Raw genomic sequence first — 144,179 nt, 5'->3', positions numbered from 1 at the left:
AGAGGACGCCCGTTAAACCAACCAAAGGTGGGCAGTCTTTGTTCAGGCCCTTGGGACCCACCGCTGATGCTCTGTCCTGAGGGAGAGCCAAGGTCACTTTTAAGGGTGCGGTGTGTGGGGGGCAGTGTCTTTGTGAGAGAAAGTCAAGCGCAGGAACATGGGCCTATGGCTGTTACCCTGAGGATGTGGGACAGCTGTTGGGAAGGGTCCCAGCTGGGAGAATGGTAGGCCTGGCCTTGTCTCAGTTGTGCCCACTGTGCTCTTGGTGAACTTGGAGAAGACCGTGCTGTCAGATGAGAATCACAGTGACCTGTGGTTTGGTGGCCTGTGGCATTGTCCTGGAAGCTCAAGGCATTTGATCTGTAGTAAAAAAATCTGTTCTCAGGACACCAAGGGAAATGTTCCACACACCCAGAAGAGATGTAACACAGGGGTGTACTGGCTGGTTTTGTGTGACAACTTGACACGAGCTGGAGTTATTACAGAGAAGGTGCCTCAGTTGTGGAAATGCCTCCATGAGACCCAGCTGTAAGGCATTTTCTCAACTAGTGATCAAGGAGGGAGGGCCCAGCCCATTGTGGGTGGTGCCATCCCTGGGCTGGTGGTCCTGGGTTCTATAAGAGAGCAAGCTGAGCAAGCCAGGGGAAGCAAGCCAGTAAGTAACATCCCTCCATGGCCTCTGCATCAGCTCCTGCTTCCTGACCTGCTTGAGTTCCAGTCCTGACTTCCTTTGGTGATGAACAGCAATGTGGAAGTGTAAGCTGAATCAATCCTTTCCTCCCCAACTTGCTTCTTGGTCGTGATGTTTGTGCAGGAATAGAAACCCTGACTAAGACAAGGGGTATTGGATGTTTCCAAACTGCGGGAGAGCTGGAGGGCACGGCTTCTCGGTTTGATGGAATAGAAACTTTGGGAATTGTGGTGCTGGTAGCACCAGCCTGGAGCGCTGAGGCAGAGGGCCCATGCTGGAGTCAACAGCTCTGTTGCCTAGGGCCAGGGGAGGCAATGCCATTGGCCTTCCTAGATCGGCATGAAGGACTCTCTTGATGGAGTCTAATCTAGAATGCTCCAGACGGCAGAGGATTCTGGGAAATGTTCCCCACCTTCCAGCTACCATCATGATAGGATGGGTGCCGAGTCTCCTTCAACTCTGACCCTGAGCATGTGCTCCTAAAGGTCACAGGGTGTCACCTTACCTAAATCACAGCAGTGTGAGAACATAGGTCGTCCTCCTGAAGACCCAAGTCATCTGGCATGCATATGACTGTCCCTTTCCTCCTTGTAGTAACTGAATTCTGAGTCTCACCTCCATCATGCTGTCCAAGCATGGTAAGCTGTTGGTGGCTACTTCATGGCCTCTACACACACACACACTCACACACACACTCACACACACTCCCACATACATGCATGCATGCATATACACACAAACACATGCATGCATACACACGCACATGCACCTACATTCACACACACACACTTACATATACACTCACACACACTCACACATACATGCATGCATGTATATACACACAAACACGCACATGCACCTACATTCACACACACATACACACTCACATGCACACATACACACATACTACTCATACACACTCACATATACATACTAACACACATTCACATACACACACTCACATACACACATATTCACACACACATACATATACATACATACAAACATAAATGCACATACACACATACACACACTTACATACACACATACACACACATACACACACATACACATATACATATACACATATACACACTCACACATACATACATATACACACACTCACACACATAAACACATAAACACATACACACGTGCATACACACACATACATGCATGCATGCATATACACACAAACACGCGCATGCACCTACATTCACACACACATATACACACTCACATATACACATACACACATACTACTCATACACTCTCACATATACACACTCACACACATTCACATACACACACTCACATACACACATATACATACATACAAACATATATACACATACACACATACACATATACACACACATACACACATACATATACACATATACATACTCACACATACATATACACACACTTACACGCATAAACACATAAACACATACACATGTGCATACACACACACACACACACACACACACACACACACAAACACAGAGCTCTTCCCGTGCCCCTGCCTGCTCTTCTGCCTCCTTTCTTCCTTCCAGTTAGTCTCCCTTTAAAGAAACTTTTCCCTAAATAGATTTTCTTTTTATTTTTTTGCAGACTTTGAGCTTCAACATCCAGAAAGCGGCATTCTTTAAAAAGATCATAAAAATACATGCCCACCAGGAAAAAAAAGCCTGGGAAACAGACTCTGGAAGAAGACAGAAGCCTGGCCTGACCCCACGCAGTGCGACAGCAGTGGCTACAGCATAGAAATGCAGGATCATGTTGATGCGTCAACAGAAGCCACTGGGCACCTCAAGCCTGCTGGGGGTGGCGCCTCTCTTTGTCACAAACAGTTGGGTTGGCTTGCATTCCCTGGGAAACCTGTCTTATCCTGGCCCCAAGTCCCTGCAAGTCTTGAGTTGAGCAGCAGCAGCCTCTGTCCTGCCATAGAGAACAGTGTTTGGAAGCCATGCTGGCCGGAGTGTAACCAGAGCCCTCAAAGGGCTCCATCTCCTAAGCCCAGCTTCACGCTGACCACCGCATTGCCTGGGGTGGACGGGAGCATGGTTGTCTAGGGGCTGAGGACTCCTTGCTGATCCCATGCCCAAGCGCCTGATTGGTCTTAATGACACAAGGTTAGTAAGACTATGGGCTGTGACCGTCCTTTTCCTGCAGGAATAAAACAAACAAACAAACAAACAAACACAACAATAAAAACCTAAGGTGCAGAGGTCAGTCACACACTTAGGAAACGGCAACTCTGTGTTCTCTGCCTCTCTCTCTCTCTCTCTCTCTCTCTCTCTCTCTCTCTCTCTCTCTCTCTCTCTCACTGTGTCATTTTATATGTATAGATGTCTTGCCTGCATGAATGTCCATGTATCTTGTGCGTGCCTGGTGCCCAGAAAGGCCAGAAGAGGGAGTGGGATTCCCTAGAACTGGAGTTACAGCCGGTTGTGAGCTGCCATGCAGGTGCTGGGGATCGAATCCAGGCCCTCTAGAAGAGCAGCCAGGGCTCCTAACTGCTGAACCATTGTTTCAGCAACTTGCTTATTTTTTCTGAAAAAAAAAAGTGATATAAACATACATATACCTCATATACATCATACTCATATACATATAAATTATACATATGCATCATCACATACACATATACATACATATACATCATATACATCTACATAACATATATTACATATACATTACATATACATACACATTATACATATGCATCATCACATACACATATACATACATATACATCATATACATCTACATAACATATATTACATATACATTACATATACATACACATTATACATATGCATCATCACATACACATATACATACATATACATCATATACATCTACATAACATATATTACATATACATTACATATACATACACATTATACATATGCATCATCACATACACATACATATACATATATACATGTATACATGTATACATATATTACACATATATTACATATACATTACATATACATTGCATATACATACACACACATTATACATATGCATCATCACATACACATACATACATACATATACACACATATACATACACAATATTACATGTATATTACATATACATTACATATACATATACACACATTATACATATGCATCATCACACACACTTACATATACATCATACATTATACATATGCATCATCACATACACTTACATATACATCATATATATTACATATACATTACATATACATTACATACACATTGTACATATGCATCATCACATACACATACACACATACATATACATCATATATATTCACATACACATACACATACACATACACATACACATACACATACACATACACATACATATACATTCACATACTGTGGCAGTCTCTTGCTTGACATGTGGGATTCTGGGTTCTCTGTACTCAAAATTGTGAAGCCTTCACAGCCCTAGAGTGTTTCTGGAAAACTTGAACTAAAGAGTTCTCATCCATCTCTCCTAGGCAAATGTGATGTCCAAGACTCCATGGGTTTGCCAGTCCTGGACACTTCTCAGAAAGGGAATAACATGTGTGGCTTTTGTGCCTGGTCAGGTACCAAGGGCCGTGTTGGAGGCTTCTTCCGTAGCAGTGCCTGGCAGGACACCCTTCCTCTTCACAGGTGGCGAACATCGCAGAGCATCATGGACCTGCCTCTGGCCAGTTGCTGGGAACAGCACCTTCGTGAAGGTAAAGAAACTCTTTCTCAAAACGCTTCCATGAGTGGGATAGAATCTTCTAGAAATAGTTGCCTGGTTGCCCCTGCTGTTGAACACACATCGCAAGATCCAGCAACGTGGGACCACCAAGACGACACAGATCATTAATTCCAGCTTACCACAGGCTTCTGGAACAAAATTTTGGGTGGAGCCCAAAGCTACCCAGGGGACATTGGTGGCTAACTTCTAGGAACCTCAGTTCCCAAGGGATGTGGCGAAGCAGTTTGGACCTTTTGCTCCAGGCTGAGCTGCCCACAGGCACAAAGGCTATGTGGGCATTGTCCCCTTAGTCTGCTCCATCCAGCTTCCGTGGGGCCTTCCACGGCAGAGCTCAGAAGCTGAACTCCTACCTCCAGTCCTGTCACAGAGGCCTGGTGCCTCAGTTTTCCCCAAAGAGCTACAGAGACTTAATGCTGCCTGGAGATTTCCAAGCAGAAGAGCTCTCACAGTGACATGTTGGCTTCCTGTCCTCTCATTACTGAGGCTGCCCTGGACTGTGGCCCTCAGTCGGAGCCACCCTCGTCTCTGGTCTGAGCCTAAATTGCAGGTTGGGCCAGTGGCCGTCACTGGGGTCTGTCCCCAAGACAGTGTGTCTGAGAAGGCTGAGCCTGCGGCTCTCTCCAAAAAGGCCCATCCTCCACTGGAGGACCTTTGGGAAGTCTTTCAGGGGTCAGACCGGTTTGCTTCCAGCTGTCTCTCCTCCCTCCCCACCAGGGGTGAGGGGCATGTGGTCCTCCCAGCTTCTTTAGCAAAATGGAGTTCGGAGAGCAGCCGGCCAGCTTCAGGGATGAGGGCAGCCGCTCGAGAGCAGGGGCAGTAAGCTTCTGGAAGGTGTTATTTAGAACAAAGAGAAGCCCTCTTACATGTGCGGTGGTATTTGGAGTGTTACATTACGGTAGACCCAGAAGTCATCCCCCAGCCTCATGCCACTCTGGTGACTGCTGACTTGGCTGTGGTCATTCCTAACAGCACCTTATTTCTGGGGATCAGTGTACACTGGGGGGAGCAGAACTGAGTGCCCAGCACCCCTGTTCCTTCCATGCTGACGGAGAGACCCAGGCGTAGGAATGGAGGCAGTCTTAACTGCCACACGGCAATGGCTCTGCCGACTGGTTGGGAACAGGGCTGCAAAACAGTGCATGGTTTAATCTCCATTCTACACAGGATGGTCTGCACCATGCCTGGTCACCTGCCAGTGACCACCCTGGAGCATTTGTCCTTTCTGGCTTGCACCAGGGTTCATGACTATGCAGTTTTCCAGGTCACACCCTGAGAACTGTTGGCAGAATGAGCACGTACTGGTAGGGGGCAGGGTAAGGCCCAAAGGCTGTGGGGAACATCCAGGGGCCAGCCAGAGGGAGCTGCTTCTCATGTGCACATGCGCGCGCGTGCGCGCGCGCGCGCGCGCGCACACACACACACACACACACACACACACACACACGCCCTGACCTGGCCTATGGGGCTCCTGTGCACACCCTGGGCCCAGCCCTTGGCAAGCTGAGGGGAACATATGCGTGGAGACTCAGCCCAACCTTCACGCTGGGCCACAGCAGGCATGGAAAGGCCTTGTTTTTGGAAGCTGTAGACTCTGGCCTCCCTGGGGTATGGTGGAGCCTGCGTGATGGACAGTGGACTGTGGGCTCAGGCTCTTCCTTAGGGCCCAAGTAAACACTTCCTCTGTCATGGAGTGTACTAAAAATGTGTGTGCGTGTGTGTGTGTGTGTGTGTGTGCGCTGTGTATGTATGTGTGTGTATATGTGTGAGTGTGCATGTATATGTATGTGCATGTATGTGCATGTATGTGTGAGTGTGTGTGCTGTATATGTATGTGTATGGTATGTGTCTGTGTGTATGTGCATGTATGTGTGTATGTGTAAGTATGTGTGCTGTGTATGTATGTGTATGGTATGTGTCTGTGTGTATGTGCATGTATGTGTGTGTATGTGTGTATGCCTCTGTGTCTGTGTGTATGTGCATGTATGTGTGTATGTGTATATGTCTGTGTGTCTGTGTGTATGTGCATGTATGTGTGTGTATGTGTGAGTGTGTGTGTATGTATGTGTATTGTATGTGTCTGTGTGTATGTGCATGTATGTGTGTGTATGTGTGAGTATGTGTGCTATGTATGTGTATTGTATGTGTCTGTGTGTATGTGCATGTATGTGTGCGTATGTCTCTGTGTCTGTGTGTATGTGCATGTATGTGTGTGTATGTCTCTGTGTCTGTGTGTATGTGCATATATGTGTGTGTATGTGTGAGTGTGAGAGTTGTTTATGTATGTGTATGCTGTGTGTGTATGTGTGTATGCATACTCTTGCACTTACATGTGCATGTCATGGGAGGACATCAGTCACTCTACTCTCTCACTCTCCACCTTGTTCTTTTAAGACAGGGTCTCTCACTGAGCCCCGAGCTCAGCTGGAGGCCAACCATCTCCAAGATCCTCCTGTCTGTCTCCTAGGTCACATGGTTAAGGCACACACACACACACACACACACACACACACACACACACACACACACACACAGTAGGTGCAGGTGCACTCTCCCCAGCCCTGAAACAAGCATTTAGTATTCTTTACTTTGTGCACTGCCCTGAAAGGACCGAGGGCACGATGTGCAGACCTCCGATGAGGTCTGAAGAGGGGATTGGGGTCCTAGGACTGACCCTGGTGGCCGTGACGTCAGTATCTGTGGGTGGAACTCAGGAGTCAGTGACGCCAGATGGGAACTCCACTTCTCTGCTCTTCCTCAGCTCAAACTGGAGCCTAGCCTTCCCCCCCCATTACAGACATAGGCCGAGAGCCAGCGCTGTCAACAAAGTCTGTCACTTTGTCACCAGCTGGTTGTAGCTGTTTTCTCCTCCCAGCACAGAAGTGTCAGCCTTTTGAGACTATGTCTGAGATCTGGGTGTCCGAGGTCAGGAAGCTGTCAGATCCTGTTCCCAACAGTGTGTCTGTTGTCCCACTTCAGGTCATTTTGATGGCTCTTCCGGGCCATCTCTCCTACACCCCACGAGTTTTATGCATGTCAAGACATTCGAGGGAGGATCCTTGGGCTTCCCACAGCTTCCAAAGGAGCCGAGGTCCCAGAGAGAGTTAAACACACACACACACACACACACACACACACACACACACACACACACACACACACACAGAGAGAGAGAGAGAGAGAGAGAGAGAGAGAGAGAGAGAGAGAGAGAGAGAGATCTTTTGTTCCCCAGTCACCGATGACTTGTCTTTTGTTTTGAGAACTCCTGAGTCCTCAGCAGAGCCCACTTACCACCTTCTTCCCAAAGCTCTTTCTGGTTCCCAGTGCCAGGGTCCCGGGGTGCAAGGATGTGGGTGGAGGACCCTGAGCTGTCCGGATTCATGGGGGAGCCGGGTGGGGTTGTTTTCCATGGCTATCTGCCTCTTGTTAGCCGACTCCACAGCTGGGTTTCATGGCCCTGTGCCTGCCCTCCTGGGGTGACTGGGTCAGGAGATCCACATGCTGCTCTGCCCTTGAGTGTGGAGACAGGGAAGGGAATGAGGAGAGATGGCTGGCTCTTTGTAGCCACTAGGGGGATGGTAGGAGAGTCCCCAGGCTAAGCTGAGCAGGAGTGTTCTTGATGGTGCCTTTGGTGGGCTGAGAAGGGAGGCTGTGTCTTCCCAGGAGGGCCTCATGATGTTCAGGCCATGGTTTGGTGTGAAATGGGAGATTCTAACCAGGGCTTCTGCGACTATGACTTTTCTGTATCAACTTGACTATCCACGCACGGCAAAACCAGTCAGTCCTCTCAACCTGCCCATGGATACCCAGCCCAGGGTCAAGCACCAGGATGGGTCCGTTCCAGAAGAGGGAAACAGCTGGTCTCTAGGCAGGATCAAACCATCCTTGGCTTCTATACCTTGAGCTGAGCATGCCCACCTGTCGCCTCAGCTGATGCCTGTAGCTACTCTGGGGGCATCAGCTTGGTCTCCCGATTCTTGCTCCATCACTCACTAGCTGTGGAACCTGGGCATCCGTGTCACCTGCCTGTGACTTAGTTTTCCCATCTGTAAAGTGGGGACAATACAGTATTACTCGGGGCCATAATGAGAAGCAGATGAGTTGTCTAGGTCATGCTCACAGGAAACACTTGTGGTTTGTTTATTATGGTTGTCACAGCATGTTTGACATTAGCTTAGTGCTGGAAAACAACACAAGGTTCGAAAATATCATTAATAGCAGGTTTTTCTGTGATCGATTAGTAATGCCTGAGGGGAGCAAAGAAAAGGAAGGGTGAAAGGCAAGGACTCAAATTCCTGAGAGGAGGTTCTACCCTAGGACTAGTGGATCTCCTGGAGTAGCAGTTGGAGTCAGCTCACCAGCACTTTGGATGCTGGGAATGGGAGAAAAGAGTAATTTTATATCTTGCTTTGGTGTTTTAAACTAGTAGGCTTTCTGTGATCGATTAGTAATTCTGACGGGAGCAAATTTCAGATCTTTTCTCTCCCCTCAATCCTGCCCTGACCCCAGCTCTCCTGGGGATGGCTCCTCACTCTGCCCTGAGCCTTGGGCACTGTGTTTCAGATCAGGTCCAGACTCAGCCCCGTGTGAGCTCCACAGCAGCCCCTTATTGGTTCCTGGTGGCCGCACGCATCATAGAATGTTCTAGAAGAGCCCAAGAGTGACCCAACTATGGTCCTGCCCTTTTCATTCTGAACTGGGTGTCTTCTTCCAGACAGCGTCAGAGGCTCCGGGAGGAAGCAATCTGCAGGGCGGGTAAGGTTTCCTTCAGGAGGTTTTTAAGATCAGCGCCTTCTTCTGTCCTGCGGTATTGGAGTGAATTTGACAAGAGCACTAAGTAGGGCAACATTAGGACCTGTGGTCTGTGAGGGTGTGGATCCCTAAACGTGGTGGAATGTTCTAGATGTAGACTCTGTGCCTCCAGGGGTAAAGGAATTGACAGCTAATTTTCCTCTATCACGGTGGTCGGCAGACATGGGGAAGGTGCACGTGCGAAATGATGACTCTGAGCCCTGCTTCTGAAGCCCGCCCCTGTACTTTACCCACAAGGCTGTGCGACCATGGATCAGTAGTTTGATGTCTCTGTTATTGTTTGTCTTTGCCTACAAGCTGTACAAGCCTTCTTATGGACGACTGTGAGCATAGTAGGTGCTCATGTAAAGATCTCAAAGTAGACACTCAATTAATTGCTTCAAAAGGTACTAAGTATCAAGTACCCCACTCCGAGGACAGCAGGTCCGGCAAGAACTGGCGTTTTTGCTTCTGGGCGGTGTCTTCTTCCCTGTGCCTCAAATTACTCTCCCCACAGTTCATGGAGGTTTCTCTCCCCACCCCCACATCCCTCAAAACCAAGTCCCTCTTCAGTTCTAGAAAAACCAGGGATGTTGTTTGCATAGAGGCCTTGTTTGCCAGAATCTTCCTCCCCCTCTCCGAGTGTTCTGGTTCGCTTCAGTGGCCGGGGAGTTCACAGTTGGTGGCTCTGAGGACAGCAGGCTGGCAGAACTGAGGTGTCAAGGGTTTTGCTGTTGTTTTGTTCTGTTTTTTCCTCATCATGGGAAACCAAATGACTGACGGACATCAAGGTCTGGGACAGCATGGTAGGGGTCAGTAAGCTCTCCCTTGTTTGTAGTGTGTGGATGGGACCAGTATGGACTGGGGCTGGTAGCTTAAAGCCAGTGAGTGACTTGGGGGCACACACAGCCCTCGTCAAGGGTCCTTCACTCTAGACCTGGATGGAAGGATTCCTCATGATCCACAGACAAGTGCAATGTGCTCGGTCATTGAGGACGGGCCCAGGTCACCTTCAGCCAAGGTCACTCCTCTGACTGAGGACTTTCTCTTCTCTTTCCAGACAGGGTCTTGCTACCACCCAGGTTGGCCTGTTACAAGAATCATCAACTACAACTGATCCCAAGAACGGTCTCATCTTGGAATCCAGGCTGGCCTCAAACTCATGGCGATCCTCTTGCCTCAGCCTCTTGAGTACTGGGATCAAAGGCATGGCCTACACTCTCAGGTTAGGAGGCAGATCTTTTAACACCGTCAGTTGCAGCTCTGACTCAAAGCTGACAGAGCCCTCGGGCTGCCCCGACTTGAGGTGACCCCCCTGCCTTTCTCGTTAACACGCCCTTTCTCTAGGCTGTTTGGGGGGTCACTGTCACAAGCAGCTGCCTACCTCTGACTGTCTCGACACAGGGGACACTTTTTTCCCTTTGGACTTTAGCCACCCTTTGCACCTTACGGTGGCCTGATATCCAGAGAGGCCCTGCACCATGAGCCACAGGGATGGCTGCTTAGGTGGAGCAGGGATGGGGTATGGGGGGGGGTTGATGGGGGGGGCGGATGTGTGCTGCTATGAACAGAGTCCCCCTTCAAACCTGAGAATATGGCCTTTATTTGGAAACACAGTCATTGCAGATGTGACAAGGTGAACTCATGCCGGCCGTGGCAGGTCTAAACCGGTAGGTTCCTCACGGGCCCTGAGCAGAGATGAGATGGGACAAAAAGCTACAGCCCAGGGCCTGATTGATGTGGAGCTGGGAGAAACAGGAAGGAGTCTCTGGATCTCTGGGCTTCTGAGTTTTGGGCCCTTTAACCCTGGCTTCAAGAGAATAACGTTTGGCACCCTGATCCCAGCTTACAGTAGCCCCACCAGGGGATCTTGGTGCCAACGTCACTAAGTGATACCACTTCCTCTCAGCCGGGACCAAATTCCTCCTTTCCCTGACTGAGTAAGTTTGCTTCGCCTCCCTTTGGTGGCTTCATTTCCTGTCAGCTTCGTTCTGAAAAGCGGGCAGAGGCAGTGGGACTGCACGGGCTTCTGGGTTGGAGAATGGGCCAGCTTTTATTTTCTCAGAGGCTCTGAGTGTAGCTGAACGCTCGGGAGCTCGGGTTCGACGGACCCGGATTCAAACTCTTGGCTCTGGGCTCCCAGTCTCAGGCTTCCCTTCTGTAAAATGGGACCAGAAGTCCCGTGGTTAGGGTCTGTGGCGGGAAGAAGGCATGTGGTGGGTACATCTTATATCGTGATCTCCTTCGTCGAGGTAGTCACATGAGTATTTAGGACAATGCACTACATATCACCACACACCCTTATAGTATTTATTAATAAGTGGTGCTCTCAGTGAGTTCTATCTTTGATGTCTGGTTGAGCTCACCCCACATTCGAGGCTGATTTTCTTGGGAACAGAGACTCAGGAGGGCGAAGGACATTTTGTTCGGTAAGAGAAGAGCTGCTAGCCACAGGCACATGGAGCCTGAAGGGTGGGTGTGGTGGGCAGGTCCACGGGAGATCTGGCTGGGACTGTTTTCCTTCCATCCATCTCTCTGAGACATTCTCTTGCCAGCCGGGGCGTTGGGAAGGCGGAACAATAGAACTCGTTGTCCTTGCTCTCTGCTGGGTGGACAGAACTCGCTCAGCGCTCAGCTCAGCGTGTAATCTTCGAGGCATGCGGAGCCTGCGGGCGGCCAGGGAGGTGGGTTAGTCGCTCCCCGGGTCAGGGAATTAGAAACAGATTGCTAAATGGGACAGAATATCCAGGGTGGGCCCTCTCTGGCCTGTACCATATACGAGTCAGTCCTTCACCAGGGGTGACTCAGAAGGTACCTGGTGGCCCCAGCTGTATGAACAGAGGGGAGAGGCTCAAACATAGGATGATTTGTTAAGCTAGATTCACAAAGGTGGGCCGTGGAGCTCACGAACATGACAACTCCTTTCTAGAAGCTGCTACCCACCAGGGCAGGGGTGTGGTCTCCCAGTAATCAGACCCCAGTGAAGCCAGTGAAGAGAAGGCAAGGGCTGTGTCAGGATCCCACCAAGGGACAGTGACTGTGACACCCGTTGGTCTCAGCTTCACGTGCTTGGGAGGCAAACATCAGGTGTGTCTTGAGATGGAAGGGTCAGAGTGCTGGCACTGGGATGTTTAGAGGTCTTTTAATTGTGTGGGAGCACATATAAGAGTGTGCATATGTGGGGTTGGGGATTTGGCTCAGTGGTAGAGTGCTTGCCTAGGAAGCGCAAGGCCCTGGGTTCGGTCCCCAGCTCCGAAAAAAAGAATTAAAAAAAAAAAAGAGTGTGCATATGTGAGTGTGTGTTATGACTGTGAATGAGTGTGTGAGAATGTGTATGTTTGTGTGTATACATGCATTAGAGTGTGTGTGTGTGTGTGTGTGACTTTGTGGTATGTCTATGTATGTCTGTGTGTGTGAGTATGTAATTATGTGTGAATATATGCATGTGTGAGTGTGTTTGAGTGTACGTATGTGTGCGAGCGTATCTGAGTGTATGTATGTTTATGTGTGTGTGTGTGAATGTTTGAGTCACTGCATGACTGAGTGTGTGTTTGAGTGTATATGTGTGTGTGTGTGAGTGTTTCAGGGAATGTATGTGTGTGTGAGTTTATGTATATGTTGAGTGTGTGTGTGAATGTATGCATGCATGCATGCTTGAGTGACTGTGTGTGTTTGAGTGTATGTATGTGTGTGAGCGTGTGAGTGTGAATCTGTGCATGTGAGAGTATGTAAGTCAGTGTATGTACGTGTGTGAGTGTGTGTGTGTTTGAGTATATGGATGTGTGTATGGATGTGAGTGTGTGAGTGTATGTATGTATGTATGTGTGTGAGTGTGTGTTTGAGTGTATATATGTGTGGTGTGTGTGTGTGTGTGTGTGTGTATGTGTGGGTGTGTGGTGTGTGTGTGTGTGTGTGTGTGTGTGTGTGTGTATGTGTGTGTGAGTATGTGTGTGTGTGAGTGTGTGAGTATGTGTGTGTGAGTGAGTGTGAGTGTGTGAGTATGTGTGTGTGAGTGTGTGTGTGTGTCTGTGTGTTTTCATATATGTAGAGGCCTGGGCATCATGATGTTAGTCGTCTTCCTCCATTATGCTCCACTTGTTTGAGGCAGGTTCTCTTGTTGAACCTGGAGCTTGGTGGTTTGGCTGGTGTAGTGTGACTGCCTCTGAGTATGGGGAGCTGTGGTGCCCGCCCGGCCTATCTGTGGGTCTGAGGAGCCAAAATCCTGAGCTCACATGTGTGTGAAGACTGATGGATCCTTTGAGTCAGCTTCCCTGTTCCTATATTTTATTTATTTATTTATTTATTTATTTATTTATTTATTTATTTATTTATTTGTCTATTTATTTAGACAAGTCTAGCTATGCAGTTTTGGCTGGCCTGAAACTCACTGTGTAGGCCATATTAAACTTGTGGTAGTCCTCCTGTCTCAGCCTCCGGAGCGTCGCCAATGCAGGTGGTTATACCCATGCCCACTCTTTTGGTTTGTTTTAAGATCTTGCTACATCGTAGCCCAGGATGGCCTTGAACTTGGGATCCTCTTGTCTGTATTACAGGGGTGGATCACTCTTGCCCAGCTAGAGGACTTTTCATGACGAAGTTCCCAGTCCTGACTGCTCACCAGATCACATGGGAGGCAAAGACTAGATTCCCAGGCTCCCTCAGCCTGGGCTGGCTGGATCTTCTATTGTCCATGTACCATGTGCAGGCACCTGCTACCTAGTCCCCCGGGCTATTCAGTTGCAGAGGGAGTTGGAGGTGTGGGGTCTTTCTTCCAGAGTCAGTCAACGGACACTGTGCTGCCTGAATCGTCATCCAGCTTCCTTCTCTGGAAGCTTTGTGTGGTTCCGGTGAGCACAGCCTCCTACAGAGCCTGTACCTTGCTACATCGTACTGGTCCTTACTGGACTTCGTTTTTTCATCTGTGAACTGGGCTCTCTGTTCCTAAACTGCAGGGTCTGTGTGCGGAGTCCCTGGTGCCCAGATCCTCACACCTTAGGCCAGCAGGTGGAGCAAGTCCTGAGGAGGGCAGGGCCTCTGTGTGGTGGATATTGGTAGGGCACAGATGGCCAGGGCAAGGCTGGTGTGGATTGAGGACTCTGATGACCTCAACTAACTGAGCTGGCCCAGGCTCCTGCTACCGTGACTCCTCACCATGAATGACTTGAGTGGAAAAAAAAAAAAGCACCCTCTTCTCTTTCAGTCACTTTGATTAGAGCATTTTAATCACAATAACAGAAAAGAAACTAAGTCACTATCTTGGACTTGGAATCTGGCACTGGGGCTGAAGGCAGCTACCAGGATCTAGTTCCTTCCACCCACACCCAACACTGGCTTCCTGGCTGGGTTCAGGCTGTGACAATGAGGAACCCTGCACTTTTCTGGGTAGATATTATCCTTCAGTAAATCCTGTGCACACTCTGTGCGCACACACACCTTGGAGCATGCGTGTACAAAACAGCACGAAGAACCCCTTCCGAATCTAAAGACTCTGGGGCCAGTCAGAAGCCACTTACAACTGGGAATCCATGAATTCCTGAATCCCTGAAAGGAAGGGCCTTGCATGGTCTAGAAAAAGCCACACACAGGACACAGAGGCGGGATGCGATGAGAGAGAGAGAGAGCCTGCCTTAGGCTCTTGATGGAAGACTGACTGGCTCAGGTGGTCAGTCCAGAGCGCTGGGCTCCGGCCTCTTCTTTGGGGTTGGGGAGACGTGGATTTACTGAATCCATGGCCCCAGCACAGCCACAGCCCGGGTTCTTAGACAAACACAGAAGTGTTTGGAGTATGGCAGGGAGGTGTTCTGGCTGGGAGGGAGGGATGTTCCACAGCTCTCGGGCCCCTAGCCTCATCCCTGCCTCTCACCGGGACCTAACCTTGACCATGAGCTGCACTCTAGTGGAGGCGGCCTGGTCCCCTGCAGGAATGTGGGGCTTGGTGGAGAAGCTGAGGCCCTGGGCACGCAGAGGGAATTCCAGTGCGCTCTCCTGTCAGCCTGGTTTTGGAAGGCAGCTGGTTACTTTGGCCCGCGCCCAGTTCTGACTCTCCCCATTGCCCTCTACCCCCAACTTTCCTCTCTCTTTTGGAAGAAAAAAAAATCCCTAATCAGAGAGAGGCCTAAGTCATGGCTGATTGAGGCTGAGGACGTGGCTCTGTTTGCCGGTTCTAACAGGCTCCGTCCGAGCCTAGGGTCCCTGCCTCCGGTGTCTTGAGTACACAGCTGGTACCAGCATCATCTTCCTTTTCCCTTACAGGTTAATTGGAGGTGAAGCTGACCGATTTTTTTTACATATGGTTCCTTGTGTGGTGACCCAGGTCAAGGTGGAGATCTCTGCCTCCCAGGGACTTCCGTTCACTCTCTCTTGTTCAGTGACCTTTCCCACAGTAGGCAGCTGTGCCTCGGGTCACCGTGTGGTCCTCTCTTGTTGTCCTAGTTAGGGTGACTATTGTTGTGACAAAACACCATGACCAAAAAGCAAGTTGGGGAGAAAGGGGTTTGTTTGACTTATGCTTCCAACATTGCTGTTTATCATCAAAGGAAGCCAGGATTGGAACTCACACAGGGCTGGAACCTGGAGGCAGGAGCTGATGCAGAGGCCATGGAGGGGTGCTGCTCACTGGCTTGCTCCCCATGGCTTGCTCAGCCTGCTTTCTTATAGAACTCCAGCCCAGGGACGGCTCCACCCACAGTGGGCGGGGCCTTCTCCCATCCATCACTAATTAGGAAAATGCCCTACAGGCTTGTGCACAGCCGGATGTTATGGGGGCATTTTCCCAATTGAGGCTCCCTTCTCTCCGATGACTCTAGCTTATGTCAAGTCGACGGAATTAGCCAGCACCCCTGTCGTCTGTCTCTCTGAGTCATCTTTTCTCGTTTAATTTTAAAGCGCAACATTATTTAGCCTTTCAGAACTTTCTGTCTATAAAAGGTACTTGGATGACCTCATCCCATGATCTGCTTATCCCCTCCTCTTGGGAGGGTCTCCCCCACTTTCATGTCTCTTTTTCTCTTTCATAGCCATCCTATTTAATTCGAGGGGGTTTGTGTGTGTGTGTGGGGGGGGGCTGCATGAATGGGTGGAGCTTACTTGAGCAAGAGAAACTTATCAGTGGCCACACCCCCCTCCTTCAGCAGCCACTGACTGCCTAGAGATTCCCAGGAAGGGGCGGGGCCTCACAAGTTCTTCCTTCATTCGTGATGGAACGTTGATTGGCAGGTCCAGTCTTATGCAGGTATGCAGGTTGATGTCATTATGCAGATGAAGGCAGACAAGATAAAACGAGGCCTGTCGTTGGACGAGAAGGAAGGGAGGCAGGAACGGAGGTTTTAGTAGGGAGGGAGAAACAGGAGAGAGGGAGTCAGAGCGAGGAGAGGAGCTAGAACATGGCAGCAGATGTTAAGATTCTTCTCTGCACATAGGTACAGGTTGTTAAGAGTATTTTTAAGGGATGGGTGTGTACAGGATTTTGTGCTGTCTAGATGGGCAAATTATATCTTATCAGTTAGATCAGAGGTTATTGTGCGGTGTGTTCTCATGTGGCGACTTAACTGAGTCCACAGTAAGAGAGCAAGGTAGGCGGTCTCTGTAGAAACTGGCGTGGCAGCGACCCGCCTTGGGAACTAGATGGGTAGAGAGATTGCTGCTGGGCTCAGAGAGTAGCCATCGGCAGTGTGAGATGGGACGGAGCTTAGCAGGTGAGACGCTTTGCTGACTGAGATGAAAATGTCTCACAGATGCCGTGTGGCCCTGTGGTGCTGGCACTAGCGCAGGCTAACAGGTCTTTCTATTTTTACCACAACACAGGTTGAGCCCAACTCCTGAGCGTGTGAGGATCAAGGCCATGTCACATTCGGAAGACAGCATTCATGTCCCTCCCTACGTTTCTTACATTCTTTCTGCATCCTCTCCAGTGACGTCCCTAAGTCTTGGAGGGCTCAACAGAGAGTCCCATTGGGGGCCAAGCACTGAATAGCCAATTTCTCACCAGTTCTGTGGACAGGTTTGTCTACTCTGGACAGACAGAAGTCCCCGTGGCCAAGACTGAGAGCAGCATTGACCTCTGGGTAGAAATGTAAGTGTTTGCAGGCGGTTTGATGATGGATCCATTTACCATAACAACACTGCTAAGAAAGATCTCAGCTCTGGCCCACTGACTGTCCCAGCCTAGGGCTTCTGACCGACTACTTGTATCCTCCTGTAGAGTGACCTCAAGTCCAAGTAGAGGACCTGAAAGGTCCAGGTGGGAGTGGGGAAAGGGTTCACCGAAGGTAAAGAGGTATGAAAAGGCTCTATGGAAACTTACCATTTTGTAAGCTAATTAAGAAAATATGATTTAAGAGTTTGAAAGGAGGCATTCCACACAGGTAGATAGTGTTGCTCCTAGAAGCCATAGCTCATGCTGATTAGAGAGCCCCAAACAACGTGTGTCGTCTCTGACCTTGGTTGTCTACCAGAACGGGGCATTAAGATCTGACTGCTAGGAATGCCATAGACTTTGATGGACATAGAGAAATCAAGCTAGAACTGATCTGGAAACTTCTTTCCTATGGCTGGTTTTCACAGTGCCAGAAGATGCAGGTCACTAGCGGATAAAACCGGTTTCATCCAGCTGTGAACCCTACAAGCTACCATTATTGATGGATGTGCTACCGGCAAGATGTGCCCATTGATCCTCCAGTGACGTGGCTGCTGTGGGGGCAAGCGATCGTTTTCTGATTGGGCCTTCTGCTTGTCACAGTGTCTGCGAACTTACAGATTGGATTCTGTTCTTTCTTGTCGCTGTGCGAGCTCCCTTCTGGGTACACAGCTCAGCCATCATGCATTGCCCCCTTGTTGAGGCATGTCTGGATTGTTTTATGACTTGAATTTGGCGTGAAGCGTCTGCAGCTTGCTTAGATCACGGCGTGCAGCCGCCTTGCTCTTTGCACAGTATGCGAATGGGCCCCCCAAGGTGGCCATAGCTGTAACATTCCCACTTCGTGAGGAATTAGAGGCCCGCAAACTGTTCTGCTAAGAGACCTCATCTTAAGTCCCAGAGCTAGGAGTAGGGTTGGGGCTCAAACCAAAGCTACTGACTCAGACCCAAGAGCTTGGTGCCTAACAGGAAGTGGCCCATCCTGGCAGGAGCTGCAGATGTAGAAGCCCCTGGGTAGTAAGACATGAGAGGTTTGTCTGCAAAAGGGTCTCTCTTCTTCTCTTTCTTGCATCCATCTTGTTTGCAAAGGGTTTCCTGCTCTGTCTCCTGCTCCAGTTGTGCACTCGTGGCCACTGGGAGCTCCGACAGCCGTGCCAGTGCTCCATGGATACGCAGGGTGTCTCTGGGGGTTGTCAAGAAATCTTCTGTAAACCTATGAGAGACAGCTCTAAGTGTTTAACACGGTGCTCACTGCTGCCGTGAGTGGGCTGTGCAAACATCAGGAACCCCACTATGCCAAGCCAGGAGGTACACGGGGCTGTGGGGCAGCCAGCCTGCTGACCAGAGCCAACTGACAGTCGAGCACAGGCCAGGGCAAGACAGCGTCTCCACCCACCCAGAGGTCTGAGGGCCCTCAAGCTCCCAGGAGGACGGAGATGACTAGGCTGAACCCTAGCCGAGTCCCAGGGGGTATCAGTTAGCTTTGGTGTTTCCTGGTGTCCAACTGAGGTCCCTTATCTGAGGCCCTGGGGCTGGATCTGTTTCACAATTTGGAACCTGTCAGACGTGAGAGCAGTAAATTTGGGTAGAAACAGCTTACGCTGTGTACTGTTAACAGTGCCCCGGGGCTGAGCCACTTCCGCCAGACTGCAGAGGATGTGCAACAATATGTAATTAGAAAGTTACTCCGAACAACTTCACCCTCCATTCAGAGCAAATCTCCTTATCAATAATATCTTCGCCCGTTTATTGTATTTGTACAAAACATGCATTTTGTTACCACTAGACACTTTGACGTATTCTATGTGACAATTCACTTAATGTAACCATTACATTTATCATAGCATGATGTGTTGCTTGGGCACGGTGTCTGACACCTGTCATCTCAGCACCCAGGAAGCTGAGGCAGGGGGATCACTGTGAGTTTGAGGCCAGTTTAGGCCTTGGAGACAGTTAAGATTCTGTCTCAAAAACTAATTTATATTTAAAAGAAAGGGGGAGGGAGAGGCTGGTAAGATGGCTGGGGGTTTAAGGGCATATACTGCTTTTGCACACACATACACACAAACACACACACACACACACACACACACACACCACACTAACATAAATATAAATAAAACAAACATTTACAATGTCTTTTTAAATAACATTTTTTAATCGTGTGCTGTATATGGAAATGTGCGTGCATGTGTGTGTGTGTGTGTATGTGTGCACCCGTGCCTGTGTACAGGCCAGAGGAAGACACCACTGCCCCACTCTGTCACTTTCTACATTATTCCCTTGAGACAGGCGATCTCATTGAACCAGGGGTTAGGGTGGCTGTCAGCAGGCCCCAGGAATTCCCACCCCTCCCCTAATATGTGGGTACAGGATTTGAACTCAGGTCCTCATGCTTGGCAGCAAACACTTTTGGTCATCTTTCCAGTCCCGTGTGTTCGTTTCTATATAGAACATCCAATACTAATCACAAAACTAACGTTTCAGTGGGCGTTAGCTTACCTCTTCTAAAGAAGTTTGGAAGCACAACAGTGGCGAAGGCCTCCGTCTCGGAACTGGTTTCAGCAAGAACAGCCCTCAGGCGATGACCCGGAATCCACACTTTTAAGCAGAAACATTGATGAATTAGAGAAGAAAATTAAGGACCAAACCTATAAGACAGTATAGGCAGTCAGATCAGACTCATCTGCCTGATAGTGAACTGAACCCCCGTGTTGGAAGGGATGGCATATGTTAGGGAGATTTTTCTGGGGCATCTGAATCTACTCACCTCAGTGTCTGAGGACCTCCCCAACACCCATCTAGGAGGGAGTTATCATGCCCAGTGTTCTGAGAGGGGGTCTCCTGTGGGTGTCCACAGCCACTGTGGTTTCCTGGCATCAATGACCACAATAGACCTAGAGGACGGAACACTAGTGAGTGCCTCTTGAGCACAGAATGCCCTGGATGGTGCCCTGTGGCTCACGCTGTAACATTTCAGTCTGTGCGTCCCTGTTGCAAAGTCTATCCTGTACGCAGTGGGTTTTTAAGGGTCCTATGGGGTAGCTGCCGAGCCAAGGGCATGGATACAGGATGTCGTCTTCAGGGCCATCAGAGAAAGTCAAGAAGGAGCAGGAAAGGAGATGGAGGAAGGAACCAGGACCTCATGGAGTATGGGTAAGCAGGCGGTCCATGAGTGGCAGCCCACTGTGTAGCACAATTGTGTACTATCTCAGGCTTTGGATGCTCCTGTGGTCCTCCGCCCCACCCTGCTCTTCACTGGGGACTGACTATATAGTCATGTCTCTCGTTGCTGTGACAGAGTACCGAAAAGGGCAGCTTAGGAAGGACGGCTTTGTTTTGGCTCACAATTGGAGGGTGAAGTCCACCATGGTGGCGGGAGCTTGAGGCAAGCTGGCCCCACTGCACCCCAGCTAGGAAGGAGAGAGAAAGACGAGAGCTGGTGTTTAGCTTGCACTCTTACGAGTCCTGAACCCCAGCCTCTGACATGGTGTCATTCACATTCAAGGTGGGAGAGTGTCGTGGTGGACTGGGAAGTGCTGAAGGTGGGTTCTTCAGGGGAAGTTGGTTGGGTTTGAGGGAGGCACCGGAAATGGTCACTGAATGTTAGGGGTTAACTTGCTGTAGAGGACAAGGTGGTATAGCTCAGAACTCACGGACCGTCTTCACTTTGACTCCTAGGCAAGGAGGTGTGGGGTGTGCCCGTGATGCAGGCTGTGTAACCCTAGCTCTCCCAGCCCTAGCGCATGCCTTCCAATGCTGTGTGCGACCCTGTGATCTTCAGTGTCTCGGAAGTGGGAAGGCTGTTTATCTCAGTGGACTCTGGGTAACTGTTGGAGCCTCTGTCTTTGGCCAGCAAAGATGTTTCTTTTGTCTTGTAACATGCCTGTGGTGAGTTCTCTGGGTTGGACCCATCCGTCACTGTACCAAGTCGGAGCAGTGAGCTCCAGATACCCCTCTTGTCTTTACTCCCCAGTGCAGGGACCAGACCATGTGTCGCCATGCCCAGCAGTTTTTGGGGGGATCGAGGCCAGGCTCTCACGCACACATGAACTTGAGGTACTGGTATGAATATTTTCATGTCTTGTGGAGGGGCGCTCCATTGCACATAGGAGGAGTAAAATAGCTGAAATATGTCACTGAGTCGCGGGTCCTCAGTACTGTGACTTCCGTAAAGGATAACCTGCGTTGTGGGGGTCTTTTGAAGAGGCCTGGGTTTATGGGCCTCCGATGGCTGGGTGAGGTTTCCACCTCCCCCCTCCACCCCCCGTCCCTGCTCCTGCCCCCACCCCGCCCCCTGGAAAATGGGACCTTTTTGGGTGGAAATACCTTTTGAAAGCTTTGCTTCGTTTTTTAGATATAGAAGTGGAAAGTGGTTAGATTTCATCGGAGAAGCGTGGCTTTGAGCTACTGGACTCTCAGACACAGTGTCTCTGTTTATAAAATAAACAGTACCAAGATGAAGGGGAGAATGAATTTTAATAGATCGCTGGCTGGACGGGCAAGCAGCGCCCTTTGGGTCTCATTACTATGTAGAAAGAGGAAACTTAAAGCCGCTATCTTGGGAAAACAGGGGCGGTTCCTAGGTGGCCGCCCTCCCAAGATGATCCCGCAGCAGCTTTGAAAAACATTCATTTCTTCCTTCGGAGACAGGGTCTTGTCTGTAGCCCAAGCTGGCCTCAGACTGATGATCCTCTTGCCTCGGCCTCCTGAGTGCTGGGGTGGTGGCCGGTGTGCCCAGCTTCATGGCCACTGCTTTTTTAGGTTGTAGCAGGAGGATCTGCTTTCTGTAATACAGAGGAAGGCAGCTCAGAGGGGCAACTCGGTCCTTTCGGACTACAGACTTGCTCTTCAGTGACCTTGTCCTCATCTTGAAAGAGAAAAAAGGAAAAGAATAAAAAAAAAAAAAGGCACATCCGGATCAAACCCTAGAGGGAAGCTCCACTCTCTCCTCCTCCCTCTCTCCTCGTCTCTCTTGCTGTCCTTTTGTTCTTGTCCTGTCCCGTTTTCGGGTACCTTCTTGGGACCCTGAGCCTCAGTTTCCTCTTCTTGAAAATCTGTTTCCTTCTCTATGACTCAAACCCTTGGTGGATACTCCAAGGAAGGAAGTACCCGCTATAGCTCACAGTTTTAAGAGGACCAGTTGGTCCTGGGGTGTCAGTGGGTGGCTGAGACCCCTCCCACCTTCAAAGACCCCCCCAAGCGAGAATAGGACAGGAAGTGGGCGTGGCTACGCCTCAAGGCCTGCCCCCAGCAACCCAGTTCCTCTAGCTCTAGCAATGCTCTGCCTCTTAAAGGTTCCGCACCTCCAAGATAGTGCCCCCTGCTGGTGACGAAGCATTTCTTACTATGAGCCCATGAGGACTTTTTGCATCAGGATGGGATGACAATGGCGAACCGCATGTTGAGTGGGAATTAAAACAAACCCTCCTCTCCCAAGTAGCATTTCTTCCAGGGCATTTAATTGCAACAGAGATGAAATTAGGACACTCGCCATTTTAACAAGCAACCTGGTCTGAAAAACAGGCATGACAGTGAATGGCAGAATAGATCTGTTTCTTAGCCTGTCATGCCCACTTCTCCCTCTGGCATGGCTTGCTGCTTTCTTTCTTCATGGAAGAGGATGTTGCTCTGTTGTCCTGTCTGGCCCAGTACTCTATGTAGCTCAGGCTAACCTCAAACTCTTGATCCTCCTGCCTCAGCCGCCTGAGGGCTGGGACCACAGCTCAGTGCTGCGCACAGCTTTTGTTTCCTTTTAGAATGTGCATCGTCTGCTTCTCGATTTTTTTTTTTTAAGTGAAAACACTTTGATTCAGCAGCTTCTGCACTGAAGGCTTGGAGGCACCCAGAGCTGAGCTTCTTGAGGGACAAAAAAAATCACAAGTTGGAGAGAAAAACAAGTCACTGGTGGCTGGGCAGGGTGGGGACAGTTCCTGCTGGCTGGCTACCAAGCATTGAATGCCTGTTGCTCTGTGATTTCCAGGGAGCTGGGGTTGCATTTTAATTAATTTGCCTTGAAATTAGCATGCCCTGTTTTCCCTTGATCCAGGCCCAAGTTTTCAGGCATATCTTGTTGCAAGGAAATACTTCCATAAACCTGGGAAACGGGGCACAGGCAGCAGGAGCAGAGAGAGGGGGAGAGACTCAGGGAGACACTTTACTTTTTATGTCCTTGTGTATCTTCAAAATGCATTTGCAGGTGACATAGTCTTGACGGACAGTCAGCAAAGGTGGGGCACCCTCTGAGTATGAGGGTCTGTTCTGCTACTTTATATAGGCATGCGGGACAAGATGGCTCAGTGGATAAAGTGCTAAGCTTACAAGTGTAAGAACCAGAGATGGGGTGTGGGAGTAGGGGGGCAGGAGGTGGAGGGGTAGGTGGGTGGAAGGGGGATGGAGGGAAATGAGGGACAGACAGGGACACAGGGGACTAGCCAGGCAGCATAACCTAAATGGAGAACTCCAGACCATGGAATCTACACACGCCTTCAACATGTACTGACCCCCTGCCCCATTTCCTAACAGGCCATTGGCTGATGATGACATCACTGCTGGGGAAGAGAGAGGTCCCATGAGTAACTCAGAGGGTGCACTTCCGATAGGACAGTGATGATGAGAAAGTCAGGCAAGACCTAGTGATCATGGAAATGCAGAGGTGGGAGTCCAAGGCGTGATGTGTAAAGGCCTAAGAAGAAAGCCACCAGGAGGACAGAGGAGGGCTTTGGATGGAGGAACCGTGGAGATCGTAAGCTGCCACCAATGCAGGCATGGCAACAGATGTGCTCCAGTTGACTGCCTGTTCACACACGGGTGTGAGAAAGTGGATGATTGGCAGGCATTTCCCAGGTGGCCCAGGAACATGGCCCCCTCCTCCTCATGAGCTCAGATATAATGTTACAGGGTTTGTCTTAGTCCCCCTCCCCCACCTCCCCACCCATTGCCTTGATAAGATATTCAGAAAACAAAGCAACAGTAACAACAACAGCCACTAGCCTAAGGGAGAAAAGAGTTTATTTGGTTTATAGTTCAAGTGTAAGATTTGTGGCCAAGGCAGCAGGGACTTGAGGCAGATGGTCACACGGTGTCCCCAGTCAGCAAGCAGCTGACAATAGTGTTCAGCTACCCTTCCTCTGTTGTATACAGCCCAGGGTGCCAAGCCCACAATCAAAATGGATCTTCCTAGTCAATTAAAGCAATCAGGAGACTCCCTTCCAGGTGTGCTCAGAGGCTTGCCTCCCAGATGAATCTAGAGTTAATTATTTAATGCTACGGGTGCTGTGTCTGCATGTCTGTGTGCTGCGTGCATGCAGTTCCCAGGGAAGTCAGAAGAGGGCGCTGGATCCCCGGAACTGGAGTTATAGTGGTTGTGAGCCACAAGTGGGTGCTGGGAATTGAACCCTGGTCCTCTGGAAGAACAGTGGGTATTCTGAAAAACCACGTCATCTCTCCAGCCTGCCTGTGATCCTAGAGTCTGTTCAGTTGATGACACTAACCACGAGAGACATAAAGAAATAAATCAACTGCAGTTTAATACGCAAAACTAAGAAGGAAATTCCACAATAACACCCCCAAAGTGTAAATCCCTTAGAAGAACAATTAGAGATTCAGGGGCCAGTGTGCCCTTCCCTATCCCCAAGATCCCAGTACTCTGGAGGCTGAGGCAGGAGGGTTGCAGTGAATTCGAGGCAAGTTTGAACTTTATGGTGAGTTCTGTGCCAGCCTGGGTTACAGAGTATGACCCTCTTTTAGGGGGCACAAAGGGGTGTGTTCTGAAAACAAACCTTTCTAAAGGCACCAGAGGACATTCTCCTAGCACCACAAACAAAGGCCCCCTCCAGGCTTCAGGAAGGGGACAAAGATTTGATTTTATCCATTTATGTTTTGTTCAAAGCTAAAAGCAAAGCAGAAGGAAGTAAAAGGCATAATTACCCAATGTGCATGCTTTACTTGAAATGACTTTTTTTTCATTCTGGGTTGGGCCCTGGAGGTGTGCACCACTGGGCCATGTCCCCCGCCCCCCACCTTCCTTGGTTGCAGGAGTCACAAGTTGGCCTGTCACACTCTACTCTGTCAGCAAAGGCTTTGTTTTTAAAGATTTTTTTCCCCCATAATTTTACCTAAATTGTAATTCCTTTTCAAATTAGACCTTATCCCAATTGGAGGGCTTGACATCGACCAGAGTCCCCACACTAACTGATGTCTCCTCTTTGCCCACGCTCACGATGGTTTGTTCTTGAATCCACTTGTCCACGAGGGTGACACAGAACCACAGATTCTCCAGAGGGCATGGCTTCTTTGAAGCAAATTGTTTCTGTCACAGTTTGTTGAATGAATCATTTGAGACCTCAATCCAGGAGATTTTTTTTTTTGCTAGTTCTTTTAGGAGGAATGGAATCGAAACGTTCTGGCCTAAAGGGCCCCAGGGGCACACAGACCAGCCTTGGCAAGGCGGCCAGGGACACTCCACTTCCTCAGCCACGAATTGGGGGTGAGATGCAGTTCTTGGCTGAGGGGAGAGCCTGGAGGCAGCCACAGCTGCGGTGACCCAATGCTCATCTGAACACAGCAAACACTGTGTAAGACTTCGGACATAATTGTGCAATTGTATGTACTGTGTTTATACAGTGCAGAGCTGTTCTTGTACAGCAGAGGCCCCGCCCCCAGTTATGACACTGTTTGTCTTGGTTGTCGCTCCCCGAGGTCTTACTGCGTGTTAGTTATTCTTGAAAGCTCTTTTCTTGTGGTTATCTTTTTTTCCTTCCCAACAGTGTGTGTGTGTAGTGTGTGAATATATGTGTAAGTGTGTGTATGTGTCAATGTGTATGAGTGTGTGAATATGTGTGTTTGTGTGAGTGTGTGTATATATGAATGTGTGAGTGAGTGTGTAAATGTGTGTATGTGTGAGTGTCTATATGAGTGTGTGAATGTGTGCTGAGTATGTGTGGTGTGAATGTGTGTTTGTGTATATATGAAGGTGTGAGTATGTGTGTGTGTATGAGTATGTGTAAGCGTGTATGTGTGTGTAAATGCGTGTATGAGTGTGTTTGTCTGTGAGTGTGAATATGTTGTGTGTGAGAGTGTGTATGTGTGAGTGTGTATATGTGTGAGTGTGTATATATGAATGTAGAGTGTGTGTATATGCGAGTGCGTGTGAGTGTGTAAATGTGTGTGAGTATGTGTAAGTGTGAATGTGTGAGTATGAATGTGTATATATGAATGTATAAGTGAATGTGTGTCTGAGTATGTGTAAGTGTGTATATGTGAGTGTGTGGGCGTGTGTGAGCGTGTGGGTGTGTGTGAGTGTGGGAGTGTGTGTGAATGTGAATATATGAGTGTATATGAGTATGTGTGTGTTCCTATGGGTGCGGTTGTACACCTGTGTGCTATGCTTCTTCCTCCATCACTCTCCAACTTACCCTTTGAGACAGCATCTCTCCCTGAACCTGGAGCTCATAGAGTCTGCTAGATGGACTGATCAGTGAGCTCCAGGCATCCTCCTGCTTCTGCCTCCCCAACCCTGGAATTACAGGTGTACAGATGGGCTTGGCTTTTTATTTAATAAGATGTGATGGTGATGGTGGTTGTGGTGGTGGTGGTGATGATGATGATGGTGATGGTGGTGGTGGTGGTTGTGGGTGGTGGTAGTGATGGTGGTGGTGGTGGTGGTGATGGTGGTGATGGTGGTGGTGGTGGTGATGGTGGTGGTGGTGGTGGTGGTGATAATGGTGGTGGTGGTGGTGGTGGTGGTGGTGGTGGTGGTGGTGGTGGTGATGGTGATGGTGATGGTGGTGGTGGTGGTGATGGTGATGATGATGGTGGAGGTGGTGATGTGGTGGTAATGGTGGTGGTGGTATGTGTGTACTGGGGATGGAATCCGAGTCTCATGTATGTTTGGTAAACATGCTATTATACCTTCTGCTCTTGCTTCCCCGAAGCCTGTAGGGGAGAGACTGATTTCATGTCACCCAGGCATGCAGCTGTTTGGGTGGGTGTGGCCAGGCCAGCAGAGGCTACAAGCAGCTCTGTGAACGGGAGGGGACTTTAGGCTGGACCTAGCAGCCTGGCAGGCTCTGCCCGGGAGGAAGGAAATGTCTAGAGCCACTGTCCAGGCCCTCACTGGTGGGGTAACCCTGCAGCATGGGATGAGGGAGGGACTCACACCATGGCTTTGCACTGGGGTGCTTGCGAGCTGCCAGGCTGCTTCCTTTGGGTGTATTTGGGGCCAAGTCCCCACCAGCATCATCATAATGTTCTCCCCAGACTCTGTGCGGAGGTCAAAAAGAGGGGATGGGTCTCTGGGATTTCTTTCATTTTTAAATGCTGATATTACGTGGGGTGGAGGGGCCTTCCCCAGACTCCTGTAGTCTGAAGTCTGCTTAATGGGTTGGTTTTCTAGCCACATGGCCTTGGATTCCAGCCCCCTAGCATCTGTGTAGTTTCCCTGGTCACTCACAGACCAGAGTACACACTGGGCCATTTCCTCCTGGTCACTGGAAGTGGACTGTAGGAACTGGGGTTAGAACCCAGGCCTCCGACCCTCTGAAATCCAGATACCCTATAGAATCTCATCCCTACCCACAAGCCATGGTCTCTTCTAGCAGGCCCTGATGTGCCTTCTCCCTCTCTCTCCACAGCTCCCAGCCTGCCCTCCTGTCCCTGCTCTGGGATCTCAGGGGCCCTTCCTTAGCTTACCTCTCATCCCCTCCTGGCCACTGGCTGACAGGCTCTTGGTTCTTCCCTCAAACAACCCTCTGATGGTTCTGCTACAAATTACCTCTCCTTATAGGAGCTCAAAGGTCTTCAGTGTGCCGTAGCCTGTGTAGACCCTGACAAATACTTAAGAACAGGGTTACCCACGGGCCTAAGTTGTGATACATTGTAACTGACTCCCCCTGTAGTTTTACTTAGGTGGGGCTGTGCTTGCTTCAGCACCCTAGCAGGGCAGTCTGAGCAATGATCTGTTCATGAGTATGTGGAGATGGGAATTTTGAGATGATGCCTTGGCTGGCTTCTGGTTCTAACAATGCCTGGGGTGTTGGGTGGAGAGACTGGCCAGCTCTCCACTCTTTTCCTTCCCAACCCCAGGAAAGAGGGCCAGGGGAGTCTGTGGATTCAGTGATGGACAGGGGATCCTGTGTCTGGTCTGTGCTGACTTCCTTGTAGCTGAGTTCTGCCAGCCGGTAAGGGTCAGAGCAAGGCCACGCCCAAGGTCAGATGCCTGTAGGGGAAGTGGTCCTTGCACATGTACTCTTACTTCAGAGCCAGGACCTGGCCGCTTCTGGCTGGCTTGGCATAGCCATGGTGGGCCTGTGAGATTGGACATTGATGAACTACCCAGACCTCCGCTACCCCTGAAATGGCCTCGATTCCGTCCTAGATCAGGACTGGCCCTGGGGCAATTGGAACTGATGGTATGGGGCAGCTCTGAAAGTGGGCTCATAATCTTGTTGGCAGGGTCTGGCTGGGCTCTAGGGCTCTGGCAAAGTCGGCTGGTTGGAGTGTGACTTGGGTCTGGAATCCTCTTAGTGTTGTCTCCGGGTCCAGAGAAGGACTGGGTGAGATCTTCAAGTGCCCAGAAGCCAATGTATGGGCCCCAGAAGCAGGAGAGCTTGGACCAAGCCTTGATTTCTTTTGGCTGCAATGGACCCAAGAATTGAGTCAAACAGAGTAAACACTGGGGTGCATTTGACTACAATGAAAAGAACCTGAAATGTCCTTAAGGAGTGTTCCAGCAAGACATGTCAGGCACAGCTCTGGACAAAGTCCCTACCACCTGGATTTCTAGCTGTCACTCCCTCCCGGTGCCGTGGCCAAGTACCTCCCATTGTAACACAGGAAAAAAGCCACCTTTGGTGACTGGCAGGGCATCTGTTGCCAGTGGGTAATTATGAAAACATGATTTCACCCTAGCTGTCTTTCTGAGGCCAGGCAGGGGAGCTAATGGAAATAAACCCAAGGAGAGAGAGAGTGAGACTGCGTGAGGTGCACATAAAGGACAGAGCACACAACTTGCATCCAGGTTGGAGCCAGGAGCCCCATGTCTTCCTGTAGCTCTGGAGGATCCCTCGTGTCTTGGCCCAGCCCTGGGGAATCTGTTTCCACACTCTCTACTCCTAAAGCCTGACTACAGGACTCAGTCAGCAAAGGGCTTGCTGTGAAGCCTTAGGGACCTGAGTTCAATCCCCAGCACCCATGTTAAGAGTTAGGGGTGGTTGTACCAGCCTGTTATGCTGGGGGAAGGGAGTAAGGAGACTTGGTCACCAAGTATAGACAAACAGACGAGTACCAGGTCCCAGTGAGACACTGCACTGGCTTGGTTTGTGGGTCAACCTGACACAAGCTAGGCCATCAGAGAGGAAGGAGCCGCAGATGAGGAAATGCATCCAGCTGTAGGGCAGTTCCTTAATTAGTGGTCGGTGTGGGGGCGCGGTGCCCATGGTGGGCGGTGCCTCCCTAGGCTGGTGGTCCTGGGTTCCATAAGATAGCAGACTAAGCAAGCCAGTAAACAGCGCCCTCCAGGGTCTTACCCTGTCTGAGTTCCTGTCCTGACTTCCTTTAACAATGAATAGCAGTGTGGACAAGTGAGCCAAATAAATCCTGTCCTCCACAGCTTGCTCTTTGGTCATGGTGTTTTCATGGCACACACCCATGTACACACACACACACACACACACACACACACACACGTACACACACACCCATGTACACACCCATGTACACACACACACACACACACCTGACTGCTTCCTCCCCCCCCTTTGAAACAAGAGCTGATTTGATGCCATCAGATTGGATGTTTCTAGCCTGTGCTCCTGAGGTAATGCCATCAGATTGGATGTTTCTAGCCTGTGCTCCTGAGGTAATGCCATCAGATTGGATGTTTCTACCCTGTGCTCCTGAGTTGATACCATTAGATTGGATGTCCCCAGCCTGTGCTCCTGAATTGATACCATCAGATTGGATATCCTCAGCCTGTGTTCCTGATGACATCCTAGCTGGCTGCATCATTGTCCCACATATGCTCATACTCTACCTCCCTGTCCCTCAACTGGCACCTGCATACCATCCACTAACTCTGGTCTCGGTCTCCTGCTCTGCTCTGAATAAAGGACAGAGGCAGAAGGGACAGCAGAGTTTCAGGAAGAGGCTCAGAGTCACTGTGCCTCCCCAACATCCCAACATTGAGAAGAGCTGGCATCCAGGACAACAGGACTAGATTCCAAAACAACCCTGCCGAGCCACGCCACAGACCCTTCACCGAGAAATAAATGTCTGTTGGTGCCACAGGTTTCACCTACAGGGTTTATTATTCTGATCATCCCCTCAAAGGGGCGAATGGAAACAGGGACAGGACCTCCCGGTGGCTGTTGGGAACCGTGGTGTCTCCTGTTTTCCACACCCTCATGACAACAGCTCTCTTGTCCTGTTAGACATGGAACCCCATTGGCTCCACTGAGGACAAGGACAGCAGGAAAGAGTCAATGCATCCAGATGCATCCGGATGCATCCTAATGACAAAAGGTCACATGACCCTCCTGAATCTGAGCAGAGGTCACAGGGCAGACAACCTTTCTCCACTTTACAAAAAGAGAACACCTCCAATGAGGATTGAGGATTCCTTAAAGCCCTGGGTCACCTCTACCACCCGGGGAAGAAGCAAGGTCCTCACGGGTGTGCAGGGCACATTAGCGGACATTCATGGACAGCTGAGTGTGGTGCAGGCATTGCTATGGCAATCAGCTGCCACGAACTCCTTAGAGACTGGGCTCAAGGTTCTCACACTCATGCAAACTCCTTCCTATGTTGGACACTCATGAGTATGGAGCACAGAAGGGGGACCACGGCAGGGTGTCCTGGCGAAGGGAAGTCACTGCCGAGAGAAAGTTCAGGGCACCGCTTGGATGTTCTCTCCTAAGGAGTAAAAGCCCAGGGGAAGGGACACCAGACTTATAAACCCACTGTGGTATGGAGAGGAAAAGAAGCAAAGAACACGCTGCATAGAGTAGAGCATCCCTAACCCAGACATGGTCAGAGGGCCCTACTTTATCTTCTGACCATGGTTGTTCATGGCTTTCAGTCAAAGACATGACAGGTCACTGAGGGTGGGGGTGGAGGACAAGAAAAGTCACAGAGCCAGGCTCTCCAGGTGTTGCTATTACCAGAACGGGAGTTTAAAGGAGTCCGGTGTTAAGGCTCAGTTAGAAATGCTGGGAAGCATCCACCATAGGGCGAATGAAGATGTGAGAGAATGCTCAAGTGTTAGTGGGGATGAGGATTGCCTTCAAGATCCGTGTTGAGAACAGATCCACCCATCCCAATCCCCAGGGAGGGAACAATCAGGGCAACAGCAAATGGATGAGAGAGAGAGAGAGAGAGAGAGAGAGAGAGAGAGAGAGAGAGAGAGCGAGCAAGGGGTGATAGTACAGTCTAACATTGGAGACACTGGGATCCCAGAAGAGAGGGAGGAAGCAGAGAAAGATGGATAGATAGATGACAGATAGACAGACAGACAGATACATGTAAATAAATATATGGATAGATAGATGATAGATAGATGACAGAGAGACAGACAGATACATGTAAATAAATATATGGATAGATAGATGATAGATAGATGACAGAGAGACAGACAGATACATGTAAATAAATATATGGATAGATAGATGATAGATAGATGACAGAGAGACAGACAGATACATGTAAATAAATATATGGATAGATAGATGATAGATAGATGACAGAGAGACAGACAGATACATGTAAATAAATATATGGATAGATAGATGATAGATAGATGACAGAGAGACAGACAGATACATGTAAATAAATATATGGATAGATAGATGATAGATAGATGACAGAGAGACAGACAGATACATGTAAATAAATATATGGATAGGTAGATGATAGATAGATGACAGAGAGACAGACAGATACATGTAAATAAATATATGGATAGATAGATGATAGATGACAGAGAGACAGACAGATACATGTAAATAAATATATGGATAGATAGATGATAGATAGATGACAGAGAGACAGACAGATACATGTAAATAAATATATGGATAGATAGATGATAGATAGATGACAGAGAGACAGACAGATACATGTAAATAAATATATGGATAGATAGATGATAGATAGATGACAGAGAGACAGACAGATACATGTAAATAAATATATGGATAGACAGATGATAGATAGATGACAGAGAGACAGACAGATACATGTAAATAAATATATGGATAGATAGATGATAGATAGATGACAGAGAGACAGACAGATACATGTAAATAAATATATGGATAGATAGATGATAGATAGATGACAGAGAGACAGACAGATACATGTAAATAAATATATGGATAGATAGATGATAGATAGATGACAGAGAGACAGACAGATACATGTAAATAAATATATGGATAGATAGATGATAGATAGATGATAGGTATATATATATGATAGATAAAGAATAGAGGATAGATAGATGATAGATAGATGACAGAGAGACAGACAGATACATGTAAATAAATATATGGATAGATAGATGATAGATAGATGACAGAGAGACAGACAGATACATGTAAATAAATATATGGATAGGTAGATGATAGATAGATGACAGAGAGACAGACAGATACATGTAAATAAATATATGGATAGATAGATGATTGATTGATTGATAGAATGATAGATAGATGATAAATAGACAGACAGACAGATAGATAGATGAGGCAGAAAAATAGTTAATGAGCTAATGACCAAGACATAAAAATATGATGAGAGAGCAGCTGGGAAAACTCCAGCTCATGGCTAAAGTGCATGTGTGTAAATGTGAGGATCACAGCTCAGGAATCCACCAAAGGGTGGAGTGGGCATGGCAGCTCACCTGTAGCCTCAGTGTGGGAGGTAGAGACAGGATTCCCCAGGACAAGCAGAAAAGCCAGACAACTGAAGTTGTCAAATTAGGGGTTCAGGGACAGATCCTGTTTCAAAATATGAAGTGGAGAGTGACTAAAGAAGACATCTACATATGCAGATGCATACAGTGTGAACACACATACATGACCATGCACACAGTGTGAACACACACATGCACATGCACACAGTGTGAAAACACATATGCACATGCACATGCACACAGTGTGAACACACACACATGCACATGCACACAGTGTGAATACACATACATATACAACACACATACATACACACATACACATATACATGCACACACATACACACACATATACACACAAATACATAACACCACATACACATACACACATGCAAATGCACACCACCTATATATATAAATTTACACACATATCTACACACACCACATACAGATACATACACACCTCACATACACGTGCTTACATGCATATACACACCACATACATACACACACACCACATACACACATATGCACATACACACATATACAAATAAGCACACACATATCACATACACATGCATGCACATGCACACACATATATACACACAAACATACAAGCACACACACCACATGTACACATACATGCACATACACATATACATGCACACACATACACATAAGCACACACACCCACATACATATACACACACCACATACACACACACACATATATATATATATACATACACATGCATACACATATATACACACAAACATACAAGCACACACACCACATGTGCACATACACATATACATGCACACACATAAACATAAGCACACACACCCACATACATATACACACACCACACACACACACATATATATACGTACACATGCACACACATATATACACACATACAGACATGCACACACACATATATACACATACACCACACACATAACACACACCACCCTAAGATATTAAATTAAAACTCTAAGAAGTAAAGCCTCTAAGATGAGTTAATCCTAAGGAGAATAAACAGATTGCATACTGCATACAAACTAGTTAATGTGAAAACAGAAAATAAAGTAATAAGATAAAATTCTTCAAGGCTGACAGGTAAGAATTCGGTACCTGAAGGGGCAAGGACAGAAGTGCAGAGGACTTCTCTCCAGGAACTATCTGAGCCCTGACACACCGCAGTGCTCTTTTCATGGTGTTGACAGAGAGAATTAAATCCTTTCAGCCGAGAACTCCATCCCCAATGAAAAACACCTTTCAGAAAAGAAAGACAAATGTACTTCCCCTGGCAAGCGAAACCTCTCAAATTTGCTGCCATCGGGGCTTGCCCTGCTAGACAAATTGTGCTTCTTAAGGGAGAAGGGAACGAGAGGCAGACTCCTGGGCTCACGGAACAGAATGGAAAGGAGTGTTGAACGTGGTAGAAATGGAGATAACCAGGGTTTGTTTTTCTAATGTTTAACTTCTCGAAAAATACGTGACAGCCTAAAGCAAAGCTGTTTACAATGTGCGCGGTGTTTATACCGCGTGTAAGAGTAAAATATACAGCACAACGAGAGCCAGGGTCCCTCCAGGGATGAATCGGGAATGAGTGTGAGATTACAGCCTGCTCTGTAACTCTGTCACGACACTCAAACCCAGACCACGATCAAATCAAGATGTGGACTGCCAACCGCGGCGGAACCACTGGCTTTGTGAAGGACATGTAAACACAACCATTTCTCCCACACTAAGAGGAACCAAACACATGTCCATATGCCCAGGCGTCACCTGACAGCGCCTGCCGCCTATGAAGTGGGATCTCTCAGAGGCGTCGGCATCCACCTTTGCTATCCTTCTCCCCCGGATCCTTTACCCACATCTGTCACTTGGTGACAGTGTTTGTCACCAGAAACTGGGTATCCATATAAATCTGGACACATCTTGGGCTCAACTGTATACTTCCAGGGCCTGTAGCCGTCATTCCAATGCCGGGCTCTCCTAACTGAATCCTCAGCCCCCATGAGCTCAGCTGTAGTGACTTTAGGCATCCTATAGGAGCTGTATCTCTTGTGAGGCACCAGGAGACAGCTGAGAGAAGCCGTACTCCCCAAATCTACCTGGTCACAGGACTTTTACATTTTCTAATTTTATTTTTAAAATGCATCTATGTGTGTCTATGTATGTGAGCGCAGTACCTGGATAGGCCAGCAGGGGACGCTGCGTCTCCTGGCGGTGGAATTACAGGTGGTTATGGACTGAGGTCCTTGGTGAGAGCAGTGGGTATTCTTAACCATTAAGCCATCTCTGGAGCCCCACAGAACTTTTTGTGAAGATCGGGTGAGATGCAATGTTTTCTAGATCGTTTGCCTTGGGGAGAGAAAATTTGGCTTTGGAATTGCTGATTACGTGGCTTATTACTTCTTCCGCAAATGTATACTTGGCTTTCATATCTAGTTCTGTGTGCATGCACATAAGTGTTTGTGTGTATGTGAGTATGTGTGCACACATGCACGTGTCAGCATGTACACATATGCATGTATGTGTATGTATGTGCACTTGCTCGTGCATGTGTGTGTACATTCTTATGTCGCAGCCACATTATGGTGGCTAGGAGGCTGCAGTGCCACTCGGCCAGCCACAGAAGTCTAGGTCTTGTGAGACTGTAGGCTCTGAGCCATGCTGGGTCATGACACCTGAGGTTGGGACCTGATGGGTAAACTTGTCGACTTGTCTGCTTGTGACCCCAAGCCACGGTGGACATCGGTGGCTCAGTGGTCTCATCTGTAAACTGGGACACCATTGACAATACCAGCAGCTGTTCACAGTTACAGCTAAGAGAGAGAGAGAGCGAGAGAGCGAGAGAGCGAGAGAGCGAGAGAGCGAGAGAGAGAGAGAGAGAGAGAGAGAGAGAGAGAGAGAGAGATTTTACAGGTCCCAGAGTAGGCACCCTGAGAGCATTGATGCCAAGACACCATCTGACCCCACTATAGGGTGTCAGTTGCTGTAACTAACACACTTTCCTAACCAATAGGCCCCTTTCCCTCTGTGACCTGTGTCCTGAGGTCCAACTTGGTCCTTCATTTGGCGGCAGATAGAAGGCTCAGGGAAACCTGTGTGGCTGCCTCAGAGACCTGTGGAACAAGATGAAGGGAACACAGACAAACCAGTCTTTGTTGGAGGCCTCATAGGGGAGCCAGGAGCCCAGTGTCAGCCATTAGGATCCTCGGGGTGGTGCTTGGAGAACAGGGCTAAAGCCACTTTAGGATGGGGTCTGATGTTTTCTACTGAAACTGGCAGGAAGTTGGGTGGCTCTGCTGGGTGACACATAAGGCTCACAGCGGCTGGTATGTGTGGATGTTGCTAGTGATAAGCTCCTGGTCCCAATGCCTTGTGACAGGCTCATAGGGGATAGAATCCCCCCCAGTCTTTTTGAAAAAGTGCAAATTTGACTCCAACATCCAACTCAGAGGAAGGTAATGCGAGAACAGCAAGTACTGGCAGAATACAGTCGCAGGAGGTGTTTACTAGGCTCCAGTGACCCAGAAGGACTCTGCTCCCCATCACTGGGGAGCATCGAGTTGGGCACATACATATCACAGGTGGTCACTGCTGTCTGCAAGACACTCTGCCACATCTTGTGCTGGCATAGCTCACGCTGGGGCTTGGCTGAAGCCACAGAGCGGCTTGCTGTTAAATGGCCTTGAAGACCAGGCATTGTCTACAGCTGTGTTGACATGCCCCGGAAGGTGGGAGACGGGGAAGCCAGACCAGCAGAGCTCAGCAAGCAAGAGAATCTGAGGCAGCAACAAATAACCTGACCAGATCCTAGGGAGGGTGGAGGACACGCTCCTATGGGGAGACGGTCCCCGGGCACAGCCTGGAAAGGTCCCTAACTGCCAATCACATTAATCTGAATGGCAGTGTTGGGGAGAAAGGGCTGCTCAGGTAAATGCCACATCGGTGGGCCCTTTGCTCTTCGAACACTGCTGGCCCTGGCATTGTGTTCCTGGCCACTTAGAGCCTTCTGGGGTCATAATGCTTCTCCTGGACCTTTCTTGCACAGGGTGGCAAAAGGGTTGGCAGTTTTTGGCTTAGTCATCTCAGAGGTCAAAGCCACACCTGGGCGGAGTGAGAAGTTTCTAGTTCACAGCAATTAGGATTGGTATCTGCATCGGCGACAGAGTCACTTCCTGAACCAGAGCTTGCATTTGTAAACTTCCTGTGGAATATAGCAGCTCTCTCCTGTGGTACTATCACTCAGGAGGCAGAGACAGGAGGATTTCTGAGAGTACCAGGCCAGGCTGTGCTATCTAGAGAGTGAGACCTCGTCCCAAAACAAAATTACCTTTACGCCATCATTGATTGATTGATGATTCATTTTATGCGTGGGGTTGCTTTTCTTTGTTTGTCGTGGTTAGTTTTGTGCTGTGTCTCTACTAGGGATCCTGACCGAGGACAGAAAGGCTTGACCTGCGTGAGCCCCTCCATCTTGGAGCTGGCTGCTGTCTTTCATTATAGTGCAAGCAACTCGAGGAGAGCGGTAACAAGAACAGTCTTGTGTTTTCCGCCCGGCATCGGCCCCACTCTAGCTTCCGGTGTTCACTAGAACCACATCGTTCTTTAGCGCTGGGGATGATACACAAGGGGCCTGATGCATCCATGGTTCTCTGTGTCAACATGCAACAGCCACACCCCTGTCATGAATGATTGGCTGAGGCTAAACCAATCACAGGCTTTGGGCATCTGGTCTCTGGCGCTATGGAGGACAGAGGAGTGTGGGGCCTTCTGGATGCTGGAGAGCCCTGGAAGTTACGCGTGTCTCCTCCATGGTGGGAAATCAACAACATGGAGAAGCTGAGACGCGGCATCATCTTCTGGTTTATATTTGTCTTCCCTAAATTCCTCTATGGCCAAAGTCATTAAACATAGTGGACTGAAGAAGTCTTAAAGGGACCTCATCAAGCACAGGGCCCTCTTAGGTTCAGGGTGGGCTGGTTGTCTGCCTTTGTCGAAGCTCTGGGTTAGCTCATGGAATTATGCTCAACTCTGTTCCGTCAGCATTGTCCTGCCGGGGTCTGCTACAGTGCACAAGCTGCCTTCATGGGCACAGGCGATCTGCCCTGCTGAAGACAGTCCGTTCTTTACTCAGTCAATCCTGGGGCCCCCTCCCCTCCCACTCCCATCCCCTCTTCCTCCCTCTCCCCGCTCACAGGCTGCTCAGGAACCACCCATTTAGATTCTTACTATAAATAAAGAACAGATATTTCTATGTACTTTGCTTTTTGTCCCGTCGAGATTAAGATTTACGCATAAACACATATGTACTTATAATACAATTAATAAGCTAATTTAATATATTTAAATAAGTATCATCACTTCTAAAAATTAATTTGCAGAAGAATTCCCATTGTGGAATATTTACTAATACAATCGTGGTTAGCATTGAGTAATGTCAGTATTTTCAAATAAATATGGTACAAGTAATGTTAAAATTAATGCTAAAAGTATTGTTAGTTGGAATATTTATAAAGTGCATCTCCAATGCATTTATGACATAATTTAAATACATATTATCGTATTTATAGCAGGCAAAAAATATACTTTTTGTATGTTAATTCTTAAAAGAGCCCCTGTTAGGGAGTGTTTATATGTATAATTTTGGCTAGGATTGGTTAATATTTATCAGTAGTTTTCATACACGCTATTTTTAATACATTTCTGATATAATTCAATACATGTTTATTGTCCTCTATCCTAAGAGAATCTCTGACCCAAGATACCTGTGTATCTCAAAGATAAAATTTACATTATAATATTAGTGCAGTCAGGTAGTGTGGGAAAATGAGAAAGCTTGGAGGATTAGGGGACAGAACTGGACGAGAACAGCACGTCCTGACCCAGTTTTGGTCATGGCTTTTCTGGTCCCTGTTTCTGTGCCCTGAGCACTGTGTAAGGCCAGGGCTTCAGCCTGTGGGCTTTTCTGCATTTTCACCCATCAGCATGAACGCTGGCTGCTTCCCCGTCCTGCTTGGATGTGGACTCCAGGCAGCTGCTTGAATGTGGCCGTGTAGATTTATCGTGGAACCTTCACTTTCCCTCTCCCCGTAAGCTGCTTCTGGGTTTCAATGTTGTAAAAACTGCTCACGGGCGACACTGGTTGGTCGTTCTTTCCACATGGCAGCTGGGAGAGGGAAGCAGAGCGGGCAGACACCTGTGAGACATGCCGGGAGGCAGGCAGACATGTTGTGGAGCCGCTGTGTGAGCGGAAGACGCTGCACGACACGCGGAAGCCAAGTCTGCTCCAGGCTGGAGGGGGAAGCAGCAGGCCCCTGTGGCACCTCGTCCTTCGATTGCCCGGACGGATGTGCTTTGAAAGTTATTCAACTGCTCTCCGCTGCACTTTCTTCAGATCTGAGCACGCTGTCTATGTATTCGGGATGACTGTGTCGTTTGGTGGGTGAGTGGGCTCACTTTCTCCGCTGGTCTTTTGTACTTTTATTTCATTTGTCTGCCTGCTTCTCCTGTTGGCTTTTATTTTTAATGTGTCTTGTTCCTAACCATTGTTCAATTGGTTTATGTTGTTTATTTAGGGTGTGTGTGCGTGTGTGTGTACGTGTGTATGTGTGTGAATGTGTGTGTGTATGCATACATGTATGTGTGTATGCATGTGTGTAAGTGTGTGTATGTATGTGTGTGTATGTGTGTGTATGTATGTTTGTGTGCATGTATGTGTGTGAATGTGTGTGCATGTGTGTATGCGTGTGTGTGTGAGTGCGTGTGTGTGTGTGTGTGTGCGTGTGTGCCACACGCAATTATGAAGTACACTTATGAAGGTCAGAGGGAAGCTTACCAGCATCACTTCTGTCCTTCCCCGTGTAAGTGAGTTCCAGGGATTGAACTCAGGTCCTCAGGCTTGACAGCAAAGGCCTTTAGGCACTGAGCCATTGCTGGCCCCTAGTGGGTTTTGTTCAGTTGTGTGCTTGCATCTCACAGGGTGGGATCTGTCTGTCCTCAGTTGTTCATTCCCCCACTGTGCTTTGAAATTGGCAAGGCCTTTCCTGATGAAAATCCTCCTGGAGTGTGTAGAGCTATGCTGCTGCGGGGACTGGTGAGGGGTGAGAGACAGCCAGCCAGCCAGCCAGCCAGACAGACAGTGCAGCTCTAGGAAGGGCCCAGCTATACCCGGGCACTGTTTGCTGAGGTGCTTCTGCACCCTGACTGCGGATGTGGTTTTCCATCCATTCTGAGTTCCCAGCCACTGGCGGCCCCAGGCCCTCCGATCTCTCCATCTTGGCCTCTCCTCCTCAGAGCTGCCCTGCGCTAGTTTCTATCACCATGTGTAGAAACTTCTCAGCTTCTTTGATCTGTGGAGCCAATGGCTTGTTAACAGGTAAAACAGGACAGTTGGCTTGTGCATCTCGAAGAGCTCCAAGGGCTAGAAACTGCTTGGCAGAAGCCGAGAGGCTGCTTCCCAGGCTGAAGGCTTCTATTTCTGTTCTTCTCTTCCCACCGGCCTTTCCCCTCATCCTCTCGGGCTTTCCAGCCAAGGCTTTTCCTCATTACCACACAAGAACCCCACAAACTAGCTTTTAACACCCTCGTTTTGCAGTCTCTAAAAGCCAACTCTCCCCGACTCAAGAGATTCACCCGAAACCGGGGGCGGGGCTCAGACTGGACGCTCCGGCAGTGGCCTCGAGTTCAGCCCTGTGTTACCACATCTTGTCATGGGAAGCTTCCAGTTTTCCCACAGAGGCATCCAAAGCGAGCATCTGCAACTGGAGCAGCAGGGGGCCCTCAGAGCCTGGAAGCCCGACTCTCCTCAGAAATCTCCTTTGATCCCTGTGCCCCTCCCCCACAGCTCCTTAGACTTTCAGCTGCTTCTTGCTTCCCAAGTCAGTTGTCCTCATTCGCTTACTGAGAGGTGGCCCCTCGTGTTTCCCTGGTGTACACCCTAACAGGCACAGTGCAGGGGCGTGGCTCTGTGTGCAGTCTCAGCTCAGACCCTGATGGTTGACTGCTAGCCTGAGGTGGGGGGCGTCTATGAGACATCACCTGGCCAAGGCAGCATAGGGTTGTGGGGTGTTTCAGAGATTGAGGTCCCCCTGGCCCTGGGACTGCTAGCTGTCCTATGAGTTAATCCAGCTATGCATTCAGGTTACTGTGCCAACAAATAGGGGCAGGACCAGGTCTTCCCTCTTGAGGTCAAGGCTCCTTACCCACAATGCTTTGGAGACAGGGCCTCCATTCAGAAATGAACAGTGAGGAGGGATCATCACAGGAAGGTCGTCTGTGGCAGGACTTCCCTAGTAGCTCTCTCCTCTCCTTTGCGCTTCTTCTCCACGACCTTGGTCTTAGTGAAGATCGCCAGTATTCATTTTTTAGAATTAGGTTGTCTAGCTCTGTGCTAGGCATCCTGCACAGACCCCACTGCACACAGTCTGTCCGGAGCAGGGCTGGAGTGGCCTTGGAAGTGTCTGTGCATCCCTCGTTAGGGACGTCTCTGAGATCACGCTTGAAACCCTAATACAGACCCCCTTGTAGAATCAGAATGTGGGTTTCGGTCATCCCACTGACACTTGGAGTTCCCTTTGCTGCAAAATGGAAACAGCCCTGGACCTGGCCCAGGGCTGGGCTAGGACACAATCATATGACTTGAGACACTTGCAATGTCCAGGCAAAGGGAAGTGTCTGCAGATGTTTACTGACTGGGAGGACACTCGGGTGGAAGGTAGCTGGTAATGGTGACACCCCCCCACCCCACACACACACGGCCTCTGAGTCTGTCCTTCTTCTCTTTCTTTTTCTATTTCTGTCTCTGTCTTTCTCTCTAACCTGGCCTAGGCTCCATCTTCTAGCAAAGTCTGGTAGGGAGGGTTCTGAGGTACGAGGATCCCCAAGTGAGTCACCATCATCTAAGGTGATGTCCAGGAGTCCTAGACTGCCGGGGGATGCTGCTAGCCTCGAAGCTCAGGCAGATCCACCCTTGCAATCCAAGCAGTGAGATCGATTCAAGGTGGCCTCAGTGGGAAGACAGACAGACAGGCAGACAGACAGACAGACACACAGACACACACACAGACACACAGACACACACACACATACACACACACACACACACACACAGAGTAACCCTTCTGCCTCTGCCTCAGTGCAGGACCCATGCACAAGCTTGACCTGTGCACCTAAGCAGCCCTTGGGGCAATGTGCAGCCTCTGTCCTTAGAATCAGAGGCATAGGCTCCTGTGTGACAGCAGCCTTGCGGTGCCTACCTGCTTGGGGTGTGCTTGCTCTGTGAAGGTCTCCTTGCCTTGCTTCCAGGAGACGTGTGCGTGGCATTTTTTCTGTCGGGGAAGGGACAGACTTGCTTCCCTGGGCTCCCTAGTGTGGTACACATAGATCTTCGCTCACCTTGCCTTCCTGGCTCTGGTACTGAGCAGAATGGAACGAGTTGTCCTCGTGCCTGGCTTCCCAGCAGGCTGGGCTCTGACACCGGAATGCACGAATGCTCGCGGGGTGGTTCTGTGAGCGACTCCTGCCCTGCATTCTCCTTATAGCCTCAGAGGCAGCTGCCTCTCTTCACTCCTCAGGATTTATTCTTCCAGCCGAAATGCTCCGGACAGTCCCCTCTCCATTTTATTAGGCTAATAAAACTTGGTTTTCTAGCGCTTGGTGCCCCAGGAGGGTAATCCACCCCTCATCTAATTCATCATGTGCCCAATGAGAAGCTCCAAGGTCCCAGCCTCAGCCTCCAGCTCACCGGGCCTCGTAAAGGTGAGGCTTCCCAGTCGCACCTCGGGTTTTCGCCTGCTGCGTGGCCAGGTCCCCCTCCTGGCCCACTGTCACTCACGATTTATATGAGCCTCCTCTGCTCACTTGTCCTGTACCCACACACGGTGCCACGAAGCCACGTCTGCTGTTAAATGAAAGCGTCGCCGCGGCTGGTGTCGCAGAACATTCCAACAGGAGGTTGGTGGGAAACACTTGTGTTTATATTCACGAGGGGCAGCTCTGTGGGAGTCGGGGTGATAGTTTGAAAGGGCGCGGGGGGGGGAGCGTTTGGCCAGAGGAACCAAGCTGCCGTGTAAAACAAATAAATTTTAAACAAAACAAACGTGTTGGTGTGCACACACCCACAAACATTAGATCTCTGAATTCTTTCGCCCATACTTTGCGACATCTAAGGGTTGTTTTCCGGTCATTCGAAAGAAGACCCGACCGAAGTAGAAGCAGTGTGTGTTCCGTGTGTTCCAGGCGTAGCGAGCGACCGGGCTCTACCCGCTTCCTTTCTCCCCCTTAACGGACACACCATTTTTCCAAACTGCACCTTCATCAGCATGGTTGAAAGCCAGACTGTACCAAGGGGCTAGAGGGACATTTACCGGCTGGATAGCCGTCTGAGCCTCCTCCACACCGCAGTTCAATCTTGTCAGCTCGTAATTACTGCCCTGGTTCAACTCCTCTGGCTCAAATCTCCACAAAATGCCTCTCCATTATTAACTGCCCTCCCTGAGGCCACACCCGGTTGCTAATAACTTACTCCAGCCACTGCCCACTCAGGGTGACATTTTTCTTCCCTCCTTTGCCCAGGGCCTGCCCTGAGCTCTGAGGGTTGCACACAGTCAGGAGAAAGATAGGAAGGTGGCATTGGATAGGACTCCTGTGAGGTTCTTTGCTATTAACCCACCTGGCCATTGCTTTCCTGCCTTGGCTGGGCTGGGTTTCGGGAGAGTTCTTTTGATGGCATCTGATAGGACAACTGTCTTCATCTGCAGGATGTGACAGTTGAGGGAGATTCTAGACCTCAGCAGTCAAGGAAGATTGTCGTGACCTGGACTGACAATGGCCTTCTCCACACGAAAAGGCTAGTAGTGTGCGTCGTAGCCAGCAGCAGACACTGTGACATAGGAAGTCTCAGTGGAAGAGCTAACTCCTTATTGGGGTAGCTGGACTCAGAAACACCCCCAAATCCCACCCTTATCACCCACAGTGGCTTTCAAGTGTCCATGTGTCCAGCTTCGGCACCCTGGAGTGCCTCACTGGCCAGAGTGCTCTGTGGCATGTTTGAGCTGTTTGGAGTCCGGACCCGAGAAGCTCACAGGGGTGCCTTGTTAGCCAGAGCAGCCAGCCTCACGACGAACCTCAAAGGTACTGGACCCTGGCCCCGGCCTTTCTCAGCTCCCTGCATCCTGCCCTTGGGTGTTGGAGTCAGGAACCCCTTTGGTTTCCCGGTCTTCCCAAACACCCTCTTGCTGCGCTCGGGGGCGCATGGCGGATTATCCTTCGAAAATCCACTTGGAAAGGATTTTTGTTTTGTTTTGTTTTCTCTACTTGACACTTGAGAGTAAAGTAGACCATTTATCTTCCAGGCAGAAGAATTTCAACAGTGCGGCCTCTCGGTGCGGGCTTGGGGTATGGAGGAAGCTTTAGGTCTCTCGAAGGGGTTTAGGACAGTCTTAGCTGCTGCCTCCTGAACGCCTGAGCTTTTCTCCCCTCCAGCTAATCCCCTGCCTGCCACCCCTCCCGTGGATCCAGCCCACCTCAAGCTACCCAGACTGAAAGGCGTATTCATGCTCCAGCCAGCTGTTTGTTTAAACTCACCCCGTGTTAGTCCATGTTAAATGCAACAGAACGAGAAGAAATGGAATTTTCTGCCGGCTTTTGATCAAAGAGAGGACTTGAAAAAAATTCAGGACGCGTTCCTGCAGGACACTGTTATACACAGGCTGTGTGCATTTCTGCACGCCAGCCTTTAGTTGGCTGGAGGAAAATGTTCTTTACCCTTTTGATCTCGGGAAGAAAACACAGTGCTTGCACACACACACATAGCGCGCACACACACACAGACACGCACAAGTATACATACGACATATGCACAAACACATATGCACATATCTACACACACATATATGCATACATACACACATACATACATATATACATACATAAAAGCATACATGCACAGACCACAGATGAAAACATACACACATCCCCTTAACATACCCACACACGTAGGTATGCCATCTGTGTATATGCACACGCACACCCTAGTCACACACATGCATGCATGCACACTCGGGCCCATGTCCACACCACAAACACAAAACAATGGTCATCCTTTCCTGAGATAGCCCAGCTGTGGAGGACTGCCCTTTCATGAATTTGGAACATGGTCCCACTGCAGAATGCCAATTTTGTTTTTATTCCGTCCTTTCATGGGAACCCAGGGTGAAGTCTCTCTGGCCGCTAGGGCACAGGGTGCAGGCCACATGCTCAGAACACCCTGTCTCCCTCACTGCATCTATCTTTATGATGGGGCCGAACAGTAAATGTCCACCCCAGGTCCCCAGCTTCAAGGCAAATGTTGATGAAATGTCCTTGACATGTCTGAGTTTCCCGTCATCCAGGGAGTTCCCCAGGGGCTCGGGCCGCTGAGTTTAAGGCATGGACCGCAGATCTGCAGCAGAATCGATGGCTGTCCCATGCGGGGAATTTGGGGAGCTCGGTCAGCCGGAACCCACGGCAGCTGGTCAAATTAGCAGCCTTCGTACTACGCGGATACACAGGCTAATACCCCAAACTCCAGCTTAGGTTAACCCGGGGCCAGAGCAGGCCCTGGAAAAAGTTAAAACGTGCCCACCCCCTCCCCCCTCACTCACTTTTCCATTATGGAAAAAAAAAAAAAAAACCCCAAAACCCTGGTTTTGGTTCTTAAAAACTTTTTCTTGTTTCTACAATCGGCTGTTTGGTTAGCGACGTTGCCAGCTTCCTGATCCTCGTTTCTGGTTCAGCACAAATCAGTCTCGTTTCCTTTTGGGATCAGGATCAGGCTGGGAAGTGGACCCAGAACCGTGAGTTTTCCCTCCAGTCCTCCATCCCCGAGCTCCTAAACGAGGCTTCAGCTCCCGGGTGACTCGCCCAAGCCTCCTGGCTCTCCTGGGCCGGTGCAGGCAGCCTGAGCTCTGCTCTCTGCGTTTAGGAGGGAGATTCTAGAATTTCTACACAAACATCACATAGGAAGGGGAGGGAGGAACTCCTACTTCCATTGTAAGGTTCTAAAAGGAGGAGAAAGTAAACAGGGTGGGCTGTTTTATCTCAGGGGTTCATGGGGGAGTCCCTACTGAATTTACCAAGGAAAACGAATTTCAAAATTTTCATTTTCTCATTTTATGCCGGCAGAAAATGAGTTTGCCTTTATAATATCCAGAGCTTTCAAACTCTATTGAGTGAGAAATTAAGTTTCAGAAAGTAAATACTCTGGTCTCTCCACACGCCCGAAACGAGACAGCCTGTGAGTGTAACACGATAGCAAGCCCGGCTTTGGGGTCCGAGATCACTTTTTTTTTTTATGATGTATAATAATGAGAAACAAGACCCAGTAAAAATGTTCCTCTTTTAGAATGGGCGAACTGTGATAGAAAATAAATTTGATTTTAATTTTAATTTGGAAACCTAAGTTGCCATTCTTTAAAAAAAAAAAAAATCTTCCCAATGTCTTTAGAACACCGAAAGAAATGTAAAGAAAACAAAAATGAATGTTCTAGACCCTGGGAAATTCTATCTTTATGGAAACACACGTGTAAGAAGTCGGGCTCTCTGGTAACAAGAACGCTTTGCCTTTCGTTACAAAGAGAAAGCAACGTACGCCCCACAGGACCAGTGGACGCACGAAAGGAGGGTGGTGATTTGCATAGGAGAATCCAGAGACCGACACTAGGCAGATGTAGGCTTGGACTGTGATTATATTTATAACAAAAGTTACATAAATGTAAAAAAGAAAGTTATTTTGCTTAAGTGCCTGAAAAGAAATTGGAATAATATTTGGGTTTCTCCTGTCTGGGGCTTTGTGTTCTGAAAACCCATGGGATCCCAGAAGGATTAAAAACTCCACTAGGGGCTGGGCCTCTAAGAGTGCTTGCTGCTCTCCCAGGGGACCCACTTTGGTTCCCAGCATCCACGTCAGGTGGCTCACAACTCTCTGTAGCTCCAGCACCAAGTGATCCAGTGCCTCTACTTCCACACACATATGAGCGAGCACACACACACACACACACACACACACACACACACACACACAGAGGCACACACAGGCACACACACACAGAGGCACACACAGGCACACACACATACACACAGACACACACACATACACAGACAGAGACACACATACACAGGCGCACACACAGGCATACACACACACACACAGGGGCACACACATGCACACACACACACACACACACACACACACACACTAAAAAAAAAAAACCCCAAATATTTGTTTTAAAAACTTCAACTAGATCAGTAGTGTATGTATTGTGTGTTTGTGCATGTGCATATGTATGTGTACATGTGTGTGCACATGTGTGTAGGGGTGAGTGCATGTGTGCATTGAGCATGTATGTGTTTGGTGTGCTCGTGTATATGTAAGTGTAGCACCTCTAACCTCGGGAGGTACACGGGGGTAAATGGAAGGGAAGATATCTTTTACCTCAGAAATTCTCTGTTAACGCAAAAACTCTTAAATGGTTAAAAACAGCAATTTTTTTTAAGGTAGGGTGACAGGCGATAGACCAGAGCGCCAATAGAGAGGCGGGAGACTATTTTCTCATTTCTTGGTGTTTCTCAGCAATCCACATTCCTTCCTTCACTCTGGACCCCTGAACAGAAAGCAACCTTCTTGGGGACATCTGGCTGCTGCCCAGTAGATGGTGCTGTGACTTCTAGAGACAGGAGAGTGGAGTGGGGGTGGGGAGGGCAGGACAGTGAGGTCTGCCACAAGCCCATCTCTGCCAAACTTCTGCTGAGAGAGGAGACACTTCTCTGAGGCCTCTGCAAGGTGCCACCTCTCAAAGAGTATTTAAAGTACTTAAGCCAAATGTCTGTCACCAAATGTCCGATCCCTAGGAACGGACCTGGGGGGTTGGTGCTTCCCTCAACGGGTGGGATAGAGGTGTGGGACACTTAGGGGACACTTAATATCTCAGAAGGTGCCTCACCACACACTCTCTGCTCTCATGGTCACCACGGAGTTGAATTGACAGATGTCAATCACGATGGGCACCCAGCCTTCCCATTAGCACCTGTCAGACACTGACAGCCCCTGGCTTTAGCTCTCTCCTGCCACTCTCTCCTGGTCAGGAAGAATTTCCACTTTCTTCCCCAAATGAACATTTTTCTACCCTTCTCACCAAGAATGTGGTCCCGTGATTTGTCCCACTGAGTGTTTAATCTACAGGCATCTTCAGATGACTTTGACAGACAGCGTGGCTCATTCATTTCTTTTTAGGCAACCATTAGCAGCGTCGTTTCTAATCTAAAAGGCGGTCTGAGTGTCGGCAACATATCTCAAACAATCTGGGGTTCAACAAAAGCAGCAAAAGGATTTATTTCCTTTTCTAAGAACAGGGCTCTTCTTGGGGATGGGCGAGCAGAGGTTTTCTTGGACGCCTTCCTCACTCGAAGGTAAAGACAGAACTGCCGGGGCAGAGGCGTGACTTCATCTGGTCTGGTAGTAATTAATCTTGTATCGTTTCTTAAAATTCTAATTGATTGACACACCAGCTTTTATGCTCGTTTGTATTTACAAATTGTACGAGTTAGTTAACCTTCCGTTCACAGCAAGGGCTTGTGTATTAAAATGATTGTGCGAGAGAGAGGGGGGGGGAGAGAGAGAGAGAAAGAGAGAGAGAGAGAGAAGAGAAGAGAAGAGAAGAGAAGAGAAGAGAAGAGAAGAGAAGAGAAGAGAAGAGAAGAGAGAAAAAAAAGAAACCACCAGCTGTTTAAATAAATTCTGTTCTGGTTTAAAGATTCTGCCCTTTGGGAGAAAGTCATTCTGAGCTGAGCGGCAGACACCAGCGAACAGTTACCATGTAAATAAATCTTCCTGTAACTTAGAGCTATTTTTCTTGTGTGAGATACTAACACATTAGAAAATAAACTTAGTGTGTTGGGCCGTGTTTGTATGGAGCAAGCTTCTGTAAGATGATCCAGAGAAAATGTGACACCCCCCCCCCCGTGTGTGTGTTGGTTTCTTACTATGTGATATGTAGAAGGCTCTAGAAAATAAAAGGGGGGCTCTGGTAGAGCCGTTCACTTTTCCGCAGTCACAGGGAGGAGTTGTTGGCAGAGCGAGGAGAGGGCTTATGCACAGAAAGAGCCGCTCACCTGCACGTTGGCTTAAGGGATAATTTAATCACCCCGCCAATTAGTGTTAACTTGTGTTTCTGCCGGGCCGGCCTTCGAGAAGTCTTGTTTATTTCTAGAAATCAAGATGGTGACAGCTGTAATAGGCCATTCAACAGCAAACATTTTCTCATTTAATTGAAAATATTTTAGCATTCAGGGACCAAGCAGGGTAGGACTTTCAGGGCTGACGTTCAGGACTGATGTGTAAGGTTCCTGGTTGGGGGCTGGGGGCTGGGGGCGGGGGTTAAATGGAGAACTCTCCAGCCTGCCTGGCCGTGACCATCCACTTCTCTTGGCTTGGCAAGTTGGTGGGTTTGCACCGTTGGTGCAGTCATCCCAGCACCCTTGGAAATTTTCTTTTCCATCCACAGAGGGGGGACAGCAGACTCGGTTCCCCTTCTACATGTGGGAGAGACTAGAGCAGCTTGGGAGGCCTGAGTCGCTGGCAAGGCATCGACTGCATCTGTCACCAAAAGCGTCCACAATAGTGTGCTGGTTCAGAGACGGCATCTTATATTTGTAAACTTTTCCATTTTTGTTTCCTGAGAAAGGCACGATTGATCTCTAGGAATAAAGGTGGGGAGACGCGCTCTATCTCTCCTGACAGCTGAAGGCAATCAGGGCCCATCTTTGGTGCTGCGTTTTAGTTAAAAGGTAAAAAGGAATGCAGACCCCTCCCAACAGACCAGGAGACCCCGGAGGTATGCAGCCTTTACCCCAGGACCTCCACCTCTGTTGCTTCAGGGGAGCTGTTCCCTGAAGGATCCCAGCCCCCCCCCTGCCACACACACACACACACACACACACACACACACACACACACACACACACACACACACACACACACACTTTGGGCAGTCCTTTTGGAAGGAGACAGGAAACCCTGGATTGGCATTTAGGGATCAGCTAACACGTCTGAACTGTGTGTGAGGAGGAAGTCCCCGGGTTCCTTTGTGCAAACGTGACCCACAGATCAAACCCGCCAGCTTCGCGAAAGGCAGCTTCTCCTGTAAACTCTTCCGCACTTCAGGAGAGTGAGCCGTAGGAGGCAAAGCCCTTCCCACTAGCTGCACGCCCTTCAGGAGAGGTACAATCCAGCTCTCTCCAGTGTGGCTCTGACTGGGGCTATAACTTGGCCAGCAGGGGCAGTGGTTAGACAACCCAACCCGGAGGAAAAGCTTCCTGGATCACCCAGCTCCCTGGTACTGTTCTGTGACACTCCTGCTATCTCTTCATTTCTTTGGCCACCTGGTGTCCCGGACCTCACTTTCATGGTTGTACAATATTGCGTCTTGATTCACCAGCTGGCTTTCCCTTATCTGGAACCCAGGCCGATGGTACATACATGCCCCAGGCTTTCTGGAACTTTCTAGCCCTGCTTGTAGCCACTCTGCATATGCAACCAACTGAAGGCAAAACGGTGGTGGTTCCAAACTCACTTGCTGGTTGGTGTCTCCCAACAAGTTGAGGTGGAGAATGTCAACCACTTCTCTGGACTCTTAAGAATCTTAACATGCCCTGAGGGCTGAACCGGGGAGAACCGGTAACTTGAGTTCCTGCTGTTGAGTTAGGGACCGTACTTTTAAAATATTTTTTTATACTCCTCCTTTGAGACAGAATCTCATGTAACCCAGGCTAGCCCTGAACTCTGGAGGTAGCTGGGGATGACCTTGAAATTCTGATCCTCCTGTTTCTACTTCCTGGGGATGACGGACAGAGAGGGGTGGAACCACCCTGTCAGCTGGGCTAGACCCCTCTGCCCACACGTCTTAGCAGACTTCGCTAGGCAGTCCTTTCTTTATAGGGTGACTAGCTGAGCAGATGAACTAGGAAACTGAGGCAGGCTGGGCAGGGAGCGACGTTGGGTCCCTGTGCCGATCTGCCTCTTGTCTAGTGAATAGATTACATTTTCAGCCCTCTGGCTGTTTTCTTCGGCATAAACTGCAGTTTACATCTTGCTTTCTGGAGCTTTGCACTTGGGACAGAAGGGCTTGGTTGGCAGGATGCCCCCAGTAAAGGTGTTGCTATGGCCCCCAATCTCCGGAAGAAGCACCCAAGAGCTACCTGCCCCACCTCTCTGATGCCACCGAGCTGGGTGTTCCCAAGGCGTTTCTCAGACTTGCAGGGTCCTGCTTTTCTCTGGCTTGCAGGAGGAGGGAGCCAAGCAAACACTAAACAAATGTCGCCAGTGTGCTAGAGACCAGGGAGGTGTGTTCTCTCACATGAGTGGCTCTGCTCAGGTGGCCTGTAGCTGGGTTCCCTGCTCATTCCTCCCTTGGGTTCCTGGGTCCCGGAGGAGGGCCAGGGCATGGAAGCTGATGAGGATAGCAAGTCATGGAAGACAGGCTGTGGGTCATAACGGGGGCAGTGCGGTCATGGTGGGAGCCAGTGTAGTGGGAAGTCAACAGGTAAAAGCTACTCCTGATGAACTCTGTATGTCAGAGATCCTCCGCAGGCTCCTCTGTTTAAATACCCAGGCCTCTGCTGGTTGGTACCATTTTGGGAAAAAAAAAAACCAGAACCTTTAGGGCAGGAGGCATACCTGGCAGAGGTAGCCACTGTGGCTGGACCTTTGAGGGCTGTAACCCCACCCTGCTTGGCCAAGCCCCTCCATCTGCCCTCCACCCTCTCCTGTCCTGATAAACTGCTCCCTCTGACCCATGGGCCTGAATCTCCCATACAGTACTTCTGTTGGATAATTGGTCACAACAATGTAAATATATAAACCCACTGGATCAGAAGGTGCACACAGGAGTGACATGTGGGCGACCAGCAGGGGCTGGGAGCCCGTGGGACAGACTTAAGGGTCATCCGGTCCTCTCTGGTTGCACGATGAGGAAACACCAAAACCTCAGACGAGACAGTGCTTCTGATGAGATGTTGGGCTCTTGGAGTTTTGAATATTTCAGTCTTGCCCCACTAGGAATGACACTAAGGCCGGTGTTTACAGCTCAGAGAAGCAGAAATCAGCACCATGATCCACTGTTCCCCATCAGACGTGTGACTTCTCTTGAGTCACTCCATAGACAGGGAAACCAAGGCACAACATGGCTGCTGGGTTGTTCCAGAACCATGGACAGGCTAAGCTCCTGTGTAGGGTTTGTCCTGCAGAGCCTGGGGATGCCACAGCACTGTGGGAAACTGAGGGCATCTCAGCAGATGAGGCTTGTGGTGAGGGGAGTGTCTGTGGCATCCAGGGCTTCTGGGTCATGCCCGAGCCCTGCCACCCATTCCCATCTCTATAGACCTTGGACTCCTCTGGTGAAAGCTGCTTCTTTGAGCTCCAAGGACACTCAAGAGACCCATAGACACTCCTGTGTTCAAATACTCAGTCCACAGCCAGTGGAAAGCAGGAGAACCTTTAGGGCAGGAGGCATGTTTGGCAGAAGTGGGTCACAGACGACGCCCAGACATGGTGGACTGATGATGTTTTGCCCCCATTCTCTGAGAAGCACAGATTCATGGGCAAGAGTCTCAACCTCTCCTACATCAGAGCTTTCTCTTCTGGGAAGGGGCCATCTCTAGCTATCCATGGGCTGCAGTGAGGACTGGCACTTGGCCCATAGATGGAGTCAAGGGCTGTGGTTACCATATGGACTCCTCTCCACGCACTGTCTCTTAGATACCAGCAATGTCCCCATAGGTAGACTTCTTCCTTGGGCTGTGCTGCATGGCCTCTCTATGATGTGGGAGGGGTCCCCAGAGCCCTCTCATGGGGTCACCTTGAGCAAAGATGGCAGTTTTAACAGGTGCCAAGCACCAACCGTGTGGTTCCTTAACTCACCTTCTAGAATCGTGGTTTGTATGTAACTGGGCGTCAGACACACTGAATGAATGCACTGACAGCCAAGCTCCTCCCCAGAGCCTATCAGGTAGGGCATTCTTCATCCCCCTAGAAACGGATCACACAACACTCCCTTTTTGGTCCTGATGCTCTTTCTCATTCTATTGCCAGGTTGTGACTTTCAGTTCCTAGCCCAGCCTACCAGGAGGAGGAAAAGCACACCCTTGTCTTGCTCCTGACCTTGAGGAAGAGATTTCAGCCTTTCCCCATTCAGTTGGCTGTGGATTTGACATACAGATATGCACACACACACACACACACACATAACACATATATATACACACACCAGACACACACACATACATACATTCACACACACATAAATACATATACATATATACATACACACCACATACACATACATATACATACACACATGCACACATATAAACAAATACACATATTCACATACACTCATACGCACACATATACACACATACACACATAAATACACCAGACACACACACACACAAATACACACATATACATACATACAACCACACACACATACATACACACATGCACACATGCACACATACACACATACACATACACACATACACTCATATGCACCATATACACATATATACACATACATATACTCATACACACATATACATACACATATATACACACATACACACATACACACATATACACACATACACATAGCAGATATACACACATACACTTACATACATACACACATACATACACACACACAGACACACATACATATCCTTCACATATGCACACACTTACAGACACTTACACATGCATCACACACTCATAGGTTCATACGCACACACACTTCATTAATTTTGAGTGTGCTCCTCCTATCCTTATTCTCCCAGTGCTTTCTTCTTGAAGAATGTGAATGTCTATGAACCACTTTGATTACATTCGTGAGATGCTCCTTCGTTCTGTTGATGTGACATCCATGTTTGCTTGCCTGAGTTTTAGGCACCAAATTTTACTTTATTGTGGTGTGCATGATTCTTATTTTATTTTTGTGGTGGGGGATACTTCTTATTAAGTCACTGATTTACTTGGTGTGTGTGTGTGTGTGTGTGTGTGTGTGTGAAAGAGTATGTGTGTGAGTGTGTCTGTGAGAGAGGATGTGTGAGTGTGTGTGAAACAGAGTGTGTGAGTGAGTGTGAGTGTGTGAGCGCGTGTGTGTGTACGTGATACTGTGTGAGACAGTGTGTGAGTGAAACTGTGTGTGGACATGTGTGAGAGTGTATCGAGTGTGTAAGTATAAATTTGTAAGTGTGTGAATATGTGTGTGAGAGTGTGACTGTGTGTGTAAACAAGTGTGTAGGAGTGTGTGTGAGTGTGAATGTGTGTGTATGTGTGAGTGTGAGTGTGGATATGGATCTGTGTGGTTCTGTACATTCCATGGCATGCAAGTGGAAGCCTGAGGATATTTTCAGGAATCTGTCCTCTCCCACCTTGTTTTGAAGCAGCATCTCTCTTGTTTCCGCCCTGTTCTGGGGGCTTCCGTTAGCTGACTCATAAGCTTCTGGGGGGTTTACCTGTGGGCGTCCCTGCACCTGGCTCTTTGTGAGAGTTCACAGAAACTCAGGTAAGCAGGTGTGTGGTGGCATCAGCTGGGCCATCTCTCCAGCCGCATGCAGTATTTTTGGTGTGCGTCAGACTCAGTTTGCTAATATTTGCTGAGAACGCTTGCATTTTTGTTCCCTGGATATGGTCACCAGGTCCTTCTTCCTCCCTTCCCTCTTCTCTCCCTCCTTCCGTTCTCCCCTCCCTCTCTCCGTTTTTCTTACATATGCTGGTCTGATCTTGGTATCCGGGAAATGCTGCTATAGAAAGAACTTGAAAGCATTTCCACCTGTCAATCCTTGGCGTAGTTGGAAGGAAGTGTCTTTATCTTTTTGGTGACATTCAGCCTGAAGCCAGCTATGCCTGGTCCTTTCTTCCTTGGTAGCTTTTGGTTACTGAGGCAGTCTAATCACTTGCAACTGGTTTGTGCTGGCTTTATGCTCTCCCAGGTTCAGTTTTAGCAGGTTTATGCATTCAGGATGCACCCATTCCTTCTGGGGTTTCCGACATACTTGGGTGTTTGTGACTGTCACAGGAGCCTGTGTGTTTCTGCACTGTTGGTTATAACATTCCATTTTTGTCTCTAATTTTACTTGTCTGGGTGTCTGTCTTTATTTTCTCGATCAGTTCAGCTAAGAATTTGTGTTTTGTTTAAAGATTAAAAAAAGAAATCAACCCACTGGCTCTTCCTTCATTGGTCTTTTATGTTTTGTTTTTTATCAAAAATTTATGTCTTTGTTATTTCTTTCCCTCTGCTAATCCGATTTTGTTTTACTTTTGCTTTCTGCTTTCCCGAGCTCTGTCTGTGGGTCACTTGTTATCTCTGCCTGGTCAAATGTCTGCACTTTGCTCTGACTCCGTCTTGGCTGTCCCCTCCCATGTCTCATGCTGTGTTCACTGGCTTTAAAAAGATTCAAAATTTCCCTTTTCGTTTCTTCATCGACGCCTGCTGGTTCAGCATGCTTCGCCTCCATGTATTATTTTATAGTTTCCCAGGTTTTATCGCACGGTGGGCGGTCAAAGAGTATTCTCTGCAGCTTCGGGACGGGCACGCCTGTTGGCACCTGCTCGCCCGCTTGCTCCGTGGTAGAGTCTGTTTAGCTGAGATTCTTTGCGATTTCGTTTGGTTTGGCCTTTGACAGAGCGGTGGGTTTGAAGGTCCCCACCATGTCTGTTCTGGAGTCTGTCTCCCCTCCCAGACCTGCTAATGCTTGTTTTGTATGCCAGCGTGGGAAGTCTCGTGGCATGCTTGTTTTCTGGTTATGTTCAAGGCCATGGGGCTACCCGGGGCAGGGCTGACTAAGTGTGCCAGGTACGTGTGTGGGGCCCTGAAGGTGCTGCTTTGAAATCTCTACAGCAGCAGGCAAGCTGTCTATTCCCCCTCCCCATTCTAATACAGGTCCACCCTAACAAAGGGTTTGTGCTGGGCAGGGCCTCACTGGGTGGGAGTGCGAAGATAGGACGTCAACATAAACCACCAGACAAGTTTCTGGCAGATTTTTTAGTGTAACACCTCTCCCCCTCCCCCCTGGACACACACACCCACCCCACATATACACCAAGCACTGGCTTGTTCCAAATGCATCCTGCTCCTCTGTGGTTAAGGGATCAAATCCTTGGTGGCCGGGACCCTCAAAGCTCCTGAGAACCCTCCACATAGCTCTAAAAGGTAGTGTACTCCTGGAGACCACACGGGCTCAAATCAAATCTGGGAGATAAATAAAACTGATTCAGTCAGATTTAGACTTTTTGGACTCAATCTGATCATCATCGTTCCAACATCCTGTAGGGACATCTAGAGATACACGGAGAGGCTAGGGACCTAGAAAGGCTCTCAGGTGGGAAGGACAGAGTGGGGACAGATGCGGAGGAACACTTTGTTCCCACCTGCTCCGGATTAGCACCAGGGGATCCTAGATGAAGACTTTCGGTCTCATATTTTGCTTCCCTCACTGTGGAGAGTAGGGCATTGGGGTTGGGAAGGGCATGAGAGGGCGCCCACACCTCGGGGCACACGCTGGGAGGGTCAGCTTCTCCTCCGCTGGTCATTATTATTTTTTGAATGTGTACAAACTGTTCGAATACGTTCATGTGTTTCAGCTGTAGAGACTGCACGGGCCTGATGCTCGCCGGTCCTGAGCCAGGTCTGAGGAGTCTGAGCACTGTGGAGCTTGGCTCTCCCTGGCTGGTCAGCCTTCCCTACCTGGTAAAGCTGAGAACGAACGGGAGAAGACAGTCAGGGAAGTTGGGTAGGAATCTGAGGTCCAGACGTCTCTAGCTATCATCCGTGACTCCTGCCACAAGGTCCTGCCTAAACCTCGAACGCTCTCTGCAGTGTCATTTTTCAGGTAGGGAAACTGAAGCATAAACATTTGCCCCAGGGCCCCACAAGTCACTGAGGAAAGCCTGATACCAGAGTCCCTCGGGGTTGAAGTTAGTAGGCAGTCTACAGCACATGGTTGAAGACCCCCCTCTCCCCTAGAAGTTCTGTCCCAAAGTAGGTGAAGGGTGAAGGGGACAGGCCGGGCTTCCTTATGTGTTTGTTTTGGGCGCCTTTCTCACAGTCCGCTAAGCCAGGGCCAGCTTTCTGCTCCCCAGGGGCTGCCTAGCGGTGAGAAAACCTGGGGATCTCTCTTATCTCTGCCCAGCAGGACGTGTCCTGTGCTCTGTCCCTGGTGAGGTTTCCAAGCCAGCAGTGATGAGCTTGCAGATTCTGGCTGTGATGGCCCGGGCCAGTTGGGGGTGTGTTGTTTCCCAGGCCCCTCAGCCCGATGGTCTAGCTCCGGCCGGCCACCACTCCTCTGCCCCTGGCCCCGGCGCTCTGCCCGTGAGGGCTGCCCACGCAGACAACGATGTGTGGTGGCGGGGGTGGGGGTGGGTGGCGGGTGAATTCCGGTTTCCTCCCATTCTTTGTGTTGGGCAGAAGGTGATTCCCAGCCAGGAGGGGCGGTGGAATGCAGTGCACGGCACGGCCTGCAGGGGCGCTGTGCAGAGGACTGCTCTTATCCACCCTCAGTACCAACTTCTGAAGATGCTCTCACTAGGCTGGGGTCGGAGTGGGAGCGTGTGTGTGGAGATTGACTGCATCCTACTCCCACAACTGTTTGTTTAAAACACGGAGTCTTGGGCCCCTGGCCTCAGAGTCATACATTAGAACTTGGAGGGGCCGTTCAGGGCCCATCATTAACATCAAGCACACACTGATACTGTAGATATGGGAGCTTGGGTCAGGCTCTGCAAATTAGGCCTCCTTCAGCTTCACAGAAACGCTCTCTGTTGCTCCGTCTTTCTCTTTAAAAAGCAAGCAAGCAAGCAAGCAAAAGATTTAGCGTATGCGCGCGTGTGTGCTCACATGCAACAGAACACGCGTGAGAGACGACAACTTGTAAGAATCAGTTTTTTTTTTCTTTCTACCATGTATGTTCTGGGGATCAAACTCAGGCTGTCAGGCTCAGCGGCGAGAAGAACATTTACCTGCTGAGCCGTTTACCAGCCCACTCCACCTCTTGGGACTTCTCAGAACCTTGGTCTTTTCCCACTGGCTGGGTGTGATAACATCTCCTCCAAGCTGTTAGGAGTAATTCCAGAGCATGCAGACAGGTCCAAATTGGATGTAGGAGAGGATAAATCCTCACCATCTGTGGTGGTAAGCTAAAGCCACATTCTGAGGATCCTAAAACCCAGGAAGACTGCCTGGAGGCTATGGGGCTGCAGTCTACAGCAGGGGCTTCAAGGATCATTGTCCACACCATTTCCATGGGGACATGGCCAATAGTGGCAGACACTAGAAATCAATCTGGGCTGCTTCTTGGTCTCAGGAACTCAGACACAGAAACTGGGGTAATCCTTGGTCCTGGGAGCAGAGGTTATTGGAGGAGCCAGGCAGATGATCTTCTCAAGGGGCTGCAAGCCAGTGAGGGATGCTGGGCTGCTGTATGTGCATTTCTCACGAGGAGACTTTACAGCAGCCAAGACCCAGCAGCTGGACATATGGCTCCTCTGGAGCTGACCCTTGACTTGGCATCAGGCTGTGTAGAAAGTGTTCAAGAGACCCATCAAATGCAGGCCACCCCCAGCTGTCCCCTGACCACTAAGTCCAGGGTGCCTTGGACCTCAGTATGTTTCCTGTATGGAAGGATGTGTCCTCTGTGGAGCTTGAGTTCAGGCAAGTTAGCTAGTTAGCTAACTAGTTAGTGTCTGATCAGAGGATCAGGATGGGCTAGTGCTTCAAGCCTTTGGATGTGGGATTTGGGGTCTAGGCACACAGGAGGACGCTGTCCCCCTTTATAGCTAAGAGACAGGAGGAGGAATCCCAATAGGCCCAGGCCTCCCTGGGGAGAGTGGTGAGGCTTAGCCGGATCCACTCTGTGGGGTCTGATCCATGGGAGCTCCTGCAGGAGAGAGATGAAGCCACATCAGCTCGGGCAGACTTCAGGAAGTCCTCAGACAGGGACGGACCGGACCTCACACTTGTTATCCTGGCCCCTGTTACTGAAAGTCACCCCGAAGCCGAAGCAGGGATTCTTCTTAGATCTGGGGTCATTGTCTTTTATGGGCTTTGTACTTGGGCATGGAGAGCCCCCACTCTGGGAGCACTGTTGAGTAACGCCAGAAGCCACAGGTCAGTGGGGGCCCTCTACTTATTAGCTTCTGTTTTCTCAAAGAAGGGCCATAACAAAACAGGGAATATAGTAGCCTGGCCCAGTGACTTCACACCATCTTCCTGAGACTGTTGGGTTCTTGTTTCTGGAATGCACATGTGCACACACACACACACACGCACGCATGCACATGTATGATTTTATTTCTTATACTTACTTATTTTTATTTCACATGTGTGGGTATTTGGCCCCTGCTTGTATGTCTGTGCACTGCGTGTGTACCTAGTGCCTGCAGAGGCCAGAAGAGGGTGTTGGAGACCCTGGAACTGGAGTTTTGGATGGTCGTGGGCCACTATATGTGTGTTAAGAATCAAACTTGGGGGGCTGGAGAGATGGCTCAGTGGTTAAGAGCACCCAACTGCTCTTCCAGAGGTCATGAGTTCAATTCCCAGCAACCACATGGTGGCTCACAACCATCTGTAAAGAGATCTGATGCCCTCTTCTGGTGTATCTGAAGACAGCTACAGTGTACTTATATATAATAAATAAATAAATCTTTAAAAAAAAAAAAAAAAGAATCAAACTTGGGTTCTCTGCAAGAGAAGCCCGTGCTCTTAACCACTGAGCCACCTCTCCAGCCCCAAATCCATTTGTTGATGTGCACACACCCACATGCATACATTCATTTCCGTACACACCTCGCTTACGTGGAGATTTTCTGTTTTGTGTGATGTGAAGCGAACCCAGGGCTTCCCTTCTGAGGTTAAACCCCCAGCTTGGAGGCAGACTTTGGAACTGAGAAGGCGGTCCACCCTCTGCTCCCTGCCTCCCTGTGTGTGTGCTGTTTCTGAGCCTGCCGAACCCGGGCTCTCCCTCTGTGTGAGATTCTGGCAATGGTGCTAGATATTTCTGGCCCTTAGTTTCTCTGCCTATAACATGGGTACAATAACTCAGCTCATCTTGCCTGGTGGGGTTTTTCAGGCTGAGTGCATGTTGGGGGGTGAAAACACGAGGTGGACACCCATGAACAGACAGGCATTTCCAGTCACCAGCCAGGACCAGAGTTCAGTGACTGTCAGGTGTAGGGTGGAGCTGAGTGAACTCCCACCCTGTGAAGCAGTAACATCGAGCTGGGACTGCTGTGGGGCCATTGGGAATTGGGGGATGGTGCCTTGGATCTGAGCAAAGGTTCTGCGAGTGGACAGGGGTCAGAGGCAGGTGGAACAGAGGGGTTGTCAGTGTCCAGGCACAGGGGCATGGGCCTGTTGATGGTCTCAGGCCATGGGGACTCTTGCTTAGCAACAGAGCCCTGATGAACAACAGGCTACCCGTGGTCCACTTCTTGGTGTGTGTGTGTGTGTGTGTGTGTGTGTGTGTGTGTGTGTGTGTGTATACGCTCATCTGAAGGTTCCAAGACGAGGCTCACTCTTTGTGGGTCTCTAAACGCAGGTGCCATGCTCGAGTCCCAGGGCTGTCACCAGGAGTCCCACATGTATACATAGTTTTCCTGATTTCTGGCCTTTCCTAAGACTTTATCAGAGGGTTCATCAGGACAGCTCCTCCTCCCTGCAAAGCTCAGGTCAGGAACCCTCCTCTGCCTGCCTAGCCTGGGTGATGGCTCGGCCAGGACCTCCATTTCATTGTCCCTTGTGTTTGGTTTGAAAGCCACCCCCCCCACGCCACTGTTTTGATAAAAAATGTCACACTGCCTGCAACCTGTTTGAGCCGGTCTCCTGGGGTCCCTGTATGACCTTAACAAGGCAGCAGGGATATAACCACCTCTCTCTAAGCATCAATCATCTGACTCAGAAGGAATGGCAACACAGCCATAACAGCCATAAAACCCAGAGTCCCCGTGAAGATGAGCATGGAGAACTGACCCCGGGAAGAGTCACTGAGAGGAGGGAACTGGGGCACATTTTCCAACAGAGTCTCCAGATGGCCTTGGCCTCTGTGGCTGCCAAGAAAGCTGTAGAGAAAATATCTTAGGTCCATATGGATGAGGCACCTGACAATAATCAGATCGATGGCCTATAGCTTAGCTAGGAAATAGGAGGTGGGACATCCTGTAGGCAGAAAGGATTCTGGGATATTCCAGGTGTGAGATTTGCCTGGGAAGGTGGGGTACATAGATGCATAGTACCTGAGCACAGGTAACCAGATATGTGGCAGAAAATAGATTAAAATAAATGGGCTATCTTAAGTTAGGATTCTAGAGCCTAGCTATTTGGCCGAGGTATTTGTAAATATATTTTTGAGTCTGAGTCTTATTTCTGGGAGCCAGGGGCTGGGAGGACGAACTGGACCCAACTTCTTCAGAATGCTTCCTGGCAAGCGTCAAGATGAAACTCTCCATAGATACTTCTCGCCCTGGCTAGGAACCCTGTCTCCCCACACCCATGGCTCCCCTCACCCAAGACCACTCTGGTTCCCTTCTTCAGACCTGTTCATCTTCGCCCGTGTGTCAGAGCACAGAGACCAACCAGCATGTGGGGCTTTTCTGGAATAAAGCCTACATTTCCAGATCCTTGCACAAACTGTAAGTAAGCTTTATTTAATACATAGGACACACAGCCCACCTTTGGATCGACACATTTTAAATCGGATTATGATTTGAAATCGGATAAGATTATGGTTGTATACATTGGTTTCGATGCCCGACTTGACTTCAGGTTTCATTTCTGACGCTCTCCAGCTGTGTGGTCTTGGGCAAGTTGCTTAACCTCTCGGTGATAAGTTTTTCCAATTTACAAATTGGGTTAGAGATAGCACGTGGGTGATTGTATTGAGTGGGCAGGTGCGTGGGAAGTCCCTGGAGTGCTGCCTGATATGTGGTTATTCTGTAACTATCAGGAGAGCCTGCCCTATCCCAGGATAGAATAATTTAATTTTCTTTCTTTCTTTCTTTCTTTCTTTCTTTCTTTCTTTCTTCCTTCCTTCCTTCCTTCCTTCCCTCCTTCCTTTCTTTTTTTTAAGATTTTATTTTATGTGTGTGAGTACACTGTCGCTGTCTTCAGACACACCAGAAGAGGGCATCAGATCCCATTACAGATGGTTGTGAACCACCATGTGGTTGCTGGGATTTGAACTCGGGACCTCTGGAAGAGCAGTCAGTGCTCTTAACCACTGAGCCATCTCTCAAGCCCCAGAATTTAACTTTCAAACAGGACAGTGGAATGGGTCTCCTGGCACTCATAGCCATCCTGAACGGCTTTACCACAGAGGGGTGGGACAGTCAATAGGTGGGCCACCTAATTGTGTCAACAAGGCGACTAAGAGAAATGTGTCTAACCAGGTGGAATTGGCCAGAACCAGTTTCTGGAACTGAGCTGCTGGGCCAGCAAAACTCTGGCCTCTGGAATTTAGGCCTTAAAACCTCTCCCCTGTGAGCTCCCAGGTGTCCTCCTGGGGACACACTGAGGGCTCCGTGGTGGGTGTGTTCCATTTGTCAGGGCATGGGGTGACTCTCTGGGCATCCCTGGAAGCGGCTGCAAAGTTCAAGGCTGGATGCCCGGCTGTCATTATCAGATCTAATTTTGGGCTCAGATTTCACCAATCGGGTGTGCAGGTGGGGGCCGAGGCAGGGGTCAACACCTAAAAGCTTATTAAATCTCTGATGTGACCGGTAAGGCCCGTCTGGAGGCCATTTGACAACTCAAGTGCTAATTGCACCATTTGGCACAGGAGTTAAGGAAAAGCAACCCAGCAGCAGTGAAGATGGGTTTTCCATTTGGGTGAGGGGGTGGGGGTGAGTGGTGGTGAGCTGGCCCCCTCCTGGGGTGGCCCTTTCTGCTGCTCCTGGCCTGTAGCTCTTCTGCTTTGCTCTCCTAGGCAGTGGCTGCTGTGGTTTGAAGGATGACTGACTCTCCCGGGGGCCAGCCATCCTGGTGAGCTGGAACACCTGCCCTCTCAGCTCCCCATCCGGGGAGAGGGTGTGGGAGCGGGCACAGCTTCCAGTGACAGCTCACTGGAGCAATATGGAAGTGTTTAAGCGGGTTTGCACCAGGCAGGGGTAGCTGAGACCTGAACCTTTAAATTGCAGCCGCTCCCCGGCTGGGCAAAAGTAAATAAATATTGGGCAGCTGCAGCCGCCCTCCTGCCCAACGCAGGCCTGGCTATCTCTTCTGATTGCAGGGCAAGTGATTAGGGAGAAATGAGGGCCCTCCAGCCAGGGTCTGACAGAGCTTGGGGACAGTAAATCCACCCAGCTCTGGAGCGTGAATTAACCCTTGCGGAGCCAGGAAGGGAGAGGGCGATGAGCATGGAGTGAAAGGGACTTGGCTTGGAGGGCCTGCTGCTACCTAGGGCATCCCTGCCTCTCTGGGCCTTCTAGGGAGTCCCAGCCCTGGGGAAGGCTTCAAACAAGCCCTCTGCACACCCTGATACCATGGTGATAATCATCATGGTTGATACTCAAGCCTGATGCCATGGCTGAGTTTCACCTCCCACGAAACCAGGCATTGAAGTCTCCTCGAGGTGCATCTTACCCATAGGCAGGGTCTCCAAAGTGGTGGGAGAGTTAACTGAAGGTCCTTGGGAAGAGCCTAGATCCATTCTGAAGGGGGGTGATTACAACATGCAGAGGGGTGACAGGAACACAGCCAAAATGCTACCAGGAACCAGGAAGAGCCAACCCTCGAATCGGGGAAATAGACGTACTTGCCAATCTCAGTAGAGGGGAGGTGAAAAAAGAGACTCCCTGGGGCTCACTGGCCAGCTATTCAGCCTAACCAAATTTGGTGCTCTCCAGGCTACTGAGGAGAACTTGTTTCACAAAAAAGGGTGGATGGTGCATGAGAAGTGACACCCAAAGTTGATCTCTGACCTACACACACACACACACACACACACACACACACACACACACACGCACACACGCACGCACATGCACGCATACGCACACGCACACATAAAGGTGCATAAAATACTGGGGGGTGTGACATGAGCAAATGACTTCCTCCTTGGGGTTGGGAGGGACAGAGCAGTGTTAGCTGAGGGTAGGGTCCTATGCAGGGGCTTGGAGCTATGTCCTGTGTGTGGGAGGCCAGTCCTGAACCTGGGGCTGAATCTCAGGTGACCCTTCATAGACAGACATCTGCCTGACAGATGGCAGAACTCCTCAGACACCAAGAGCTGACACTCTCTAGTCACCCACGTATGATGGTGTCCAGTATGTCCTTAATGGTGAGTGACAAGTCCAGTAGCTGTGCAAGGCTCCACGTGGGGAGGACCTGGCTCTAGACATCCTTGGACTGCAGCCAGAGTGCCGGCCACACCTGCCATAGCTTGAGACAGGGGACCTCCTGGCTCTGGGTTCCAGAGCATGCAGCCCCGCCCACCATACAAGGGAGGCCCGTGATGTCATTGCTGTAGTGATTTTAAAGGACTGAGTCAGGACTGTAAAGCTGTCAGGGAGGGCATGGCTCCTGGCTGGCTCCTGTCCACTGTCCTGCCAAGCCTGGGCTTCAGTGACCTTGGCTCCCAAGGTGGCTGCTGGCCAGCCCACAGCACACTGTGTCCCAAGGCTCTGCTGGCTTCATGTTGCTATTGAGAGCCAAGAGTGCTTCCAGGTTAAGTCTCATTGGGTCATAATTGGGATGGAGAGCAGTGTCTCATCTAGGCCTCTTCCTGGGCTCTCATGACAGATTGAATGCTTGTGGCTCCAGGCTGACTGCCGGTTTCAGCTCTAGTGACCCTGAGGCAGTGGGAACAGAGGACATGTGTCAGGCTTTCCTCTCTACTCTCCCTGGCCCATCACTTTGGCTGGGCTGTCAGCAGCTCTGTGGGAACATTCTCTCAGAGAGGAGGCCCAGGCTGACACGTCCTGCCCCCAGCCAGCTCTGCTAGGGCCCTAGAGTGCGTCATCACACTGGGCTAACTGCCCAGGCCACTGGGGCTGATGTTAGGGAGAACCTGCCTGGGTCATCTTTCTGCTCCCAGGACAGGAAGTGCCTTATGAGCTTTACAGGAAGAAAGAGTATGGTTATGTCTCAATAAAACTTTATTTATAAAAATCAAGTGTTTTGCCAGGTTTACACTAAATGCTATGATTTGATGGCTTGGCTTGGAATATTTTCTAGACAGAGGATCCATGGTGCATAGAGCCCAGACATGGGGCTTTGGGCATCAGCACCTCCTCTTGCCGTATGCTTTTCATCTCCTGGATATCTTGGTCCAGAGATGTTGAACCACATTTGAGGATGTGGAGGATAGCTCAGACTTCATTCCAGAATTTTTCCTCAAGAATTCTGACCACATTGGGCTGGGAAAAAGATATGGACGGGACCCAAGTGGGACTGCCCAGAACAGAGCCCTGGGACACTTTCCTGTCTGGGATTAGTCCTCGGGAACAACCTCGCTTCTCCCACATTTGTCGACTTCTGTTGTGATTGTTCACTTATTTATTGGTTTGTTTATGACTCACGCATCTTAATAGCGGTCCATATTGATTAGTGGCTCTCCTTTACAGTTGGAAGTGTTGATTGTTGGGCTGGGGATATGGCTCACTTCACAAACCTTGAGGACCTGAGTTCAGATCTTCAGTGCCCATGTACAAAGTCAGACATGATGGAGCTCACTTGCCAGCTGGTCTGAGTGTATGCTTGGTTCAGTGAGAGACCTGGCCTTGAAAATCAAGATGGAGAATGGATTGGCAACTCTGGCCTTCCATACTCTAAGTGTGCATGCACGCACACACACACACACACACACACACACACACACACACACACGCACACACTCGCTCACCTTCCTGCCCCTCCCCCGCTCCCAAGAACACACAAACCAGTGTGTACACACACAAATGTGGAATCTTTGCCTCTGGCTCTAAGGTCTCCCTGGATGAAGGACTGAAAGGATTATTATTATTATTACTATTATTACTATTACTATTATTATTATTACTATTTTTTTTTACACAATGGGCTATCATTTACTCTTTTAAGGCTCTGGCTTGATCCTGTCTGTTGCCTCCCCCAGATGTCCGGAACTCCACACCACCTCTCAGGCTTCCCAATCCAAGTCTCAAAAACCTATGTTTGAATTTAGCATTTGAAATTTTACCCTCATCTTTCTTTTTTCTTCCACATGAATTGACTTTTGAAGACTTGGAAAGAAACACTTTTTTTTTTTTTTAAAAGAGGTGCAGTCTTAACAAAGACATAAAATTAAAGCAGCTCTGACCTCCGGCAGCAGCATTCCCACCTGTTTGGAGCAGGAAATGTGCTTCTCAGCAGGAAGGCAGCTCCCTGCTCTGGTGGCCAGGAATCCCTAGCTCACTGCATTCTTGGGGCTACACTGTTTGGCAGACCTCTTGCTGACGGTCAGCTGACAGATGGTGAGGCTGAAGCTGAGTGGGATGGAAGGGGAGCCAGCCCTGGGACTGTGTTATCAGAGACAGCAAGTCCCTCTGCTCCTGTGGAAATGCACAGGGCTCTGGAGGACTCTCAGTCATGGGTGGAGGGGTGTCCCCCTGGTTTTTTTTTTGTTTTTTGTTTTTTTAAGATTTATTGGTGTGGGTGTATGCCTGTATGCACGAACATGTTTGTGCCTGCCTGCACATGTGTGTGAGAGCCACATACAGTTGGATGACTGCAAGGTCCAGAAGAAAGCATCAGATCTCCTGGCGCTGTAGTTACAGGTGAACATGAGCCTTCCTGTGGGTGCTGAAAACTTAAACCAGGTCCTCTGCAAGAGCAGCCAGTGCTCTTGACCACTGGGTACACGGTGGGAGTAGAGAGTCTTCCTAGTCACCAGATATTTCTACTCTCTGGTAGAAGGGCAACAGGGTAGAGAGGGGCTGGGAGCCTGGGAGTGGGTTGGAAAGCAATAGGGAAGAGAAGCTGAGAGGGAATCCCAGGACAGAGCGCCACCTGTAGGAGCAGTGTGGTATTGCATCTCTTAGATCAGAGGACAAGTGTCTCTGACCCATGTGGCACTGATTAGGGGGCCCCTTGATTGGGGACGATGGGGTTTTGTCTCCTTTTCCATCATCAGGGACCTTTGGTTAACGAGGTTAGCCTATGCTTGCAACCTGGCTTCATTCTTCTTACTGAGAGACATGGAGAAGCCACCAGCTGTGTCTCCACTTCCTCAGCCTTGGCTCCCTGGGAGATGAGACACCCCCAGCACTGTGCCTTCCCAGGTTGTCCGCCTCTAGGGCTTGGAGAGATGTCACACCTAAAAGCCAGTTGCAGTGGAAGCTCAGAAAGCAGCACCTTCGCAGGCTGGAGATAGCTTTTTTAATTATGGAATTTGTCGTTGTTGCTGAGGTAGAAGAGGGGAGGGCAGGCACCCCAACCCTTCCCAGAGTGACCTCTGCTCCCTTCTCTCTGACATCACTGCCTGAAGACAGTCGTGGTGGACTCGGGGGGTCAGGAGAGGTCACAGAGTCACCTCACTGGTCACCCAGTGTCCCAGGCCAGCCCTGGCATTGACCCAGGAACTCCAGGCTCCAGGAATTGCTGACTCCCTTGGCCAGAGAACATGGATGCCACAACCCCGCCCATCACTCTACTCACCTGTCCATCATCAGTCTCAGTGACTGGGAGCCTGGTGTGTCCCACCTCGGCAGGGACCTGGGCTGTCCCTGGATCTCACTAAGCTTCAGTTTCCATACCTGTCAGAGAAGGATTTTGACCTGATTCTCAAAGGGAGACCCGTGAGGCACCTGCTATTTTTATTGTTGTGGCTTGGTTTGTTTGTGGGTTGACAGGGCTTCTCTGTGTAGCCCTGGCTGTCCTGGAACCCACTCTGTAGACCAAGCTGGCCTCAAACTCACAGAGATCCACCTGCCTCTGCCTTCTGAGTGCTGGGATTAATGATGTACGACTCCCTGTCCAGCCTGGCCTGAGGCACCTGCTATGGGAACACTAAGGAACTCACTGCGGTAGGGATGAGTGATGGTTTACAAGACTTGTTAACTCAGGAAGCCGTGCAAACAAAGCAAAACTACCCCCTCCCCCCAAACAACCAAACAACCCGTTAGAGGCAGATTCTGGTCAACATCATGGCACTGAGGTGGGTCAGGAACACAGCCTCTCTGTGTCAGAACTCTGCCTGGGACACAATACCTCCGCGACAAGCCCCAAGCTCCTTGAGACACATACACCTTGCTTGTCCTCTGACATTAATTGAAATCTGGATCGGATCAGAGCTGGTGGCTGAGAGAGGACTCAGAGATGTTTGGTACCTCTGGAAATCTACCCTCATCTCCTCAAGTCTGGGGATTGTTCTGTAACTCACCTTCCCTCAGCTCTTCAGGGTATCTGAGGTTTGACCCAGAGGTCAGACCCCCTCCATGGTCAGTTTCTAAATCACCTTGGGTGAGTCCACGTCCTCCCTGAGCTCAGTTTTCCCATCAGTAAAACAGGATGATGAGAGTCTATTCTACAAAGCTAAAAGCCGTCTCAAGTTGGGAGCCTCACTTGACCTGGACTCCCTCTAGTCCTTTAAATATCTGCACAGCATGTGCTGTCTCTGGAACAAGCTGCATCCTCCAGCCATTTATAACAATTCCTGTTTCCAGTGCAGAGTCCAATCTTGCTGATACGGAGGGAAAATGTCAAGCCCTCTGCTGTATAAATTCAGCCAACGTTTTATCGCTCCGGACCCCTTGAACGCAAGACGTTTGTTTCTCATTAAGCCGGTGAATGAGATTTACTAATAAGCCGAGTGAAATCTAATTAGGGCAGGGCCCTTTCCTGTAGGCTCAGTTCTCGGGGGGCTCAGCTGGGCATCTCAGAGCCAGCACGTCCTTAGCTGCCCGGAAACCCTGCTGCAGCCCCTTTGCAGGCGGCCCAAGAGCTGGCATAGCCCTCATACATTCGTTTCCTGAAAATGAGTTATTTGTTGCCTCAAGGACCTAAACCCAAAATAGATACGGACAACAACGACACGGGGTGGTAATGAAACACATGCGTTAGACCCAACTTTGCAATTCATATCGGATGGGTGCCCGAGATGGAACCCAGGCAAGATTGTGCAGATTAAGACCGGGGCTTTTCTTGCCTTTCGGGTTATTTAAAAGTTCTGTTTCTGAGGCCTGGGGAATGGTAATTAGTCTCAACCTGGTGTCTGCAAATGCTTCTGCTCTTGCAGGTGTGTTTCCATGGACATACGGGGCCGTTGGTGGTGAATTTCACTGTGGGGCTGGGTGAAAGCGCTTGCTGCACGAGTATGCGGACCTGAGTCTGACATGGCACCCATGTAAAAGCGGGGTGCAGCAGCAGGTGCGTGCTAAGGAAGCAGAGACAGGCAGATCCCCCAGGCTCTCTAGCTAGCAACATCGCTGACATGGTTCAGTGAGAGACCCTATGTCAATAGTAATAATAATAATAATAATAATAATAATAATAATAATTATTATTATTATTATAGAGGGAGACTTACCTGATTTGACCCCTGGCCTCTGACTGTAGGAGTGCACGAATGCATATGCATGTGCACATACACACACACACACACACACACACACACACACGTGTGTGTGTGTGTGTGAGCACACAAGAACATGTAGCGCACAAGAACACTCAGATACAAAGTTACTGTTGTGTAGTTGGGTATGGCCATATATAGCTGTACTCCCAGATCTCAGGAGGTCAGGGGATGAAGATCATAGAGTTCGAAGCCACTCTGGAATGCGTAGCACTTTAGCGCACACACAGTTGCAGAATAAGACCCGGTCTCTCACACACAAATAAACAACAACAACAAAGTAACAAACACACAAAGAAATCCTCTTCCCCAACAAAGCACAACAGGAGGACACCAACATTTTTATTAAAGAGTTTCCTAAACACGATGCCCTCCTGTGGTCCCTTGTGGCTGCAAAACACAGGGGTTCCAAATCTAGCCGAGGTGAGCTATGACCTCCAGCCAGTTACTTGGGGTCATGGGTCACAGGGCAACAAGGCTCAGAGATTCTCGCTTTGACACATAGCTCACGGTGATCAGCAGGACCATCCCCTTTAGCCTCACAAATGTGACCTTAAAGGCTTAAAAAAAGGAAAAGAAAAACCACCCAGCATTGTGACTTTGCAGACTTGCACATTAGTGCATCTCTGCCCACGCTGGTCACATCTTCTGTAGAACCTGTTCCTCCAGAGTTAACTGCCACAGCCCCCTGCAGATTACAACCTCTGCTTTCTACCCAGGCTCAGGCTTCCTCGGTGAGCTCTGTGGCCTGAAACCCCAGTATCAGCCTTTGGGACTGCGGCCCAGCCCCAGTTTGCAGGTATTTCCTGAATAAGGGCCTGCCAGTCTCCCCAGTCTCCCCAGTTCCTCCCAATTCCCGAAGCCCCTCTAACCCCCCTGTTCCACAGCCTCCCAACTCCCCCAGTCCTCCCAGTGCCCCCCAGTCCCTGAGGCCACTATCTTCTGTTTCTGACCCTTGCAGGGTTTCATCCCTGCACCTCCTGGGTTTATGGTTTCCTCCATGCTGGGAATTATGATTGTCATGGAAATTTATAATATTACATATTATAATATATCACATAATATTTTATAGTATTCCATATTTGTTAATTTATTCTAGATGGTTTTGCTCATGTAATAACCTCAAAATAGGAAAATTACCACTGGCCATGAGACGCTATCACAGATGGGCTATTTCACACACCCCTCTCTGTCAGCCTCTCTGTCTCTGTCTATCTGTCTCTCAGCCTCTTTCTCCCCCTTATGTGTTAGACGTTCTTTGCTTTATGGTGTCTCCTCTTGTTCTCAAGTCCGTGGTAGCTTCTGCTAAGAAGGTTTGGACATCTCTCACTTTAACTTACTGTCCTCAGCTCGCTCTGGTTCACGCCTCATATCTGAGGAGATTCCTTCCCTTTGCTCTCTGCTCCAGAGAGCTGAGCGAGTCCTGAGCCCATTCTCCTTCCTCTCCTGCTGGTCCCCAGGTCACAATCCCAGGGGAGGGCAGCCTTGCTGTGGATAGGGCGAGTTTCTGCCTTGAACTTCACAGAGGGGCACAGAGACACTCTTGGTAACGCTCATTGCATTTCATGTCCACACAACTCAGCACACCCATGCAGCCCAGTACAGCCACGCAGCTCAGCACACCCATGCAGCCCAGCACAGCCATGCAGCTAGCACAGCCATGCAGCTAGCACAGCCATGCAGCTCAGCACACCCATGCAGCCCAGCACAGCCATGCAGCTAGCACAGCCATGCAGCCCAGCACAGCCATGCAGCTCAGCACAGCCATGCAGCTAGCACAGCCATGCAGCTAGCACAGCCATGCAGCTCAGCACAGCCATGCAGCCCAGCGTACCCATGCAGCTAGCACAGCCATGCAGCTCAGCACAGCCATGCAGCCCAGCGTACCCATGCAGCTAGCACAGCCATGCAGCTAGCACACCCATGCAGCTCAGCACACCCATGCAGCCCAGCATACCCATGCAGCTAGCACAGCCATGCAGCTAGCACATCCATGCAGCTAGCACAGCCAGCAGCTCAGCACACCCATGCAGCCCAGCATACCCATGCAGTTAGTACAGCCATGCAGCTCAGCACAGCCATGCAGCCCAGCACACCCATGCAGCCCAGCACTGCATTTTCTTTGCACCCTGAAGTGGGGAGACTTCTCCAGGCTAAATGTCTCCCGGCTCATTTTTCTTTTGCTGTCTTCTGCGTCTGGAATTGTTAGAGGTCATGATGTCATTAGGCAGCCCCTGCCCGCCTTTTCTTTCTAACTGCCTGCCCCATCTAGTTACAGGCAAATTAAGGGAGTTAGAGCTGTGTCTGTCCCACATGAACCTGCAGTAAATGCCGGAGGGACACACATGACACATGCTGGGTATATTCTAGGTGTCGAAGCTATCAAGGCATCTGAGTTCGAAATGACTCCAAGCAGCCCCGAACAAGGAGAGCTAAGGAAGGCCTCAGAGCCCTGGCCAACTCAACTGAGACCTGGATCCAAAGACGAGCACCCCTTCCTTGGCAGGAACTGAGGCTCACACGGCTGGTGACCTCACATCGCAGCCAGGGTCTAATGGAGGTGTGCCCCCGAGATGAGGGGGTGTGAACCTTGTTGACCGGCCACAGATAGAGACTTCTCCTGGAGAAGACAGGAAATGGATAACGATCAACAGGTCTGGGAGGCGCGCCAGGCAGCCTCAGAGATACGCCTCTGTGAGAGACTCTCAGGATGATGAAGTTGGGCTATAGGAGACGGACGGGGAGAGCCGGGCAGGGGACCAGGTCTGTGAAGCATTTTCAGTCTCATGCCAGCCAGCAAGGTGGTCTTGCTGTTATATGACCAGGAAACCGCAGCTCAGAAAGACCTGGGACTTGCCAGCATTAAGGCATAGGGAGAACACTGGTCTTAAGTGAACAGATGTCTGTGGGGGTGACTCCCAGTTTCTCACTTAGTGGCTGATGGAAAAGTCTGCTACTGGACAAAAGTGGAAATTTCCCCAAGGCCCAGTGCTGGCATACACCCACAGAGCTGTGAGTGTACTGTAAGGTGGGCTTCTGAGAACTCTATGGGCTGCTTCAAGGTGAGTGGGTACCCCCTGCCAGCGCTTTCTACCCCCGGACGCGGCAGTGGAGACTCCACCAGCAAGCGGAGGGATAGAGGACTTCTCCGAGCTGATGTGGGCCAGGCTTGTGCTGGCAACTGAAGAGAAAATGTCTCTCCTGCAGCTCTGGCTGTGCAAGAGACACACCTGACTCTCTCTCCATTCAATTCCCTGGACTCCCTTGGACCGCCACTGGGTCCCAGCCCGGGGTTTTGCTAAGATGTTGGGTTCTCGTTTTTTTTTTTTCCTGACTGAGAGATTTCCAGTTTGCAGCCAGCGTCAAATGAGAAGTCTCCCCGTGGTAGGACCTCGTAGCCTGGTAGCAGGGGCCTCACACATGCCCAGACATTTAATGCACTCTGTTCTGAGCCCTACAAGGAACCCAGTCAGAAAATGCTGATTTACGACCTCGTTCAGGCTTCCTGTTACTTTAAACCCCAAACATTTCCAGCCTCGCCCAGTGCTCCTGGCCAGGGCAGCTGCCTCCAGCCACCTCCCTCGTGTCTGCCTCAGCACTTACATAATGCCAGGATGGATTAATTGACTTTCCAGGGCTTTGAGTCGCCATAGCCCCTCCGCTCTAGCCTGCCTCCTCCTCCTCCTCTTCCTCTTCCCCATCCTCCTCCTTCTCTTCCTCCTCCTCTTCCTCTTCCTCCTCCTCTTCCCCCTCCTCCTCTTCCTCCTCCTCCTCTTCCTCCTCCTCCTCTTCCTCCTCCTCCTCTTCCTCCTCCTCTTCCTCCTCCTCCTCTTCTTCCTACTCCTTTTCTTCTTCTTCTTCCTCTTCCTCCTCTTCCTCCTCTTCCTCTTCCTTTTCTTCCTATTTAAAAATTTTAAATTTAGGTGAAAGTCACTTTTGAAGGTGATGGAGACCCCGTGTTATAGAAAGCATCTGCTTCTCCCATATCTCAGTCACCTCCAAAGGAAACCCCATGCCCACTTAGCAGCCATCCCTGACCCGCCGCCCCAGCCCCTGGCAACCTGTGGTCTGCCTGTTCTATACATTTCATGGAAGCAGCTTCAGGCTGTGAGGAGCTTTCATCATGGCGTCTCTAGCTCAACGCAGCCCGTTGAAGGGCCAGCCATGCGTCAAGGGTATCCGCCTTAGGGTCCCTTTCAGACGGATGTCCATCCGTTCCCCGCTGGAAGGCCTGAACTCTCTCTTCTGGGAGGGCCATAAAGGGCGGTCATGTGAGAATCTCTGTATGACTTTCCTCTGTGTCCCCAACTTCCCTGTTTGTACGTGGCCACCCCGGTTGTGGAGCTGCTGGCCCATACCCTTGTTCTACCCAACTTGGTGAGCTGAAGCCACAGCATGGAGGCCTGGGGGCTTCCTACCAGGGGTCATCTGCGTCAGAACTGAGGCACAACCACCGGGATTCCTCACTGGTGTGGTGTGGTGAACAGAGTTTAGCAGGGAGGAGGGAGTCCGAGGCATTACCTCAAAGCTGTTCGAGCCATTCCCACCCAGGGAGCACGGCCCTCAGACTCAGAACCATGACCCTTCTTGCTCTGAGACAGCTGTTGGAAGAGAGGTAGGTACGGATGCCTGAGATATGAGAGGGAAGGTAAGGATGCCTGAGGGAGGAGCCCATGGAGGTTCTTGTGCCCACCCAGATGTGTTCATTGAGGCAGACACCAGCCCTTGGCTCTGCTGTGTCTCTTTCTCACCCAGTCCCATGTTACAGCCCCTGGATAAGGCTCCAACCCTGCCTGCTGTCTCCCAGCTGTGGGGCACATCTCTGCCACTCAGACCCTTGATGTCATCTTCTATGACTGCATCGAGTATGACGGGCTCTGGGTGACAACTCAGTTTCTACTGTCCTCTAAGCCAGATGCTAGCTACCAGCAGTCCCATCTTACAGACTGAGAATCTGAGGCACGGAGAAGGGAAGACGAAGTCTCAAACCAAGCCAGTTAGCAATGAGGAAAATCAGGCTTTAAGCCAGGGAGCCTGAGAACACCCACTCTGTGCTCTGCAGCCCCGTGATGACTACAAGTCACCCTCTTCAATAAGGGGTAGATGGCAAGCTCATGACCCTGTGACCTGGTGACTTCAGCCTTCATAACCCCTGGCTATTTCTGCCCCTCACATACCCTTGGCCCCTTTCTTTCCTAGAAAGTGGTTTTGAAGTGATACGGGCCACCTTTGCTGTTATCTGTGACAGCCTATATCTATGATGGTGCCACCTATATCTGAGATGATGTCACCTATATCGGTGATGATGTCACCTATTTCTGCGATGATGTCACCTATATCTCTGATGGTGTCACCTATATCTGCGATGATGTCGCCTATATCAGTGATGATGTCACCTATAGCTAAGATGATGTCACCTACTTCTGTGACGATGTCACCTATATCTGCAATGATGTCACCTATATCTGCGATGATGTCACTGTGTCTCAGCATTGGCCTCCCTGCCGTCTCACATGCTTTGAGCATACAAGGTGTCTAGCCCATCCTGACACAGAGGAAGTTCTTGATGAGGGTTGTTGATTGAGTGAATGGATGATGGGAATTAATTGATTGAGTAGATGAGCGGTTCCTGGGGCTGCTGGCTTGGCCTCTGCATTTTCCAATGGATCCCTGATTATGGAGTCACGCCTTCGTCCCCCAAGACCGTTATGGTTATGTGTGAGGAGAGCCCTAGCAGTCCATGGGAAGGAGGGCTGTCTTCCCTCAGTGTAAGTAGGTGACAATTTATGACGTGGATAAGCGCTCATAAGCCTCGAAGAAAAACAGCATATATTTGTGTAGGGCCTCACTTCCAGCCGCTCCGAGGCCTCTGCAGACGCAGCTTGGGCGGCTGCCACCCAGCCCAGGCCAAGTTGGACCGAGGTGCAGAGAGCTGGCCCACCATTTCCCACAGAGCCTGCTGTGGCCTGCGTGTGTGGGGCCACGGGAAGCACTCTGTCTGGAGAGCATGGGCACCAGCGTGGTGCGACATGCTGTTCCTCTTTGGCCGGGTAGCAGAGGGTGGGTACACCGTAAAGACCTCATGGGTGTCTGCGAATTAAAGGCCCATAAACTTATAGTAAGAGCAGTGTGGATCTCCAGAACCCAATGCCTATCCCAATAGTTTCTTTTAAACCCTCTGTCCATGGTCTGCTTGTGCCAGCACTGTAGAGCTGGGCTGCTGGCCTTGGCGGCCATCTCCGGGCCTTGGCCCACTATGCTCTCACCCATCCCCACACAGCATCAGCTCCTGCCACCTAATTCCAAATTCCCAGCAGTGTCTAGGTTCGTTTGTTCTCATGTAGCCCAGCCTGTCACTATGTCACCAGGGGTGATCTTCCTGCTTCTACCTCCTGAGTGCTGGGATTAAAGGCCACGTGCCACCACTCCTGGCTTACGTGGCCCTGGGGTCGAACCCAGGGCTTTGTTCATGCTAGACACGCATTCTCCCCACTGAGCTAAAAGCACTCTACCAACTGTGCTCTACGTACTCTACTACTGGGCCACATCACCAGCCCCGAAGGTTGATGTTAGGATTCAACAATTAAATCCTAAGAGTCCCGGAAATCACAAGTTGTTCTGTCCCTCTGACGGCTCTTGATGTGGCTTAAACAAGGGAAGTCCCAGCAACAGGGTTAGATGATAAACAGCAAATACTCCATTGACTGCTTCCTATTGCTGGTGGGGACAATCCCATACAGTTCAGGAGTGCCTCACGGTCACCTGTGCTGACGCTGTAATTCTCTACGGTGGAAAATATTAAAAGAATGGAATCCCCCTCCCCCAAACAAAACCCGCTAAAATATTAAACATGGGTGAGAACCTTCATTGAGGGCTGCAGACCAGGGATGATTGTCACCTTGCTCTTTAGCTGACAGGTTACCAGGGGACCCTGCCCCAGACCCAGGCATGCTGTGTCACATGTCTGCTTCCCCTCCATGAGAATCCACCATCTGCTGTCCCTGACTGGTTTGAGTCTGATAGTTTTGCTGACTGTACAGTTTCTGGTTTTACTTGGACTGTTCTGCTGTGACATCCTCCACCTGGGCTCCTGGTAAGGTCGTGAAGGGCTTACCTCACTCCTTAGCCTACTTCCTGGGACACCGCCAGAGGGCCTGTAGAACAGTGTGGTTGGGAGAGCCTATTGCTTGGTTTGCTCGCTGGCTTCTTTCCTCAATGGTCCCAAGCCCCAAGCACCGTTATGTCGCCTGGTGACTGGCAGGCCATTGGTCACATTGGCCAGGTGGTCCGGCTTCCCTCCCAGCTCCTGCTTGTCTCTGAGAAGAGGCTCATAGGTGTGGCCAGGTACCAGGGTTTCCTGCCGTTTGTTGGCTGATATCTGTGGGCTCCTTGGAAGCAGCTCAACTCCATGTTGACTCAGAAAGGGACCGTGTTAGCTCTTTTCTTTTGCTGTGAAGAAACACCAAGGTGAAGGCAACTTATACAATTAGAGAGTTAATTGGGGCCCACAGTTTCAGAGGGTTAGAGTCCATGGCTGGCAGGGAACATGGCCGCAGGTGGACAGGCAGGCGTAGTGCTAGAGCAGTAGTTGAGAGCTTACATCTTGAGACATGGTCATGAGGCAGAAAGAGAGAGAGAGAGAGAGAGAGAGAGAGAGAGAGAGAGAGAGAGAGAGAGAGAGAGAGAGAGGGGGGAGAGAGAGAGGAGAGGAGAAAGGAAGAACAGAGAGAGGGGAGGGAGAGAGAGGAGATAAAAAGGAGAGAGGAGAGAGAAAGAACCGAGAGAGGAGGGAAAGAGAGAGGAGGAGGGAGGGAGGGAAAGAGAGAGAGTGAGAGAAGTGGAGAAGGAAGAGAGGAGAGAGAGAGAGAGAGAGAGAGAGAGAGAGAGAGAGAGAGATTCCAAGTGGCAGGTTTTTTGTTTTGTTTTGTTTTTGTTTTTGTTTTTTTTTCTTTTTTCTTTTTTTCCGGAGCTGGGGACCAAACCCAGGGCCTTGCGCTTGCTAGGCAAGCGCTCTACCACTGAGCTAAATCCCCAACCCCCCAAGTGGCAGTTTCTTAAAATCCCAAAGCCCACCCCAGTGACACACTTGCACTAACAAGACATCGTCTTCCAATCCTTCCCAAACAGTTCCACCAACTAGGGTCCAAGGGGTCAAATACACGAACCTATGGGGCCACTCCCATTCAAACCACCACAGGATCCCCAGTCTACCCAAGCCCTATCCTGGGCAGCTGGCTTGTAAGGGTTCCATTTCTGGGACCAGAAGCTCTGCCACCTTGGCTCTTACCCATGGTTCTCTGGTTCTATTCCCTTTGAAGACATTCATACTGAGGCCTTCAGGGTTCTAACCTCATGCTATAGCCCAGACACTTTGCCATTCTGGCCTGAAGACGGGTGAGTCTTTGGGCCACCTTAAGGTTAGTGACTCTCTGCTGAGAAAGTCACAGGGGCAGCCCTGTGCCTCTGCATGACATGCTAAAGGTTCCTGGGCCAGGCAGGTCTGGGCCGGCTGACACCTCTGTCCCTTAGCCAACTTATCTTCTGCCTGCTTGATGCCTGTTGATTGACTGCAAGGAAGCCCCCTCTGTGACAACCCTGTCATTCCTGCATTAGTCACCACATGAAGTCCTCCCAGGAATGCAGTCTCTAGATCAAAGTCGCCTTCCCTGCCCAGGTGAAGGCATGCAGAAGAGAACTTCCCTTTAAAAAGCAGGAAAAAGTCTCACTGGGTGGTGAGGTTGGATTCCAGGATCCTCCTTTGAGGGTGACTCAGGGAGGCTATGCTACCTTCCATCAGGTCCTGTTTTCTCTAGGGTCAACTTCTGGTGATAGGTGCTTGGGGTTGAGGGGGCATCTGTGGCCTGGGCCGCCATCCCGCCCGTGTGTTGCTTTTGTTAATCGAGTTTCATCAAAGCCCAGTCGTGACCATTGTCCTCTTTGTGCTAGTATGGCAGAGTGGTGAGTTCAAGTCCAGAGGCAGTCTCCTCCTTCCAGGGGCTCCACCCACCTCTTTCCCCCCACGCTGCCCCAGACTCATTCCTCCAACCAGCTTTTACCATCTGGTTCAGGGCGCAGAGAACTGTTTTCCTTCTCGAGGCTGCACCCATGGCTTAGCAAAACTTCAGCCTGTCAGAATAACGGGCCCCTCTCTCTGTCCTTTCGGTTTTGCCATTTTTGCTCTGAAATATGAGCTCATTTCTCTCTCTGGTGTGGGATGGGGATCCGTTTGGATGCTTTGCCTGTGGAGGTCCGCACATCTTCACCCATCAGATGGTCCTGCCAGCTTCTCAAAACTGAACAACCATGATGGGAAGATTTATTTCTGAACTTAGTGCATTACATCATCTGTTTACCCTGATGCCAGTCTTTTGCCATTTTCTGGGACCTCCTCTGCTTGTCAGTCCTGATGGGATAGGGGAAACTGAGGCATAGAGCTGCCAAGGAACATGCCCAGGGCAGCCCAAAGGCTAGGCTCTTTTACCTGTTGGCTGCAATGATACAGGTTGCTATTTGAATCCCCTGGACCCAGGCCCCTTGGTGCCGACCAGCAGCTGGCCATCTGGGCTCTCCCTACCTTGACCCCGGAACCCTGGACTGTGCTCCTAAGGGGAGCACCAGGGCTGGGCTTATGCCCGGTGTAGCCCAAAGGGCAGATCAAGGTCAGAAAGAGAAAGCCGTCCACCTCACTTACTCTGAAGAGGCCTGGACCAGTTCCACTAAAATCCATTTAAGAAAATTAACCCCTCTGCTTGGCAAGCTTGCATCTGGTGGGTGGCGGCCGCGATGTGCACAGAGGGGCAGGGGACAGTAATGGAACCCATATGCTCGCCCTGGACGCCTTTGTGCTGGGTGGGCTTATCAAGCCCTGTGACAACAAAGGGGGGGGCAGTTCAAAGAGCCAGCCAGCTCTCCCAACCCCAACACAGTGTGGTCTCTCGCCTACCCCAGCCACCACTGGCTTCCTTTTCTCTCTCCCCTCCTTTGACAGTGAAGCCGGGCATTTGGTGGGAAAAGCCAGGGAAAAGGTTGAGCCATGACCCCTGTTTGGGAGTGAGGGTACGTGGGTGCTCCATTCTTTAGTGCAAGGACCAGCGGGGTGCTTGCCGGAGTAGGCTCCTAACATGCAACCCTTGTCCACCAGAGGCAGCCTCCCTCATCTACCCAGCCTGATCCTGCGAGGTCCCATAAGGAATGTGTCTAGGACAGAGAAGAACGAGGGCTCTGCCTGCTAGACACTGCTGGTTTAAATGATACCGAGCTTTCTAGTGGGACGCCCAGAGAGGTATCTAGCTGTGTTGTATAGATGGCTGGCAGGAAGGCATAGCTATGCAGCCTGGCTCTCCCCAGGACTGTAAAATTCAAGTGACTGCCACCTCCCTGCTTCACGCATAGAGAGTCCGTCTGCGGGGTAGCAATGGTCTCCACCTACTATGGTTTGAGTCACAGTTTCTTCTATCTGAGTAGACATCCTTGATCGAGTACCTAACCAGAGACTAACCTGGGCTTACTCAATGTATTCACTGATAATAACAGTCCATCTTGATGCTAGGTTCTGAAGATGTGCTGGATGCCCCGCCCCACCTGTTTCTCCCCGTCCCTCCTTCCCCCATCCCCATCCTCCCCTCCCCTAAACCAGAAGCCCTTATGGAGGATGCTAGCCCAAGTTCGCTAGGCTCCTTCTTGTTTGATGTCGGACAGCTATCCTATCCTGTGCTATTCCTCCACTACATTCTGTGGCTGGCAGCGGGGAGTCATGGAGAGATTGTGACTGAGTTAAACTGCACAGCAGGTGCTCACGGGGATGGCTTCTGGGAGCAGGCTCACACAGGCTTCCGTGTTCCACTTGCTGATCATGGTGCAGGGCTGTCGCATGCTCCTCCACGGGACAGACTGCTCCAATCATCCTGAGTTGTTGCTACCTGTGCAGCAGTCCTTGGAGCAAGAGAGACCACGGTCACTGATATCACTGTGGCCCATCTAGGCTCCAGCACGATAGGGGTCACCTAAAAAGCCCAAGGACTGTTGACTCAGAAGACAGGACAAGAATTATGACCCATCAGCTGACCTCCTGGGTGAGCATTGACACCTGACATTTAAGAGGCCCTACAGGCTTGGGGCACTGCCTGCGACAAGAGGCTAGACAGCCCTCCCCGGAAGTGAGACTAAGTGTGAACACTCCATGTCTGTGTGGGGTAGCACCTGTGTGAACTGGGCCGTGTCAGGTGCGTCTTCTGCATCCCCCACTCCTCCGTTTACCCCCTTTGCTAATTGTCTTCTTCACAAGCATGCTTCCAAGCCTGCCAAAAAGACCCCTGGAAACCTAGCATTTTCAAAGCCAGCTTCTGCTGTGACCTGAGTCTGAGGCTAGCCTGAGCTACAAGAGCCGAGTCTGAGGCTAGCCTGAGCTACAAGAGCCGCCGTCTCAAGACACAAAAATAAACAAGCAGAAAAGAGGCCGGCAGTCCAGCTAAGCGTGGCGGTTAATCTTGTCTGTCAGCCTGAGTGGATCTGGAAGTAACTAGACTGACACGTCTCTGGGCAGATCTGGGAGCATTTCCTAGAATTATCCTGGGGTGGGGGGCGGACAGGGATAACAGGGGCCAGGGTGAAACAGCTCCCCTAGGGCTGTGTGCTGTGCTACACGCAGGAGGCAGCAAAGACAATCTGGTCTCAGGAAGCCCTGCTGCAGCCAGGGCAACCCAGTGGTTTAGGGACCAAGGCTTTGGGTCGGCCTACCATGGCGCATGCGCGTGAAGCTTCTGCGAGGCTTTCCTGGGTCTTGCTACCTTCCTCTCCCCGTCCAGGGCTCTGGAAGAGCCGAGAGGGATTTGTTATTGCTCTGCCCAATTAGTCTCTGATTAAAGGTTTAAATGGCTTAAAAGGACAGAGTGAGGGCTGAGCAGGAGGAAGAGGAGAGAGCGGCTGTGTTTATGGGGTAATAAAAGAACGGCCGAGCTTCCAGGCTCTGCCGAGTGTCTCACAGAAGCAGGCCCTCTTGCCAGCTAATTCGGGTTGTAATAAATACTAATCTCTCTAAAGCGGCCCCTGGAAGCCTTCAGAAAGCCCTATCTTCTGTAATCAGAGCTCCATTAAACAAGTTCCTTGTGCACCCGCCCAGCCTGACGCGCCGGCAGGGATGACCTCGGCTGGCCTCAGCCTCCCCTCCCTCCTCAGCTCCTGTGGCTGCCCTGGCTCTCCTCTCCCTCTGGGACATCTCTAGGAGGCCACTGGCTGCACACAGGCCTCTGTCTCCTTAGTAGGCTCCTGACAGCCGTGGGCCAAGGTGTTGCTCTCTGGGTGATGATGAGCTCTTCTGCCACAGTTCACCCCATTTCACAGGCATGGCAACTGAGGCGTAAGGTGCCACCTCAGGTGGCTATGGCCCAGATATGAGTTACAGCTGTAAGGCCTCCCTGGCCTCCTCTGTTGTTGAATCAGCCTGTGCCTCAATTTCCCTACATGGACTCCACTCCCCACCAGAAGGACAGGCAAAGACCTCATGATGTGTACTCAACTTGGTGATTTGTCTGTCTGTCTGTCTGTCTGTCTGTCATCTGTACACCCCACTACATGACTCCTGCCTCCCTCTCCTGCTCTGGTGCTATGGTCCGATCAGATCACATGATCCTCAGGGCTAAAAATAGCACAGAGCACTTGGGCTTCCCCGTGACCTCTGCGGTTGGGTCAAGTGTTCACGGCCTTCCTCAGCTAATCATTGCAGACCTCTGACCCCTCACCTCTGCATCTGGGCTGGAGGGGTGAGCGAGGTTCTGCTCCCTAAACAGTGGGCAGATAAAGGTGGGGGCTGCAAACCTGTCCCTGCTCCGCTTGCTGGGGACAAATCCTCTCCAGCCTCTCCACAGAGCGCAGAGGTTGGGCAGCTGCCCCGGCTTCTGTGGCAGGAATCCTATGAGAGAAGCCATAGCTGAGGCTATCTCACTGGCTTCTGTGAGCCCCTGTTCCTTCCCCCAGGCTCCAGACAGGGCTTTTAGTTACTTCCTGATCCACTCAGGCTGACAGGCAATGTTAACCGCCAGGCTCAGCTGGACCACGGGCCTCTTTCTGCTCGTTTATTTTTGTTGTATTGAGACGGCAGCTCTTGTAGCTCAGGCTAGCCTCAAACTCAGTACAGAACAGAAGCTGCCTTTGAACTCCTCATCCTGACAAGTCCCGGGACTCCTGTGTTTGTCACTGGGATGGAACTGGCTAAGAAGCGGAGGAGACACCTGGGAGACTGACATCACACAGGAGAGCTGGCCCTGACCACTGGTCCTCTGTGTGTGGCATCCTCAGGGCGTGGTTTTGCTTTGCAGCAAGCATTGTGGACTTGGTATGTGGGCTTTGTTTTCACTCTCAGCCCATGGCTTTGATTTTCCAAGTCTCTCTCTCTCTGTGTCTCTCTGTCTCTCTGTCTCTGCCTCTCTGTCTCTGTCTGTCTCTGTCTGTCTCTCTCTCTTTTCCTCTGTCTCTCTCTGTGTGTGTGTGTGTGTGTGTGTGTGTGTGTGTGTGTGTGTGTCCCCTCTAAGGCTCCTCTTGCTTCTCCAGAGTGTATATGTGTCAGTCTTTGGCTTGTAGCCCATGGCTCCAGAGCTCCAGTCCCTCCACGCTCTCACATAGCCCCTCCTGGGAAATCCTGTCTCTGTTCTCAAGAAACCTATTTGTAATGACACCAGTCATTGCCTCTGGGCTTTGAGTCCATTGTGAGTTTATCTGGAGTCACTTTTGCTGTGGAGATCCTGGCTCCAAGCAAGACCTTGTCTTGATGCTCAATGGACTCTGTTCGGGGTTTCCCCTGAGTGGCTCTGGTTTCACTGTGGCCATCATCGTCATTGCTACCACCATCATCAACATTATGTGTACATCACCACCACCACTACCACCACCACCATCACCATCATCACCATCATCACAATCACCACCACCTCTACCACCAACCATCACCCTCACCATCATCACCATCACCACCACCTCACCATCACCACCACCACCACCACCACCATCACCATCATCACCATCACCATCATCACCATCACCACCACCACCACTACCATCACTATCACCACCACCACCACCACTATCACCATAATCACAATCACCATTACCATCACCACCATCAACACCACCACCATCACCACCATCACCACCATCACCACCATCACCATCACCATCACCATCACCACCACCATCACCACCATCACCACCATCACCATGACACACATATTGGACTCCTGTGAAGATCCCCTGTGCCCTGGGACCTTCAGAAAGTTAGTTTTTCTGTTCCCCAGTTTCATCTGTGAAATGGGGGTGGCGCCATGCCCGCCTCACAGGGTGCTATAAAAACACCCATAATGCTTGGAGAAGAGAACGGAAGGAGCAGGAATGCATACTCATTGTTAGGTACTGTGTCCTCACCGGGACCTTAAAACCGCACTGAAAATGTCTGCTGCCGTCCGCTGACACCGGCTCTCTTGTCATCCACGCACTGGATGCTTGTTTAAAGTTCATGGCACCTCTCCACAGGCCTGAAGGTGTCACCGTCTCTTCCCGCTGTGGACACTCATACTTAGCACTTCGAGTTCCCCAGTCAGGGCGGACTTTATCCTCATGAGTCACAAACCCCTCTCTTTCCTTAAAAACACATCGCAATGATCCCATGATTTGACACAATTGCACAATCTACACTAACGTCGTCAAACCGCAGAACAGTCTGGTACCTCACCAGGTCCTCTGCTTCAGACTTGGCCGTGGCGAGTCTCCAGGGATCCCTGTGCACAGACTGAACTGTTTAGGAGAGGTGTCCCCTCCCTCGGGGGCCTTTCCCACCTGTAAGATGGATGAGGGTAAGCACGTGTCCTGTACTGGTCACCAGACCCAGTGCGTTGTACTTCCCAGGACCTGTGGCACAGAGGCTGAGCTGAGTGAGGACCTCAGTCACATAGAACCCCTGAGTTGTCCACCAGGGTGGGGCTACCAGCCCGGCTGGGGAGCGTGTGGCCAGCAAAGGCCAACTGGGAGAGAGCCGGGCACAGGCTCCGGCCCCAAATCTGGAAGGGGGAAGGAGAAAGGGAGGAGACTACAGAAGCCACAGGCCCCTGGTTTGAGTTTCCACAGGACAAGCAGCCCAGATGCTCAGCCCCACTCTAAGAGCTGTCTGCTTTTCTTTATTTTTACCTTTAAATATTTGTATGTATGTTGGTGTTTTTGCCTGCCTGCATGTCTGTGTGAGGGCGCCAGGTCCCCTGAAACCGGAGTCACAGATGGTTGTGAGTCGCCGAGTGGGTGCTGGGAATTGAACGCGTGACCTCTGGAAGAGCAATCAGTGCTCTTAACTGCTGAACCATTTCTCCTGCTCCTTGTAATGTCTGCTTTTAAATGAGGAAACGTTTACAACTAGGAGCTAAGCCACCGGGAATGTCCTAAGGACTGAGAGTAATGGCCTAGACTTGTCATTCTAGTGCCATTGGGGCGGCCAAGACCAGAGACTGATACAACCTCGAGGTCAGCTTGGGCTACATAGAGAGTTCCAGCTAGCCTGGGCTACGGTGAGACCCTGTCTCCAAACAAAAACAGTAAGATGAGAGAACAAATCCCAAAGACAGAACAACAAAAAGATATTTACATGTGCAATGGACTCTACCCAGGATGGCCCCTATGCTGCTGCTGGTGGGGAGGGTGGGTGACTTTGACCCCTGTGTCCCCTCCATCCCCCCCACCCTCCTGAGCAGTAAACATACTCAGGGTGATGGGCTAGAGTCTCCTAGAGATGGGCTAGAGGGTAGGGCAACTTGGAAGGGGTTTTGTGGTGCGAGGGCCATCTGAGATCAGTCCTGAGCCCAGTCCTGCCCCCAAAGGCTCATACTGGGGTCACACATATGATTTGTCCTGGAACTGTCATCCAGTGGAAAACAGCTGAGACCAGGTACCAACGACCAACTTGAACCTATGTTTAAAAAGAAAAAAAAATGACTCTAAATGGGCAGTTTTACCCCTCGTCTAGAAGGGGCTGGGTGCAGCCCCACGTCCAGGCAGGGAGATTCTGCTGCCTCCCCTCCCCCACCCAGCAGCCCCACACATCTATAAACACGTCAGGGCAGTTGTAAAAGAGATAGATTTCCCTCCCCGCAATGTCCCCACCGCTCTGTCGCCAGATAATTCACGACCCGCTTTTATGACCAAGTTCCCTGAGTGCATGTGGGTCTGTGAGGCCACAGATGGCAGTCAGTTCAAGCCAAATGTTGACCAGACCCCGGGTCTTCCCTCGCCATGCTTCTGATCTGAGAAAGTTACTTTCCATCTCTCTGCCTTGACTTCCCCACCAGCAAAAGGGGGTTGGAGATGCCAGGAGGCAAGCAAGTCCCAGACGTGGCTGCACATGGTCCCCTGATTAGATAAAAAGCAGGGACCATTGGACAGTCTGTGCACGGTGGCCCAATAAAGGGTGATGATTGACATTGTGGGTAGAGATGAGGCTCTTGGGGTGAGCCTTTAGACTTGAGCTGGTAATAGGAAGAGATAGCTCATTAAATTTGCATTACTTCCCAAGAGGATGACAATAACCTGCTTAAAAGAAGGCCATATGCAGGGGACAGGATAAAACTCCTTAACAAATGGAGGGGTACAGTCAAGTGTGGGCCCCTGTGAGGCCACAGGCCTCTACCTTCACCTCAGCCTCCACCTCAGCCCTCATCTCAGCCCCCACATCAGCCCCCTCCTCAGCCTCTACCTCAGCCCTCATCTCAGCCCCCACATCAGCCCCCTCCTCAGCCTCTACCTCAGCCTCCACCTCAGCCCTCACCTAAGCCTCCACATCAGCCTCTCCTCAGCCCCCACATCAACCCCCACCTCAGCCCCCACATCAGCCCCCACATCCACCCCCACCTCAGCCTCTACCTCAGTTCTCATCTTAGCCTCCACATCAGCCCCACCTCAGCCCTCACATCAGCCTCCACTTCAGGCCCCATCTCGGCCTTCATCCCAGCCTCCACCTCAACCTTTATCTCAGTCCCCACCTCAGCCTCCACCTCAGGCTTCACTTCAGCCCCACCTCAACCTCTACCTCAGTCCTCTCCTCAGCTTCTACCTCAGCCTCTACCTCAGACCCCACCTCTGCCTCTACCTCAGCCCCTACCTCAGCTCCCACCTCAGCCTCTACCTTAGCCTTCACCTCAGCCTCTACCTCAGTCCCCACCTCAGCCCTTACCTCAGCCCCTACATCAGCCCTCTCCTCAGCTTCTACATCAGCCTCCACCTCAGGCTTCACTTCAACCCCACCTCAGCCTCTACCTCAGTCCTCACCTCAGCCCTCACCTCAGCTCCTACATCAGCCCTCTCCTCAGCTTCTACATCAGCCTCCACCTCAGCCCCCACCTCAGCCTCTACTTCAGTCCCCACCTCAGCCTCTACCTCAGCCTCTACTTCAGTCCCCACCTCAGCCCTTACCTCAGCCTCTACCTTAGTTCCCACCTCAGCCCTTACCTCAGCCCCTACTTTAGCCCTCACCACAGCCCATACCTCAGCTTCTACCTCAGCGTTCATGTTAGCTTTTGCTCTCAATTTCCTTTGTTAAACTGTTAAAAAAAGGCTTTTACTCTTCTTGAAACCCCTTTCAGCAAGGATCTATTCCCCTGACCCCTGCTCTGAGTGTGGCTGGTTCTGGTTGTGGTACTAGTGAGCAGCACTGTCCAAAGATTCTCCTTGGGGTTGTTTGGTGACAAGACATGAGTGTGTCTGGAGGGCTGTCAGGGACAGGCTGAAGCTGGCTCCCAGAGCCCTGACAGACCTCAGTCTTCAGACAACCAGGTCACCTCTCACCTTGGTCCTGTGTTTACAGTAGTAGCCAATTTCCCAGTCCACTCCTGTAAGACGCGGAGCTTAGCTGGGTCAGGAAGTCCAAGTGTAGCGGCAGACAGTGAACTCCCAATCACCTTACTAGCAGGACAGACCTGTGGCCCCACAGAAAGGTGAGGCCTGGGTCAGCCATACCCTGAAGCCTTGATTATTATCTCAAAGCCTTGGCCTCTTCTGTGAAGGGCTGGCCTCTGAGGACACAGCTCTTTTGTAGGGGGAAATGGGTCTTAGAACTGCTGGGGTTGAGTGCTGTCATAGTAGTTGTGTAACCTGGGTAAGCCGGTGTGGGGAGGCATGAGGAGGTCAGCTACTGCCCAGAGCTTAGCTTATGAGTCCTGTAGACCGGATGTTCCTGGGATGGATGGATGGATGGATTGATGGATGGATGGATGGATGGACACCACATCTCCAACCCCAGGTCTGTGGGAAGTTCACTGTGGAAGCCTGACATCACTGGACAGTAATTCCAACCTGTGCTTAGGACACTTCCCACGGGAGATGCAGCCATCTAACACAAGGCCTGCATAGCAACATGCTGACAGCTCCTGTCCATGTCAGCCCCCATACTGAGAGCAATGGAAGGAGGCCATGTCTGGGCTCACCTTTGCCCTGTGAGTGTTGAGCCAGCTTAACATGAGGACTATTTTTTTTGGTCAAATTTCCAGGGAGAGAAATTTTGTTCCTGGCTGAGGAAAGGCCCTTGTGTCTCTGTGTGTCAAGGGGCTGTTGATATGTTTGTTCACGTATCCCCGAGTTTACTCGTCCACTCACCCATCCAACTACCACTCATTAACTGTCTACCATCTAGTCATCCATATAACAATCATCCGTCCATCATCTATTAGTCCATCAAACCATCATTCATCCTATCCACCCACCCATCCATCCATCCATCCACCCACCTATCCATCCATCCATCCATCCATCCATCCATCCACCCATCCATCCACCCATCCATCCATCCACACACCTACCCATCCATCCATCATCCATCCACTCATCCATCCATCCACCCATCCATCCACTCATCCATTCTGGTTATGGGCTTCCTGTGGGAAGTGGAAGCCTTAGTGGGAGCTGCACTGGGGGACAGCGTCCCTCATAGACCTGTGGGGCTGGCTCCTCTGAGCTAGTCCTGATCTGGATGCCGGGCAGAGAGGCTACACCTCAGAAGTTCTACCCCTGAGACATACTGGTTCTGTGTGTCTGGGGATGAACACTGACATTTTATGTCGAAGGTCCCAGCATTACTCACTTCTTCCAGGGTGGAAACTTCCTCTGTTCTCAAAATCATGTGGGTCTCAGAGTGACCTGGGGTCTGAAAAGCTTCCTGGGTCATCAGGCAAATGAAAACATACAGGAGAGCCTAAGCCACAGAAATTTGTTCTCTCACTGTCTGGGGCCAGAAGAGTGAAGTCCAGATGTGGCAGGGTGGCACACCTGTCCCAAGGGGGAGTCCGTCCCTCTGTCCGCTTGAGGCCTCTCATCTGACCTTTGCCCCCATTGTCTCCTGGTCTTTCTCGGGTGTTGCTGTGACCTCCCCCACTTTCTTCTCCCATAACTGCTACTGGAGATAGGAGTCATCCCGTGCCTCGGTGGCCTCATATTGGAACGCCATTGAAATCCTACTTCCAGATGATGTGACAGCCATAGGGGCTGGCACATGGAATTCGGTTCAACAACATGCCACCATTGTCTTGGGCAATCCGCGAGGGAGAATTCATGCCGATGACACTGCTGACACTCAGCGACCTCTGATACCTGCAGCAGCTCAGAGACCCACACTTACAATGAGGAACTCCAGACCTGGTTCTGCCGGCCACCCAGACGTCACCGAGGAAGAGCCTCACAACATCTCGGGGGGTCAGAAAACAGGGTGCAGATGGATCACACCTTGGCAGAAATGTGAGTTTCCCTTGACCCCAGAGCACCCCCAGGTAGCCATCAGCAGGAACAACCTGCAGGACCTTTCTCTGGTAGACTCCGAGCAGGAACATTCCAGGCTGTGCTACAGTCTGAGGGTGGAAACCCTGCGAGGCCCAGCAGTTAGCCCTGCGCTCGACACAAAGTCTCCATCGAGAGCCTTCAGTTTCAGCAGGAGCCACAGACAGTAAGTGTGAGGTACTGGAATTATCAACATGACCTGCTCCCCCCACCCCCAGCCCCAATGTTTCTTTGAATTTTAATAACATGGAGCAGAAACTTCTGAAAAAAAATTCTAGGTCCGTTTCTTAACACCAGGCCAATAGGTCACCGTTGTTTTTGTTTTGTTTCGGCTGAGGGCTTTCTTCAGAGAGGAAACTAAGACTTGCTGACGTCACGACTCCTGCTGTGCTGATGGAGAGCAATTTTCTGTGAAATCTAGAATTCGGACGTTACAACATGAGAATACTCCCGACACTAAGATATTTAATCGTGGATTTTTAAGGAAAAGGATCCCGAGGTGAGTGGCTCTCTAGAAGACCCACACTTAGCAAGACCTCGGTCTCTGGATTCTCTCCCTCCCCCAGCGCCCCTGACGCTGACATCTGTTTTATCTCTGCGGCTGATATGTGTCAGGCTTCATGATGAATTGGACCACATGTCCGCCCGTCAGTCACCAGGCAGCCGTGTGGTCACAAATGGAGACTCCAGTTGGGCCATGTAAAGGTTCTGAGTTAATTTACCATATCTGACCACCCCCTCCGTCGATTGAGTGGGAAAACCATTTGTGAGGGGTCAGTTGCTTGGCAGGCACCACGGTGGACATCTGAAAGAGCCCGGTTGATGGGGAAGACATCTTTAGGCAGTGCAACCCCAGGCCTGTTGCTTCTATGGTCATTGTGGGTTTTATTTTATCAACTCGAACAGCAGGATACTGTGTTGTGAGGTTTTCTGGCCTGGGGTTATCTGAGACATGTGGCTTCTCTCTCTCTCTCTCTCTCTCTCTCTCTCTCTCTCTCTCTCTCTCTCTCTCTCTCTCATCCATGGGTTTATATTATAACACAGCAACCCGTGTATGCACTGTGGTCCCTGTGCCAATTTACACACTGAAGCCCTAACTTCCCAGGGTGCCAGGGTAATGTTGCCTTTGAGTGATGAACAGGTCTAGGTGAGTCATGAGGGTGCGCCCCTTGGTGGGATTAGTATCCTTTTAAGAAAGGGGGCAGCGAGTCTGTGCATTTCTGGGAGCTCACAAGAAAAGCACGAAGTTGCAGGAAGATGGTGGGCATTCTCAAGGCTGGAAGCACCCTTCTCAGAGCCTGGCAGTGCTGGTAGCCGCAAGGGTAGCTTTCGGGTTGTGGGAAAACAAATGGTTGTCATTCGAGCGGTCCAGTCTGCAGTAGCTAAGGCCATTCGCTTAGCAAAGCAAAAACAAACTCAGCTGGCTATCTATGTGTGTAGGTGTTTCTCGATGCTGCTGCTGCTGCTGCTGCGTGTGTGTGTGTGTGTGTGTGTGTGTGTGTGTGTGTGTACGCATGTGTTCAAACATACGTGGTGCATGCCCTACTCCAGGTAGCTGAGTTGTCTGCACACACAGACAGCCTGGAGACATGACTTTTTCAATATAGTTCCTCAGGTAAGGCTTTGTTTGTTTGTTTGCTTGTTTTGTTTTTTTCTTTTTTTAATGGCCTTGGATAGAACCCAAAGACCTCTTGAACACCCCAGGTTCCCACTCCTAGTCTGACCCCGGCGACTTTGGTGGGCATCAGGTGAAGAGCTCCTCAGACATTCAGCATGACCTGCAGTGGTTCCTGTTAGAGAACCCTGGTCCCCTACCTCACCTTCGAGAGACGTCCTGGAGAAGCACATGGTCCCCAGCTCTCCTGGTTCTTCTCCTGCTGGGTTGAAATCTGAGCAGATGTGCAGCTCAGAAACAGTTGGCCATTGAGTGGGATGGATGAGCTCCTAGCTTAGATCCCAGATGGAGCGGCTGGTGGATGGTGAGAGATGAGCCAGCAGATACGTCTGCTAAGCCTTCAGGCTTGGGGTCCAGCCTGACCATTCAGCCTGAGGTCCAGATACACCCCTGGGCTTCATAGTCACAGTCGAGCCTGGTTTCTGGTCACCAGCAGTGGGCTACCTCTCCCCTGTGCCCCCAACCCAGATGCTGGTTTCTCCCTGCTAAAAGGAAAAGACCCAGGGAAATTAGTAAATCTCTCAAGTTCATTTGTCTAGTCAGTAAGAATCCGGTCTTCTCCATGGTCATTCAAATGCCAGCACGAACAGCCATCGGTCACCAAGGAGGACAAGGAACATGGTAACAGGTGCATGCTTGAGGAGAGGTGTGTTTGCAATACTAGTGTACAAGCCAATCGGGACTTTGCTGTCCCCAGACTGAGTACATCGCTGACCCTCAGTATCTGCAGTTCAATAGTTACCTCTCTTGCTCTGTAGAATCCCTCAGAACCCTATGAGTGAGCTGGCTGTGAGCATGAAGGATGCAGGCTGAGGTCAGGGGTCAGGGGTCAGGGGTCAGGGGTCAGAGGTACCCAGCATCATCCTCACTCTGCCCTGAGCCTCAGTTTCAGGGAACCTTCCGGGAGGTGGGTATGAGGGAAGAGGAGGAGCAATTCAAAGGTATCCTCAGTTATACAGTGAGTTCAAGGCCAGCCTGGGCCACACCAGACCCTGTGTCTCCCCCCGCTCCAAAAAAAGGAACTCACAAAGACAGTTTTCTGTTTTTGTCAGTTTTTGATATGGAGGTATTGAATCTGCCCATCCTAGGCTTTTAAAAAATTGTTAAATTTTAAAAATTGTCATTAGCCTCACTCTTTTAGCTTTTACCTGCAGGTTTGCTGGGCTGGAAAATGGCCCCCTTACATGCCCACATCGGGTCCCTAGGAACTGTTAGTGTGACCCCATCGGAGCAAACTGTAGGTACATAGGTACGATGCTATGAACATCTTGGGGTGAGAGTATTCTAGGTGTCCCAGGCACCCCAAGCCCAAGGGGATCCTTTGTAAGAGAACAGAAAGGAGAGAGGGGACTTGACCCAGGCAAGGCCAGGTAGAGACACAATGCAGTCTAGAGCTGAGCTGTTAGAGATGAGGGACAAGTGGAGCCCCTAGAAGCTGGAACAGACCGGAGCCGTCTCACATCTCAAGGTAGAGAGGCCAACAGCTGCCTTGGTTCCATGCTCAAGGACCCTGAGGCTAAATGTCCAAAGGAGATCTGCCTGCCATAGCAACAGATAGAGTTTCCTGTCCTGGTCCAGCCTGAGCCTCTGTTCTGGTCTAGCCTGAGCCTCGTCATGCCTCTGTTTCCCAGGCTACCTCTGGGGCTGTGGTTTGACCTTGGCCCTTAGCCCCTTGCCCTCCATCTTGTGATGGCTTCGTCTATGGTTTCCTTCCCTGTGAACTACATGGTTGGTCGGCTTCCGGTGTGAGGTTGTGTGCTGATGGTGCAGGTTCCAGAAGGCAGCAGCTGCTGTAGATATGAGGGAGTTCCTCACCCGGTCCAGGCCCAGCACTTCAGTAAGAGTCCTTCCCATTCAGGAATGTGGCGGCGGATGGACCTTGACAAATGTCTGAGCCTGGCAAGCATCTGGCCTGCTGGCCGAAGGTCTGAGCCGGGCCAGTTCCACGGTGTCTTTGAGCTATGACTGGGCTTCTCTCTGAAGCTGGGGGAATGGAGAGCTGACCAGGACAGAGCCTGGTTGGTCTGCAACAAAGGGAAGCCAGTGTCTGGACACACTGGCCTCTGGGAAAGCCATACCTGCGCCCCACCAGAGGCCAGTAAGCTTCATTTGACGAGAAAACAATTCAGGGAAGGTGTCCCAAACAGAGCCCAGCTCCAGGCCAGCGGTCTAGGTGGGGCGTCTTGGTCTCTTTCCTCTGCTCAGTCACAGATTGCTGTGGTTTGCACCTGGACACCCCTGGGGTACCTCACTAGCCCTGTACCCAAGATTAGAATTGACGATGTCTCCGGGGCCCAGGGAGGAAAAGTGAGGGTCTCAGTTTCCAATCAGATAAGTTGCCGCAGTCACAGATGCCTCTTGGAGCACTTTGGGGTTCAGTTTCACAGCCTGACACACTCCTAACAGCTCTCTCTCCACAGAGAGGGTCGAGGGAGGGCAGGCAGGGACCCGCAGGAGATTTATTGTATTGCCGGGGGCTCTGACAGGCCTTGGGAGTAAGATGTCATGGTCCATGGGAGTGGGGGTGGGGCTGGGGACAGGGGCTCACCTTGGACATAAATCAGAGGATCCCAGCTGAGGGAGTTCTGAGCTCTGCCCGGGGCCACTGCTCTGAGCGGTCATCGCCGCCTTCCCTGGGCACTGAGTCAGCACACTGTACATCAACCATCACGTCTGCTGGAAAGTCCAGTAGTTTCTGTTTCCACGCCTGGGCTTCAGATGAGGAAGTAAAGGCTACACCGTGAATCGTCTGGGAGTCCAGAATGCGTTTGCCTCTCTGTGGGTGGGGCTTTTCCTCACAGCATCCAGAGACGCTCATCTTCTGTGTCATGACAAGGCCTTAAGTCCTTTCTCCCCTCCTGCCCAGTCCTGACTTCTCTTCTGTTCTCCACAGAGCAAGAGAACCTGGCTATGTGAGTCCCGAAGGGTCCTTCTAGAAGAAACGGGAGGTGCTGTCTGCATACCACTCAGAGTGTGAGACCGAAACCAAGCGGACGCTTTCAGAATCCAAACTCAGATAACCCTGTCCCCTAGGTCATCCCCACGGTTCAAAGGCAAAGTCGACCCTGACTTTGGTTCCACGCAGTAGCCATGGCCTTGACAGGATTCAGGAGAGGGGACGTGTCACTCTCAGGGTCCCTTGGCATCTCCTGCCTCAGTTTCCCCATATCTGTTAAGTGTGGGTTACACAACAGAACCAACAAGCTTCCTGTAGACCACGGCTGTTCATCTGTTTGGAAACTGCCAGTCGAGTCGTGGCCTCCTAAGAGCTATGAATCCCCCACCCCAGCATCTCTGCCTATGACCTTACTCAGAGTGGGCACTCTACAGATGTTCTCAAGAGGAGATGACTGGGCTGGAGAGATGGCTCAGTGGTTAAGAGCACTGTCTGCTCTTCCAGAGGTCCTGAGTTCAAATCCCAGCAACCACATGGTGGTTCACAACCATCTGTAATGAGATTCTGGTGTGTCTGAAGACAGCTACAGTGTACTCATATGAATAAAATAAATCTTAGAAAAAAAAAAAGAGGAGATGACTATGATGTCTCCTCAGCGTTGATCTGAGCTGTCCTCTAGTGGAGACAGGGGCTGTTTGGGGAGGTGGAGGAACCTTGGTGAGGAGGTGGTCACTGGAGGTGGACCTTAACTGTGAGGACCCACGTGCTCCTGCTGCTGAGACAGATTAGAAAACACGAGGACAGTAACCTATCTCCTTAAGTTGCTCTGACAAGTGTTTGGTGGCTATGATGAAAACCTCCTCACGTATCAGTGTGACTGCATCTGTTTTAAAAGGGAAGTTAAGGAAGAGACTACAAGGAAGGAAGGTTGAGAACCGGTAACACACCTACAAATGTGGGGACACCCGGGCAGGCTGCTTCCTAGAAGCTAGACAGAGCCCCCCAGCATCTTCAGAGACCTCAGCTACCCCCACCTGGGCCTCAGGTTTCTGGTTAGGGAACCACAGGGTCGTTTTGTGTTTTTCACCCCAGGTTGGGTGGGCATTTTAGTTATGGCTACAGGAATGAGACTGCCTCACTCTTGTTTGGGCCCTTTCTTGGGAAGGTGGGGTTTGGGAGGCCATGGGGGATGGGTGACTCTCGGGAGGTGAGGTGTCTTCGGGGTTTACTGTTTTAGGGTGACTGAGAGCAGGGACCTGTGTGAGAAAGGACATGGATGGTGGTTGGGAGAAAGCTGACTGTGAGGTTCGCATAGTGCCTGCCCGGGGGAGCAGAGGCGGCCATGAGGTTGCTGCAAAATGTACCGATAAGACAGAGCCAGCAGGTCTGGCCTATTGAGCTGGCAGCCCATCAGAGCTGGCCCTTGGGCAGCGGGAGTTCCGCCGTCCCACCAGGTGCACAGATGGCCACTTGGCAATGCAAATCCTTTCTTATTCCCAACTCCCATCTCCTCTGACTGCCTTGTGGGCCTGCAGAGAACTCACCAGTATCCTCAGAAAATGTCTGAAGACACAGAGGAGGCTATGCAGATTGGAGACCAAACCCAGGGATGGGCGCCTTGGATAGACTGGCAGAGGGTCTAGGTGCTGTTGGCCTAAGGCATTCCTCTTGGTGCTGAGTGCTCTGTGAACCTGGTCACAGATTCCTTGGCATGCGAAGCCCAGGAGTCAGATTTCAGGCCAGCAACTGACAGAGTCATGTCAGCCTGGGGTCACCTTGGGCACCTCAAGTTCACCATGGTGCAAAGTAGGCTCCCTTGGGATTCTGTTCTTCTCAGGCTCCAAGTGGCAATTGTCTTGGAGCCCAAAGTCCCTCCTATCTTCCTACAAGGGGAGAGATCCCTGGTTCTCACCTGCAGAAGAGAGCCTGAGACTGTCCAAGGCAGGGCAGGATGGGAAAACCAGTCAGCCAAAAACCACGTGCAGTCTGGCTATGCCTTCTACCTCAGGATTTGGATTCTCCATGAGGCATGACTCTGCTTCAGAGGGCCATGGGTAGCAATTCCCTCTGTTTCCTGTAGGATGGGGGGAAGTGGGCAGAGGATCTCCATGCTGGTGTGACATCAGAAAAGGGCTCTTTGCTACGAGATGAAGTGAAACAGGAATATACAACCTCTTGGCCTTTCTGGGCCACAGTGGACAAAATGTTGTCTTGGACTGTACATTAAATTTAAGGGGGATCCAATCTGTGGCTCATGGGTCTCATTACAGACAGCATACGCGTATGCGCGCAACATTGCATTATGACACCGTCAACAAAGTTTATGCTCGACAAACACGCTAATGAGCTATAAAAATACAAGCAATCTCCTCAGGTTTCGAGTTTATGGTTTTGTGTTGGACCGCATTCGTGGCGATCCGAGACTGCCTGCGGCCACCGGGCCACACCTTGGACACCCACTCTTGGGGGAGAAACCCTCAGTATGATAGCTGACTGTCTTGGCTGGGCTTTGAACCCAGCGACAGGTGTCTTTATAAGAAACGAGAAAGACCCCGGGAAGACAAGACAGAGATGAGAGCAATGGCCACAAGCCAGGGCTGCCTGGAGTCCCCAGGAGCTGGAGGAGGCCAGGAAAGATCACCCCTAGCTGAAAGCCCATGGAGGGAACAGATTGCTGCAGATGTCCTGATTTTGGCAGCTCTCTGCAGCTTTCTGTGACAGGCGATTGCTGTAGGAAGCTTGCGTGGGGTTAGTTCCCAGGGGCTCCTGTGTTCCTCACATTGCACTGTAATTTACAAGTCACACGGCCAGGCTAGGTAGGATGCTGACTGCTGACTCCACCAGTCTGGCGTCTGCCAAGATGGAGGGAGTTGCTGAGAACTTCGTCAGCCACGCATTCCTTCAGGGAGGGCAGTGGGGTGGCGGGGTGTGTGTGTGTGTGTGTGGAGAAGGGACTACAGAGAGCAGATTTCCTCGTAATCAAATCCAGAAGCTGCCTGGTGAACCTCGGTCCAAGAGCCCTCAGGGTGCAAGCGTGGGCAGTGACACGGTGGGTTTGATCCTTCCAAGCAGGCGGATTCCTGGGGTTTGACCGCCTGGTGATTCTGGGAGAGGAACGCGGGGGAAACTTCCAAGAGCGTCACTCAGGCAGCTTGGGTCTGTCTTCAGGACAGGTCCAGCAGCTGGCCCCTGTCACCTCATACTTCTCTCTAATTACCTTGGTGCTGGGATAGCTCTTGGGGGCTTTTCTGGGAGCAAAGTCATCTTGAAGACTTCCCATGAAAGGCCAGGGAGTCTGGGAGCTGCTCTGTGGGCCCCTGTAGAGGGTTGGGAAGGAGAATGCAGCCATGGATTCACATCTAAGTGTGTCAAACCCTCTGTGTCCTCAGAAGCATAGGGACCGGATCCCAGTAGAGCCACTGTCAGACCTTACCAGGTAGATGGGACTGGGCGGGGCCACCAGCATCACATGGGCTGAATCCAGAGCCCATTTCAATGGCTCTCCGGAAACCTGTTTCTCCATCTTGGCACTCATAGTGGATAAACCATGATGGAAGATGGCTTTGCAAGCCCGAGAACTCTGTGCTTCAGATCTACAGAACCCACTTTTAAAAAGTTAGTTAGAGTGGAACATGCCTGCGACCCTATTAATGGTGAGATGAGAGGTAGAGAGACTAAACACTGGAAGCTCATGGGCTAGCCTGGTCTACTCAGGAAAGTTCCAAGCCAGTGGGTAGCCCTGCTTCAAGCAGAAGGTAGAAGGTACCTGAGGAGAGACCCCTGAGATCTCTCTCTGACATCTTCATGTGTACTGGGGAGATATGTACCTGCACATAGGAACGCACACATAAATGTACACATGTGTATGCACATGCATGCACAGACACATGTATACTCATGTGTACACAGACATGCACACTTCCCCAGTCTGTGCTTATAAGGAGGGTTATGGCAAACTGAATGAAGCTTGCTAACTGCGAGTTGAGCCTGGCTCTGCCACACCCTCTGGGGACTGTTGAGTGTCACCTGGCTTCACCTGCCTTCAGTCAGGAGAAGGGAGATAGTAAGATCCTCAGACTCTTGAGGAGGAGGCCAGGCAGCTGTGCTCCCTCCTCAGAAGTGCAAAGAGAGCTCTAAAGATGCCCAGTGCAGAGAGGCGACCGCAAACTTCCCTGAACCTGAGGAGGAGGTGAAATGTGCTAACAGACCGAGTGATTTGGACATGCTGAGACCCCCCTTCCCTCAGGCCTTGAGCAGTCCCTCCAAACTGAGCCACAAGGTTGAACACACTTATACACACACTTATACCTGAACACACACCTGTACACACCTGTACACACCTGCACACACACTTATACCTGCACATGTGCACATATACTTGAACACACACACAACTATACACATATTAACACCTGCACACACCTGCACACACACTCACACCTGCCCAACACACCTGCACATACACATACTTGCATACACATACCTGCATACAACACACTCACACCTGTGCATACATACACATCTGTACACACTCACACCTGCACACACACACTCACACCTTCACAGGTGTACACACACATGCCTGAACACACACCTGTACACACCTGCACACACACTCATACCTGCACATGTGCACATATACTTGAACACACACAACTATACACATATTAACACCTGCACACACACTCACACCTGCCCAACACACCTGCACATACACACAGCTGCATACACATACCTGCATACAACACACTCACACCTGTGCACACATACACATCTGTACATACTCACACCTGCACTCACACCTGCACACACACACTCACACCTTAACAGTTGTACACACACTTATACCTGAATGCACACATCTGTACACACATTAATACCTGCACACACACCTGCATACACACACCTCCACAACCCACACCTGCATACTCTATTCTTGCACACATTCACACCTGCACATCTACACACCTGTACACACCCACACCCGCACATCCCATATGTACACACACTCATACCTGTACACAATATACATATGCACACTTTCACACCTGCACACACACCTGCACACCCCATACTTACACACACACACACACACACACACACACACACACACACAGAGTCTGACTCTGAATGCCATGATTCACCATGGTAACTGTAGAGTTCTTTGTGAAACAGCTGTGTTGTGACCGCGGTGCCCCAGTAGCCCTGTAGAGACAACAGTCCTTGTTGATGGAGAGTGAGCTCCGCACGGTGTCTGTAAACTGCTAGGGTGAGCTCCGGAGAACAGAGGCTGGGTGAATGCTCACACGAAGCACCGCCCCCTCCCCAAGGTCCTGAGGAAGCCTTCCCATGGTGGTGGCCATAGGGCTCAGAGGCTGAGCCTGAGTTGATGGCAAGACTCTAGGGCAGCCGTTCTTAACCTGTGGGTCATGACCCCTTTGGAGGTCAAATGATCCCATTTCACAGGAGTCTCATTCAGATACCCTGTCTATCAGATATTCACACTAGGGTTCATGACAGTAGCAAAATTACAATTATGAAGTAGCTACAAAATGTATGGTTGGGGGTCACCACAACATGAGGAACTGTACCAAGGGTTGCAGAGTTAGGAAGGTTGAGACCCACTGTTCTAGGGAGCGTGCAGGAGTCCTGGGGGAGGGGTGCACGACACTCTACTTCTGTACTAGGAACTTTTAACTTTTAACTTCAGAATTGTTTTTAGACTTTCTTATTTTATCTTTGTGTTTCACGTACATGCGTACACATGCACTCTGTGTGGCTGGTGCCTGCCAAGGTCAGAGGAGGGCGTTGGATCTCCTGGAACTGTGGTTATAGCTGTAGGTGTTGGAAATCTGAACCTCCAGAGGAGAGGACAATGCTGCTCACTGTGAAGCTATCTCTCCACCCCTTTTCTTATTTTAATTTTGTATGTGTGCATGTATGTGTGTGGTATATGTACACGTTCATACAGGCAAGCCCTTCACTCTAAACAGGTGCCACCTAGATTTTTTAAAAATATGAATGCTGGAGATGGAACTCAGTTCCTCATGCTTCTGAATCAAACTATCAAGCAAGCCATCTCCTCAGCCCGGCATATGAGGTTAGCTGTCCATCCTTCTGCCAGATCAAGCACCCCGCTCCCGGCACCCTTGGAGAAGCCAGCCGGTTCTTCCTTTCACTATGTAGGGAGGAGGGAAGTCCCAGATCCTCCCACTCCCAGATTTCACATTCTCTACCAGACTTCTGCTCTCAGGTGAGCATGGTGGTAAATCTTCCTGCTGTAGCTTAGCTTCCCTTCAGCCTCAATGGGTGTGACCGGATGTCTATTGTTCCCTCTCAAAAGCTCCTGAGGTAGGGTAGGATGGACCTCTGGGTCTCAGGGTGTCAGGTTGACCTGTGAAAGGGACAGAGAAGCCAAGAGCTGGAGTCAAGGCTGTGAGTTGAGGGTCACAACTCCCGTGGTCCTGTGGTCCTGTGCTGGGCGCCCAAGCCAAGCTGGGAAGGTCAACACTCTGTCTTCCCCATCACTGGTGAATTCAGCTGCTCATGTGGAGAGAGGCCTGGTATGGCTAGAGCTCTGGACTGGATTGATCCTTGCAAGGTGGGTCAGGCTTCAGACTGTCATCTGAAGGACTGGGAATCACAGTCTGAGGGAAGAGGCAGAGGATGGCTTTCTCTGGCCCAAGGTCCTATGTGTCATGTATACGCATCATGGATTGGCCCAAAGACATTGGGAAACAAAAAAGCATAATCATTATGTCTGACCGCTTGCGTTTTTGTGGCATGCTTAAGTCTGTTTCTGGGTGTTGGGACTGTGGCTTCATGCCCTTCATCCAACATCTTCTCCAGACCCTACACTCCAGCCCTGCTGTCTTGCACCTCTTATCTTTGTGTGGTGACTGCGGGTGGCTGTGCTCCAGATGCCTCACTGTGGGGACTGTCTGCTTTCGTCATGGTTGAGGAATAGTTTCTATTCCCAGGTTTAATGGCCTCCTCCTCCTCTTCCTTCTCCTCCTCCTCTTCCTCCTCCTCCACAGGATGGCAGGCAACAGGCCAGTGGTCCCCATCCAAAATCTCCATCCCACAGAAACAGGTCCTCGGAAGATCTCCACTGTCAACCTTGCTGAGAGAAACAAGAAAAGCAGATCAAGGAAGCCATAGTCTTGATGTGGGGTTGGGAGGCGGACCTGTCTGCTGGGGCCTTCAATTCACAACTGTCACTCATCTGCCCAAAGAGGGAGCCTTACAAGTGAGGCCTCCAGGTGACCAGACACAATCAGGGTTTGATGAGACAATTGTCATCAAGTGAGGTGGAAGGTTTGATACAGGAGTCTGTGGCCCTCGTCATCATCAGGGCTGCGCACCAGGACAGTGTTTTCAAAGGCGTGGGTTGTTGCCACAGAAGTTGAGGTGTCTATGGGGGGGGGCTGGAGAGAGAACTAGGGTTGAGCTAAGTCCGGTTGGATTCCAGTGGACACAGCATGTGACTATATGACTGGACTATGGTTGCTTTGGGCTATGTCTTTTTGGACAGAGCATCAGTTGATTTGGGCTGATGGGACCAACTCTGAGAACACTTCTGCTCTCCTTCCTTCCGAGGAGCACTGAAGGTAAAATCTTAATACTGGTATGCAGATGGGGAGCCTCTGTGCTGAGGAGGAGAAAAGGTGGACCGGGAGGACAGAGAGAAGAGAGGAGAGGGAGGAAGGGGAGGAGGGAGGGAGGGAGGAGGAGGGGAGGAGGAAGGGAAGAGGGGGAAGGGAAGGAGATGAGAGGATGGAGGAAGGGGAAGGAGAGGGGAAGAGGGAGGGGAAGGAGGGGAGAGGAGAGAGGAAGAAGGAGAGGAGGGGGGAGGAGGAGGAGGGGCAGAGGAGAAGGGAGGAGGAGGGGGGGAGGGAGGGGGGAGGAGGGAGGGGGAGGAGGAGGAAGAGGAAGAGGGGGAAGGGAAGGAGATGAGAGGATAAAGGAAGGGAAGAACGGGGAGGACAGAGAGGAGAAAGGAGAGGAGGAAGGGGAGGAGGGAGGGGGAGGAGGGAGGGGAGGAGGGAGGGGAGGAGGAGGAAGAGGAAGAGGGAAAAGGGAAGGATATTGAGAAGAAGGAGAAAGGGGACGGAGGGGGAAGAGGAGGGGAAGGAGGGAGAGGAGAGAGGAGAGGAAGAAGGGGAGGAGAAGGAGGAAGAGGAGGAAGAAGGGGAGGAGGAAGAAGGGGAGGAGGAAGAAGAGGAGGAGGAAGGGAAGGAGAGGGAAAAAGAAGGGTCAGTTTTCATCATCAGGATGCCAGCTAGGGCTCCTGGGGAACAGAGACGCACATGGGTATTTAGGACCTTCAGAATTTCCCAGCCTACCCTTCTCCATCCCAGAAGTCTGTGTGGCTCAAGCAGGAGAAGAGGCTGCCACTGCCCTGTCTAGTCACCTCCTCTCTCCCTTGTGGTCACCCTTCCTGAAGCCCTGGCCCCTTGATATTTCCTGTAACGTGGTCAGAGGGAAGTGGCGCTGCCTGCTACACTCTTGTGGGCAAAGATTCACAGACAGCAGGTGCACGGGGCACGGCTTCCGTGGACGGTGGAGTGGAGGGGCCAATTCTGAGGAGCACGGTCAGCCCCCAGTTACCTGGCCTGCCTGAGTCTGTGAGAGATTTATTCAAGGTCTTTTCCCTCTTGGGCTTCTGAGGGCTGAAGCTGTGGTTGAGGTTTCGGCAAGTCTTAGTTAGGGTTTCTATTGCTGTGAAGAAATGCCATGACCACTGTGACTCATAGAAATGAAAACATTTAATTGAGGCTGGTTTGACTCATAGAAATTTAATTGAGGCTGGCTTAGAGTTCAGAAGTTTAGCCTATTATCGTCATGGTGGGACGCATGGCAGCATGCAGGATAGAGGAGAGTTCTACATCTATATCTGAAGGCAGCAGAGAGAGAGAGAGAGAGAGAGAGAGAGAGAGAGAGAGAGAGAGAGAGAGAGAGAGAGATCAGAGACAGAGAGACAGAGACAGAGACACCGAGACACACAGAGAGATAGACAGAGAGACAGGGACAGAAAGACAGGGACATAGAGAGATAGACAAGAGAGAGAGACAAAGAGACGGAGAGAGAGACAGACAGAGACAGAGAGACAGAGAGAGACTGAGAGAGAGAGAGAGAGAGAGAGAGAGAGAGAGAGAGAGAGAGAGAGAGAGAGAGAAGGGGCCTGGCGTGAGCATCTGAGATCTCAAACCCCAGCCCCACGGTGCCACACTTCCTCTCACAAGGCCATACCCCCTAATAGTGCCACTCCCTATGAGCCTCTGGGTGGGTAGGATCTCACCCGGTTTCTTGGAATTTGCTGGTGGCGTTGGGAAGGCAGGGCTCTCCCCGATGACAGCCCGAGGCTTTTAAGTGCCTCGTGCAGTTGATGGTGACCTATCCTGTGTGGTGTTCACATGGGAACATCTGGGTGGTGAGAGCAACAACTCTGAGACCTCCAAGCATCCTCCTCTCTCTCAGTAAATGGCAGCGCTGGATGGCTCCTTGTGCTCGACACCCTGGGTGATTCTAACTAGGGAAGCAGTGTCATGGACATTATGCCTCTGCCAGGGCCTCCAGGGCTTCCAAGCATCCGTGAAAGGCACTCAGATACACAGAGATGAACCTGGGTAAGTGTGAGGAGGCCCACGCTGTGTGCAGCTCTTCCCAGCAGGCGCCTGGAGCCCAAACATGGCGGCATCTGTTGCCCAGGGATACCCTTCTCCCCCAATGCGGAGTCGTGAATGGTCTCTCTGCACAGAGCAGAGGAGGCTTCCATAACTCCAATCCATCCCTGTAGGTAGGAATAAGGAAGCGTCTGGAATAGGCATCCTGTCTATCTGTCTGTGCTGCTTCTAGATGCTTCTGTGAAGCTGATTCCATAAGGTTGTGCTACACTTCTCAGATTAGAGACATGTTAGGGGCTGGAGAGATGGCTCTGCAGTTAAGAGCATTTGCTGGTCTGCAAGACCTTCAGTCCTTAGCCCTCATGTTGGGCAGGTTACAATTGCCTGTAACTCCAGCTCCAGGGGAACGCACTCCCTTTAGGTTTATAACCAGTACCAGTTGTCAGTCAAAGGGTTACTGTAGGATGATAACTGGTACCAGTTGTACAGTTATTGGGATGGGGGCATCCCATGTCTGCTCTGCCACAGGGCTTGGACCGCTCGGGAAGGCTGGACATGGGAAGTTTGACGGTGCTTACCCCATGCCATGCTGGACAGGTGTTGGGTGTGGGAAGCTGCTGGACAGGGCTCCAGGGATGGGGAGGCGCAGTCTGACAGCCGGAGCTGGCTCTGAGGTTCCCTGGCCTGTAAGGAGGCCATGGCCATCGGTTCTCAGGCTCTTGGGCATCCAGACACTGTTGGGATGCCACAGAAGAGCTGAGAACAGAGTGGGTGCTCACAGGCTAGATCTAGCCCAGGGCTGAGGGGGAAAAGAGAGGGAGCTCTGGCTGGTCCTACAGGGGTGAGTCTGGCTTGGTGGCAGGCTGCAGGCTTGGTGGTGGAGGTGGCTGGGAGCACAGGGAGGATTTCTTTGAGAGATTAGACTCTGTAGGCAAAGGTTTTCTCTGTGGCTCCCCATGGCAGATCCTGATGAAAAGGGACCGTCTGTGGTTTTAAGTCATTAATTGTCATGGTGGAAAGTGGATGAGTAAAACTGTACCCCACTTCCCAGAGTGGACCTGAGATTAAATACCTTTGCAGGGAGGAGTGTCTGGGAAGGGAAATTCATTGGCTAAGCCTCTAAGCCTTAGGTACCTCATTATATGGAGATCTGTCTTGAGCCTACGTGACCTGTGGTCACATCCTCTACCTGTGAAGGGGCTTGGGGCATTGCCCTTACATGACTGATGACCACAAATCTATGGAGGGCTGCGGGCTAGTGACTGGCTTGGTTTCCTGGGAGTCAGGTGAAACGCCTACCGTCCCCTTTCAGGGTCACCAGGGTTCAAGCCTCCTCAACTGGGAACCAAGGTGCTGTTCACTGTCCCACACTCCCTCTTCTGGCCTCTGTAGGTACTGCATACACATGCTACACACACACACACACATGCACACACCCACGCACACATACACACACACAGAGGTGCTCACTACATAAATAAATAAACCTTTCAGAGTAAACACACATACTTTTCCTTACAAAAACGGAGTGCGTGCTCATTAAGATTTTTTTGGACATTGCTGTATGGTCTAAAAGGAAAGCAGTGAGTGGATTTCACAACCTACCCACCAGTGAGTCAGTATCTGTCTCTGTAGCCCTTACTACAGGCTCAGAATTATTTATGTCAGTACTTATACGTGTGAGTGTATTTTTAAAGGAGGCTCGCACTACATAAACCTAGTGTCGCTGGTCTTCCTATGCCCCCTCCCCCACAGAGACCCCCTTTGCATTCAGAGAACCACAACCAGGAGGATTCTGGGAGCAGGGGTGGGGGAGGAGCCGCACACACAATGAGGCCCTGTGTTGGAGGTGGGCACGGCCTGCTGGCCCCTCTGGCTGGTGAGCCAGAGGTGGCTCTGTGCAGAGTCAGCAATCCACTGGGCGGCGGGTCTCATTAAGAGGGGCTCCCTGGGCGGCTGGCTTAGCATCAGAGGCTCACGGCCTGTGGCTGTTTTGCTCAGGAAGCTGGGGACATGTGTCCTGGTGGAGAATAACCAGGGTACCAAGGTGCCGCGGGCCCTCCCCCAGCCCCTGGCCTTTATCAGTTTCCGCCTCACTCTGGCTGCAAACAAAAGGCCCGGTACCTGGGGCTCGGGAGACACTGCCACACAGGATGTTCCCAGCTCCACATATTTCCTCCCTGTCTGCCTGATATGTCCTAGAGAAAGCAGCTCTGGGATTCTCCAGGGAGCGTGTGGCTGTAACGACTCCAAAACAAGTAATAACAAAGTCATAAATCTGGGCCTGCCTCAGCAGCTTTTGGTCGAGGGCATCCGACCCAGGCACATCGTGTGGCCGTGGAGGTCAGAGTCTTGTAGGCTAGAAAGTCGTGAGGAACCATGTTCTCAACCTGTAAGCGGCCTTTCATGTCAAGCCCTCTGGTGTATTTACCTGCAGGAGCCAGGCAGACTGAGGAGCAGGGACGAATGCCCCCCACACCCCTTTTTCTTCCCCCTCAGATAAGCAATCTCTACAGATCTGTGGTCACCCGAGGGCAGCATGAACGCTGGCATAGGAGACATCTGTCAAGTGTCCCAGGCAGTGACGGAGGCAGGGTGGACTTACCATGGTTCCTGCTGTCCATTCCTCCTCCACACAGAAGGGTTTAGTATGGGGGGTGGTCTTTAGGTGAGCAGGGGTGCAAAGCAGGATAGCAAGGCACTGGGCGGGGGTTAGGGGGAACATGCTAGAACCAGTAAGTATAAGAACTGGGGGTGAGGGGAGGGTGATGATGGGGATGGTGTTGATGGTGATGCTAGTTATAGTGGTGATGGTGGTAATGGTGGTGGTGGTCACTCTTCGTTTGGTCCTGTGGCCTGACAGCAAACTGCTTGACCTCGGAAATCCCATCACCACTTAGCTTCAGAGGAGTCGTTCTGGAACTCTCAGCCCCAGAGGCTTGGATAGAGAAGCTTCTTCTTCTGCTATGTCAGAGCCACATGGAGGCTGCACTCAGGATCAGTCTACGTGAGAGCAGAGAGCTCACGGCTTTATCCCAGGGATCTCGAGCAGACAGTGAGGGTTGCTTCTAGAGTAGAGGCAGGCGCTCTACGCTCTCCCCCCACCCCCATGCCACTGTGCCCATTGTTCAGTGTGTCTGGGAAATCACTTCAGTCTGGGAACAAGCGAGACAGAAGAAGGAAGACACACCAGTGTGGATAAAAAGCTGGGAGTTCAATTTTACTGGACTGGAGGAGTCGGACTTGGGACAGACTTTACTGTTGTAGGTGACATAGGCTTCAGGAATCAAGATTCCAGAACCTTCGCTCCTCTGTGTCCCGCCCTTCTGTCCACCTCTCTAACAGGCCCCTCCTTGCCAGCAGACAGAAGGCTTAGAGGGAGCCCATGCTCCAGGTCGCCCACAGTGACTGAGCTGGACCGGTGCATACAATCTCTGCCTCTGGGGTGAGGCTGTCTCCCGCATGACAGATCAGGAAACTGAGGCTTGAGAGACGAGGGGTACATGGTAGGGCCCCGATGCTCGAGAGTTCCTGAGTCTGGGTTTAAGGGTGAGGCTCTCTCCTTCCTTCTCCACTTCCTGTGTGGTCATCAACTGCTCCCAAGCCCAGTCTCCTACCCTGTGTGCCGCTCTGGTAACTGTTACATAGTATCCAGCATTATTTAACAGTGTGTGTTTTGCAAGGCGAGCATCCTGTACGTGATATTCATGTTGCCTGTAACAGATACAACGACGTGACACACATGCACTATGGGGATTGAGTACAGAACATGTCCTGAGGGGTCAGGGACACTGGAGTGAGCTCTGAGCCCAGATGAGGTGATACTTGATACATTTAGGTGTGCTTAAAGAAACATTTGGCTCCAGAAAATAAGTAGCCATTTGGGTGGGGGGTGGGGCAGAAGTCCCCAAAAGACAACAGCAGCCTCAGGCTGAGGAAGACCAGCAGGAGCCTGCCCTTCACCAGAACCACAGCAAGAAGCAGTGCTTGCCACAGAGCATGGCTCCCTTTAGAAACACTCTACAGTGGGATGGAGGACTTCAGCCGCCACAGTTGTGACAGCAAGCACCTGCACATGGTGGCAGGCGATGGCAGGATGTGCCAGTGGTCAGCAGCAGGGAACCAGGACTCCCCAGGCTCTGGCTCTGTCAGTCCTGGACTGACTCCAGGCTGCTGCAGAAAGAACACTCCTGGGCCACATGCTCCGCCTGTTCCGTGGGGTAGGAAGGAAGGACTCCAGACATAATTAGAAGTGTTTCAGAAGAGTGGAAAGTTCTCAGGAAACATATTATCATTAGCTCTGGCCTCCTGCCTCCCCGGAGACAGGGAGCGAGAGATCTTATGTGTGTGTGTGTGTGTGTGTGTGTGTGTGTGTGTGTGTGTGTGTGTGTGTGTGTGTACTGCGTGTGTGTCCCTGTCGATCTTCCTGTGAAATCCTTCTCCAGCCTGGAGACAGGTTCCCTGTGTGCCCTGCCTTCCTTGCTGTGTTTGAGGACAATCAGAGCTGGCCATCCCTAGAGGAGAGGGTACCTCCCTGAAGAAGCTCTTGGGACTGTAATTCAGAAACTCCACTTGATACTAGGTACTTCTGTTTCCCCATCTGCAGAGCAGAGAGGAGATGTGACTTGGAGACATCCCTAGGTTCCAAGATTCTTTTATCAAAGAGAATTCTGGGTATGGTTTGCAGGGCCCAGAGCAGGGCTCACAGCTGGCCCCTGGGTCTCCAGGCCCACCCACCCTCTCCTGACTGCTACTGCCTTCAGAAAGCATGCTCCCCACGCTCCTCCCCATGCTCCTCCCCACACTTCTCCCCACAACCTATGTCCTGTGTACTTACTTGTCTCCAGGGGGCATGGCTACAACCTGCTATTCTTGGGTCCTGCGCATCTGCAGGGAAGAAGTGAGGCCCTGGCATTGGGGGCTGAGCTGTCTCTACCACTTGGGATGTGTGCACCAGGCCCTTGTGACTCAGTTTCCACACATGAGGACAACAATATCAGGAGCTGAGGGACTGTTGTAGATTGCCGCCCGGCACATCCTCTGGGCTACAGAAATGGCAGACACAGACAGGTTGGACCAGAGGCCGCTGAACCTATGCTCCTCTATGGCCAGAGGCCTGATGCTCATGAATTCCTCTAAGGCTAACAATCTATCCAGGCCACCCTCCTGAGGACCCAAACTGTGGTCAGAGGTGTGACAGACAAATGGAGCAGTCACTGGAAGAAGGGAGGGGGGTGATGGCGGGGGGGAGCAATGGGGTGCTAAATCCACTGAAGTAGTGTGGAGGGAACCCTCCTCAGGGATACAGAGCAGCTTGCGGGTGCTTGGGGGAAGTGAGAGTGGCTCTAGCTGATACGCCAAGGGCAGAACAGGCCCCTGATGCTGGTTCTCCTCGCTAGAGAATCTAGGAGCTAAGATGCCCAGGGCTGGTCAGGACAGGACATGTCCCGGAAGGGATTCTGTTGTGTTATCAGCTGGGACAGGACACCGTGAGGGAGCAGAAAGGAAGGTGGTGAGGTAGTGAAGTGGTGGTGTGAGGAGGGGATTTGACCCTCAAGACACTGGCCAGGGCCCGGCACCCATACTTGGACTCCTCCTGGGTGACATATGGAGAAATGTGAATGTCATCTGGTTTTTTTCCTCTTAACATGTGTGTGCACACATGTGCATGTGTGTGCATGTGTGTGTGCATGAGTTTATGTATATGTGTGTAAATGTTTGTGTATGTGTGTGGGTATGTATATGAGTGTATACATGTGTATATGTGCGTGAGCATATGTGTATATGTATATGTGAGTGCATGTATGTATGTGCGTGCATGGGAGTGTGTGTGCATGAGTATGTACATGTGTGTACATGTGTATGTGTGTTCATGTGTGTGTACATGTGTATGTGTATGCATGTGTGTGTGCACATGTGTTTGTATGTGTGTGTGTGTTTGTGCATGTGTATGTGCACACACATGTGGGTCATGTAGAGAGAGACCAGAGGTCAACCTCAGGTGGTCTCAGTCACCCTCCCCATTGCTGGGATTATACGTGATTATCTCCACCATGCCCAGCAGTTCTGTGTGGGTCCTGGGTTTAAAATCCAGGTCTTCATGCTCAAAAGACAAGAACATTTCCGACTAAGCCATGGTCCCCAGCCTCTGCTTCTCTCTTCTTCATCAGGAACCAAGTGGTTTTCTGTGAGGACATCCCAGAGCTCACTCGTGGACACAGGAAGTGACCATGTTTGCCCTTGAGTCGAGATGAATGAGTCAGAAGGTGTCTGCCTGGGGTGTGGTGACTAGTTAATCCCGTTAGTTCCTTTCTACAAACCAGTAAAGTAAAAATCACTAAATTTTGAAGAAACCCTTGCAATTGAAAGTGCCAATGACCCAAAATAAATCATGGCAGCACATTTCCTGAGCAACTGGGCAGAGTGGCACCTACCTGCCTGTCACCCTGGCACTCAGGAGACTGCGGCTGGAAGATCATGAACTCAAGGCCAGCCTGGCCTACATAGCCAGACCCTGCCTCAAAACTGAGCAGAACACATTTACTGTGGTCTTCAGTTCATTTATGCAATCCTGACCTTCATTTAACTGTGCTAGAATTCACGTACTTGCATTTACAGAGTTGGGGACATGGCTTCAGTGTCATCCCTCACAAACCCACACTCCACAACAGCCATGCCCTTCCATGTCCACCAGCACGGCTTTTCAAAGTCACACAGGTGTACGACAGCTCGGAGTGTCTTGACCAGCATGGGCTCGCGCTCCTTCAGTGCGGAGACCAGGACTGGCTGGTGTTCCGGTTCTGCAACGCAGGGTGTTAAACATCCAGGAAAGGGGCTGTGAGATGGCTCAGCTGAAAATGGTCTTTGAGGACCTGAGTTCAATCCCCAGAATCACGTAAACAAAGCAAAAACAGGCGTGGTAATGTAAGTTATGATCCCAGAGTGGGCAAGAGGATCCAGGGCTCACTAGCTGGCCACCCTGGCTGATTTCGCAAGTTCCAGGTCAGTGAGAAACCCTTTCCCACTAACGAGATAGACAGAGCCTGAGGATCTGCAGTCAGTGTCAACCTAGGATCTTCATATGCACACACACACACAATACACACAAACACACCACACACACATACACACAAACACACATACCTGTGAGCACACATGCATATGCACATATACACACACACTCACACACACAAACACACATACCTGTGAGCACACATGCATATGCACACACATACACACACACACACACACACATACACATTCTCTCTCTGTCTCACTCTGTCTCTCTCTTTCTCTCTCTGTCATTTTCTCTCTATGTTTCTTTCTCTTTTTCTCTCTGTCTCTGTCTCTCTTTCTCTCTCTGTCTCTCTCTGTCTCTCTCTGTCTCTCAATGTCTCTCTCTCTCTCTGCTCAGAAGTGACATTTTCTGGGAATCACAGACCGGGGCAGGGTTCTTTGGGTATTGTGTGGTCTTCACCAGGGCTTTCAGAGCACTTGAGTCTCCAGCCAGGGCCCACCTAGAGGAGGTCTCAGTGGTTACAGCCATCACCACCGCCCCCACCTTTCGGATGAAGCTGCAGGTCTCTGTGGTGGTGTGCTAACATGGCTGAACCTCAGGCTCACGAGTCTTCATGGACTTGCTGAGGGCTGAGTGGATATGCCCAGGCTAGCCCGTCTCCCTGCAGGGCCTTCCTCTACATGTCACTTTACTGCCTTAATATCTGTCTCCTCCCCCACCAAGGAACTCGGTGTCATGTTTGCCATTGAGATGAGACTCAGAACTGCCTTGTCTGGCAATCTTTGACTGCTGGTCCTGAGCTCACCCATGTCCCTGTTCATACCTTGCTGTGCAAGGGCTCGCCCCGTCCTGTTTGTGTGTGACTTCAACACTTCTGGATGATAGTTTGCAAAGGTGGCTGGCATGTACGGCCTCCTCCTCGGCTGTATTCTTTCATATTTTTTTTTCTCCTCAAGGTCTCCTGACAGGTGTGACTTCTTCCCACAGTGCCACCCTGCTTGGAGCCCATTGTGCCACTAGGTCTCTGAGGATGCTTACAGCAGCCCTGGTGGCAGGAAGCCTTGGAGAGGCCTCAGGAAAAGCAGATCCGTTCTCTCCTGCTTTCCCAGAACCCAAGGGCTTCCCCTCGTGTTGTTTTTGACCCTGCGCCTGTGTCGAGCTGGACTTCGATCAAAGAGGTTGCTATTGCTTTTCCTGACATGTTGGGATGGGGCCATCTGCAGGGTTCAGGTGACATGGAGCATCCCAACCCCAGCTTCTGCCACCTTCGCAGCCTCTCCACAGACTGCGGCCCCAGAATCTCTTCCCAGGGTTTGCTTCTTGGGGGCTCTCTGGTTTGTAGTCAGATGAACATTTGGAGTTTAAACATGACCTTGAAGGTCTTGCAGAATCCACAGGCAGACTCCTAGGCCTCCCCGAGTCTCCCTACCTCATGGGATAGGATGCTGTGGTGGTCCTTGCCTCGAGAGTGTGGTCAGGGGGACTGAGAACATGGGAAGAGGCAAAGTTCCTGGTGAGGCCACTTCCCAACACCTCCCTGCCCAAATCACCCACGCCTTTGGTGGAAGATTGTAGATGTCATTTATTTGGTCCATTCCTTCTGTGAGCGCCCGCTTCTCTGCTTAACTTTCTAGGTCTGAAAGAGGGCCCTGGTGCAGGTGGAGTCAAACCCTCAGGGACTTTGAGGTGAGGGGTGGGGGGAGGTGGAAGAACCTCTCATCTACTTTTCTGATTTCCAACCCCTCCCAAGTTATCTGTGCCCTCCCCCTTCTTCTTGAAGCTGCAGATGAACTCAGAGGGAGACACATTCAACACCGTTACGCTGGGACAGCCTGAACACAGAGCAAGAAAGGACTGTGATCAGATTTTGTTCCATGGATCCTTGCCTTTGTGTCTGTTGATATCCAGACACCACCAGAGAGTCCATGGGTGACTCCCGCTTGTCATGTGACTTTGCCTGAGCTGATGCCTGATTCTGGGGAGGCTGGGGGCTGGTGAGGGGGCTGGAGGCTGGTGAGGGTGTCAGGGTTGAGGCGTTTACTAAGCTGCATGACCTGGGTTTGATTCTTGGGACTCCTATGGTAGAGGGAGAAGCCTGACTCCCACAAGTTATCCTCTGACTTCTACAAGCACAGCATGGCACGTTCACACCCACCCCCGTGGATAGATGGGTTTCAGGTACCCTCAGCTTTCCCAGGGAAGGGTGAAATCTCAGGAAGCCAGAACTGGGCTATCGCGAACAGAGGGCACACCTTACAGCTCAGATTGGAGGATGTTTATGGGGTCAAGTTGTCCCCAAGAACAGAGGGCACAGCAGGGTCGTTTGCTATGGACCCTGAAGAGTATGTTCTGTGGAAAGCGCTTGCCAGAGCAACATCAAGTCAAGAGGAAGGGCTTGGGAAGACTCAGAAGATAGGAGGATCCTACCACCAAACAGACATAGAGGCTGGGTATTACAGGCAGAATGTCTGGACCTCTCTGAGCTCTGAGCTTCCACAGTGACTGAGATCCTTAGGGCTGACTCTGAGGACTTGGGGACAGCTTTGGGGACCCGGGCTGAGAGGTAGAGCTGTCAAGATTGAGTTCTGTCAAGGACTAGCCATGCATACATTGTTATGAGAGTAAAAACCCCTTTGTATTTCAAAGCCGGAAGAACAGGGTGACCGGGAAATTGCTTAGAAACTGACCGGAGTGTTGGGACATGTGGACACCTAGGAGTGATTGCTGAGCTCTTGGCTTGAGGGGATCCTGTGGGACACTGCAGGGGCTCCACAGGTAATTTTGTGCCCGGGTCCAGAAGCCTTAAAGGTATGAACCAAGGCAAGGCTCCCTAAACTTGGAATTGGATAGAAATTTAGAGCAAACAGTTTAAGGCCTTCCCAGACGGATGTTTGGCTGCCTGGGTCCTGAGGTATATTACCATTTCCCCTGCAAAAAATCTCCAGGAGTGGAGAGTGTGGTGGTCTGTATGAAAATGGCCCCCATAGACTCAAGGAGTGGCAGTATTAGGAAGGGTGGCCTTGTTGGAGTGGGCGTGGCCTTGTTGAGTAAGGTGTGGCCTTGGAGTAGGTGTGGCCTTGTTGAGTGGGTGTGGCTCTGTTGAGTTGGGCGTGGCCTTGTTGGAGTAGGCGTGGCCTCGTTGGATTAGGTATGTCATGGGCTTTGAGGTTTCAGAAGCTCAAGCCAGGACTGGATTCTGCCACCTGCTAATCCGGATATAGAACTCTCAGCTCCTTCTCTAGCACCATGTCTGCCCGTGTGCTGCCATGCTTTCCGCCATGATGATAAGGGACTAAGCCTCTGCAATTGAAAGCCAGCTCCAAAAGTTTTCCTTTGTAAGAGTTACCACGATCACGGTGTCTCTTCACAGCAATAAAACCCTAAGTAAGACAGAGTTTATACCCGGGGCATTTGTTGGGATACAGAGGCCAGCTTCAGAGCCTCCCAGTTACCCAGAAGATATAGGAAAGACTCCATTCCGTGGGAATCAACTGTGCATGCAGGCGAGGTCGGCAATGGCGGTGAAAGTCATACCCTTCCTTTGAGGCTGGTCCTGGTTCTCTGGAGGTTTGGTCCCACGCTGACCCCACCCCCACCCTGCTGGCCACCTCCAGGGCAGGGCTGCCTACTGCCTCCCTTCAGTGATACAGGTTGCCTTGCTCATGAATGGCCCAGGATTCTGGAGTCTGCTATTGATTTTCGGGCTGCAAACAAAAAAAGGCATTCATTGCCCGATCCCAGCCGCAGCCACACATTACCCACTTAGAGTCACGTTACAGAAATAGCTCGAAACAGCTTTGCTGGAAATGTTGGTCACACGGCTATGGACAGCAACTCTCTGTTTGGCTGTCTAGCTTGGCTCTGGGAATAGCTTTTCACGCTAATAGTGTACACACCCGTCACTTTGACACAAGCGGAGATGTCAGTATTTATTTTTGCCTCCAGAAAATGATGGGGAGGGGACAGAAAGGATGAAAGAATTTCCAGAAAGACCCATGCCAAACACTCGCCACGACTCTGATGGCCCCGACCTTCCTTCCCCCTAGCCCTTGAATTCCTTTGGTTGAAGGAAGAGTCCGTTCTCTAACCCTGTGGAGCCTCCCTGGGGCCTCCTGGCGGGAACAGTGCCTGGCAGCAGACACAGGCTCCTCTCACCTCTGGCTGCCCTTCAACATCTTTAGGAGCCCCCCCCACCTCTCCCTCCCAAGGCTTGTGATGTTGCCTTCTCCCAGGACCGGTGTACTTGGAGAGCTCCCCAAGTGATTCCAACAGCAGCTAAGGCTGGGGGGGGGTACTTCCTGGAGTCCCCTCTACTCCTCAAGATGAGGCAGTCCCCATTCTTGGGTAGGACAGTAGTTCTCAATATGTGGGTTGCAACCCCTTTGGGGGTCCCATATCAGAGATCCTGTGCATCAGATATTTATATCAGGATCCATGACGGTAGCAAAATTACAGTTATGAAGTAGCAATGAAACAGTTTTAAGGCTGGGGGTCAGCATAAGGGTTAGTGCACGAGGCAGGCTGGGAACCACTGACGTAGGAGGAAGTCAGCCAAGTGGCACGAAGCAGCTTCAGGACACGGTGCCTGGGTGGTCACTTCAGGGATCAGCATGGTTCCCATCTCTGCAGTGGAGTCTCTTAGAGCTGGAAACCTCTCCCCTTCTTGCTGTCCTCATACTTTGACTTCCCGTAATCCCCTCTGTAATATAATTCTCTTTTTTTTTTCTCGCCTTAGCATTTACTTCTATCCCATATCCTCGTCATCAGAGCTCAACAGGAGGTGGCAATGGTGACCAAGAGGCTGCCTCTACCTCCAAGAGCAACTGCTGGAGCTGCCTGGGAAGTTCACGCATCAAGAAATCGGGGAGATGCTGTACGGGTGGGCAGCTCTTGGAACAGGGGCTGGGTTGCAGCCCAAGTCTCTCACAGGGGTGTAGGCAGTGCCTGAACGTCCTCCAGGTACTCATCTTAGACCTCCTGATCTTCATGGGGCTTCACCGTGAGCACACAAGTGGGACACTTGGAGTCTGTAGCTGCTCCCAAGTCCGTCTTAGAGAGAATGTAGACGTAGGGCAAATTCTGTTTCTCCACAAAACTGGAAGGTGGCAGTACACCTCAATCAGCAATGTATCTTCTGCCAAAACCATGATCCCTTTCTCGCCCTTGTTGACACATTTCTGACCTCCTCCACCCTGTGACAAATCTGCTTCTGTTTCACGACCTTCTTCATGCATCTGTAGAGCTTGTACGTCAGGCGGCTGCATGATGGGGTTCAGGTTGACCAGTAGCTCTTCATACGTGCGCTCTTTGCTGCAGCCCTCTGCCTGCGCCTCAGACTCCTCGGGAACCACCTTTATTTTGGTCATCTTAGCAAATTACAACTCAGTCACGGCAAACAGGAACCATGAGGGCCCTGTAATATAGTTCTTGCACCTCAGGTTCAAGTCCCGCCACCCAGGAAACCTCCACGGTCTCAGGGCAAAGGGCACAGTCTGTTCCTCAGGCTCTGTGGAGTGACCTCTCCGAGTCCCCAGTAAGGTGTGCTGGTTGGCAGATCTGAAACGCCTGCCCTGCTCTCACGGTGTGGGACCTCCAGCAGGACCATGATTCTCTCTGGGCTGGAGACTTCTCATTTGGGGAAGAGAGATACCTGCCAGGGCATACGTTTTTCATTTCTACCTCAGACCATACTTTGCTTGCTATCTGTGTGTCTCTAGAATGCATATAAGCTCCAGTAGGGCAAGAATGGGTTTGTCTTCGTCACTGAGCCCAGGCGGGTGTTTATCAGTTAATGCTGGTTACGTGAATGAATGAATGAATGAATGAGCGAATGAATGAATTTAGCTGTTGACAAAGCTTGCAGCTAGCTAGCCTGTCCTTGGGTGGGTCCTATGGTTCTTGCTCAGGTCGACATGACAAGCAGAATCACAGACTCTTTGCTTTGCTCCTGAGCTGACCTGGTAGCCTTGATCCGCACCTCTGCTTCAAGTGCACTCTGCCTATTCCCATGCTCAAGGCGTTCCTTTAGAAACAACGGCCTTTTGCAGTTTCTCTCTCCCCTCATTTCTTTCGACAGAAAATTTGCCTAATAGGACACCGAACGTGTCATTTTCCCGGTTTCATCGATCATTTCTCTATATCTTCTTAATGTTTGCAGACAGCCCCTAAGAAGTGCTTTGAATTCTTCGTCCGTCCGGCAGCGTGTCATGCTCCATTGCTTCAGGATTGGCGGTGGGAGTCGGCAGTGAGCTTGGGTTGTGTGAAGACTCCTTGAGTTTCCGTATTCTGGGTCCTGCATTCTCCTGTCTGTGCCTTTGAGGAACTAGAAACTTGGCCCATCGACTGGATTCTTTTCCCGAAGAAAAGATTTCTTCGTAACGATGGATATGTGTGTGCAGATCTGCGTGTGTTCGTGCTGTGAGTGCAGTGCCCACAGAAGCCAGGAAGCGGCGTTGGATCTCCGGGCACTGGAAAGACTCATGTTTGCGAACCACCTCTATCTGGCCATACATGATCTCTGCCAGCCCAAACGAAGCACTCTACCTTCTGGACTCTCTTTTCCTTCTGTTCTCCTCCCCAAACTGCCTACGTGGACTTACCTATTCTGAATGATTTTACAGAAACAGAACATACAACACATGACCTACGCCTTTGCCTCTTTACTGCATGATGGTTCCCTGAAGCCCAAACGACATTTGTGTTACACTTATTTGTGCACATGCATATGCATACATGCATGGGTGTGCATGTGCATGCATGCACGTGGGCAGGTAGGTCAGAGGACAGTTTGCAGGAGCCAGTTCCATCCTTTTTTACTATGTAGGTCCTGGGGATGAAACTCGGGTCATCAGAGTTGGAAACATGTGCCTTTGCCTACTGAGCTGTCGCAAAGGCTCGTTTCTTTTTCATGATTGAGCAATATTCCACTGTACAGATAGGCTACATCTTGTCTTCATTCTTTCCTCTGCTTAGAAACCTTTGAGTTTTTCCCACCTTTTTTGCTGCTGGGAACACGTGGGTGTAGACTTTGTTGAATGTCTGCTTTGAATCCTTCTGGGTATGTAGCTGGAAGTGGGAGCTCAGGTCACACCTCAGCTCTGTGTGCCACCTTCTGAGGAGTCACTGTACCGTGCCAAATGGTTGCTTTGAGCCTCACTCCCATTTCCGAAGTTCATGTTGACTTCAGCTCTTCTCACAGCTCACCCGACCCTCCTCTGACCAGTGACTCGTGAGTGGACACCCGGGGCCAGCTGCCTCACACAGACCCTGCCTCAGCCACTCTCAAACAGTGGAGAAGTTTCATTGGCCATTCTGGGCCTCAGGTTAACCTCGCAGATGGAGCTATCACAGCGACTCCACGGCTCCCTGGGGACTAAATTAGAGGCTGAGAAGCACTTAGAACATGGCCCAGCATAGGGGAGAGCCAGGCAGGTTTGGAGACCATGAGTTGCCATTGAGTCTTGGGTAGAGGGAAAAGACTCACCCACAGGGCCCAGCTCCAACTCAATTAGTGTCTGTCTGCTCAGAAGGTGACCAAAATAACATGAAGGTACGAGAAGTGCCACAGTAGTGTGAAAACTAACTGCTCAGATAAGGGCTATGCTTTCCTGATTGTGCATGTGCATGTACACGTGTGGGGGGGGAGGGAGAGGGAGAGGGAGAAAGAGAGGGAGGAAGCTGAAGATCAAGATGGTGTGAGCACAAACTCACCCTTACACACACACACACACACTCACACTCACACTCACACACACATACAAACTCATACATACCCACACAATACATAACTCACACATGCACACTCACACACATATACATACTCACACACATACACACACTCACACACACATACATACTCATACTCACACATGCACACTCACACACATACATACTAGTACATGCATACACTCACATACACACACATACTAACACACTTACATACTCACACACACATACACACTCATACTCACACATGCACACTCACACACATACATACTAGTACATGCATACACTCACATACACACACATACTAACACACTTACATACACACACACACACACACACACACACACGCACACACACACACACACACACACACACCAGAAGTCAGCATCTGGAGTCTTCCTCCATCACTCTCCACTTTATTTGAGGCAGGGTCTCTCTCTGAACCTGTAGTTCACTGATTCATCTAAGCTGTGCAGCACATTCTGGGATTCTCCCCTCTCTGCCTCCCCAGCAATGGGGTTACAGGTGTACATGACTCTTTATATGGATTCTGGAGATCTGAACTCAGGCCCTCATGCTTGCATCCTAAGACTCCATGAGAAGACTTGTTTCTTCAGACTAGCATGCCTCCGATTTCTGACACAGACGTAGAAACAGCAAGGAGCGTGACCTGTGTTAGTGCCAAGTCTTGCATCATTAGTCCTTGTCTCTCTCAACCACCCTGGTAATAGAACTATATGCCATTTGGCAGATGGGTAAACTGAGGCTCTGAAGAGGAAAGGGATCCTGTTAGATGGTGTCAGCAAGATTCGCACCCAGATGACCTGGCTCAGGAGAACACTCTTGCTCTCTTTTCTACATCCTTCTTCCGAGGCCTTCCCAACCCCAAGAAAGCTCCCATCTTCCCATGATCCTTTCTGATAGTGGACAGCTCAGAGCTGAGGATGTTTTGCAGCCCGGGGGCCATGCAGGTTGTTGTCTGAGGGGCTCTGCCTGGAGACAGAATGTGCGACTGCCCTGTTGTCTTTCCACTTTTCTCTGGATGGAAAAACAAACCTTTTGTTGTTGTGACGATTTCAAAGTCCCGCCAGGCCACAAGGTACCCGCTGGAATGCTGCGCCAGGAACACGAGGTTGTTTCAGATGTGCTGAGCTTTATCAGCTCTGACCCCTGCTTATTTATGAAAAATATCTGTCTCTAAATATGGTGCTTTGAAGGCACAAGCGATAAGCAACCACATGTGTCCCCAAAGTGACAAGATCTCGCCTGCCCGTACCCTGGCCTTTTGTGACGGGGACGGTCTCCGGGAACACTAACTTGTGTTCGGGAATTAGTGAAATCAGAGCCTTCCGCCTCCACGCTGAATCAGCCTAGGTGGATCTGGGTGAGGGAGCATGGGGACACCATGATGCCTCTGTGTGCTTTTGTGGAAGGAGAGCCAAGGTCAGTGTAGACATCGTAAAGGGGGAATGAGAAGGTGAACTCGGCCTGTTTTCTGCTTCCAGGGCATCCTGGGAGAGGACTTGGCCAGATGCTTATGACCCAGGGAACAACTCTCACCTGAGCGTACAGGAGCCACCAGAAGAGGAAAGACGCCCTGCAGCCTCCTCCATCCAGAGCCCCAGAGCCCCAGAGCCCTGCCCCTCATACATTCATTGATTAGCTCCCGTCTGCTACTGATGTCCCTGGAAGCTTGGACTTCTATGTGGAAATATCAGAGGTTCTTGTTCCAACATGTTCTCTCTCTAGTTCCCAGCAAACCGGTTTACTAGTGTAGCTCAAACCAACCCACATACACATCTCACACACACACACACACACGTGCATATATACATACACATACATAAACACACACATACACATAAACACACATACATACACATAACACACACATACACAAACATTCATATATATACACACATACACATACATAAACACACATAAACACTTATATACACATGTATACACATACACACATATATACAAACATACACACCTATACACACACACACTCACACTCACACACACATACATACACACATACACACATGCATGCACATGCATACTCATGCATGCACATGCATACACATACATATATACACACATATACACCTGTACAGACACACACACACACACACACACACACACACACACACACACACACTGGAGGCAGCTTTGGGCAGTGTGGCAAAGCTTCCCAAGAAAGCCTGACCTGCAGCCCGCACCCTTTGCTCTGCCGCACTCCAGGCCTTTCCTAGGAGTGTGGTCGATGCCCAGAGGCTATGCCCACTTAAGACTCATCAGCTCTTTAGACCTGAGAAGCCATGGACTGTTCCAGAAAGTCAGCAGAGTGTCTCTAAATCAGGGGATGCCATGTCCACTCCACTACTCCATCACCCATCACCCATCACCCATCCTCTGTGCGCAGCAAATGACACCTGGTCCACACCATGCTCAGGTCTCCATACGTGCTGGGACCTCTTAGCCCTGCATCCCTCCTGACACCTAGATGCTGGTACCATGGCTGCTAGCCTTGAGAACTATGCATGTGATGGGGAACCATCAGCCCACTGTCTAGAGGGGCAAATTCAGTCAGGGAAGGCCAGTGTTTGTCTTACAACAAAGCTGGGTCATTCACAATGCATGAGCATCCAGAGTCTGTTCCAAGCATGAAGGCACCTGTACCTGTCCCTCTCAGACATGAGTCCTCCACCCACACCTCACTGCTAGAAGCTTCTTGTAGGTAAGCTGTAAGAGATGCCCTAAATTTGGGGACAATGGGTGTCCAGTCCCATCATGGGCTCCTCTTAAGAGCACAGCAAGGTTCCACAGGCTGACTCTGCTCCTCTAAGACTGACAGAGGGGACAGGGTCATCAAACAGTTGAAGCTTCTGACATGGCCAAGTGTCTTCGTCTAAAGGTCCTTGAGAGTGGACACACTGGGGACCGTATATGAACACAGGCCATTTCCTGGTCTGCTGCAGTGTGGTCTGGTGACTTTCACTGAGGACCGCACACTGTGCACAGCTGAGGCCAAACGCACAAGAGAAAAGCACACACACGTCCAAGCATTAGAATAACTCGCCAGCCCATAGTGGAAAAGCCCAGATGCCCTTCCACAGGCGGCAATAAACAGATGGGGTGGGATCGGTCCTTGCTGAGGAATATTATTTAGCCATTAAAAGGAACAAACCCCAATTCCTGGTGCCCCATGGATGAACCCTAAATGTGTGTCCGGCAAGAGAGACCACACCCAGAGGACCCTGGGTTTACACAGAACATCCAGGGCAGACAAGTCTAGATGTCAGAGGTGGATTGAGAACTGGAGGAGGCTGGGTTTCCTTTGGAGATGGAATCCAGCAGGGATTGGAGTGGTTTTGAACTGCATGAGGGTGGCCAGACTACCGAAAGATGAAAAGCCTTGATCTGGACTTAGAAAGGGGAGTTGAGCGGCCCGTGGATGGCATACGCTGAAAACTTCTTGTAAGAGGGTGTGGAGGGAGGCCCAAGCAGCCTGGCTCAGCGTGACCCTTGAGAGTTTAGTGTGGTACAATTGCTTGCCCTGACTTCAGATCCTGACTTTTGATCCTTGGTGTGAGTGGAGAGGTTTCGGGGACTCTGTCTGGAGCTGGAGAGCTGGGGCAGAGTAGGACTGGTGGCCTCTGCCTCTCTTACTGGCTCTTGTCTTGAAAATGTGTGTGAGTGAATCTGACCAGACATGCCCCCTGGTGTCTTGCCCCGTGTCCTGGAGCGGAATGGGTGGCCTTGGTACAGATGTGGTGACCCTCGTGGGGCTGGGGGGCTGTCCCTTCCCATCTCTGTTTCAAGGTGTCCCTCAGGCCTTCATTTCCTCACTTTAGACACAGCCTGATAGCCTGGTGACACGAATCAGCCTGTGACGCCCACCAGAACTTTCCGGAGTCCTTGTACGCGGTGACCCGAGTTTCTTGGTCAAACTCACTCTCTGACCTGTGACCTCTGTCTGCCCTTCCCCACACATTGGAGTTGGGAGTCACTTCCTTCTAACTTCCTCTTTCCCAGACAGAGCATCCCCATCCCCCAGGCAGGGATAAGAGCTCTGCACCCAGACTCTGCCCTCCCAGCTCTGTGACAGGGCCGTCCCTTGCCCCATCCCAGTCTGTGGGACTTCAATGTAAGCTATTGAAAAGTTGAGGTAGGAAGGGCTCCCTAAGTTGACCGTAGGGAGTGCCCAACACAGTCCCTTTGCATTCTGTGCCTCGAATGTGTGTCTCCGAGGGACAAGCGTCTTCATACTGAGTCTTTTCTTTATAAAACACAGCAAGCGTCCAGACAAGCTTGCCCACCATCAAGAGTTTTAAACTCTTTTTTTTTTTTTTTTTGTTTTAAGTGTGTGTTGTTTTTGAGACAGGGTCTTTCTACATAGCCCTGGCTGGCCAGAAACTCACAGTGATCCTCCTGCCTCTTCAGCCTCTGCCTCTGCCTGAGTGCTGAAATTAAAGGTGTGTGCCACCACATTCAGACAGAACCCTTATTTTTATACATAAATGTTTTATTAATATGAAATAAATGCCTCAAAAATGACACATTTGGGAGAACACCATAGTGCATACCAAGGTCACCAGAGCCCAGCCCCAAAGGGAGAAAAAGCATTGACCACCTTGTCACCCCCAGGGCCCAGGACCCTCGAAGCCCCACTCCACCCCCGGGTCTTTAACTATAGGATGGTTCCCTCAGGAGGCCTCTGAGCTCACCCTATAGAGAGAGCCACCCTGCTTTCTGTGGAAATACACTGCACTCCTCTGTCTTTCTCCTCTGCCGTGGGGCTGCCCCAAGTCTACAGATCTGATCTGCCTCCCAAGACCTTGTACAAGTTCAGTCATGCAAAATGCAGCCGTGGACACCTTCCAAGGTTTGCTCTGATCAGCCTAGCTGTGTCCCTGTGGTCTCTGTGGGGTGTGGGCAGGGCTGGGTACCATCCAGTAGGACCCTGGGCACATATTGCTAAGATGCCCCAAGTCATTCTTTCAAGAGGTAGTATCAAAAGATGTTCCAGCAATGAGGCCCTGTCTCCCCACTCAGTCATGTCAGGTTGGTGTCCCTCACGGCAGCCAATATGAGGTGATGTGGTATTAATAATTTGCATTTTCCTCATAACCCATAACGGTGGACGCTAACTATACCACGTTCAACCTTGTCTACTTAAATCATGGATGTTCAGCCAAGGCCACCTTGATTTTCTGCTTCTATCATCTTTCCCACCTTAGAGGTGACACTTGGGACCAAGAGGAGGTCTCTGGGTCACTGGGGACATGCCCACGAGGGTCAGTGGAACCCCAGTACTCCAGTTCTTGCCTTTATTTTGTTGGGCTTCTTTGTGAGGTTAGAGGCTTAGCTCCACCAATGGAAGCTGGTCACTGACTGGAGACAAAATAACCTTTTCTCTTTGTAAGCGGCTGGTCTCGAGCATTTTGTTACTGTTTCAAAACCGTGGAAGAAAAACTTTGAATTTCTGCTTAATCTAGTGCTTCTGGTTTCCGACCCGGAATGTTCTCACAAAAACACACCCCCTCCTCGTCACTCACACATTCACGCCTCCCGTTCACACCCACGCCTCTCACACCCTGAGTGTCAATCACACCGAGCCATGCCTCGTTCACGCTGCCCTTGCCTCATAGCCACACTCTGACCTCACTTGTGCCTGTACACAGGTAGAGGAGTGGCTTGCCTTTGGGGCTAGTTTTGGCTTGGCACCTGCTATTGCTCAAAGGAAGCCGAGATCTTAGTGTGGAGGCCTCAATCAGGGTAGCCACGGCACCTTCCGTCTTCTTCCCTATACTGTCTAGTTTGGACGCCTCCTCCCTGCCACAGATAAAGACAGTGTTTGTGTACAGGTGGCTGGATTGGGGGTGACTCAGGGGTTTCAAATGGAGGTATAGGTGGAAAAGCCACTGAGAAAACAAACCAGTGTACGGCCTGTTGATGAGATGGCCTTTGTGGGTAGCCCTGTGAGGCCGCGTATTGCCTCTGTGGTTCTCAGAGGATGTGCAGTGCCCTCTACAGCTTTCTGCCTTACAGCATGGGACACTGGTCTACACCCTGCACTGCCTCTATCCTGGCTGAACCACTGGGGACGCCTATGGGTCCTTCTGTAAGTAGAGCTTCTCACAGGGTCCTGCTGTCTTTGTTGGTGGCTTCCTGCTCCAGCAGGACCCCTGTTCGACAACTTCTTTTCCCAAGGACCCCAATTCCAAAGGATGTCACAGCAGGTTGGACAGCTTGTGAGTTGGGGGGACACAATTCATTATGTAGCCGGGATGGAAGGGGCAGAGAGGCTGGCGTCTCACTCAGGCTGGATGAGAGCCCAGGGCTGGTTGGTAAGTGGGTGCCAATGTGTCCTCAGGTCCCTAGGCAGGACACCAATGAAGATATCTCCAGTGACACTCGGTATTGTGGTAGCAGGGCTTTGGTGAGGTGGCTGTGTATATTTATCCTAAGTCCTGTCCCCTGACTGGATTATAGTCGTCTGACCACTCCCCCCATCTTCAGACGGTGGCCTCTTCTTGTCTAGGTATCGGGGTGTCGCCTTACCATGTGGGAAAGAGATGGAGTGTCCCACTCACTGAACTGAGCCTTATGCCTCGTCCCGCCACCCCCAGGGTGGTGAGGCTGGGGAGGAAACAAGAGCCCCAGACTCCCACTAGCGTTGTGCTGAGTGCTGGCCAGCACTTTGGCCTTCACATCCCTAGAGCCCGCTGCTGGCTATCCCCCTGCCCTGGAGAGCGATCCATCTCCAACCTCGAAGCTGTCTAGACTTGTTATCAGGCCCCTAATTCCTGAGAGCTGAGCGGGCAGTGGGCTGTCGAGATAGCAAGAGGGTGAAGTCACTGGCGTAAATCTGAGGCAGGAAGTCCATTCCGGGCCGATGGACAAGTGTGGGCCAGTGCCCGCGGGCCGAGATAACGCGTCTAGACTCGGCTGGTCATTTCCTCCTCTTCCGTGTGTCCTGTGGGCCGCGCCCTGCCTTCCTGCTTGCCCACTGCCCCAGTCCTGGGAGAAGCCCCTCTGGAGGAGGCCTCACCATTATCTGAGGAGCGGCTGCTGGGGACTCTTGGCCTCGGCTGGGTGCAGATCCTTTCCTAAGTCCCAGAGGCCTTTCTGGGAAGGTCATACTGGCCTCTGTCACTGTCATTTCAGAGAGTCCAGTGGGTTAGGGAAAAGTGACGTTTTCCTCCCTCCCAGAGCCAAAGGTCACTGGAAGGCCATGGGTGGGGGTTGGGAGGACCCAGTTGATGTCAAACAGACCCAGTTATTTCCACAAGTCCTGCAGGAAAAAGCCAGAGGGAGCAAGCCTTATCTGTGACAGCCTCAGGCTTGTGGGACTCTGTACAGCGTTTTTGTCTCTGGAAAGAATAGCTAGTCCCATGGACCTGTGGGCACACCGGCTGATCCTGAATCTCAGAGCCAGAGTGGGAGAAGTGGCCAAAGCCTCCTGCCTCCAGGTAGAAGCCCACAGCATGCAGGGGCTGTGTATAACCCAACAGCTGAGGACTCAGGTGGAGACCACAGGAGAAGACAAGCCTGTGTCTCTGCCTTCAGACTCTGACACCTGATGGTGTCCTGGGGACCAGGATCTGGTTGGGGAGGTCCCCATAGGAAGGAAGAAGGTGTCCAGAGAGTCACACCTTCTCAGCCAGCAATGACAAAAATCAAGACGAGTCCATGTCTGGAGCTGCACAAATAGCATTTTGTCATAGATGGAATCCTGTAACTGTTGGGGAGATGGCTCAGAGAGAAGTGCTGTGCCTGGGCTCCCTGGACTGAGTTCCAGGCTAATGAGAGGCACTGTCACACACACAAAAAGTGGATGATATGCCCCTGGAGTAGCACACACCTCAACATCCACAGCCACACTGACACACACAAGCACACTGACATGCACACATAAGCATGCACACACATGCACACATGAGCACACACAAGCACACTGACATGCACACACACATAAGCATACACATGCACACATAAGCGCACATACATGCACACGCATGCACACACTTGTACACATATGCACACACAGGCAAGCACACACACATGCACGTGCACACCAAAGCACACTGACATGCATACATATGCATGTACACACAAGTACACACACCACACATAAACAGGCTGACATGAACATACACACAAGCACACACGTATGCAAGCATAAGTACAGACACAAGCACACTGACATGTACAAATATGCATGCACACACAAGCACACACCAAAGCACACTGACATGCATATATATGCATGCACACACAAGCACACACATATGCACACAAAAACACACTGCCATGTACACATATGTATGTACACAAAAACACATGCTTGTACACATATGTGCACACACAAGTACACTGACATGCATATACATGCACACACAAACACACACTCGTACACATGAACACACAGACAAGCACTCACATGCATACAAAGCACACACATGCACATATATGCACATACATGCAACATACACAGACATACATGCACATGTACACATGCACACATACTTGCTCCCATGTGTGAAAGTACACACCCAATTTTAAATACCCCTCTAGCCCCCGTGCAGACCTGTTGGAATTACCCTTGGCCTGAGGCTCAGTGAACAGCACCCTCTGAGGAATCTTGTATGTGAGGAGCTGGGTTAGAATTAGAACACTGGTGGGGCTGAGCTGAGAGCTTAGAATCACTCTGAAGTCTGCTGTTCTGAATGACGCAGGCTGTGTCTTGAAGCCACTGAATCTGTTCTGTCAGGTTCCATGACTACACAGCTGAGAAAGGGGTTGGAATGCCAGATACCATGGTCCCTGCTGGGCCCCTCCTGCCTCCTCCGTCAGGGCTGCATTTTTCTGAGATTCAGTGAGGTCTGCTGAACCCTTGCCAGGCACTCTCCACAGACATGAGAGTCAATGTACACAGCAGGCAGCAGAGGCAGCCAGGGCGGCCTGAGCTCCTCCCAGCTGTGGATAGAGGTTTAGTGGGACCAGACTCCAGGGAAGGGACCAGACTCATGTCCTATAGAACCATGGCAAGTCCACAGGGAAAGCTGTGTGTAAATGATGGGCTATGTGACACTTAGTCAGATGATGAACTAACCAAGCTGGGAATAGTATGCAGCCATGAAAAAGAGCAGTGCACCCTCTACATGCAGCATGAAATTCTTGCCAAAGGGAGCAGCAGGAAATGATAAAAATGTTGTAACCCCTTATACAGGATGCATGCACTCTACACACAGGTGCATACACTCTACACACATGTGCATGTGCTCATATGTTTCTCAAAGGCTGCTGTTCTATAACCACAGATGTCTCTGCTCCTGCACTATCATAGGTACAGCCAGAGGAAGCTGGGGCCCATTTATAGACAGAGCCAGAAATGGGACATCCATGCCTGTGTCAGGGGAGCTGATCAGATCATGGAGCTCAGCCCTGTGGGATTGCATCACAGAGATTCCTGAACCCCAGGCAGCGACGGAGGGTCCAGGTCAGCCCTGAGCAGAGGCACCATTCTGCCTCATTTGCTGAAGGCTCTTTTAAGAAGTTTGACAGTGGGAGGCCTGGGGAGGGCACTGGGCACTTGGCGACCTCCCTATGGCTAGGACTTTCTGACTGGTCCAGTGGGAGGGGTAGGGTCAGGGGTTATCTGCAGGTGGGCAGGGGGCCCCTTGGTCTGCACATCTGCTGAAGCCATTAAGGGGCCCCCTCTCCTCCCAGGAGGGTTGCGTCTCTTTAGCACCAAGCTCAGGTTTCTGACCTCTGAGCTTCTGGTATCTCTGCAAACCAGGGCCTTAAAGAGCTTTTTACAGTTCCAACGAGATGGACAGAGGCTAGAGGGACAGCCGGCTGAGTGACAAAGGGCTTCTCCTCTCCGCTCAGGGCGAGATCTGAACCGCCGACATGGGGTGCTGCTGCCCAGATGGTGTGCAGGTGGGAAGTGACATTTGTTCTTGACGCCAAGGATGCTGCTGATGCCAACAAATGGCAGCCATGTGTCCTGTGGGGGTCAGGGAGCCAAATTCAGTCCAGCTTCCAGTTCAGGCCAGCAGGAGGCAGCGAGGGGAGGAGTAGGCATGGTTCTTGGTAGACTGCCCCTAAGAGCCAGGCAGAGTGCAGACCTCTGCAGGCCCATCCGAGCAATGGGATTGAGTCCTGCCTGAGCAGTCCCAGTGGTGGGAGGGGACATGGGACAGCTGCAGGAGAGACCATGTTCCTGACCATCCTACTTACAGAAGGTTGGGAACAGTAACCATAAATCCACTCTGTGCCAGGGAACCCCTCATTCCCACTTGATAAACAAGGCAACCGAGAAATTCACCCACAGCCTGCCCCTTCTTCATAGCACCAGCAGGTCCCAACGCAGGTCACCTGGCTTGCTCTTCATCCTAAAAGGGGTGGTAGCCATTTCCGGCTAGCAGCTCTCCCTTCCCATTCCTGGCTCCTGTCTGCAGGCGAGTCTAGGAAGATACCCTGGCCCCTAATGGAGCACTATTCTCAGTTTCTGCACAATCTCTGGGAAAGTTTATGCTGCACAGATGTGCAAACACGGGCGGGCTTAGAGTTCCTTGCTTCTCACAGCCTGGAGCCACCATCTGCCTGCCTGAGTCCTAACAGCATGGACTAAAGCTGAATGGGACCCTCTGATTACCTATTTTGGGACTCCAGCCTGCCTGAGACCCCTGGGCCTGCACCCGCCTGGACCCCTCCAGGAAGGGCACATGGTACTGTGTCACAGGGCAGAGAGGCTGGCGAGTGCCCATGTCCCGCTGGAGTCACAGTGGTCAATGCCTTCTCCATTCTTTCTTGGTGTTTATTGAAAATTGACTTCTACGTCTCAGTGAATCATCTCAAAATCCTTCAAGGGACACATGGCTTGTCGCTCTTTAATGGGAAAAAAAACATGGCTGGCAGGCCAGAAAGTTCTGAGCCACGTGGTTCAGAGCTGAGCGCAGGTTGTTCTTGCTTTCTACAGCCTTCTGTGACAGGGGTGGGGTTCCCTTCTCCAGGCTTCTTACTCAATGATGTGTGTGTGTATGTGTGTGTGTATGTGAGTGTGTGCATGTGTGTGCATACATGTGTGTACATGTATACATGTGCATATGTGTGTGCATGTATGCATGTTCATACATGTGTGCATTTGCATATGTGCATGTGTGTGCAGGTGTGCATGTGTGCATGTGTGTGCAGGTGTGGGTGCATGTGTATATGTGTGTACATGTATGCATGTGCATGTGTGTGTGCATGTGTGCCAGTATGCATGTTCATACATGTGTGCATGTGCACATGTGCATGTGTGTGCATGTATGTGCAGATGTGGGTGCATGTGTATATGTGTGTGCATGTATGCACACACCATGGTTGCAAAAGCAACTTTTCTTTTTCCACCATGTGGGTCCCAAGGGATTGAACCCAGGTTATCAGACTTGTTGGTATACATCAACCACTGGCCTCTGGCTTCACTCTATATTGTGAGAACAAGCTTCAGGAAGTTACCTAGGTTGGCCTCAAGCTCTCCATTCCCCTGCCTCAGCCTCCCGAGTATTGGGATTTATTGGCTGTCACTCCACACTTCTAAATGGTTGAGAGCACAAAAGAGCAATGGGGGTGGGGGGACCATGACACAGAGATGTGACCTGGAACTCCCCTGCATGACGTGTCGGGGAGACCTCTCCTCCCCTCTACCATGTGGTCATGGTTCTGAACCTCAGAATCTTAACCAGCCATGGATGTGAGGGTGACAGTTAACAGGACCCGCTGTCACCCCAACATCAAGACAAAGCTCTGAAAAGAAACCGCCATTTGGTTGTTTCTGTATGAGAGACCCCAAGACTTTCCCTGTGCCATATTTACCTGCCTGGCATTCCAAAATTCCTGACCAAGTGCTCGCAGCAGACCCACAGCAAGGTACCGGGCTGTCATACCTACCCCTCGTATGCACACCTACGCTTTCTGTGCACAGGAAGCCAGCCATGCCATCTGCTGCCTGAGGAAGGCCTGTGGACACCAGCTACAGCGTCTACAGCCTCTGGCGGCCCACTGGCTGGTTCCCTGCCTGACCTGGACGACTTCAGTACTCACTTCTCCACAGAATCCGCTTCTCACACCCACACTTATTCATCCTGACTGGGCCAGGTCCAAAGTCCCTCTAGTCTGTCCTCTCAGCCTTGTTTCCCAAGCTCGGTATCCCCTGTGTGCAGGGCCAGCCTCTGCTCACCTCCCACCTGCTGCTTCTGCTCTCACAGCCCCTGGAGAACCTCCAAATTTGTGTCTTTATTTCCAGTGCTTTACCACAGGCTTACCAGCAAGAAGGCACCTGTGTGAGATTAAGTGCCCTCCCTCCCTAGGGTGGGCTAGTGGCTCAAAGGCGCCCCCTCTGGCCAGGTGGAATAACAACAGGTACACAGGGCTCTGCGGTGGACAGATTCCCTTTCCAAAATCCCCACTCTGTTGGCACTTATTAAACACTTACTGTTTATCAGCCTTGGAGAGGGTCCAGGGGTGGAGGCGAGGCTGGTCCCCCTGCCACAGAGATGAGAGAGAAAGGGCATGGGATCCTCTTGCAGGCTGGGTTTTCCGCCTGGGGCCTAGGGAGCCTGGTGGGGGCAGGGCTGCGTGTAAAGTTTCCTCTGTCCTCCTCACTGGCCCCTGCATTCCCCCCTTTGGCTCCCGAACGATCCATCAGTCCGTGGCTCACCTGTGAAACCCAAGGCTGGGAACCTCTCTGCTGCTCTGTTACAAAAATCAAGATTTATCGGAACATGACAGGCCTGGAGGGTTTTATGACATGCACGGCGCCAATTCCTCCCGCTAACCTATTTGTCCCTGGTGGGGCGGGAGTGGTTTACGACTGCCAACACCACTCCATCTGCTCGGGAGCTTGTGATGCTGACAGCAGGGACAAAATGTCCAACCCTGTCCGGGCCCCGCGGCGGGATTATCGCTTCAGGACTTGGGGGCACGGGCGGCTCTCCTGGAGAAAGACCCTGGGCTCACCCCGGCTCTGCCTGTGGGGATGAAATTCAAGCAGCTCTGACAGTCTGTGAATTATCTGTCTTGCGGTCTCCCTCCTCCTGGCTCTTTTATCTCCACGGTGGAAGCCATATCAGGGTAGAAATGGAAGGCGTTTTTTTTTTTTTCTCCCCGTGAACCGTTCTTTTGACATCTCTACAAAGGCCTCATGACACCCAAATTGCCTTCATCTCGGGAAATAAAGACGCAACGTGGGGACCATTTGGAACCTCTTAAAAGGAGAAGTCGGCCTGTTCTGGAAGTTTCCAGAGGGGCTGGGAGGTATGACTGGCCATGATCAGAATATGGGAGCAGCTCCAGGGTCCAGGAAGGGGTTCCCACCAGGCAACTGGAAGTACTTGTAACGCCATGAGCGCTGTCTCAGGCCACACCTGAACAGGAACACCCCCCAAACACTTGTTTTATACATGATGGCATTTTTGGTGTTTGGTGGGTGAGCTCTAGCTCTCTTCAGCCTGAGAGCCTGCTCCAGGATGCTGAAACCAGAGGTACGTAAGAGGCTGAAGAGAGGCTGGTAGGTGACTCCTCCCAAAGCCAATTTCGGTTGAGAAGGGTCCGGGCTGGAGGATCATACCAGTTGCTGCAGGAGATCAAGGTGGCTGCCTCAGGGAAGGTTGATAGTAGCCACAGCCACCAATACTGTGGGGTCAAATGTTTCCCAAGGTATCTGAAGCTGCTATGTCAGGCAGCATCCTCACAGAGCAAGGCCAGGGAGGAGATTACCCATGTACCTCCTGGCCAACAAGCGGAAACCCAGGCTGCCGATCCGGTCGGTCTCTCGTCTCTCCATGCACCAACCAATCCAAACTCACGGACCTTCTCCAGCGAGAGCCAGCAGCCTATGAGTTCAATATACAGTAGGTGCCTACTTGATGCTGAGGGATTCCAGTTAATCATCAGCTAATGCAAGGAATCAGACTCAGAACCGCCTCTCTGGCACTTAATAGTGGGCATGGTCTTTGGCAAGGTCATGAGAGCCCAGGGCTGAGATACCAATAGGGCCATGCCACAGCACCGGGCTGGTGGGAGGATGGTGCAAGATGTAATGTAGAGAAGAATGCAGCAAGTGCACAATACAAGCCCACCCCAGTGGGGAAGGAGCAGGAGGGGAGGAGTGGGAGGGGGAGGGAGAGGAGGGGAGGGAAGGGAGAGAGGAAGGGGAAGAAGGAGGAAGAGTGGAAGGGGAAAAAGAGGAAGGGGAAGAACTCAAAGGAAACCTCTGTCTTCTCCCCCAAAGCAACACCCTGAGAACCCTGAATGCCCAAGTGCCCAGTGAGCTGGAGGGCTGCGCCACCTTGCTTTCTGAGCATGATGCGTGCTCCTCACAGCTGGGCCTCTAGTACACCAGCCGGTGTCCATGGCCAACAGAATGTATCTGAGCAGTAGGGAGCAGTCCCCGCATACCACTGTTGATTGGCCTTGGATGAGCAAATATATTTATTTACAAATGGGAAATGAGGAACATTGACTCTGAGTGCCCAGTGTGGCCTCATCTCCAGTGTCCTACCACCCCATGGTGTGGCCAGGGCCATAGAGATGCCTGCAAAACTGGTTGTGACTTGAGTTTAAAGGAAGGGGTGGCTGGATGGCTCGGTCACAGGAGGCTTCTCCGTCAACGTCCAACCCCAGGGGAGCAGGGCTGGGCGTGGTGGCACACATCTGAAAACTCAGTGTTCAGGAGGTGAAGACTGGAGGCAAGCCAGACTGGGCTAGGAGAAAGAGGGGGTCAGGGACATAGAGACAGAGACAGAGACACAGAGACACAGACACAGAGACACAGACACAGGGACACAGACACAGAGACACAGACACAGAGATACAGAGACACAGAGACACAGACACAGACACAGACACACAGACACAGACACACAGAGAGAAACATAGACAGAGACACAGAGAGACAGGGACAGGGAGGTTGACATCATGTACACAGGTCCTCAAGATGAGAAAGTTGTGTAGAAGATTAACACACCAGGTGACTGCTGTATTCCAACTCACTTGCATTTAGCACCTCTTGTATACCTGCTCTGAGCACCATTTAGCGCCCCCTGTATACCTGCTCTGAGCATCATTTAGCACCCCCTGTATTTCTGCTCTGAGCATCATATTGCCATTTAACACCACAGAGGGATTGGGAGATGTTTTTTAAAGGCTGTGCAATCTTAGAACATCAAAATGCTACCATTGCCTTAGAGGACAGTCTGACCAGTCCTCACAGACACAAACATAGCCTTGCCATCGAGCCAGCAGCCAGCCGCACTCCTGAGATTTGTGCAGATGGGGATGAAACTTGTATTCACCTGCCCTGCATGGTCATGATCACTCTGTGACCTATGTAGGCTGGAAAATATTACACAGCACTGAAAAGGAAGGTGCTGCCAGTTGGGGTCCTGGCCTGGAAATCTGAAAGGGCTTTGTGGTGCATGATTTCAGTTCTAGAACATTCTGGAAAGTACAAAACTGTGGCCACTGTGGAGGGAGCACACAGCACCACAGAAGCTACTCTGTCTGTCCAAAGCCAAAGAACAAATAGAGCCCAGAAAGAGAGAGAGAGAGAGAGAGAGAGAGAGAGAGAGAGAGAGAGAGAACACAGAGAGAGAGAGAGACACAGAGAAACACAGAGAGAAGCACAGAGAGACACAGAGATGCACACAGAGCTATTCTGGCTGTGGAGTCTGCAGGGTCATGGTGTCAATGCTGGCTCAGCATTAGTCATGTGTGTCACAAGATGTCTGCTAGTAATGACAAAGCGTGCACAGCCAGGAGAAAGGGTCTGTGCGTTCTAACTGTACTTTCTGCTCAGTTCCCCAACAAGCCTAAAGTCTGCTCCCCCAAAGCACCTTTAATGATAAAGATAATATTGTTAGTAAAAACAGCATCAGATGCTGGACCCTGCAACCACACTGCTCAAGATCAAATCCTGCTGCTTCTGGACAGTTCTGTATCAATGTTGAGGTGACTGTTCCTGGCTACTTCAGGGCATTACCTGGGTGTGGCTGGGAAGGGGTTTTGTGGATGTGACAGAAGCCCATGGTTGGCTGATTTTTGGTGAGGGAGATTGCTGTAACACACCGGGATGGGTTGGCTTTAATTGGCCAGGGGCTTGGAAACATGGCTGGGTCTTCCTCGAGGCAGGAGGGACCTGGTCGAGATGGTAGCTCTGTCTCCCAGGGGCTGCTTTGCACTTGGATTTGCTGGCTACCCCAGCAGGTGAGGGCTGGGCCCTAGCTATGGACCTGTTACTGTGAATTTCTATGTACTCATTCCTCAGCCCAGAGTAGACACAGCTAGGTGACCCAGGCTCAGTTTCCTGCCCTGCAACTGGGACCTGTCGTCTTGCCAACTGTAGCAGTTGGGGACAGGCTTGGTTAGTACCTGTGGGATGTGCCCAGGTTGCCAGTCACAGCTGAGGTGGCACAGTTTGATTCCAGCCTTCCTGAGTCGGTGGAGTCTGTGTCCTGCACCAGCTGTACCCAATCTTCCCCGGGGACAGAGAGGAGCGCCCCACGGGTTTTCATTAGACAGCACGGGAGGGCCTGACTGCGCTTGGAACCACGCATTCTTCACGTTCCTCCTTGGCCTGGCACAGCCATGGCACTGTCGTTTTTAAAAAATAATAATAAATCTGGTGTTTAAAATTAAAAAAGAAATCGCAGCCTTCCTCTCCCGGACTCATTTCCTGTGGTGTTTCCCTGGCCTAATCGGAACCCGACAGGCTGCCGGCATGGAGGAAGCCGGCCTCCCCTGTGTGGGGGCAGAGTTCAGTGTGGAGAATGGTAGTTTTGTTCGAGGTTGGGAAGAGGTGGTGGGGACGGGGCTTCCCCCACCAAACCCAGGAAAGAACCCCGAAGGAGTCCTGTTAAAGTATAGCAGGCACTCTGACCAGGTTGGGGTGAGGCATGCTGGGAGATAGGCCACTCACCAGCCTCCCCTAGTGTTGTCCCACCGAGGGGATGGTTCTTAAAGCAGGGTAGAGAGTGTTGCCCCTTGGGATCTTGTGAACAAATGACCGGCTATCACAACTGGCTCAGTGGGACACCCTGGGAGCTCTGCCTTCTCAGGATAAGGGACAACACAGTGGGCACCTCACAGGCAGTCTACAGCAAGCCAGGCATAGCTCATGTGGGTACCGAGGCGATCCCGGGAGTGGATGACATCATCCCATGGTGGATAAAAGTTCGAATCCAGTAGGGTCACAGTAGAAGCCCCTTTCAGCCAAGAAGGATGCCACGCCACGCTGAAGGGGACCAGGGGCAGCATCTTAGGGAGGCCACTCCACGGGGTGCTGCCTGTATTGACTGATGGGCACTGAGGGGCCTCTGGATCCCCCACCGGAACCCCCGGGGTTAAAGAACTAAGACACCAGAGCCAACATGAATCTCATTTTTCCTCTGTTTTATTTCCTGCCGCCATCTGGATTTTTCCCCTCATCTATTTTATATCAAGTTGTACCTGACAGTTCATCAGCACACCGCAGATACAGATTTGGGTAAAGGGGTGAGCAGATTCTCCATGTGATATTGGCATAGCATGGAGGGGCCAGCTGAGGAAGCCCAGACTCCTCGGGCAACCACAGGGAGCTACTGCTGTTGCTGGGAACTACTACTACAAGTGTCCTCCACCCCTCTTTGCAAAGCCCCTGTTCTGCTCAGAAGGCTTTTCCAGGCACGAATAAGGTCATCAAGATATCTGGGACAGTCAAGTGATCATGGGTAATAGCCACATCCAGGAAATCCTGATCCCAGCAATCTGGATGAGCAAGAAAAGTAGTGTCTGTGTACTGGCCAACAGACACATGGAAATGACCATCACACACACAAAAGATGGCAGGGCATGTCATTTGGGAGGGCCAAGTTAGGACAGCTTAGGAGGGGGTGTCGTTAGGGTTCATGGTGTGAGAGCTTTGGCTCATCACTGTGGGGAAGTCACTGGAGGCTCTGTTCATGGCGGGAATTATGGCTGAGGCTTGTTCATAGGGTCCAACTGGGAAGCAGGGAAGACAAGCTGGAACCAGGACATAACCACCAAAGGATCTGCCTCTAGTAACCCGTCTCCACCAGGCAGGCTGGACGGGGACATTTCAGTTCTGAACTCTAGTGGGAAAGTAGTCCTGACTGCTCCGTTAGCCCTCAGTATGATAAGGCACACGGGCAACCCAGGGCCTTCTAACGCTCAGCACAGCCATGCTTGCAAAAGACTGTCTACAGAGGCAAGTAAGCCAGCGACCCATCGGCTGGAGGGGCCAGAGGCTTGAATGAGTTCCCTGCACAAGAGCCAGAGGGAGAAAGGGGGCCTGAGCAGTGGCATTCACTAGGAAAACAGACATTGGACTCAGAGTCCGGACGATGCCGCTGTCGGTAGAACAAAGGAACAGAGACAGACATCATCCCCGAGGATCTGTAAGGTGAAGAGGGATTAGAGCTCTCGCACAGCGATGGTGTGAACTGACCCAGGTCAGAGATCCTTGCGGTGGTAGTGTCTGTGAGAGCCACACACCTGCCTGTCCTATGAGTGACAGAATATGTCCAGTGAGCGTGTGTTTGCGACAGGAAAGCTTTATTCATAATGAAGATGAACTAGGAAATACCGCTGGAGCCTCGGAGCTCCTTGGAGCAACACGACCAAGAAATTGGCAAATGCTGCCATGTGCGATCGGACCCAATGGTGACTGATAAATGGTGAGGGAAGAAGGACGTGAGGGGCACTTGCAGGCTTCTGTTTGTTTGAAGCTCCAAAGCAGGTAACACCATTGGAGAGCAAGGGGGCTGGGAGAGGGTCACTCTGAGAGATGAGATATCGAAAGAAAGGAGTGCAGGAGAACATCCTAGGAACCCTTGTGTACACACAGGTAAGAATTACTTAAGCTGCTTGCTTGGCAGCTGCAGATCATGCTGTGTCCTTCCAGTTAGAATTAGGGGAGCATCCTAATATAGATGTCACCGTTGACTAAGTCAGAAGGTACAGATGCACTCTGGGAAGCTTAGGGGAGGGTCACCTCAGTTAAACCAAGCAATTCTAGCCCCATCTTCCTTCTCCCTCATAAGGATGACTTTATATACATTCACCAAAAAAAAAGTATAAACAGGAATTTCATTGATATCAATACCTTTAAAGTCTAAGTAGCAGCACTTGTCTTTCCTAAGCATCGAGGTCCTTGTTGGGTCCTTGACTATACTGCACACATTTAGACAAGAGTGCAAGAAAGTGAATTGTCTTCAACCCATGGCAGGAGCCTGGGAAGGCAGCCAGGGACGGCGTCGCTTTGACATTTGAACTGTTATAGCCACCTAGATACTTAGAAAGAACTTAGGTTCCCAGGACTAACTCTCCCCAGATAGCTCGAGTCTCAAGAATCATTTGCCCAATGAGCGAATGCGATGCTATTGGCCACAGGGTGAGCCGGGAAGTGGCTACTCATCGGAGGCTAAGTGACCTTTCTGAGCAAGTCAGACAAGAGATAAAAGCTACAGGATGACAAGACATCTGATAAAGTACCCACTCTTGTCCAGATTCTGAGCCTCCTTCTGTCCAGATTGATTCTGAACTGAAGACCGTCTTTATTCTAGAGTCCAGTCTGAGCTCATTTACAGCATCCACGGAGAACCAAGATGGAGAATGAGTTTCAAAGAACCTAAGTCAAAGCAAACAGAGCTACGAGCATCTGTGAGGAGCTGCCCTGGGCTCTGTGCGTTGTGCTGTTGGCTGCAAGTGACAATGACAGCTATGTCTATAGGCACTCATCCTGTTCTATCTTGACCACATCATGCCCTTGATAGGAGTGGGAGTGGAAGTCCCCATAGAGCAGCCTGAACTCGGTGGCCCCCGTGAGTAGGCAATGTGAGTTTCCATTTTCTTTTTGTGGCCGTTAAGAGAGATATGAGCACCCCACGCTATTTGCTAGACGGCAGTGTTTTCACACACCGAGGCGCAAGTGGAAATTCTTAGTGCCCAGGGTCACTTGAGGAGGTTGGAATTCATTTGCATAATTCAGGGAATGTTTCGGAGACTAAGTCAATCTCTTATTCCTTTGTGCCCCAGGTGTCCTTTTGTTGGCTTATGCGATTCTGGAATCTTGTTACACTTATTAATATGTATGGCCCGTGCACCTGGCTAATGCCTTTGGAACTGGCAGCCGTGGCTTCACGTGTTCTGCACCTCCTGACACACACGTGGTGAAGATCTGTTGAAAGACTTAACAAGGAGCGAGTGAGGGACTGAATGTGCTCTCGGGCAGACCAGCTTCTAAGGATCTGTCTCCTCATCTAGAACATGGGTTTACTGTGAGGGCCAGATGAGAGGACACAAGAGAGGTGCTGAAGCAACTTCCTGGGAGACACATAATGAGAGTTCAGTAACAGTTTGGACGGTGATGGTGGTGATGACAGTGATGGTAGTGGTAATATAATGAGGGGATGTCATGACGATGATGCTGTGGTGATGTAATGATACTGATGGTGGTGATGTAATGATGGTGATGTAATGATGTTGCTGCTGACTGTGGTGATATAATGATGGTAATGCTGATGCTGACTATGGCGATGTAATGATAGTGATGTAATGATGCTGATGCTGATGCTGATTGTGATGATGTAATGATGCTGACATAATGCTGCTGCTGCTGACTGTGATGATGTAATGATGGTGATGTAATGTTGGTGATGCTGATGCTGACTATGATGATGGTGATGCTGATGTAATCATGGTGATGTAATGGTGATGATATAATGATGCTGATGCTGACTGTGATGATGTAATGACGGCGATGTAATGATGGTGGTGCTGATACTGATGGTGGTGATGTAATGGTGATGATGTAATGATGCTGATGCTGACTGTGATGATGTAATGAGAGTGATGTAATGATGGTGATGCTGACTGTGATGTAATAACAGTGATGCTGACTGTGGTGGTAGTGATGGTGGCAATGATGGTGATAGTGGGTGATGGCAATAGTGACAGTGACGGTGGTGGAGGAGGTGCTGCTGCTGCTGGTAGCCATAGTGGTGACAGTGATGTAGACAGACAATGGGAAGGAGACTGAGACAAAAGAGTTCACTCTGTCCATTTACTTTGCTCACTGACAAGCCAGAGCTCCGGTTGCAATCTGATTTCCAGCCCTGACTTCAGGGCATTTTTTACTAGAAGCAAAAGACAGATGAGGGAGCCCAGACCCCTGCTGTGGAACTCCGTGTGAACTCACCCTAGTGGGCTGGGGTCAAACTCTGGGCAGTGGATTGGCTCATTAAACAAATGACCTAATTTAGTGCTTAAGACACTTGAAATTTACTGTACTAATTTGTCAAGTCGTCCAGAACAGCCCAGCCACCAATGGCGATCCCAGTTGGTTTTAGCGGAATTATGGGCAAAATTCAGATTGCCGACTTAGAAAAGGTCAAGTTGAAGCAAAAGTGAGAATCCTGTCTGCGGAGCGCCGGAGAGACTTTTATGGGCTGGGATAAATCTTCCGGCCAAACTTTCATCTTTTCCTTTCCATTTTTAGCACCTCTCAAGGAGAATGGTTTATGGAACCGGAGAACAGGAAGCAGGAAGTAGAAAACAGGAAGTGGGGAGGTTCCATTCTGGATGTGGTCACGATAAGCTGGTATCCTTGGTGAGGGTCTGTGAGAAGGAGATTGTTCCGGTCAGTGGCCACGGAGCAGGGCAGGGATACACCAGAGGACGTCTGTCATTGTAAATGACCACTCAGCATCAAAGTGTAACCGCAGAGGAGGTCACACGATGTGCGGTCACCGCAGAAGTGCCTTCTCTTCCTCACTTCTGACAGTCTGACCCTCGGCTACGGGGCCTTTTCCTCTCGCGGAGGTGACGCCTAGCCTCTTGCCGCAGAGCAATCAGAGAGAAGCCAGACTGGCCGTGTTTATTCCACTTTCCAAGAACCACGGAGGGAGCGGTTACCGCAGGCTGCTTTCTCGGGGCTCCCTCAACCCCATCATCTGGACAGCTGTCTGTTTACACAGCAAGGGCTGCACAGTTCCCCCATTTAAAGACCCATCTGGTCCTTCCATCAGCCTAAGCCGTAACCTGGAGGAGTGAACGCCAGCACTGGGGGGAGGGAGGACGAGGAGCGGAGGTGGGGGGGTGGAAGTTGCATGGAGAAGCGTGTTTATCCCGCGTCTGCATTAATGCTTCCTAGAGTTTATTTTCAAAGTGTAAGAGGGAACAATGCCTTGCAGGCTGTCAAACGCAAACACGGCTGGTTTAACTTGGGGCCACGGTCCCCCCAGTGTTTTTCTCCTGGTTTGAAGGATCCACTTGAGAGAGGGGGAGGTCGGGAAGGCAGGGCAGGGAGGGGGCCGAGGGCTGCTCTGAACCCTCCTTGGGGTCTGGCCTGCCCCTGCGGGCCACTGCTGCTTGTCATATGGAACGGATTAGGCCTCCTCTCTCACACTGTCAACTTGGGTGTTCCGCACGCAGGCAGGCTGTTTTTGCTGGGGTCTCGGTAACGGCAGGAAGTGCCCCTCTCCGACCACATGTGAGATCGTGTGGGAACAGCGGAGGGGGCAGGGCTGAGGGGCGAGCTGGGTGTGGGATCGAAAAAGTCTCCCTCAAGGAGCTGGCCGTGTGGGTGGAAGCGGGAGGGAGATGCGTACTGGCCAATTTAACTTTATGGGGTCTGGTTGGCAGGAGATGGGGGAGCTTCCTTGATGAATCGGGCCTGTCCCTAATAGAACTGCCCCTCATGTTTTACGGTCCCACGCGGGGCCCGGGGAGGGACCGATGGAGCGTGAGGGATCACAGCTGCTGTTTAATTTGTTCTGAATTTCCTGCAGGCCTCACCAGACATGTACAGGAAATGGGCGGTAAATGTTTAATAGGTCATACCTAACCCGGCCATTAACAGGTGCTGCGGCTTAGACAGCCCCAACCCATGAGTGCACGCACACACCGAGCCCCCTCTGCCTGTCCCTCTTCTGTTTTGTATGGCGGCCCAGCGTGAGGTTGTGGTCCAGCACACCCCCAACCGGGAGACTACCCAGAGTAAGGCTTAAGAGTGGCTTAGGACAGCACCACGGGGAATCAGGGTGTCGATCCTTGCCAGCCTAGGCTGGCTGTATTTCTGTGGCCATCTCCCTTCTGTGCACTCTGAGTCCAGTATTCAAACATGGCAAGTGGACTTGGAACCTGCTCCAGGCTTGGAGCTTCCCGAGAAGGAATTTCTGTGCTGGTTCACTCTCTCAGCAGGTGACAGGCAAGAGAGAAAACTACAGACATCCTAGGACCCCTCAGGAGAGTCAGGAGGCCACCAAGGCTAAGGGAAAGAAAGGAGCTTGGGTGTGCTGGCTCTGGGTGGGTTTGGTATCCCCAAAGTCCCCCTGTCCCCCTGACCCCCTGTCCCCTGCTCTTACTCATCCTTGACACAGTCTGAGGAGCACATTAGCTTTGTCCCATTCACCAGGGAAGACGGCAGGGGAAACTGGAGCAACACCAGGCTTGGACTCCATCTTGCGCTCCAGCGCAAGTCTGTGAGGGAGCTGGGATCTGAACTTGAGATTCTGAGAGCAGAGCCAGCCTGTGTCTGACAGGTTTACCCAAGCTGAAAGATAACGTACGAAAGACACAGGGGGCCTCATGTGCCATCAAAAAATGTCACCCGTCCTTTCTGCCGCAGGCCTGTTAAGATGATGGTGTGGCTTCTTTCCTGCCTCTGTGTGGAAATTTTTTTCTTATAAAATTACTATTACTGTTCTCTCTCTCCCTTCCTCCGTGTGTGTGTGTGTGTGTGTGTGTGTGTGTGTGTGTGTGTGTGTGTAATGTATAATTGCCATATCTTGGAAGCTATCCACCTTGTCTTCTGACTCAGTGTCTCCCACCAGACTGGAACTCACCAATAGGCTATCCTGCCTACCAGAGAGCCTCAGGCATCTGCCTGTCTCCCCAATGCTGGAACTGCAATTGAAAGCTATAACCAATTTTTTTTCTTTACAGAGAGGTGGGGGATCAAACCCAGCTTCTCCTCCAAGATCAAAACTGTACTGACCGTGCACAGCTCCAACTTCTGCACCATTTTGTGGGTTGAGTTTTTACTCACCATGCAGAGGCCACTTTTAGTTACCACTCACGTGTGAAAGGACTCCATAGTGTACCTGGCCTCCAATCCCGTGTGCCTTCTAATGCCCAGATGTGGGTCTCCAGGGACAGGGCAGACCACATGGGTTCTCCCATGACTTGACCACACCTGACACATCCACACCGCTTCTGTGGATCTCAGACAGCGCCTGTTACACATTTGGTGAGGGAGCAGAAGAGAGGAATTTGAAGACTCCAGGCCAAGATTGGCCTAGAGATTTACATGCATAGCTAAGTCATCCTGGCTTGGGCAGATCCATGCCAAGACAAGTGCCACACACATTTTAATCATTGGAATAATATTAATAATTAATTAAAAAACAGGCTGATAGTGGGTGTGGTAAAATAGCCTTGCTAACCTGGCACTGAGTGACTTGGACTTCGTCTGTTTTTAAAGATAGTGCAGGGAATTGAACTCGGGACCTCGTGCATATTGGTCAGGCAGTCCAGCGCTGAGCTGCCCCACAGGCTACGTTTTGCTTTTCGTTTTGAGACAAAGTCTGACTAAATTTCCCAGGCTGATTTTGGACTCACTGTGTAGCCCAGGCAGGCATTAAAGATTGTATCCTCCTGCCTCAATCTCTGGGTACTAGGACAGCAGGTCTCTGACAGCAGGGGACAGGGGATTCTCATGAGAAAACAGGAACATCCCAGGCAGGCGGGCATGGCAGGAGTGTGCCCATAAGGACGATACCTCGGGAGCCCCCTGCTTGCTGGCGCTCTGATCTTACAGCCCGCAGCTTTTCCGCTTGCAAACACCTGAGATCTTCCAGAAGCCTCTCCCGGCTGGAGGTTGGATGGAGTGTGTCTCCCGGTGCTTCCAACTCCTCATCTCCCAGCCCTGTCAACCTCATGCAAAATAAAATAAAACAAAACAAAACCTGTCAATACCAGCTATCAAGTGCCCCAAAGCTCTCTTCCTTCCTGAAGTTACCTGTGTGAGTTTTAAGGCTGATGGAGTTTAAAGGAGGGTTTGAAACCATCTTGCAAAGTCTCATATTCTGTGATGAATGTGCAGGGCTTGGCCAGCCAATAAACCGTCTCTTCCACAGAGCACTTACAGTGACACTCCTCAGACGCCCTCATTGAGCCGGGGGGGCTTGTGTAAACCAATGCTCGCTGGTAACAGCACGAGAAGAGTGTGTGAGACTGTGCAGGCCCCTGCCTGCCGCCTCCTCAGGCTTTGAAGCTCAACTGCCGAGAGTGGGGCCTAGTGCTTTCATGAAAATGGGCGCGTGGTTATCAAGGTGCACTGAGTTTAAACAAAAAGACGTCACCTGTCACTTCTGCCCGAGGGTGGCTTCTATATCTTCGCCCGTGGGAACTCAGGCCTGTAGTTCAGAGGTGCAGTGAGATTGTTGACGTACCAAGATTCCAGAACAGAGGGTGTTAGCAG

General features: G+C 50.8%; 1 pseudogene; it reads right to left on the bottom strand.

Moving 5' to 3' along the window:
• Positions 1–115,840: 115,840 nt before the first annotated feature.
• Positions 115,841–116,283, bottom strand: LOC116886044 (annotated as a pseudogene).
• Positions 116,284–144,179: the final 27,896 nt, after the last annotated feature.

Source organism: Rattus rattus, chromosome 17, assembly GCF_011064425.1.
Source record: "Rattus rattus isolate New Zealand chromosome 17, Rrattus_CSIRO_v1, whole genome shotgun sequence".
NCBI classification, from domain to species: domain Eukaryota; kingdom Metazoa; phylum Chordata; class Mammalia; order Rodentia; family Muridae; genus Rattus; species Rattus rattus.
The sequence above is the reverse complement of the archived record's forward strand: the minus strand, read 5'-3'. Positions and strand labels throughout refer to the sequence as shown.